This window comes from Amborella trichopoda, chromosome 3 (genome assembly GCF_054954075.1).
Source record: "Amborella trichopoda isolate Santa Cruz 75 chromosome 3, AtrichopodaSantaCruz75HAP2 v2.0, whole genome shotgun sequence".
NCBI lineage: Eukaryota > Viridiplantae > Streptophyta > Magnoliopsida > Amborellales > Amborellaceae > Amborella > Amborella trichopoda.
The window spans coordinates 33725599-33869777 of NC_142338.1; the positions used below are offsets into that span (position 1 = coordinate 33725599).

Below are 144179 nucleotides of genomic sequence, written 5' to 3' on the forward strand. Positions count from 1 at the left end.
TCAGAGTATTTTGTTTTTTAAAAGAAGAAGAATGAGGCGAAGAAAAACAAAAAAACTTTGATGTATTTATTTTGAAAAAAATAAATTGGCATGCTCGTATTTGTAATAAAAAAATAAAAAGACGTAAAAAAAAATTAATTTGTGCCATTTTTTGATAAAAAATTAACCGAGATACTTTTTTGTAACAAAAAGAAACTGAGGTATTTTTCATTTGAACAATAGATTGAGATACTTTTTTTTCCAATAAAACGTAAAATGAGGTAAAGAAAAATAGTTTGAGGTGCTTTTTTCTAAAATAAATAAATTCAGGTACTTTTGGCAAATCAGAATAAACTAAGGTATTTTTCGTTTACAAATAAATTGAAAAATTATTTGGTGAAAAAGAATAAAATGAGATAAAGAAAAATAATTCGAGGTATTTTCTTTGTCAAATAATAAATCGAGGTAAATTTTTGAAATTAAAATAGACTGAGATCTTTTTCTTTTTTAAAATAAATTGAGCTACTTTTAAGTAAAATTAATAATTAAATATGGTAAAGAAAAGCAATTTGAGGTATTTCTTTGGTTAAAAAAAATAATTTGAGGTGCGCTTCGGTAATTAAAATAAACTGAGGTGTGTTTAGGTAAAAAAGAAAAATTGAGGCACTCTACGGTAATTAAAATAAACTGAGGTACTTCTTGGTGACCGAAAAAAAAGATGAGGTAAAGAAAAATAGCATGAGATATTTTTCGGTTTTGAAAAATAAAATGAGGCGAAGAAAAATAATTTGATGTATATTTCTTCAAAAAAAATAAATCGAGGTGCGTTTTAGTAATATAAAATAAAATGACGCAAAGAAAAATAATGTGGGGTGTTTTTTGGTAAATACTAATTTGTGCTACCATTTTGTAATTAACAATAAACTGAGGTATTTTTCTTTTGAAAAATAAAATGAGGAACGTTTTTGTAATAAAAAATAAAAATGAGGTAAAGAAAAATAACTTGAGGTGCTTTTCGCCAAAATAAATCAATTGAGGTACGTTTGGCAAATCAGAATAAACTGAGTTATTTTTCGTATACAAATAAATTGGGGAATTATTTGGTAATAAAGAATAAAATGAGGTTTAGAAAAATAATGCGAGGTATTTTTTGGTAAAAAAAATAATAATTAAGGTATATTTGGGGAATGAAAAAAAAAATCAGGTAAAGAAAAATATACTGACGTAGTTTTTGAGTAAAAAAAAAATATTAAGTAACTTTTTGGAAATTAAAACAAACAGAGGTTTTTTTGTTTTGTAAATAAATCGGTTGAGGTGTTTTTTGTAATAAAAAAAAAAGTTACGTAAAAAAAAATTATTTTGATATAGTATTTGTTAATAAAAAAAAATTGATGTGCCTTTTGATAATGAAAAATAAAATGGGGCAAGGAAAAATAATTTGAGTATTTTCTTGGTCAAATAATAAATTGAGGTAAATTTTGGAATTTAAAATAAACTAAGATATTTTTCTTTTTAAAAACAAATTGGGCAACTTTTCGATAAAAATAAAAGTTAAATATGCTAAAGAATAGTAATTTGAGAGGCATTTTGGTAAAAAAAAAAAAAAAAAATGGCATAAGGAAAAATAATGTGAGGTATTTTTTGATAAAAAAAAAAAATTGAGCTACTTTTTAGAAATTATCAAAAACTGAGGTATTTTTCGTTTGAAAAATAAATTGAGGTACGTTTTTGTAACAAAAAATAAAATGAGGTCTAGGAAAATAATTTGTGGTATTATTCCATAAAAAAAAATAAATTAAGGTTATTATCGGAAATAAAAAAAATATTAGGTAAGGATAAATAATTTGAGGTATTTTTCGCTAATGAAATAAATTGAGGTACTCTTTGCAAATTAGAATGAACTGAGGTTTTTTTCATTTGAAAAATGTATTGAGGAATTATTTGAAAAAACATAATAAAATGAGGAAAAAAAAAATAATTTGAGGCACTTATGTGAATTAAAAAATAATATCAGGTAAAGAAAAATATAATGAGGTATTTTTTTTTAAAAAAATAAATCGATGAACTTTTCGCTAATAAAAAAAAAAACTACTTCGAGCTATTTTTTTGTTAACAGAATAAAAAGATGTACTTTATGGTAATAAAAAAAAAAAACAGGTAAAGAAAAATCATTTGCGGATTTTATGTAGAGAAAATAAATTAAGGTACCCTTTGGTAATTATAAAAACAACTCAGTCATTTTTTATATAAAATAAAATCGGGCTACTTTTAGGTAATGAAAAACAAGATGAGGTAAAGGAAAATAATTTGAAGCAAATTTTTTTGATAAAACATATGTACGAGTATTTTTTTTTGAAAAAAAAGAAGAATAAGGTAAAGAAAAACAAAAAAACTTTGATGTATTTATTTTGAGAAAAATAAATTGGCATGCTCGTATTTGTAATAAAAAAATAAAACGAGGTAAGAAAAAATTAATTTGTGCCATTTTTTGATAAAAAATAAACCGAGATACTTTTTTGTAACAAAAAAGAAACTGAGGTATTTTTCATTTGAACAATAGATTGAGATACTTTTTTTTCCAATAAAACGTAAAATGAGGTAAAGAAAAATAGTTTGAGGTGCTTTTTTCTAAAATAATTAAATTGAGGTACTTTTGGCAAATCAGAATAAACTGAGGTATTTTTCGTTTACAAATAAATTGAGGAATTATTTGGTGAAAAAGAATAAAATGAGATAAAGAAAAATAATTCGAGGTATTTTCTTTGTCAAATAATAAATCAAGGTAAATTTTTGAAATTTAAAAAAACTGAGATCTTTTTCTTTTTTAAAATAAATTGAGCTACTTTTAAGTAAAATTAATAATTAAATATGGTAAAGAAAAGCAATTTGAGGTATTTCTTTGGTTAAAAAAAATAATTTGAGGTGCGCTTCGGTAATTAAAATAAACTGAGGTGTGTTTAGGTAAAAAAGAAAAATTGAGGCACTCTATGGTAATTAAACTAAACTGAGGTACTTCTTGGTGACCGAAAAAAAAGATGAGGTAAAGAAAAATAGTTTGAGATATTTTTCGGTTTTGAAAAATAAAATGAGGCGAAGAAAAATAATTTGATGTATATTTCTTAAAAAGAGATAAATCGAGGTGCGTTTTAGTAATAATAAATAAAATGACGCAAAGAAAAATAATGTGGGGTGTTTTTTGGTAAATACTAATTTGTGCTACCATTTTGTAATTAACAATAAACTGAGGTATTTTTCTTTTGAAAAACAAAATGAAGAACTTTTTTGTAATAAAAAATAAAAATGAGGTAAAGAAAAATAACTTGAGGTGCTTTTCGCCAAAATAAATCAATTGAGGTACGTTTGGCAAATCAGAATAAACTGAGTTATTTTTCGTATACAAATAAATTGAGGAATTATTTGGTAATAAAGAGGAAAGTGAGGTATAGAAAAATAATGCGAGGTATTTTTTGGTAAAAAAAATAATAATTAAGGTATATTTGGGGAATAAAAAAAAAAATCAGGTAAAGAAAAATATAATGACGTAGTTTTTGAGTAAAAAAAAAATATTAAGTAACTTTTTGGAAATTAAAACAAACATAGGTTTTTTTGTTTCGTAAATAAATCGGTTGAGGTATTTTTGGCAATAAAAAAAAAAGTTAAGTAAAAAAAAATTATTTTGATATAGTATTTGTTAATAAAAAAAAATTTATGTGCCTTTTGATAATGAAAAATAAAATGGGGCAAGGAAAAATATTTTGAGGTATTTTCTTGGTCAAATAATAAATTGAGGTAAATTTTGGAATTTAAAAGAAACTAAGATATTTTCCTTTTTAAAAATAAATTGAGCAACTTTTCGATAAAAATGAAAGTTAAATGTGCTAAAGAATAGTAATTTGAGAGGCATTTTGGTAAAAAAAAAAATGGCGTAAGGAAAAATAATGTGAGGTATTTTTTGGTAAAAAAATAAACTGAGCAACTTTTTGGTAATTAACAATAACTGAAGTATTTTTCGTTTGAAAAATAAATTGAGGTACGTTTTTGAAACAAAAAATAAAATGAGGTCTAGAAAAATAATTTGTGGTATTATTCCATAAAAAAAATAAATTAAGGTTATTTTTGGAAATAAAAAAAATATTAGGTAAGGATAAATAATTCTAGGTATTTTTCGCTAAATAAATAAATTGAGGTACTCTTCGCAAATTAGAATGAACTGAGGTATTTTTCGTTTGAAAAATGTATTGAGGAATTATTTGGAAAAACATAATAAAATGAGGCAAAAAAAAATAATTTGAGGCACTTATGTGAATTAAAAAATAAAATCAGGTAAAGAAAAATATAATGAGGTATTTTTGCAGAAAAAAATAAATCGATGAACTTTTCGCTAATAAAAAATAAAACTACTTCGAGCTATTTTTTTGTTAAAAGAATAAAAAGATGTACTTTCTGGTAATAAAAAAAAAAATCAGGTAAAGAAAAATCATTTGCGGATTTTATGTAGAGAAAATAAATTAAGGTACCCTTTGGTAATTATAAAGACAACTCAGTTATTTTTTATATAAAATAAAAATGGGCTACTTTTAGGTTATGAAAAATAAGATGAGGTAAAGGAAAATAATTTGAAGCAAATTTTTTTGATAGAACATAAGTCAGAGTATTTTTTTTTTGAAAAAAAAGAAGAATGAGGCGAAGAAAAACAAAAAAACTTTGATGTATTTATTTTGAAAAAAGTAAATTGGCATGCTCGTATTTGTAATAAAAAAATAAAACGAGGTAAGAAAAAATTAATTTGTGCCATTTTTTGATAAAAAATAAACCGAGATACTTTTTTGTAACAAAAAAGAAACTGAGGTATTTTTCATTTGAACAATAGATTGAGATACTTTTTTTTCCAATAAAACGTAAAATGAGGTAAAAAAAAATAGTTTGAGGTGCTTTTTTCTAAAATAAATAAATTGAGGTACTTTTGGCAAATCCGAATAAACTAAGGTATTTTTCGTTTACAAATAAATTGAGGAATTATTTGGTGAAAAAGAATAAAATGAGATAAAGAAAAATAATTCGAGGTACTTTCTTTGTCAAATAATAAATCGAGGTAAATTTTTGAAATTAAAATAGACTGAGATCTTTTTCTTTTTTAAAATAAATTGAGCTACTTTTAAGTAAAATTAATAAATAAATATGGTAAAGAAAAGCAATTTGAGGTATTTCTTTGGTTAAAAAAAATAATTTGAGGTGCGCTTCGGTAATTAAAATAAACTGAGGTGTGTTTAGGTAAAAAAGAAAATTGAGGCACTCTAGGGTAATTAAAATAAACTGAGGTACTTCTTGGTGACCGAAAAAAAAGATGAGGTAAAGAAAAAGAGCATGAGATATTTTTCGGTTTTGAAAAATAAAATGAGGCGAAGAAAAATAATTTGATGTATATTCCTTAAAAAAAAATAAATCGAGGTGCGTTTTAGTAATATAAAATAAAATGACGCAAAGAAAAATAATGTGGGGTGTTTTTTGGTAAATACTAATTTGTGCTACCATTTTGTAATTAACAATAAACTGAGGTATTTTTCTTTTGAAAAATAAAATGAGGAACTTTTTTGTAATAAAAAATAAAAATGAGGTAAAGAAAAATAACTTGAGGTGCTTTTCGCCAAAATAAATCAATTGAGGTACGTTTGGCAAATCAGAATAAACTGAGTTATTTTTCGTATACAAATAAATTGAGGAATTATTTGGTGAAAAAGAATGAAATGAGATAAAGAAAAACAATTCGAGGTATTTTCTTTGTCAAATAATAAATCGAGGGAAATTTTTGAAATTAAAATAGACTGAGATCTTTTTCTTTTTTAAAATAAATTGAGCTACTTTTAAGTAAAATTAATAATTAAATATGGTAAAGAAAAGCAATTTGAGGTATTTCTTTGGTTAAAAAAAATAATTTGAGGTGCGCTTCGGTAATTAAAGTACAAAATGACGCAAAGAAAAATAATGTGGTAAAGAAAGAAGAATGAGGTAAAGAAAAACAAAAAAACTTTGATGTATTTATTTTGAAAAAAATAAATTGGCATGCTCGTATTTGTAATAAAAAAATAAAACGAGGTCAGAAAAATTAATTTGTGCCTTTTTTTGATAAAAAATTAACCGAGATACTTTTTTGTAACAAAAAAGAAACTGAGGTATTTTTCATTTGAACAATAGATTGAGATACTTTTTTTTTCCAATAAAACGTAAAATGAGGTAAAGAAAAATAGTTTGAGGTGCTTTTTTCTAAAATAAATAAATTGAGGTACTTTTGGCAAATCAGAATAAACTGGGGTATTTTTCGTTTACAAATAAATTGAGGAATTATTTGGTGAAAAAGAATAAAATGAGATAAAGAAAAATAATTCGAGGTATTTTTCGTATACAAATAAATTGAGGAATTATTTGGTAATAAAGAGGAAAATGAGGTATAGAAAAATAATGCGAGGTATTTTTTGGTAAAAAAAATAATAATTAAGGTATATTTGGGGAATAAAAAAAAAAATCAGGTAAAGAAAAATATAATGACGTAGTTTTTCAGTAAAAAAAAAGTATTCAGTAACTTTTTGGAAATTAAAACAAACAGAGGTTTTTTTGTTTCGTAAATAAATCGGTTGAGGTATTTTTGGCAATAAAAAAAAAAGTTAAGTAAAAAAAAATTATTTTGATATAGTATTTGTTAATAAAAAAAAATTGATGTGCCTTTTGATAATGAAAAATAAAATGGGGCAAGGAAAAATACTTTGAGGTATTTTCTTGGTCAAATAATAAATTGAGGTAAATTTTGGAATTTAAAAGAAACTAAGATATTTTCCTTTTTAAAAATAAATTGAACAACTTTTCGATAAAAATAAAAGTTAAATATGCTAAAGAATAGTAATTTGAGAGGCATTTTGGTAAAAAAAAAAATGGCGTAAGGAAAAATAATGTGAGGTATTTTTTGGTAAAAAAATAAACTGAGCTACTTTTTGGTAATTAAGAATAACTGAAGTATTTTTCGTTTGAAAAATAAATTGAGGTACGTTTTTGAAACAAAAAATAAAACTGAGTTATTTTTCGTATACAAATAAATTGAGGAATTATTTGGTAATAAAGAGGAAAATGAGGTATAGAAAAATAATGCGAGGTATTTTTTGGTAAAAAAAATAATAATTAACGTATATTTGGGGAATGAAAAAAAAAATCAGGTAAAGAAAAATATAATGACGTAGTTTTTGAGTAAAAAAAAAATATTCAGTAACTTTTTGGAAATTAAAACAAACAGAGGTTTTTTTGTTTCGTAAATAAATCGGTTGAGGTATAAAATTTCATTATGATCTAATTTATAAAAAAATAATTAAAATTAAAGAGTATTAAGATAAACTCAACATCAAAACTACCTTCTTTGACCTTCTTTTTTTTTGTCGGCTCAATTACTATTCAAGATAAAAAAATTTCCTCAAGAAATGAGTCCTAATAGGGATAATGAGGAATCCATGCAAATTTATCGAATTAAGTTATTCGTGAACTACCATTGGAAATCATGTAAGATACTCCAAACTCAACTTTCAGGCCTTTAGGGATTTTCTCAACATCTATTTGATCACTTTCTGAAATCAATACCACAATTTGTTGATTCTGAGTCGACCACACTTCCACTATGCAACTCTGATTCCAGTGCCCTAAATCTCCTAGATGTTCCAGATCTTCATCTTTTTTTTCTCATCAAAGATCAATTCACCCACAAAATCTTGATCACCATTAGAAATTAGATCTCTTCTAAAATCTTGTTCATCATCTAAGTATGTATCGAAAATTGGTAGCCAATCTCAATCTACAACCTTTTGACTTTTGATACGACCTACACCAAGATCAACCTTGTTTTCCTTCAAATCATGTAAGATCAACCAAATCCTATAATTTATTCTCCTGATCATGAGGCTCCCAACACGGAGTGCATGCATAGAACGGGTGGTTGAAGGTAGCTTCATCATTTTGTTCCAACTTTGAGTCGAACTTTGATTCCTATCGTTCTCCATAAAAACCATCACAATTTGGATCAATCCATGCAGATTCCTCTTCGTTTATGATACACTTTTTCTGCCACCACTTGTGCAGCAACAACTCTGTAATCTTCTCCGTCAAGTTGTTGATTTCCTTACATAGTCAGATCAGAATGGCATCCCTACGGCTAAGACCTCCATGATAAGCCATCGCAATTTCCAGCCATCCTCGAACCATCCTCTGATACCACTTGATGCAGGGAGAATAAGTGGGGAATTGAATCCACCATTTTCTTGAACCTTAAACGAGTAAAATCAACAAGAAGAGATAAAGTACATGGTTTTAAATCAAGCCAAGAGAAGAACTTTCTTTCATAAACTAAAATTTATTGCAATAACATTTGCTCTAAACTCTAATATCCAACCTTTTATAAGCCTATGATACCCTAATTTAACTTGATATTTAAATAAATATTTAATACTCTAAAATACACCTAAAATAATACCAAAATTTCAAAAATACCCCTCTGAACAGTAATGCGTGAATTAACGTGTGAATAGTGAATAAAAACATAAAAAATTCTAGAAATCCTAAAAAACTAGAAATAAACCCTAAATCTCAAACTACAATATACATCATTGAAATTGAATAAAAATACAAAATAAGCAGATTTTTACCCTCCATCAATCCCTGCCCCCAAAGTCTAATCAATAAACTAAAACATAAGTTATGCTAAAGAATGCAAGTAACCATGAATATCTTTAGGCCTAAAAATAAAAAAGAATATTAAATAAAAAGGCAGACAAAGTTATGAACACTGTTTCAAAGAACGGCCTGTCAAGCACCTGGGCGGCCGGCCGCCTAGGCGGATATTTCTAGGCACCCATCTGAATTCAAGAAAGCACTAAATTTAATAAATGATCTACGGATTTCACCCATGACCCCAAATTATAGTTATTAAGTTAAGATATATCTCAAGCTAAACAATACAAAGAATCAGGATGACTAAAATGACACTTGGAATAACTCAATTACGAACTATCATTTAGAACTATAAAACAAAAATAGTACCAATAAGTAAAACAAAATTATGCATCGTTTCAAATCAAACCAAAAGAAGAAATAAAATCGGCTACAAAATTGGGATATATGGATTTCACCGCCGACCCCAAAATCTAGTCATTAAATTAAGACCTAGTTGTTGAAGATAATACAAAAAAACTTAAACAGAAACAGTCAAACATAAAAATTCTATTCATGAATACTTTTTTACTTAAAAAATTGAAAAAAAAACACCAATCCATAAAATCAACAAGAGAAATTTAAAATGAAACAAAAAAAGTCTGAAGGAAAATCGACAAGTCTCTGGGGGTCAACAGATTTCACCACTGGCCCCAGAGTCTTGTCATTGAATTAAAATCAAAATATTACCAAGTACTGCAAAGAACCAAGATGGATAAAAGAAAATCTTAAAAGACATAGCCATGAACCAAGATGGATACAAGGATATCTTAAAACAATTAGCTATGAATATCCTAGTGCCAGACAATGCAAAATAACTAAGAAAAATAAAAGGGTATGTTAAAAATTGCCAGACAATGCAAAATAACTAAGAAAAATAAAAGGGTATGTTAAAAATCTCGACCAACAAATAGCTTTTTGTTTTAAAAAGCTAAAAAGGAATATCAACTAAAAGATTAAACAAACTATGGATAATTTCAAATCAAACAAAGAAAAACCAATGGGAAAATTGACCAGTTAATGGGGATCTACAGATTTCACCCTGCCCCCTAAAGTCTAGTTAATAAATTGAAACAAAAAAAGGAATATCAATTAAAAGATTAAACAAATATGGATAATTTCAAATAAAAAAATTACAAGTAAGATGAAAGGCTGTACTAAAACACAAATTCACAAATACATTTAGGCTTAAAAATTAAAATGAACATCAAGTCAGAAGTCCCACATTATTATGAAGGATTTCAACTGAAACACAAACGAACGAATGGTAAACAGACTTATAAATGAGGATCCATGGATTTCACTCACCAAAATTTTTTATTAAATATTCGCAACCAATAAAAAGAAGGGTATATTAAAAAACTTAGCGATGAATATCTTTTGACTTACAACAATAAAAATAAATAATAATCTGTAATGTTTATAAAGTATTGATAATTTAAAATCAAACAATAAAAGGAGAAAGGAAAAATGCTAAATTCAGGAAGGATCTACAGATTTCACCCCTGACCCCAAAGTTTAGTAATTAAGTAAATACATAACTCAGGCTACAAAAGTTTAGTAATTAAGTAAATACATAACTCAGGCTACACTATGTAAAGAACATGGGAAACTAAAAAATATAACAATTACGCCAACAAAATTATGCATCGTTTCAAATGAACTAACCAAAAGAGGAACTAAATTGGGAATTACAAATACCACACCTTGCCTCAAAATTTAGACATTGAATTAAGACCTAGTAATTGAAGATAATACAAAGAAACAAGACACAAATAATGACACATAAAAAACCTAGTCATGAATGCTCTTTGGCTTAAAGAAATAAAAAGAAACACCAATCCATAAAATCAGCAAAATTATAATGAATTATTTAAAACGAAAAAAAAAAAGTCCGAAGGAAAATTGACCAATTAACGGGGATCTACAGATTTCACCCCTAAGCCCAAAATTACGCTAGAGAATGCACGTAATCATGAAAGATGAAAGGATTTACTAAAAAACTAAGTCGTGAATATATTTAGGCTTAGAAATAAAAAAAGAATATCAAATAAAAAGTCAGACAAAGTTATGAGTAATTTCAATTAAAATATAAAATATCGAAAGGTAATTAGACTAATAAATAAAGATCCACGAATTTCACCCCTGACCTCATATTTTTTTATTAAATTTTAACATAAGTAATCCCAAGCAATAAAATGAACCAACGAAAATAAAACGGTCAATAAAAAAAACTAAGCGATAAATATCATTTGACTTAAAATAATAAAAATAAATAATAATCTATAATGCTTTTAAAGTATTGATAATTTAAAATCAAACAAAAAAACTGAAAGGTAAAATGCTAAATTCAAGTAGGAAGGAATTTTAAATAAAACAAAGAATGAAAATCAACAAATCTCTAGGGATCAGTAGATTTCACCCCTGACTCTGAAGTCTTGTCACTGAGCTAAAGCCAAAATATTGCTAAATAATATAAAAAAGAAGATGGATAAAAGGAAATCTAAAAATACTTAGCTATGAAAAATAAAAGGAGAAGATTATATAGAGCCGAGGCTTTAAACAATCAAACTAGAAGAGGTTGTTTTGATGCCAAAATATCTTCAAATTGATCGTCTTGACAATCAAGATGCACGGACATGAGAAAAAAATGGATTGCAAGTTTTGGAAATAGGGTATTTTGTCACGCAGTTTTTGTCAGTAAATTTTCAAGATTTTCTAGCTTTAAATTTTATAAATAAATATGAAAATATATTCTAAGGCTATAACAAAGATTTTGAATATTAAAACCACATTTCTTGATATTCTTTGAAGGTAGCTCTAATTTGATTGTTTAGTTTCTAGGCTCTATACAACGGCACCTACAAATAAAAGGGTATATTAAAAATTTCGACTATGAATATCTTTTTAGCTGAAAATTTTTAAAAAGGAAAATCAACTAATAGATAAGACAAGCTATGGATAATTTCAAATCAAACAAAAAAATCAATACGAAAATTGACCAATTAATGTGGATCTACAAATTTCACCCCTGCCCCTAAAGTCTAGTAAATAAATAGAAACATAAGATATGTTAGTTAATGCACATAACCATGAAAGATGAAATGATGTACCAACAAACTAAGCGATGAACATCCTTAGGCTTAAAAATAAAAAAAGAATATCATGTAAAAAAGTCAGACAAAAGTTACGAACAAATTTCAACTAAAACACAAAAGATCAAAAAGTAAATTGACTTAAAAATGAAGATCCATGGATTTCACATCTGACCCCAAAGTTTTTTTATTGAATTGAATTATAAGAAATGACAACCAAGGAAAATGAAATTATATTAAAATCTAAATAATGAATATCTTTTGATTTTCAACAATAAAAAGAAATAATAACCAGTAATGTTTATAAAGAATCAATATTTTCAAATCAAATAACAAAAATTGAAAGTAAAAACGACAAATTCATGAAGGCTCTATGGATTTCATGGTTGACCCAAAAATCTAGTAATTAAGATACATCTTTGGCAAAACAATGCAAAGAACTAAGGATAGTAAAAAGACACTTGTAATAACTCAATTACGAATTATCGTTTGACATTAGAAAACTAAAAAAATACCAATTAAGCCATCAAAATTATACATCGTTTCTAATCAAATAACCAAAAGCAGAAATAAAATTAACTAAATTGAGATAAATATATTTCATCCCTGACCCCAAAATCTTGTCATTGAATTAAGACCTAGTTATTGAAAATATATAAAACCGAAACAAAAGCAATGATAGATATATCTTAGACTAAGTTTTATAAAGAACCGGGATGATTAAAAAGACACTTGAAATAACTCAGCTACGAAATATCGTTTAGGATTATAAAACTAAAAAGATACTAATCACGCAAACAACATTCTGTATCGTTTCGAATTCAAATAACCAAAAGAGTAAACAAAATCAACTACTAAATTGGTATATACAAATTTCACCATTAACAGGTTGACCCCAAAATCTAGTCATTGAATTAAGACTAAGTAATTAAAATAATACAAAGGATCGAGACAAAAACAATAATACATAAAAAACTTAGGCATGAATACTCTTTAGCTTAAAAAATGAAAAAGGAAGACCAATCCATAAAGTCAACAAAATTATGATAAATTTTAAAATGAAACAAAGGAAGTTCGAAGGAAAATTGACAAATCTCTGAAGTCGATAGATTTCACCCTTGGCCATAAAGTCTTGTCATTGAATTAATACTTAACTATTGCCAAATAATGCAAAGAACCAAGATAGATAAAACGAAATCTTAAAACACTTAACCATGAATATCCTAGTGCCACACAATGCAAAGAACCGTGACAAATAAAATGGTATATTAAAAACCTTGGCCATGAATATCTTTTTAGCTTATAAATTTGAAAAGGAATGTCAACTAAAAGATTAAATAAACAACATATAATTACAAATAAAATAAAAACAGTCAATAGGAAAATAAACCAGCTATTGAGGATCTACATATTTCACCTTGGCCCCCATAGTCTACTCGATAAATCGAAACACAACTTATGCTAGATACTGCACGCAACCATGGTAAATGAAAGGATGAACTAAAAATTTAAGTCATGAATATCCTTAGGTTTAGAAATAAAAAAGAATATCAAGTAAAAAGTCAGACAAAATTATAAATAATTTCAACTAAATAACACAAGATTGTAAGGTAAACAGACGTATAAAAAGGGATCCACGAATTTCTCCACTGAACTCAAAAAATTTTAATTAAATTGAAACATAAGCAATCCAAAAGGAAGATGAAATTCTATAGTAAAAAACTAAGCAATGATTATCTTTTGACTTGCAACAATAAAAAAAAATAATAACCATTAATCTTTATAAAATATGGATAATTTAAAATCAAAGAGCAAAAAGAAAAAGGAAAAAAATGCCAAATTCAAGAAGGATATACGCATTTCACCCCTGACGTCGAAGTCTAATTATTGAGTTAAGATATATCTTAGATTAAACTATGCAAAAAAACGGGTGAGTAAAATGACACTTGAAATAACTCAGTTACGAACTATCACTAAAAGGTACCAATTTGGCCAAGAAAATAATGTAATTTTTCTTATGATACAACCAAAAGGAGAAACAAAATCAGCTAGTAAAATTGGGATATTCAGATTTCACCTCTGACCTCAAAATCTAGTCCTTGAATTAAGACTTAGTTATTAAAGGTAATACAATAAACCAAGACAAAAACCATGATACATAAAAATCAGAGTCATGAATATTTTTTGGCTTAAAAATTTGAAAAAAAAAAAACCAATCCATAAAGTAAGCAAAATTATGAGGAATTTAAAAAGAAACTAAAAAAGTCTGAAAAAAATCGATAAACCTCTTGGGGACGACATATTTCAAAATGCAACAAAAAAGTCTGAAAGAAATTGACAAATATTTGGGGGTCAACGAATATCACCCATGGCCTCAAAGTCTTGTCATTGAGTTAAAACCAAAACAATGTCAAATAATGCAAAGAACAAAGATGGATAAAAGGAAATATTAAAACACTTAGCCACAAATATTCTAGTGCACAATGCAAAAAACTATTATAAACAAAATGGTATATTAAAAATCTCGATCATGAATATCTTTTTGGCATAAAATTTAAAAATGAATATCAACTAAAAGATTAAATAAGCTAAAGATAATTTCAAATCAAACAAAAAAAATCAGTAGGAAAATTAACCAATTAGTGGGATTTACAGACTTCACCCTTACAATATAAGTCAAGTCGGTAAAGTGAAGTACAAGTTATGCTAGATAATACTCGTAACCATGTAAGATGAAAAGATGTACTAAGGAAACTAGGTCATGAATATCCTTGGGCTTAAAAAATAAAATAAAAATATCAAGTAAAAAGTTAGACAAAAGTTATGAATAATTTCAACTGAAATACAAAAGATCGAAAGGTAAATGGACTTATAAATAAGGATCCACGGATTTTACCCCTGATCCCAAAAATTGAAACAAAAGTAATCACAACCATAATAGGAACTAAGGAAAATGAAATGGTATATAAAAAAAACTAAGCAATGAATATCTTTCGACTTGCAACAATAAAAAGAAATAATAAATTGTAATGTATATAAACTATTGATAATTTAAAATCAAACAACAACAAGTGATAGGAAAAGCACAAAATTCAAGAAAGATCTACGAATTTAACTTTTAACACTAAAATCTATTTATTGAAGATATATCTTATGCAAAACAACACAAAGAACAGGGGCAGGTAAAAGAACACTTGAAATAACTCAGTCACGAACTACCATTAATGATTATAAAACTAAAGAAACTAACAACTAGGCCAAACAGATTTTTTATCGTTTCGCAACCAAAAAACGGATTTCACCCCTGACCCCAAAATCAAGTCATTGAATTAAAACCTACTTATTAAAGTTAATACAAAGAATCGAGACAAAAAAAATAATACAATAAAAACTGCCATTAACATCCTTTAGTCTAAAAAAATGAAAAGCAACACCAATTCATAAAGTCAACAAAATTATGAGGAATTAAAATGAAAAAATGTTTCAAGGAAACTCAAAAAATCTATGAGGGTCGACGAATTTCACCCCTAGCAACCCCAGAGTCATTTCCTTGAGTTAAAATCAATATACGACCAAATAACACAAAGAACCAGGAAGGATAAAAGTGAACCTTAAAATACTTAGCCACGAATATCCTAGTGTCAGATAATGTAAAGAACTACGACAAATAAAAAGGTACAATAAAAATCTAGACCATGAATATTTTTTTTGCTTAAAATTTTTAAAAGAAATAACAACTAATAGATTAAATAAACTATGAATAATTTCAAAAAAAAATAAAATTAGTGGATACTAGAATGCAAAGATCTGAAACATAAACAAGAATAGATTAAAACAAGTAATGAATACTCTATGGCTTAAATTTTTTTTAAAAAAACACCAATCCATAAGATCACCAAAATTATGAGGAATTCAAAATGAAACCAAGAAAGTTTGAAAGAAAATTGATAAATCTTTAGGGGTCGACAGATTTTAACGTTAGCATCAAAACCTTGTCATTGAATTAAAACCAAAATATTGCAAAATAAAGCAAAGAACCATCCTAGTGCCTGACAATGCAAAGAACTACTAAAAATAAAAGGGCACGTTAAAAATATCGATCATGAATATCTTTTTAGTTTAGTAATTTAAAAAGAAATAACAACTAATAGAATAAACAAACTATGAATAATTTCAAGCAAAAAAAAATCAATAGAAAAATTGATCAGTTAATGCAGATCTACAGATTTCACCCCCTACCTCCAAAGTCTAAGCAATAAATTGAAACATAAGTCATGTTAGAGAATGCACGTTTCCAAGAATGTTGAAAGGATGTACTAAAAAAATTAAGTTAGGAAAATCTTTAGGCTTAAATATTAAAAAAAAATATCAAGTAAAAAGTCACATAATGTCAAGAATAATTATAACTGAAACACAAATGATCGAATGGTAAATGGACTTATAAAAGAGGATCTACAGATTTTACCTGACCCAAAATTTTTTAATTCAATTGAAACATAAGTAATGCCAACCAATAAAAAGAACCAAGGAAACTGAATATGTATATTAAAAAACTAAGCTATGACTATCTTTTAACATATAACAATAAAAGAAATAATAACCTGGTAATGTTTATAAAATATTGATGATTTAAAATCAAACAGCAAAAACTAAAAAGAAAAAACACCAAAATAACGGAGCTTATACGGATTTTACCCCTGACCCCAATGTCTAGTTATTGAGCTATGATATATTTTAGGCTAAACAATGCAAAGAATCGAAACAAAAACAAGACTAGGTAAAAACTAATTATGAATACTCTATCGCTTCAAAAATTGAAAAAAAAAAAAAAATCGATAAAGTCAGAAAAATTATAAGGAAGTCGGAACAAAAATCGACAAAGGGGTCGACAGATTTCACCCTTGGCCTCAAAGTCTTGTCATTGAATTAAAACCAAAATATTGCCGAATAAAGAAAAGAACCAAGATGGATAAAAAAAAACCTTAAAACACTTAGCCACGAATATCCTAGTACTAGACAATGCAAAGAACTACGACAAATAAAATGGTACATTAAAAATCTCGATCATGAAATTCTTTTTGGCTTAAAGATTTAAAAAGAAATAATAACTAGTAGATTAAACAAACTGTGGATAATTTCAAGTAAAAGAAAAAAGTAAAAAAATTGATTAATAAATGGGGATCTACAGATTTCACCCCCTGCCTTCAAAGTCTACTCAATAAATTGAAACATAAGTCATGCTAGAGAATGCACACTATCAAGAATGTTGGAAGGATGTAACTAAAAAACTAAGTCATGAAAATATTTAGGCTTAAATATAAATAAAAATATCAAGTAAAAAGTCACATAATGTCAGGAATAATTTCAACTGAAACACAAGATCAAATGGTAAATGGACTTATAAATGAGGATCCATGGATTTTTACTGACCCAAAAAAAAAAAATTAAATTGAAACATAAGTAATGCCAACCTATAAAAAGAACCAAGGAAATTGAATAGATATATTAAAAAACTAAGCTATGAATATCTTTTAACTTACAACAATAAAAAGAAACTGGTAATGTTTATAAAATATTGATAATTTAGAATCAAATAGCTAAAACTAAAAAGAAAAAACATCAAAATCATGAAGGATATACAAATTTTACCCCGGACCCCAATGTCTAGTTATTGAGTTATGATATATCGTAGGCTAAGTAATGCAAAGAACCGCAACAAAAACAATAATAGGTAAAAAACTACTTATAAAATACTCTATGGCTTAAAAAATTGAAAAAAAAAAACACTAATCGATAAAGTCAGCAAAATTATGAGGAATTCAAAATCAAACCAAGAGCGCCTGAAGGAAAATCGACAAATCTTTAGGGGTCAACAGATTTTACCCTTGGCTTGAACGCCTTGTCATTAAACTAAAACCAAAATATTACCAAATAAAGCAAAGAACCAAGATGGATAAACATAAACCTTTAAACACTCAGCTACGAATATCCTAGTGCCAGACAACGCAAAGAACTACGACAAATAAATGGGTACATTAAGCATCTCGATCATGAATATCTTTTTGGCCCAATAATTTAAAAAGAAATAACAACTAATAGATTAAACAAACTATGAATAATTTCAAGTAAAAAAGAATTCAACAGTTAATGGGGATCCACAGATTTCACCCCCTGCCTCCAAAGTCTACTCAATAAATTGAAACATAAGTCATGCTAGAGAATGCACATTACCAAGAATATTGAAAGGATGTACTAAAAAAACTAAGTCATGAAAATCTTTAGGCTTAAATATATATATATATATATATATATATATATATATATATATATATATATAAAATATCAAGTAAAAAGTCACATAATGTCAGGAATAATTTCAACTGAAACACAAAAGATCGAATGGTAAATGGACTTATAAATGAGGATCCACAGATTTTATGCAACCCAAAAAAAATTTAATTAAATTGAAACATAAGTAATACCAACCAATAAAAAAGACCAAGGAAACTAAATAGGTATATTAAAAAAAAAACTAAGCTATCAATATCTTTAAGCATACAACAATATAAAGAAATAAAAACCTGGTAGTATTTATAAAATATTGATGATTTAAAATCAAACAGTAAAAACTGAAAAGAAAAAACACCAAAATAAAGAAGGATATATAGATTTTACCCTTGACCCCAATGTCTAGTTATTGAGTTATGATATATCTTAGGCTAAACTATGCAAAGAATCGAAACGGAAACAAGAATAGGTAAAAAACTACTTATGAATACTCTATCGCTTCAAAATTTGAAAAACAAAACCAATCGATAAAGTCAGGAAAATTATAAGGAATTCAAAATGAATCAAAGAAAGTCTAAAGAAAAATCGACAAAGGGATCGACAGATTTCACCCTTGGCCTCAAAGTCTTGTAATTGAATTAAAACCAAAATATTGTCAAATAAAGCAAAGAACCAAGATGTATAAAAAGAAACCTTAAAACACTTAGCCACGAATATACTAGTACTAGACAATGTAAAGAACTATGACAAATAAAATGGTACATTAAAAATCTCGATCATGAATATCTTTTTGGCTTAAAAATTTAAAAAGAAATAAAAACTAATAAATTAAACAAACTATGAATAATTTCAAGTAAAAAATAATCAGTAGAAATATTGATAAGTTAATGGGGCTCTATAGATTTCACCTCCTGCCTCCAAAGTCTACTCAATAAATTTAAACATAAGTCATGCTAGAAAATGCACGTTACCAAGAATGTTGAAAGGATGTACTAAAAAAACTAAGTCATGAAAATCTTTAGGCTTAAATATAAGAAAAAATATCTAGTAAAAAGTCATATAATGTCAGGAATAATTTCAACTGAAACACAAAGGATCGAATGGTAAATAAACTTATAAATGAGGATCCATGGATTTTATCCAACCCAAAAGAAATTTAATTAAATTGTGACGTAAGTAATGCCAACCAAGGAAACTGAAAAGGTATATTAAAAAACTAAGTTATGAATATCTTTTAAGTACAACAATAAAAATAAATAATAATCTGGTAATGTTTATAAAATATTGATGATTTAAGATCAAACAACAAAAACTGAAAAGAAAAAATGCCAAAATAACGAAGGATATATGGATTTTACCCTTGACCCCAATGTCTAGTTACTGAGTTATGATATATCTTAGGCTAAACAATATAAAGAACCGAAACATAAACAAGAATAGGTCAAAAACTAGTTATGAATACTCTATCACTTAAAAAATTGAAAAAGAAAACAATTGATAAAGTAAGCAAAATTATGAGGAATTCAAAATGAAACAAAAAAAGTCTAAAGGAAAATTGACAAATCTTTAGGGGTCGACAGATTTCACCCTTGGCCTCAAAGTCTTACCATTGAATTAAAACCAAAATATTGCCAAATAAAGCAAAAAGCAAGATGGATAAAATGAAACCTTAAAACACTTAGTCACGAATATCCTAATGCCAGACAACGCAAATAACTACGACAAATAAAAAGGTACATTAAAAATATTGATCATGAATATCTTTTTTGCTTAAAAATTTAAAAACAAATAAAAACTAATAGATTAAACAAACTATGTATAATTTCAACTAAAAAAAAAAAATCAGTAAAAAAATTGATCAATTAATCGGGATCTACAGATTTTGCCCTCTGCCTCCAAAGTCTACTCAATAATTGAAATATAAGTTATGCTAGAGAATGCACGTTATCAAGAATGTTGAAAGGATGTACAAAAAAACTAAGTCATGAAAATCTTTAGGCTTAAATATAAAAAAAAAAATATCAAGTAAAAAGTCACATAATGACAGGAATAATTTCAACTGAAACACAAAGGATCGAATGGTAAATGGACTTATAAATGAGGATATATAGATTTTACATGACCCAAAAAAAATTTAATTAATTTGAAACATAAGTAATGCCAATCAATAAAATGAACCAAGAAAAATGAACATTTATATTAAAAAATAAGCTATGAATATCTTTTCACTTACAACAATAAAAAGAAATAATAACCTGATAATGTTTATAAAATATTGATGATTTAAAATCAAACAGCAAAAATTGAAAAGAAAAAAATGCCAAATCATGAAGGATCTACGGTTTTACCCTTGACCTCAATGTCTAGTAATTATTTGTTATGATATATTTTAGGCTAAACAATACAAAGAGCAGTAACATAAACAAGAATAGGTAAAAAAATAGTTATGAATACTCTATCGCTTAAAAAATTGGAAAAAAAAAAAAAAAACCAATCGATAGAGTCAGCAAAATTATAAAGAATTCAAAATGAAACAAAGAAAGTCTGAAGGAAAATCGATAAATTTTTAGGGGTCAATAGATTTCACCCTTGGGCCCAAAGTCTTGTCATTGAATTAAAACTAAACTATTGCTAAATAAAGTAGAGAACCAAGATGGATAAAAATAAATCTTAAAATATTTAGCCACAAATATCTTAGTACCAGACAATGCAAAAAACAACGACAAATAAAAAGATACGTTAAAAATCTAGACCATGAATAACTTTTTGTCTTAAAAATTCAAAAAAGAACATCAAATAAAAGATTAAACAAACTATGGATAATTTAAAATCAAACAAAAAATAAGTAAGAAAATAGACAAGTTAATGGAGATCTACAGATTTCACTCAAGGCCCCATAGTCTAGTCAATAAATTGGAATACAAGTTACACTTGAGAATACACGTAACCACAAAAGAAAAAAAGACGAACTAATAATCTAAGTCAAGAACATCTTTATGTTTAAAAATAAAAAGGAATATTAGGTAAAAAGTTAGATAAAGCTATGAATAAGTTTTACAAAAACACAATAAATCAAAAGGTAAATGGATTTATAAATAAGGATCCACGGATTTCACTGCTGACCTAAATTTTTTTTAATTAAATTGAAATATAAGGAGTCCAAGGAAAATGAAATGGCTAAACGATGAACATCTTTTGGCTTGCAATAATAAGAAGAAATAATAACCTATAATGGTTATATAGCATTCACATTTGAAAATCAAATAAGAAAAAAAGAAAGGAAAAAAAAACCAAATTCAATAAGGATTTACGAATTTCATCCCTGACCCCAGAGTCTAATTATTGAGTTAAGATATATCTTACACTACACTATGCAAAGAGCCGAGGAGAATAAAAGGACACTTGAAAGAACTCAGTTATGAACTATCGTCTACGATTAGAAAACTAAAAGAATACCAATTAAGCCAACATAATTATATATCCTTTTGAATGAAATAACCAAAAGAGAATATAAAATCGGCTACTAAATTGGGATATACGGATTTCACCCATGACTCCAAAATCTAATAATTGAATTAAGACCTAGTTAATGAAGATAATACAAAAACTCAAGACAAATAATGGTACATACAAAACCTAGTCATGAATACTCTTTAGCTCAAAAAAAGGAAAAGAATGACCAATTCATAAAGTCAGTAAAATTATGATGAATATAAAATGAAACAAATAAAGTTCAATAAAAATTGACAAATCTCTAGGGGCCGACGGATTTCACCTTGGCCTCAATATGTCTTGTCATTGAAGTAATACCGAAATATTGCCGAACAATGGGGAAAAAAAAAGATGGATGAAAGGAAATCTTAAAACACTTAGCCACTAATAACCTAGTGCCAAACAATGTAAAGAGCCACAACAACTAAAAATGCACGTTAAAAATCTCGACCAAGAATATCTTTTTTATTTAAAAATTTAAAAAAGAATATTAACTAAAAGTTGGAACAAACAAAAAAATTCAATAGGAAAATTATCTAGTTAATAGAGATCTACAGATTTCACCACTGCCCTTAACATTTAATTGATAATTTGAGACACAAGTTATGCTAGAGGATGCATGTAACCATGTACAATGAAAGTATGTACTAAAACTCTAAATCATAAATATCATTAAGTTTAAAAATAAAATAAAATATCAAGTAAAAAGAACCAAGGAAAATGAAATGGAATATTAAAAGACTAAGCGATGAATATCTATTGACTTGCAATAATAAAAAGGAAATAATAACAAGTAATGTATAAAAAGTTTTAATAATTTAAAATCAAACAGCAAAAACATAAAGGAAAAACGCTAAATTCAAGAAAGATTTACAAAATTCAACCTTGTCCCCAAAATCTATATTATTGACGTAAGATATATCTTCAGACTAAACAATGCAAATAACATGACCGAGTAAAGGACACTTGAAATAACTCTGTCACGAACTAGCATTTAAACTAAAAAATTACCAATCCTTAAAAAAACCTAGTCATGAATACTCTTTGGATTAAAAAATTGAAAAGAAACACAAATTTGTAAATTCAGCAAAATAATAAGGAATTTAAATGAAACAAAAATAGTGAAGGAAAATCGACAAATCATTAGGGATCGACGGATTTCAACCATGGCCCCAGTCTTGTCATTGAGCTAAAATCAAAATATTATCAAATATTGCAAAGAACCAAAATGGATAAAAGTAAATCTTAAATCATTTAGCTACGTATATTCTAATGCCATACAAATAATAACCTGCAATGTATATAAAATATTGAAAATTTAAAATCAAACAACATAAATGGAAAGGAAATACGACAAATTCAAGGACCCAGGGATCCACCCTTGACCTCAAAGTCTAGTTATTGATTTAAGATATATCTTAGCTAAACAATGCAAATAACAAGGGCGAGTAAAAGGACACTTGAAATAATTCAGTCATGAACTATCGTATAGGATTACAAAACTAAAAAAGTACCAATTAGGCCAACAAAATTATGTATCGCTTTGAATAAATTAACTCACAGTAGAAATAAAATTGGCTACTAAATTGGGATATACGGATTTCATCCCTCGTCCCAAAATCTAATCATTGAAGGTAACACAAAAAATCGAGACAGAAACAATGATATAAAAAAAAACTACTCATGAATAGTTTTTTCATTCTAAAATTGAAAGAAACACCAGTCTATAAAATCAGCAAAATTATGAGGAATTTAAAATGAAACAAAAATTCAGATGGAAAATCGACAAATCTTTGGGGGACAACGGATTTCACCCCTGCTCCTAAAGTCTTGTCATTGAGTTAAAATCAATATATTGTAATATATTGCAAAGAACCAAGATAGATAAAGTAAATCTTAAAACATAGCCACGAATATCCTAGTACTAGGTTAAAAATAACATCCTGCAATATATGTAAAATATTAATAATTTAAAATCAAACAACAAAAACGAAAAGGAAAAACGCCAAATACAAAAAGGATCAACGGAATTCACCACACACCAAAGTCTAGTTATTAATTTAAGATTATATCATATATCTTAGGCTAAACAATGCAAAGAACATGGATGAGTAAAAGGGCATTTGAAATAATTCAGTCACGAACTATTGTTTAGGAATACAAAACTAAAAAAATACCAATTAAGCCAACAAAATTATGTATCGTTTCGAATAAAATAACTAAAAGTGAAAATAAAATTGGCTGCAAAATTGGGATATATGGATTTCACCTCCAACGTCAAAGTCTAGTCATTGAATTAAAGCCTAGTTATTGAAGATAATACAAAGAACTGTGATAGAAACAATGATGCATAAAAAACCTAATCATAAATACTCTTTGGAGTAAAAACTTGAAAAGAAACACAAATCCATAAAATCAACAAAATTATGAAGAATTTAAAATGAAACAAAAAAGGTTGAAGGAAAATCGACAAATCTCTGGGGGTAAACAGATTTCACCCTTGGCCCCAAAGTTTTATCATTGAGTTAAAATCAAAATATTGTCAAATATTGTAAATAATCAAAATGGATAAAAGTAAATCTTAAAGCACTAAGCAACAAATATCTTAGTGCTAGAAAAAATAATAATTGGTAATGTATATAGAGTATTGATAATTTAAAATTAAACAACAAAATCTGAAAAGAAAAACGTCAAATTCAATTAGGATCTACGGATTTCACCCCTAACCCCAAAGTCTAGCTATTAACTTAAGATATATCTTAGGCTAAATATATCTTAGGCTAAATAATACAAAACTAAAAAAGTATCAATTACGCCAAATAAATTATGTATTGTTTCGAATTAAACAACTAAAAGTGGAAATAAAATTGGCTACTATAAAGGGATATACATATTTCACCCCGGACCCCACAATCTAGACATTAAAATATGACATAGTCATTGAAGATCATACAAAAAACAATGACACATAAAAACCTAGTCTTGATTACTCTTTGGCTTAAAAAAAGGAACAACAGTCCATAAAGTTAGCAAATATATGAGGAATTTAAAAATGAAACAAAAAAGATCTGAACTAAAATCGACAAATCTCTAGGAGTCGACGGATTTCACCCATCTCCAAACTCTTGTCATTGAGTTAAAATCAAAATTTTGTCAAATAATATAAGGAACCAAGAATGAAAAAAAGTAAATATTAAAACACTAAGCTACGAATATCCTTGTACCAGATAAATAATAGGAAAAATTGTCTTATACTGAGAGAAATAAGAACTTACGTACATTTGATGTATTAAGGAAATATAATTACGACAAAATATAAAAAAATCTATTATTATATTAAGAGAAATAAGAACATATATGAATTTGATGTATCAAGGAAATTTAATTATGTACCTAGATTCAAGAAAATTCATACACAGAGCATGTTCAACAAGGAAATTTATTTTTACACATTGCATTTTCAACAAGGAAATTCATATTTAAAAAAAAAAAAACCAAACAATAAATCATGATACTAATAAATATACGCACTGAAATAATGAGGATGATAATAAATACTTCAATTCGATATGAATCAAATTATATTGATTGAAATTTTCAATTCGAAATTTAGGGTACTTCCGATACCCGTGAATCGGTCATGAGTTTTTCAAAAATTGATGAACAAAACTTTTGTTAATAAAGTAAATAACTCATGCAATAATTTGAAAAACATCAGGAGCTTCAAAAACCCTCCAATATCATCTAAAATGGTGCCCAATTTGTGTTGAAATCAACACTTCTGCAAATCAAGAATTAAAAATATATTGCGAAGCAAAAATTGAGCAAAATAGGTGTTTAATTACAAAAAATATAACTACAATACTTTGAATAACACTTTAAACTTTAAAACCCCTCTGATTTTGATCACAAAAATTATTTATTTCTTTTTAAATTAATCAAATGGCGAAAATTATATGAAAATTAGAGTTCTTCATGAATCAATCATGATTTCTTCATAAATTGATGAACAAAAATATGTTAATAACGAAAATAACTTACACAATGACCTGAAGAACATCATGAGCTTAAAAAACCCTTAGATATCACGCAATATGATGCCCAATTTCAACAAAAACTATCACTTTGGCAGATCGTACTAAAAAATGTTACCGAAACTCGATTTCTTCAAAATTCGAGCAAAATAATTATTGAATCAGAAAAAATACAACTATAATCCTCTCAATAACACTTTGAACTTTAAAAACCCTATGATTTTAATCCAAAAAACTCTCTAATTCGCTTGTAATTCATCAAATGGCAGAAATTTTTAGCGCTCGACTTTTTTTTCAGAATCAAGAATTCAATCCACTGTTTTATAACGTTTTGATGCATTATTGTGAGCAATAATGCTCTGCAAAGCGTGCCATAGTTCAATAATACAATAAAAAGTGAAAATCACATGATTTTTTTATTGCTCAAAAAACCAAAGAATCGACGATCTTTTCGTCAGACTTGAACGAATCCTGTTTTCATGCCTAATTAGGAATGTCTTAAGCGATTCCTGATCCGAATCGCCTGATTCCACTCTACCTCGTAATTGAAAAAGTGTATACCAATAGATTGTTGGAAATATTTGCGATATTCTAGATCATTTACATGCAGAAAGTTTTGGCAAAACTTGATTAAGCCAATAGTATTAACTGTTTTAGCATAGTTTCATTGGAATTCCATCCACCAATATCAAACGTGTTGACGACTTGGAACATAATTCATTAAATACTTAGCTGAATCGGTAAACAAGATGTCAAAGCAATGGTTATTGATGGCCAAATGGGATCCATCTGGGAATACTCCTATATGAAGTATGTTTCTCATACGGTTGTATGTTGCAATTGAGCGAGAATTTTCTCGAGTGAAAGATCCACCATTGACACCAGCTCCATGTCCATTATTGTTAGTGATGATACAGAACTTCCCGAGATATATCATGAACACCAACAAAAGATGATGCAACTCCAAGATTGTTTCATAGGCCATATCAGAACAGTGACTCTCGAGAACTTTATGAAACTTTATTGTACTACTGTTTTACATAAAAAATAATAGTGAAATGCTGAATTTTAGAATTGTAAGTTGCAACAAAAGAATAAAAGAAGTGGGGAGAAAAAAAAGAATGCATTGTACAAGGTTGATATCAGGATGACTTCATTGAAGAAAAGAATGAAGCGTGGCACCTCACTAATTCATATTAGAATGCATTACTTGTTTAGGGTTACAAATAATAGTGGCACCTCACTATTCTGTATACCAATCCGATGGCCTCACCACCAAACTTTGGTGGATCATCTCATAGTATCTCTTCCTGCAGTTGCTGCCATGGTTGTACTTCACAACCAGCAGGTAGACCTCTGGACAGTAGCCAAAAAAAATCAAGCTTGAAGATAGCATGGCAAAGAAAACTTCAAGGAGACAATCAATGCAATGTGGTTGCTTCAATTAAGTGTGTGAAGGGTACTTGAGCTCAAGTTGACTGGGCAAGGTTTGCTGCTCTTGCTCTGGACACTGAGTTCTCATAGAGGTCTTCATACTGAGATGCAGATGAATCCCAGCTGAAATCCACATTCATGGCCTTTTGAACAAGGTGCTGCCACCATTCTGGGTTCTTCTTATAGTAGCTGATAGCCCTATCTAAAGCACTGTTTACCCCCTGTTAAAATGAGAATAGTTTGTCAATGTACTCATAGTAGCCGACATCATCACTGTACTTTCTTTAGCTGATATCAACATTATATTTTTCTTAATTCAGGGAAAACGTCATTTAAGGGGTTAAAACCAGTGTAGAAAAAATCGAACCGGAATGGTTAACAAGACATGGGGCCAGAAGCAGTTCAACCGTCCTAACCGGGGTAAGTCCCGAGGCAGTAAAAAAAGTGATTAAAAAAAAAAAAAATCTAATAAAATATGAAAAATATATTTAAAGCATGATTAAACAAAGCACATCCAAATGAAGATGAAAATTAAGGAAAAAAATGAATTTTAAAGATTCAATTTGTCCCCAAGGGTGTTTTTGAAATTTTTCAAAAAAAAGATGGGAAAATGTAAAAATAAGTATTAATGGCCAAAACAATTTCCAATCTTTGGAAAAATGATGAAAAACATTAAAAAATGCATTACAAACAAAATTTCTTATTTTTTGACATTTTATATAATTGTTTTGAATTTGTTTTTAAATATCCAGCTGGTTCACTAAAACTAGCTGAAACCGGTCGGTTCCAATCTAACTGGGCGGTTTTGAATTGAACCGCCCGATTTTTCTTACACTAGTTAAAACCCCTTACAAACTTATTAAAAGGATCAAATGATCCTAATTAACATTTGAAAAGTTGCATTTTCATTTTAATTTCACTCAAGTACCTCCTTAAAAAATCACAAATTGCTCTTGTTCAGGATTGGGAAGCTTGAAAATAAAGGCATTTTAATATTTTGACCCCTACTGAATGCCAAAGATACTCTGCTTTAGGGCTTTCATTGAGGAATAATTAGCGTATTTATGGTATTTGACATGTGCAAGGCATTTGGTGCCAAATGATGAAAATGCCCATATTTGTTCCTCATTGTAGCTGTAAACAACACGATCCTTATTTGTAACCCTAAACAAGTAAGAGCATTTTCATTATTTGGTTGCGGCCACTTGGGGCTCAAATTATTGAAGTGCCCTTGATTGTTAAGGTTTCCCCACCCTGAACAAAGGCAATTTAGGAATTTTTATTTTATTCTTACTTTTTTTTTTTTTTTTGAAGAGGAAGTACTTGAGTGAAATGAAAATGAAAAAGCAATACCTCAAGTGTAAATTTAAGGGGCTTCGACCACTTTATATTTTCCTCTTTATAATGGAATAGATGTCACAATAGAGTTTAGTTTGAATAATATATAACATCTGAAATTGATAACAATATATCCAATGAAAGATAAATTAGTATAATATTGGAATGTTTCAATAACAATACGTACTTTCTCATCTGGTGTTAAGAAGGTAAAACCATTGCGAAACTGAAGGGGGACCATATCATCATCAACATCAAATACACTGTAGGGTTGCATGATAAAACAATATGAGCATCTCAAGAGGTTGCACCATGAGACAGTATGAGCAACTCAAAGAGGAGCTCGTATGAAATGATTAGTAATCAAGAATCTACCTGTCATTTAGCCCTCCAGTTTTTCTTGCTATAGGAATAGAACCATATCTCATTGCAATCATCTGCAGAAACCAAACAAATGACGTAATTTGGCAGTATGATTTTTCCAATGTGAGGAAGACAAATTGTTCCATATGTATATTAGAGAAACTTGTGCAGAATTTTCATTAACCAGAATTAGGGGATAATCCCATATATACAAATGGCTTGGTGGTATGAAATAGATAAACATCCCTGTACAGTGATGTGACAAAAATACCATGAAACAAATTATACGTGTGATAGTTTGCCTACGAGATAATCATGTATTCATTAAGTAAGAACTTCCGTTTGATCTTTAGAATAAGTATGAAAGTAAGACGACCACATGCAAATATTTCATGCAAATATTTGTAACATGGAATGTCAATCGGATTTTAATATGCTTGGTCCTATCATAAGATACAAGATCAGTGAAGTCCTATCATAAAATACAGGATTAGAGAAAATCCTAATTGAACTGATATTATCCCCGTGAAAATGCTTAGGCAATGAGTGAGGGACACGTAAATCAGAGATAAGCATGCGAATAAAGAGAATCTTCGACCATAGGGTATAGAAACAACATGTTGTTTCTGACACCAAGAAGAAAAAGTGAATCACCAAGAAAACAAAATATCCACTAGTTGTCATATGAATGAATGGACGACACTGAATTCGGGGGCCCATGCGAAGCCATAGGAACCTTCGGAGGGCGCACATCCACCACTTTCCAGTAGCTAAGGCTACCGCTGATAAGATCAAACGGCAAAAAAACGACTAGAATCAGCGAAGACTCTAAGGAAGTACCTCCGCACCCTACCTTATTAGAGAGAGGGCGAACTAATCTGAATCAGCAAATGCAAAAATTTGAAGATTAGAGTCATCATCATCATCATCATTATAGCCTTTTCCTAATTAATTGGGGTCGGCTACACGAATCCTGGTCTGCCATTTTGCTCTATTAAAGACTATACCCTCAGTCAGGCCATAACCCCCCATATCTTTTCGGACTACTTCCAACCGCATCCTTTTGGGCTTACCCCTTGCCCTTTTCAGTCCTTCCACTTGGGCTAACTCGCGCCTCCTAACAGGTGCTGTACTTGGTTGGCACCACACATGGCCAGCCCAGCTAAGTCTACTCTCACTCACTTATCACCTTTGGTGCCACACCTAAATTCTCCCGAATGGATTCATTTCGAATTCTATCCCTTCTTGTCTTGCCACTCATTTATCTCAACATCCTCATCTCCACCACACTCCATGAGTACATTGGTTTTTGTCTGCCCAAGATTCTGTCCCATAGAACAATGCTGGTCTCACAACTGTCCTATAAAACTTGCCCTTCAACTTCATTGGTATGCAGCGATCACATAAAACTCCAGTTGCACATCTCTACTTTGCCCACCCCGCTCTAATTTTGTGTGCAACATCCTCAATCTCACCATTGTCCTAGATTATCGACCCAAGATATTGAAAGAGCGGTATTTTTTGTACATCCTGGCCGTCAATCTTAACTACCTCCTCTTCTCTGCTCCTATTATTAATAAACTTGCCTCTTATCTGATCCTAAAGCCTTTCCTGTCTTCATCCTATTCAAAGCTTCTTTCACTTCTGTTCATTGTTCATGTCAGCCACCTGTCCACCGTACGTCTACTTTTTACTGTTCATAATGGCCACCTGTCTTGGCCAGCTGTCTTCTTTATTGTTGTTTTGAATCCGGATTTCAAGTCCGGTGCCTATATAAGGCCCTTTAAGTCAGTTGTAATGGCAGAGTGCTACTTAGAGCCTCTCAGCCTAGTTTCTTTCTTGGTGTGCGTCTTTCCTACTTCTGCTTTTACTTGTAAGCTTCTTCTACTTGTAAGTTTGATCCTTATAGTTTGTTATAGACTTTCGGCGTGCATGTTCATGTTCTGTTATTTCTCTATCTCCTTATATCCTTTTGTCTTGTGTTGTTTTGTCTTGTGTTGTTATCTTATGCGCAACTATATTGGTATCAGAGCCTGCACAAGTGTCATGAGATTATTTTTCATATTTACTCTGTTGACTGGGTTAATATATAGTTCATATTGAGATTAGTATGCTCTGCATCTGCCTAGTTGATCTAGGATCTCTCGCATCAGAAAACATAGAATGAATTAAAGGTTAATTTAGAGTGTTGATGTTATTCCACTGGCAATACTTTTTGAAAGTTAACATAACAGGAGCTCTGTTGAGGCAAGAAGGCCGTAGAAGGAGTTCATACTTTGTTAACCAGGAAAAGAAAGTTGGCCTTAAACTTTATTTCAAAAATTTACAGTCAACACAGTAGATAATTTCAAAATGACAGAAGAAAGTGTCTCAAATATCTCTTTAGATAGTGTTTCCTCTTCTAGTTCAGATTTAGGTCCCCTGTTTTCTAACCAAGAACATCTTTTTGAAATAACCTATACCCTTGAAAAGTTTTCTGAAACTAGTTCTCAAGTAATTAATCCTTATCACGTTTATGATAAATCTAGCTTAAATTGGACCAAAAAAATCAAAAAGCTTTGTGGAAAAAAGAACCCTGAAGCCATCAAGGAATATGTTCAAGCCTCTTCCTTTGACCAACACCAAATCCCTGCTACCCAAGCTGAACAATACATTACTATTGCCCTACCCAGAAACCTTTTTCCCCAATGGCTTAAAGATGGATATACTCATTCATTTTGGAGTTATAAAATTAGCCTTAACATTCCATGGAAGAAAAGGTATGGAAGCAGTTTCCCGAATTGCTTTGTTAGATTCCAGATTTTTAGAATCCCAGCATGCCTGTATTGTAACTGTGCAAACAACCTTAAACGATGGCACCATTTTTGTTACCTTTTTCCCAAACTTTAATATCCCAATCAAAGACCCTCATTTGAGTTCTGCTTTCAAAGTCCAATTACAAATTACAGGAACCAAGCAAATTGAAATAGCCACTGTAGCTACACTCCATTATCAAATGGTGTATAGATTACAGAACCATACTTTTGATATAGTTAACCCTTTGTCCCCTGAACATGAAAATACTGCCTCGTTCATTAAAGTTGACAATAATTTCCAGCATGTCTGTCATTACGTTCCTAGACAAATATCTCGAGAAAGGTTGCTTGAATTGATTCCATCCACATGGGTGACAAACTATGAAAATTTTCACAATCAAAGTCAGCCAGTGATGCAATCAGATTCTAGGATAACAAGAATGTCTGATGGAACACTACAGATAAGTTTTCAGACTCCAAGAGCTATTGAAAATTAAACCAGAGAAGTTTTCCCTACCCAATTTCAAGGACTGCTTGAAAAACTCTCAGTATTTGCTTTTGACAAAACAGGGAAACCAATTTATGAACAGAAAACTTCTGATGGTCATAATTGGTTTGATACTTGCAATTGTTCCACTTGTCTTAGAGATGATTTTGATGAAATACCAAAGAAGAAAAATAGAAAGAAAATTTCATCTCAGCAAAAGCTTCATCAAAGATATATTGAAGGTGATCCATCTGTTGGATTACTTGGAGAGAGTTCAGGAAAATGGGATTATTATGTGACTTATGGTAGTAAAAAACGCAAACACACTGGTTCGGAATCATCCCTACAGGATGGGATGATCACAATGAAAATTCTGAAAGAAAAATCACATTCCAGAATGATTAGCCTTTGATCCTCAAAGTTCAAGTTATGCCTAAAATTTTCCTCCATTACATGAATATGAAAAAATTCAAGAAAATGAAAAACATGTATGGAAGATAAAAAATCCAAGTACAAGAGATGTTACTGGAGCACAAAAGTCTATATCTCCAGCTGAAGCAAGCCTCAATTGGCAAGCTGAAAATGCTAAATCACAGAATTTAGCATTACTTCGAATAGAAGAAAAACAGAATGTTATGTCGTCTCAGTTACAAGGATTAGTTGGCATAATTGTTCAATTAAAGGAAAAGATTCAATTGTTGCATGAAGAGTTGATGCAGATCTTATACATAGTAAAGGATATTCATGAGCAATCTTATTTACTGAATAAAAAAGGGAAGGAAAAGCCTTGAAAAAGATCTTTGGATGAAATCTCAATATCCTCAGACACAATACCATTCCCAATTTCAACCTTTGCTTGCAAACCCATACACCCAAAATTACCCTACTTTAAGAAGTCGTGATCCTTTCCAACCTATAAGAACACTTTACCCACCTACATGATTGATTCCACCTAGACAATTTGATTTTAGAGCTGATGAAAGACGCTTTCCTGAAGAAATGTTCTTTCCTCAACTAAGAAACAAACCAAATGTATCAATACCCAGTTCATCACAAAATCCTATACCTAAAACCTCAATTACCTCTATACCAGTAACAGTCCAACCACATACTATTCCTCAAGTACCCAAAAATGAAGCCCAAAAACCTGACAGAACAACCTGAAATAAACCTTCAAACTCAAACACAATCCTCAGAAGATATGTCTGATACTTTTGAAACTCTTGAAGATAAATCCTCCTCTACTTCCCTGGACTTAGAATCGTTATTAAGGATGAACCCCCCTGAACCACCTCATGAACCAGACCCTGTCATGGAAGAAGAATTTAGGACTCTTAACCAACAAGAACCTCAACCTTCCCTGAGCTATGGAGATTCATCAAAAGGATTTACTATTGATGGTATTTCACCTTCACGATGGAATGATAGATTCAGAGAGATTCAAGGATGGATGCATTCAGAAAAGCTTAACCCTACAAATACATTAGCCAATACAATTTCTAAGATTATTGTAAGGCTAAGAGAATGCCTTTTTGACTGGTACATAGGTCTTGGAGAATACCGGCAAACACAGTTAAGAAATAGTCAGTCCATTGTTGAATTCCTTAATTACTTTGTCTCTAAATTCTCAGGCCCGGTTAAGCATGAACACATTGCTGCCAGAGAAGAAGTTTTTCAGCTTAAATGTTGTTTTTTCAAAAGACAAGATTTTGAAAATGGATTTATCGGCTTTTCCAAATATTCTCAAATTCCAGAATAAAATACTGCCGAATCCCCAATTACTTATGTTTTCTCAATGGAATTTCTCAATGGAATTTTGAGTATAAGCATATTTCTGGAAAGAACAATATTTTGGCAGATATGTTTTCCCGAAGTAGATTTTTTGAAGAAACAAGAATTTCTGTTGTTCCTTTCATAGTAGCAATTATCAAAATAGATGAAGAAACAAAAGATGTTCCTGATGAAATATATGACATCATTCTCAGTAAAACAATGAAATCAATAAACGAGAATATGCAACAAAAACTGCATGAAATATTGATCAGAAATCACGGAGAATGTTTTCAAGGAATTCGATGCCATTCTACATATCCATTTTTATCCCTATTCCAAACCAGACATTATTATAATATACCAAAAGAAGCAATTTGTTTCCTCTGATATCTTACCCAAAACCACCATATATGTTTTAATTTCTATGTAAGGAAATTATTATCCTACCTCAGACACTGTCATTTCCTACAATGAAACAATTACATCCACCCCAACCCCAAAGCATTCAACTTTTATAAAGTTCTTCTAAAGCATTACCATTATAATCAATGGATTGAATCCTTTGGTTATCCTCACCGACCTTATATCATTATAGCATTCGATCAAGATCGACCCCAAATTTATCCTGAACATACCTATTTCACCCAACGTCCTCAAATCCAAACCATTGGATGGTATGATTCTAATCTCTTGAATTTTTGGATATTTCAAACAAAATTATGGAAAGAATTAAAAATTCTCATGTGCTACATTAACAGAATCCAGCCAGAATGGATTCCTTTAGATGTCTATACATGAACCACAGTTTGGAATGATGAGACTTCCAGAGGAGCTGCTCTGCTACACCAACTTCACATATGGCTTGCTGATCATCCTCCTCCTGCAGAAATACAAACAGATAGTTCCAGTGATGATACCTATATTGGACCCTCACACAGCCCGTCCAATCCTTCTTCACCAAGCTACGATTACGATGGTTATCCCCTCAATTATGACACTGATTGAAAAACACTGTTCAACATCACTGTGGATATCACTATTCTGTCGGCAATACTATTCAAGATCATTGTGGATATCACTATTCTGTCGGCAACACTGTTCAACATCACTGTAGATATCACTATTCAAGATAAGCAAGAATGCCCACTGTTCACTATTCATGTCGGCCACCTGTCCACTGTTTACTGTTCATTTTGGCCACCTGTCTTCTTTTATTGCTGTTTTGAATCCGGATTTCAAGTCCGATGCCTATATAAGGCCTTTTAAGTCAGTTGTAATGGCAGAGTACTGCTTAGAAGCTCTCAGTTTAGTTTCTTTCTTGGTGTGCTTCTTTCCTACTTCTGCTTTTACTTGTAAGCATCTTATACTTCTAAGTTTGATCCTTATAGTTTGTTATAGACTTTCGGTGTGCATGTTCATGTTCTGTTATTTCTCTATCTCCTTATATCCTTTTGTCTTGTGTTGTTATCTTATGCACATCTATATCGAATGCATCCATCCTTGAATCTCTCTGAATCTATCATTCCATCGTGATGGTGGAATGTCATTAATAGTATATCCTTTAGATGAATCTCCATAGGTAGGGGAAGGTTGAGGTTCTTGTTGGTTAGGAGTCCTAAATTCTTCTTTCATGACAGGGTCTGGGTCTGATTCATGAAGTGGTTCAGGGGGGTTCATCATTAATAAAGATTCTGAATCCAGGGAAGAAGAGGAGGATTTATCTTTAAAAGTTTCAGAAGTATCAGACATATCTTCTGAGGATTGTGTTTCAGTTTGAAGGTTTACTTCAGGTTGTTCTGTCAGGTTTTTAAGGAATGAACTCATATTATTCATAGGTTTGGGAGAAATCAACTGGGTTAGAACTGAAGAGGCTATGACATCAAGTTCAGTATCAGATGACTGAAACATTTGGGCTTCATTTTTGGGTACTTGAGGAATAGTATGTGGTTGAACTGGTTGGACTGTTACTGGTGTTGAGGTAATTGAGGGTTTAGGTATAGGATTTTGTGATGAACTGGGTATTGATACATTTGGTTTCTTTCTAAGTTGAGGAAAGAACATTTCTTCAGGAAAACGTCTTTCATCTTCAAAAGAACTTAAAGCTCTAAAACCAAATCGTCTAGGTGGAATCAATCCTGTAGGTGGGTAAAGTGTTCTTGTAGGTGGGAAAGTGTTAGGACTTCTTAAGGTAGGGTAATTTTGGGTGTATGGGTTTGCAAGCAAAGGTTGAAATTGGGAATGGTATTGTGTCTGAGGATATTAAGATTTCATCCAAAGATCTTTTTCAAGGCTCTGTAACTATTTTTCTAAAAAAGCTTTTTTCCTTTCCTTTCTGATTCAATAAATAGGATAGCTCATGAATATCCTTTACTGTGTATAAGATTTGCATCAACTCTTCACGCAACAATTGAATCTTTTCCTTTAATTGAACAATTATGCCAACTAATCCTTGTAATTGAGACGACATAACGTTCTGTTTTTCTTCTATTCGAAGTAATGCTAAATTTTGTGATTTAGCATTTTCAACTTGCCAATTGAGACTTGCTTCAGCTGGAGATATAGACTTTTGTGCTCCAGTAACATGTCTTGTACTTGGATTTTTTATCTTCCATACATGTTTTTCATTTTCTTGAATTTTTTAATAATCATGTAATGGAGGAAAATTTGAGGCATAACTTGAACTTTGAGGATCAAAGGCTAAGCATTCTCGAATGTGATTTTTTATTTCAGAATTTCCATTGTGATCATCCCATCCTGTAGGGACGATTTCCGAAACAGTGTGTTTGGGTTTTTGACTACCATATGTCGCATAATAATCCCATTTTCCTGAACTCTCTCCAAGTAATCCAACAGATGGACAACTTCAATATATCTTTGACGAAGCTTTTGCTGAGATGAAATTTTCTTTCTGTTTTTCTTCTTTGGTATTTCATCAAAATCATCTCTAAGACAAGTGAAACAATTGCAAGTATCAAACCAATTATGTCTTAAGTTTAGCTTTACTTACTATTTGTTTAGCATTTTTATATTTTTCTAAGTTTTGACCGTTTCGATTACACTGCCAAGTTTTATAACATGATCGTTTTTCGCTAATGGCCTTCTGAACCTCATCACTCCACAACCAAGTTCCCTTATTGGACTTTCTGTTCCCTTTAGATTCTTCTAAAACTTCTTTTGCCACTATCTTGATATAGACACCCATTTCATTCCATATTACATTGACATCATGTTTAGAGTTCAATTTTCCTTCTTCAACTAATTTATCCCTAAATAAGTCTATGTTGTCATTTTTTAAATTCCACCACCTAGTGCTTGGACACCCATTACTTTCACTCTTCTCTTCCATGTCTTTATGCAGATGTCCACAACCACGAGCCTATGTTGGGTAGTCAAACTCTCTCCTAAGATAACCTTGCAATCTTTACATGATGGTCGATCTACCTTCTTAACTAAGAAGAGGTCTATCTGGCTTTTATGAATGTTAAGGAAATGAACCCACGACCATGCATCAAAATAATATATAGAATGATGAAATGAATGGGGACCATATGATATGGAAGAGGAGCCTCAACAAACTATCAAAATTGTTAAGATTGAGAGAGGAGAGAGAGTGTAATATTCAAGCACAAGAGAAAGAAAATACAGATGTCTTTTTTCATTTTCTACATATCGTGGGGTAATGCGCCTATATATACACAGATCCATATGGGAGTTATAATTCAGGTAGGTCAACATGCGTAGGAGTTGGAACCATTCTGCATGACTATTACATGACTGTTATAGTAAGAAATGCCCGACTATTGTAGTAAGAAATGTATGACTATTACAACAAGAAATGGATGAGTGTTACAACAAGAATCCATAATAGTTATTGTAGGCTTAATGGGCATGGTGCCCGTAACAGTCACTACTCTCCCCTTCCAGCTGGGGCATAAATAGAGCTCAACTTGTCCAAATATTCGAGGCCTTAGTAAGTATGCTAATTGATTCTTGGATCGAACAAATGGAGTACATAATGTCTTTTAAGAGACCTTTTCTTTGACGAAGTGACAATCGACCTCAATGTGCTTGGTTCTCTCCTGAAATACAGGATTTGAAGCACTATAAATTGCTTCTTAATTGTCACAATGTAGAGAATAGAAGCTGATACATTAACATCCATCTCTTGAAGAAGAGGATGGAGATACTTACTCTTCCAGGTGACTAAATTACCACCCACTGTCATAAAGTAACCATTGGTGGATCGTCGATCAAGGGAACACCCAGCCCAATCTGCATTGCAGAAACCTTGTACATCAAGGTGACCATGAATGGTATAAAGTAGCCTTCTCCCTGGAACAGAATTCAAATATTATAAAATGTGATCAACAACATCCAAGTGATGGGAGCATTGTATGTGCATAAACTGACTTGCCATGTTTACAGCATATGCAATGTATGGCCATGCAACAGTCAAATAAATAAGTCCATCCAGTAATCTCTGATAGACACTAGGGTTACTCATGGGCTTTGATTGCTGAATCATACAATCTGTGGTTAACCTCAAAGGGAGATTCCACTAGTTTGGTTCCAAGCATTCCTGTGACATTGAGGAGATCGAGAGTAAACTTTTTTTGAGACAAAAATTCCTTGTTTTGACCTAGCCACCTCTATTCCAATGAAGTATTTCAAAAGACCAAGATCCTTGATGTCAAAAACATGCCCTATGAAGTATTTCACTTTTTCTCGTGATCATTATGTCCTGTGAGCAAACATATCAGAAATTTGAACTGACATATTGCCATAATGAACTTTTCGAACAAAGCCCGAGGTGATTGTTTCAGTCCATATATAGTTTTTCTCAATTTACAGACCTTCCCTTTCTCCACCTGAGGATAAAACCCGGGTTTCCATATATATATTTCCTCTTGCAAATCTCCATGAAGAAAGGCATTCCTCAAGTCTAATTGGTGGAATGGCCATTTCTTGCTCACACCATTAAATAAAAGTACCTGTACGGATTTTAATTTTGCTATAGGAGCAAAAGTCTCCTTATAGTCAACACCATATAAGTGTGTAAAACCTTTAGCCACCAGACGAGCGTTGTATCTATCAATCGAACCATCTGGTTTGTGCTTCAAGTTATACACCCACCTGCATCCAACCACATGTTGTCCTTTGGCCGATCAATTATATCCCAATTTCGCTGCTTTTCTAAGGGAATCAATTTCTCAATCATGGCTGCTTTCCATAGGATGGGAATTTAACAGAGGAAGTAGAGAAAAAGTATGCATTAAAGGAAGGTGAAAGTGAAGCATAAGAACAAACTTACTGATTGGATGAGAAATACAACTCCTTTTTTCTTTTCTTATGGAAATAGGTAAATTGAGTTGAGAAGGCCTAGGGGTGGAAGGAGAAGAAGTACTTGAAGAGTTAACAATTTGGGGTTTGATCATTTACATCAGACTTTCCCTTGTTCTTTTTCTAAGTGTACACACAGCTGTTTCTCAATAGATTCCACTTGTTCCTTGGTTGGATTACAGGAACTATCTATGACCATTGGAAGAGGAATGAGTAGCATAGTGGATATTGAATCTCTTTGGGCAAAAAAATAGAAATATAATCTCTAAGAAGGTAACATCCTTTAAGATATATTTTCTTTCAGTTTCTGGACAGTAATACTTGTATCCTTTCTGAGAGTTCGAGTATCCTAGAAACACAATCTAGTAGATTGAGATCCTAGTTTATTCCTAGCCGGTCCAAAGGTATGCACAAAGCATACTCAACTAAAGGCTATTAGTGGAAGAGAAAACAGAAGAAGTGCATGGTGGAGAAGATTGAAAGGATAAGCACCATCGAGAGCAGGTGTAGGCACTATATTGATCATATAGGCAGCCGAAAGAACTGGTTATTCCTAATTGTCTTAGGGACCTTCATTCCTATTAAGATGACTCTCACCACCTCTAACAAGGGTCTATTTTTCTGTCATGCCACACCATTCTATTGTAGTGTATAAAAACACAATATTTGCATTTCTATACCACATTCAAAATAATAACTTTTTAGTGCATTGCATAGATACTCTCGTGCATTATCGGAAATAATAAATTTATTTTTTAACCATTTTATGAAATATTTTAACTATTGAAGGTACTTCCTCTCTACTTTTCAAAACATAAATCCAATTATAAAAAGAGTAGTCATTGATGAATGAGATAAAATACCGATATCCAGATACAGAAATTACTAGAGCAGGCCCCAAACATCAGAATGAAAAAACTAGAATGACTTAAAATTTTTATTTTCTTTTTTTTTTTGGGTAAATCAGTGGGGATGATGAGCCACTACCAATTTTATCAATAAATAATCAAGATATTACATGTAAAATTGTCAAATAGCCCTTACTAGGGGAACATTTGAAATGTCATGCAAGATGAGAGGCCATCTAACATCTAGCGGGCAAGCCCCCCATAATGTTGCTTTTGCAAATGATATCACCCTCTTTATACCAGGCAGTAAACAAATTTGTTCGCCTCCCTAAAAACATGAAAGATCTACTACTAGTGCACTGCATAAGAGGAGAGCTTGACCCTGAAATTGGACAAGATTATCCGTAGCTTCCATGGGGGTCTACTGCGTTGGGTTAAGGACTGAACAAACAATTTGGAGTCACTCCTGATTATTAAGGGATCAGCAATCAAGCTCATGTGCCAGAGAGATCACTCAATCCAGAGCAAGAAACTTGGCGATATTGTTGCCCATGAAACCCAAAACTGCAAAGGCCACCACAAAACCAAATGTATCTTTACTGATGATTCCTCCACAACTAGCCGTACCAGGATTCCAAAGGGTAGATCCATCTATGTTGAGCTTGAAGTGACACATGGGAGGGAAGGACCATGCAACCTAGATTGGGATTGGGGGGGAGCGAGGGGAGAGGAGTAATGGTCCATACTCCACTTCAATTAAGATTTGTGGCGACGTTATTTTCTAATGGATGGAAAGCCCACCCCTTCCCTTCTGCAAGCTTGCCGACAAAGTGGGTAATTCACCATAAAGAGTGCTCTCTAGGAGTCTTCCTCCTTTCATGAATGCATGCGTTACGCATAGCCCACAAACACCAGATCGTAGTGGAGAAAATGGAGAGCCGGCCATTTTTCATGCCGGTTGATTTCAAACGAAATTTGTTCCACTTCATCATCATCATCATAGTTGATTGCTCAAGCGACATGAGTTTGTGGAATCTTCAGAGTAAGGATCTCCAGAGGACCTACAAGAAAACACATTGCATGCCAATATGGTTATTGGTCTCCTCCTTTTGAAGGGAAAATGGGTATCTAGACCCCAGAGGTAAGGCCTTAGAATGGAGCAAACCCATGGTGGGCAATTGGGACTGCAAGGAAAGCCATGTGAACCATTTCCCTCTCGAATGGGATAGTGTTTTCCAGAGGACCTTGAAAGCTGGCTAAACAGGAGCGTTTTGTCAGATGTTATCCTAAGCATTGCCCATTGCGAAATCGCCATTACCAGAGTGGATCTAGACCAACTACTACTGTAAGGGGTCTATAGGTAGCACATGTGAATGCACCTCCTCCTAGGCGTGGATGAGTAAGAAGAGCCCATCTTTGAGTGCCAAATTGCCCAGGATCCTATGTACATCTGCACCATATGTCTCCCATAAGAATTGCTTTGACAACCATGGATCTGCCCAGAGATCAATTAACTTTCCATCACCAACTATCCATGCAACATTATTCTGCAGTCTATTTACCCCTAAGGTTATCCCCCTCCACGCATATGAGCAGCTTTTAGGTTGGGAGAACAAAACCAATGAGTGGCAAAAGTATCTATGCTTGAAGAAGTGAGACAAAAGGGAAGAGTGTTTTGAGATGACCCTCCAAGCTAAATTCATCAAGATAGACATATTGAAGTCATAAATATGACGAACCCAAGGTCTCCTCCATTTTTTTGTCCTACAATACTGCAACTTATCGGATGCTGTTGCCAGTAGTCCCTACCCAAAGCCAATTGCACTAGAGCCTTACAATTATATTGCATGTGCAGCTCGGAAGAGAGAAGAAAAGCAGCCAGTATGTAGAAGATGCATTAAGGACTGATTCCAAGAGTTGTAGCTGTCCTGCAAAGGACATAGATAGTGCTTGCCAAGAGCCAATCCTAGATATGGTCTTTCCAATTAGGCTAAGACAATGTGAATACCTCAGGAGTCCAAGAAAAAGAGGGAGACCTAGATATTTAACAGGAAGGTCACCTATCCCAAACTGGAGAGTATTAAGTACTTGAGCTCTCATGCTTGTGCAAACCCTAAGAACATAGCTTGCTCTTGTTGTAATTTAGTTGCTGTCCTGTCACCCTACAAAAGTCATCAATAATGTGTGTGATAATCAACACTGCTTGAATTGAGGTCTCACAGAAAATTAAGTCATCGTCCGCATAGAGAAGAAGATTGACCCCAAAGTTACATCCCAAAGGAAGAGCAGGGGGAGGCAGTAGGTTGCAATAGCGTCATCGAGCATCCTATTGACATAGTCCATGACAAGGAGAAATAGATATGCGGAGAGTGGATCCCTTTATCCAAGGCCTCTTTTCCCTTTAAACAGCCTACAGGAGATCCATTATGTAGAATAGAGAATGATGAAGTAGAGATGCAATGCTGAACAGATGATGTAAAAATATGTGGGAAACCCATAGCAAGGAGTCTGCCTTCACGTTTCACATGATTTTGTCTCCACATACTCTCTTCCTGGGTAACAACATGCTGCAACTGAGATGTAAGTTGGGCTTCTTCAGAAACAAGGGAGAGGTCACTGGGGTTGGTATTTATCACCTCCTACAAAACTGAAAGCCTTTCTCTTTCTTCTCTTATCCTTGACCAACTAGGCCAAAAGACATTTCATTTCATCTACAGATATCTCCTCACAATGCTTTGAGTTTGGTAGCAAATTTGTACACTGGAGTGCGCCCAATCTTTCCCTGCCATGATTGCTCCATGAAGTTCTGGGCATCATGCCACATGGTGAAGTATCTGAAAGGCATGGGGCTGGATGGTGGCATGAAAGGACACAATAGGAGGGGGGGAACGGTCTGAGGTGCATTTTGGTAATAGTTCCATTTTAGCATAGCTAGCCAACATCCACTCTATATTAGCCAATGCTCTGCTAAGTTGCTCATAGATGCACCAGTGCCCAATACTGCTATTTGACCATGAAAATCAATCTCTCGACGAGCCAAGATCAACTAGGGCACAGTCAACTAACATCTTAGCAAAACTCTCAGCAATCTCTTTCTCGTTTAGTCCAAACTAGAATTAATGTCCCCAAGCAGTAACCATGGTCTTAGAGCCACAGCTTGATACTACGTAGATTATCCCATAAACTATTTCTCACATGAAATTACAGCCATAAACACCTGTTTTTTTTTTAGAATGGGCCATAAACACCTGTTATGATAAAAGAAAAACCTGGTACCAAGTTGAGAGACCTCTATAGTAATGGCTTGATCTTGGACCTTGATGACATCGATAGAGTAGATATTTGTATTCCAAACCAACATGATTCTGGATTTGCCATCTATCTCATTGATCACAAAGGAATTATAAAACCCCAACCTTTTTTACCATCTTCGAGCCGATTGTACTCTCATCTTTGTTTGAAGTAGTAACATAATCTGACATCATGATTAATTATCAGGTTCTTGATATCGGATGTCTTGCCAGCAGTATTGATACCCCTAATGTTCCATTATAGAACTAAAACGAAGGGGACATACCTAGATGGTTAAGCGATCCCATCCCTTTGCGCAACATTAGATTTGATTTTTGGGATTCTCTATGCTTTCATTGTTGCAATCATTTGTGTCGGGTGTTCCTTATTTTTGCCAAACTTAGGTGCAAGCCACAATTGGTGGTTCGCACGAACCAGCTCGTAAGGGGCGGGGAGACCCTTGGGTGGTTGAAACGAGCCTTCCTTGTCCTTCCGTTGGGTTTCACAAATTGGGGTTACCTTGTTATGAGCACCAATAACAGCTTTGAGATGCCCACCCTTCACAACCAAATTGTCATGTTTTCTAGTTTCACCGCCATCAACAAGTGGGGGCAAAAATTTTGCCCCCAATGGGTTGGCTGCCATGATGAATTGTGGCAATTGTAACATCCAAAGTTTTATTGCGAATGCAACTGTCATTTGCAGCAGGGCTTTCAACTAACATTTTTTGGCTTGCAGCCTTGCACAGCTAGCATCCATAGGAGAGTCATCCACCCAAATTTTCGCCACGTTCACCTCGAGTATGTCATCCACATCTGAGGCAGCCGCCGAAGTACGCCATCCTCAACCTTCTCTTTCTCCACCAAACCCACATGTGAGCCACCTGACCCAGCCGGAGCAGCTGGCAAACTACCAGCAAGGTTGTTATTTGCAACATGTCCGTTAGGCACCAAAGAGCTCAAAGGCTTGTTTCTGCCTATCCTCAAAGAGCCATGACAGTGGGCTCTTCCCTTTTCCATGTTATCGTCCTCCACATTCATTGCTTCATGTACCCGTAATATTTCCATGTTTGGGGGGTCCAAAAGCATGTGCCCTCCAGAAGTAGCAGAGTTACCTTCCCTAAGAGGTGCATGCTCTACAGCAGACGCCTTCTTTAGCGGCATTGCCTCTTCGAAACTATCGATGTCATCCGGACTTTCAGAAACCCTAGCTTCCTCAACTGCAAACTTAGTGATAACACTATTATCAACCTCCCTCCCTCCATCTAAAGGCTCAGAGGGGCTATGTTATCACTATTAGAGATATCAGACAATGTTGTAGGATCCATCTAGCCAGTATGTTCATAATCGTCCTCCAAACGCATAGTTGTTGAGAGCAGGAACCAGAGCCGGAGCCGGTGTGGGTGTGGGTGCGGGTGCGGGTGCGGGTGCGGTGCGAGAGCCTGGGATCGACACTTGGCTAAAGCTCCCTACCCTTGGAGGGTTTGGGAGTGTTGCTCAGGGAGTTACCTTGGAACGATCTCATATAAATGGACTACATGTATATGGGAGCGCAGGTATATGATATATATATCTATATATATATATGGTCCAAGAAGGGTGATGACCTTAAACTTTTCCTTAACCTGTCCATTGCTTGGGTATAGGGCTGGCTTGTGTTAGGTAGGCAGCCAATATAAAATTTGCTAAAACTTATCACGAATCCTGAACATACAATATCTGCTTATGCTAGGGCGTTCCCCAAAAGCAACGCGTTGTATCGAAATCCGGGTATAGTGAGAAATGAGCAAGGGCTAGCTAGGGTGTTACCCAAAAGCGACGTGTTGAACTGGACCCTGAGTACAGTGAGAAATGAGCAAAGGTTAGCTAGGGCATTCCCCAGAAACGATGCGTCGTAGCACCGCCCGATTGCGGTAAAAAATAAGCAAGGGTTCCCGTGACATCTTGGGCGAGCGCAGGTAAAGAAGCTAGTCCAAGAGAATAGGATTCGTCTCGCCACATGGAATGTAAGAACGCTTACATGTAAGAGTATGGAGTTAGTGGATACAATGAGGAGAGTAAACATAGCCTGTTTACAAGAAACTAAATGTAAAGATGAAAAAGCTAAAGAAATAGATGAGTATAAACTTTAGTTTACAGGAAAGGATAATAATAGAAATGACGTAGCATAATAGTAGACAAAGATTTCAAAGATAAAGTAGTTAATGTCAAAAGAATAGGTGATAGGATCTTATTAATTAAACTTGTATTAAGGGAAGAGATAATTAACATAATTAATGCGTATGCACCACAAGTAGGACTAGATGATAGAATTAAGAGACAATTTCGGGAGGACATCGATGGAATAGTCTAAGACATACCAAATGGAGAGAGGACCTTTTTAGGAAGGGACTTAAATGGTCATATAGGGAAGGATAGTAGAGGACATGAAGAGGTACATGGGGGATATGGGTTTGCGAAAAAAATGAGATAGGTGAAACTATTCTAGATTTTGCTATGCCCTACGACCCAGCAATAGCAAATACTTACTTTAAAAAGCAAGATGAACATTTAATAACCTAGAAAAGTGGACCACATAAAAACTAGATAGATCTCTTCCTAGTTAAAAAGGTCAATCGACCATCATGTAAAGACTACAAGGTTATCCTAGGAGAGAGTTCGACTACCCAACATAGGCTCATGGTTATGGAAGTCTACATAAAGGCATAGAAGAGACGGGGTTAAAGTAATGGGTGTCCAAGAACTAGATGATGGGATTTAAGAAATAAGAATATAGACTTATTTAGGAATAAATTAGTGGAAGCAGGAAAATGGAACTCTGAACATGATGTCAATGTAACATGGAAGGAGATGGCTGATTGTATCAAGAAAGTGGCAAAAGAATTTTTAAGAGAATCTAGAGGGCTGATAAGGAAACGTAGTGATGGAGTGATGAGGTTCAGAAGGCCGTTAGCGAAAAACGATCATGATATAAAACTTTGCAGCGTAATAAAAACGATCAAACTTAAAAAAATATAAAAATACTAAGAAAAACGCTAAATAAATAGTAATTAAAGCCAAACTTAAGGCATATGATAATCTGTATAATAAACTGGGAACAAGAGAAGGTGAAAAAGATATCTTCAAATTAACAAAAATAAGAGAAAAAAAATATAGGAATCTAAACCATATTAAATGCATTAAGAAAGAGGATCAAAGGGCTTTGGTGAAGGATGACGAGGTCAACAAAAGGTGGAGAGTTTATTTTCAAAAATTATTAAATGGAGAACACAATGGGAATATAGCGATAGACGGAAACTGTTGGTACAAATAAGGACGGAGGTCATAGATGCATTCATAGGACTAGGATATCTGAAGTGAAAGAAGCTTTGAAAAGGATGAAGATAGGAAAGGCTTTAAGACCAGATGGTATCTCGATAGAGGTTTGGAAGTACATGGGAGAAATTGGCATTGACTGGATGACGAAGCTGTTAAACAAGGTGTTGAGAACAAAATAAAATGCAAGACGAATGGAGAAAAAGTATTGTGGTACCGATTTACAAGAACAAAGGAGACATACAGAATTGCGCGAACTATAGAGAGATCAAGCATATGAGTCATACTATAAAGGTTTGGAAGAGAGTGATTGAGCAACGTCTAAGGCATGAAACAAGTGTATCTGAAAATCAATTTGGTTTTCGGCCACGAAGGTCAACAACTGAGGCGATTTTCCTACTTAGGCAACTGATTGAGCAGTTTAGAGCGAAGGGGAAAGACCTCTCCATGGTATTTATTGAATGAGATAAAGCTTATGACAGAGTACCTCGAGATTTGATTTTGGCGAGTATTGGAAAAGAAAGGAGTCTCCAGACACTACATCGACTTGGTGAGAGATATGTATGATGGAGCGTTAACTAGTGTACGAACAACTAGTGGAGAGACAAGTGAGTTTTCAGTGACAATAGGTCTACATCAAGGGTCAGCATTGAGCTCGTATGTCTTTATCTTAATTATTGACGACTTAACTAAACACCTACAAGATGAGGTACCATGGTGCATGTTGTTCGCAACTGACATAATTTTGATCGATGAGACTCGAAACGACGTCTACACAAAGAACTTTGGAGGGATGCCTTAGAATCCAAAGGTTTTAAAATTTGGCGGACTAAGACATAGTATATGGAATGCAAAATTAGTAACAATAGGAGTATAGATGAGGAAGTAGTTAAGATTGATGGCCAGGAAGTATAAAAAAGGCCGCACTTTTGATATCTTGGGTTGATAATCCAGGAAAATGGAGAGATTGAGGAAGATGTCGCGCAAAGAATTAGAGCTGGGTGGATGAAGTGGAGATATGCAACTAGAATTTTATGTGAACGGCCCATACCAATGAAGCTGAAGGGCGAGTTTTATACGACGATTGTGAGACCAACTTTGCTCTATAGGGCGGAATGTTGAGCAGACAAAAAACAATATACTCGTAGAATGAGTGTAGCAGAGATGAAGATGTTGAGATGGATGTGTGGCAAGACAAGAAGGGATAGAATTCAAAATGAATCTATTACTTTAGGTGTGGCACCAATAGGTAATAAAATGAGAGAGTAGACTTAGGTGGGCCGGCCATGTGTGGCGCCGACTAAGTACCACATCTGTTAGGAGGTGCGAGTTAGTTCAAGTGGAAGGACTGAAAAGGGCAAGAGGTAGGCCCAAAAAGACGTGGTTGGAAGTAATCTGAAAAGATATGGAGCCTTATAGTCTCACTGAGGATATGACATTTAATAGAGCAGAATGACAGACCAGGATTCATGTAGCTGACCCCATTCAATTGGAAAAAGGCCAGGATGTGTGTATATATATATATATATATTCTACTTCAACAATTGTTCTACTTGTACTATGCAAGTTTTCAGTTTTATTATATAAGAATATTGTTTTTCCTTCCATTATATTAGATTGTGCTGCTGTGTGTGCATGTTGTGTGTGCATCATTATCTTTGCCCTTGCTTGTCTTAATTTGGAATCAGATCCAAGGTCTATCACAGTGGTAAACTGTAGAAAGTCTCAAAGAAAGAATATTATAGTAAGGTCTAAAGTCGCAGTGACCCGAAAATCACTATAAAGCCAGAAAGGCGTGGAAAAGCAGAGGGATTGTTTCCTGTTGACTTGGATCTAAACTGTAATATTACTCTTAACGCCAATTTTCTCATAACCTTATCTAACAGATCGGCTTCTACTAGTTCTAGTTCAAATGTATTACACGTTAATAATAAAAAAGAATAATTATAGACAATATAGAAAAACAAATTCAAAATTGGATATTCCTAAGGTTCCAATTCAAGATATTTACAAAAAATGAACTTTTGATTTTAGAAGTGACTTTTCGATTAAAACAATTGAAAAAACTATATTTGTTATGGTAACCCAAGATAGTTTCCAACTTCTATTTAACAGAATGATAGACGAACATAAAAATAAAAATTTTAATCATCTTCATATTGGGTTGGTTCAAGTGCCGGTTAAGCCATTAACCAGAACAAAGTTAGATAACTCTGTTCTACTTTGCCTTAGAGATAATAGGCATAGAAATTTTATCGATTCACTTTTAGGAATTTTCGAATCAAGTTTATGTAATGGCCCTCTTTACTTTAATTGTTTTCCCAATTTTTTTGTGGCTCTTTCAGATCCAAACCTTTCAAAAGTTTTAACTTTAAACCTAAAAACTCAAGGGTTTCATATGGATCCAGGATCCCAAAACCTGGCTTTTGTAGAATTTGCTACAAGGTTATGAATACCTTATGTCCCAATGTAGACAAATGGATACAAAGGACAAACAGTGTTCTTTCAAACACATATAGAGAAGTCTAATCTAGTGATACCCAAAACGGCGTCATGGAATCAGATTAAATTACCTGAAAGGTGGTCTCTAAATTCTAAAACTCAGCCAAGAGTTTTAGAAAATAGGGAACCCGAACAGATAGTTGAATAACCTGATGGTGAAATTGAAATACAATTTCCATCAGTCCGAAGGACGAGGTTGAGTATGGCTAATCCTCCTCCCAAGATACCTTCTAGGGTTTCTACCTCATCTGTTCCACAAACAAATTATGAAAGGTCCCACAATGATAGGATTGTTTTAGAAGGTTTAAGAAAAACCTCAGAACAGGTTCAACAGCCTATGTACAGAGTGAATACCCCTGAATCCTTCTCTGAACAAAGGTTGAGCAAGAAGAGCCTACCTTTTCCGACTTTGAATTTGGGATGTATGTCATTCAAAAACAAGAAGAATATTAGATAGATAAAGAATGGTTAAAGAAGGATTTTAACTTTGATGAAAATAAAGAAATTAGAGAATGGTTTTTCAATGAGTGTAAGGGGAGACTAAGAGAACTTCTCCATGAAAAATATAATAAATTTATGACAAAGCCTAAAAAGAATGTTAAATTCTTTAGGTGGCTTAGGTATATTCTTAAGCAAAGGGGAATTGTTGTTTCACAATTTCCTAGACAAGAAATTAATGTAGCCATAAGAACTTTTCATACAAATGATGGTAAAACCATAAAGGCAGTCCACCCCCCTGCAACTGCTCTCGTTTTAAAAGGCGAGAAGGATGAAGCTAAGGCCACTCCTTTCAAAATGGAGCCTAAAAACAAAGATCATGTGGCCCAAGTTGAAAGCGTCTTTCAATCTTTAGGAAACCAAACTACTAGAATTGAAAATATTCTGAACACCTGAAAAGATACTTCTAAAAAAGAAGAACAAAAACCCAATGAAGCTTTATTATTCAAGCCTCCTCCCACTACAGAAGCAAGGAAATTTAACTAACAAGGTATGAAAAAGAAAGGAGATAATCAAGAACTTGTAAATGAATTGGTTAGAAAACTTTCAGAATTAAATATTACTGACAAAGGAAAAGGAGTAAATGTTGTATAGGAAAACAATGATTATACTTATATATATATATATATATATATATATATATATATATATATATATATATATATATATATATATATATATATATATATATATATAACTCAACCTTATAGAATTCACACTATTTAAAAATAAAAGTATGAACAGAAGACAGACATAAGTGAGGTACAATGTCCAAAGAGTACATTTTCTATGACAATAACATTATTTATACTTACTCAAAGAGTGATTTGTGTTAAAATATATATTATAGTAAAAATTTTAACAATTAAAGAAAAAACAAGCAATAGATTCTAGAAAGATTTGAAGTGACATGCATTAACTGCTAGAAATGATACAAAATGAATTTTGTAATAATTGGAAGACAAAGTTAAGTATGAAATCCAATAAAAGTACTGTCAACCAAACTATTGACATGAAAATTAAGAGAATAAGATAAATTAAATAAAAAATATCACTACTTTAAAACACATTTGAATAATACAAAAAAATCAATTGTAGAAAATATAAATAGATAAATAAGACATGTTGTTTACAAACATATAATCTATGAAATTTTAATAATTAAAGTATCGAGGAATTGAATTAAGGAACATTTAAAGTGAGATGCATTAAATGATTGACATGATATTTAATTAATTTTTTAGGAAATGAAATACATAATGGTAAGCACGAAATTCAGTAAAAGATTTTGTAGTATCATCCAAAATTTTGACATGAAAATTAAGAGAATAAAAAATTAAATGAAAATAACCACTACTTTAAAACACATTTAAATAAAATAAAAAATCAATTGTAGAAAATAAAAATAGATAGATAAGATATTTTGTTTAAAAAACTATTTCTATGACATCTTAATAATTAAAAAATCGAGAACATATTTACGAAAGATTTGAAGTGAGATGCATTAAATGCTTGAAATGATATTTAAATTAAATTTTTAAGAGAAGAAAGACTTAAATGTGATTCCGAAATCTATAAACTTTTTTGCTAATTTAATCATGAAAATTATGAGAATAAATAAATAAATCAATAAATAAATAATGCCATTACTGTCAAACAGTTTTAAATAATATAAAATACAAGAAATCCCCAATTGTGTAGGAATTATAAAAAGATATATAAGCCATTTTGTTTAAAAAAATTAATGTATGAAACCTTAATAATTAAAAAACCATATCCTTAGTATTCCTTATATAAAGGTACATTGATTTAGTGGAATTAAATTAATGTTGATAGTATTACTATAAGATTTCTCACGGACTATGCTACATATTTGAAATGAGTTCATGTCAACAACTTAGGCGAGAGTTCCTTCGCCGCGTTAGCATCCACTTGTCAAGGTCCCTACCTCGCGAGATCATTCGTTGCATCTACATTGGCTAGCAAGAGCTCCACCTCTCCGTTGCCCAGAGTTGCCAGAGCGTGAAACTTGCCTCTATCCACTGCATGGGTTTCTCTTCAAGATGCTCTGTGCTAACCCTGGACCTTTAGGGTATCTTCCATGCTGGTCGGAATCATGTTTTCACTATCACCGCAATCCATCATCCAGGCTTGCTGAAGTGCCCAGCCTTTCTCTATTTCCTTTGGGTTTTTTTTCTTACAAAAAACAGCTCCTGCCCCCCCTTCTTCACCCTCTACACTTCCTCGTCTTTAAAAGTACCTGGTTTAGACGCATTCTTGACGAGCGTGCGTCGCCTTGAAGCACTTCCAATGAGGTTACCCAAATGGCTTGTGCATAGTTCACTATTGTGCCTAACGAGCCTGCATTTCAAGCAAGACACAGGGATGACAATGCCTAGATCTAAATCAGCCAGCACTCAGAGAAGACTAATTTCACCCTCATACTGGATTTCATCTCCTGTAAGCGTAGATTTTGAATGATAGACACAAAAATTCTACCAAAAGTGGAAGTCTTAGAAAACACCCAGACCACCACGTCACAGACAGAATGAACCAGTAATACCAAACATGAAAGTTGCATACACAGTAATACCAAACATGAAAGTTGGGGAACCACAGCATAACAATTCAAAAATCTCATTGGTGTGAAACCATGCACAATTAGTAACATACAATATCCAGACTGCAGTGTGGTTGTGAGAGGGAAGTGGAGAGAGAGAGAGAGAGAGAAATAAGTCATGCAAATTTCACTTGCAAGAAAGCTATTAATGGACTATAATTCATTATGTGATTGACAGGTCTTGAATTACATCGATGACTTAAGTACAAATAAACTAGCCTGTGTGGCCTAATCTTAGTAGAATGAACCTAGACATGTACAGAATTACTTTGCAAGTACCTAACAGGAATGTATTTTCAAACAATCAGGGAGTCTGTAATCTTCCCTTACAATAGTCTACCTTGCAAAGTAATGGAATGACCTAGCTACAATGACAAACACTAGTTACTAGTCGTTTGAGATGAAGAAGTGACATGAAAACATATTGCCACAGGGTGCTCATGAGCATCAAACCCACTAAATCTCGATATGGTTGAAGAATAATGGAATCTGTGGCCAGTCTCATCTCATCAGAATTTCAAGTTGGTTGAATTAAAACTCAATTAGCCCATAATTTGTACTTTAGGATTTCTGAAATCAGTTCAGATCTCAACTGGGTCAGGAATAATTGATGATGTTCAGGTAAACCTTCTATTAATAAGATGTACAATCGCAATTCACAAGAATATATTGAAAGAAACTGGTAGTCTGAGCTCCAGGATCATGTTAATGATGGAGAGGTAAAACAACAATTATGGTAACTGAATACATGTGAAAAAAAAATGCATATACATTATAAAACAGGTGACGACCAATAGTGCTGAATAACAAAACAGATGAGAAAGGTCCAAGATAATGCTAAAGATGTGCAAGATATACGAACACATCAAGTACTACCATATAAAATTCTGACAACCAAAATATAATAGTAGATTTGATGTTGAATAAGTATAGAGACTGTTGGAAGTAACTACAATGACTGGAAGTCGAGCAATTGAGGAAGGTCCAAATGACCGGTAGCTGCCTTCAAGTCCTCATGAGGAATACAAAAAAGTGAAGATTCAAACCAACTAATGCATATTATAAAATTCATTTCCCTTTTCTGCCCGTTCACTTGTGAAAAACAAGTACTAACAGAAGGCAGAAGTTCGAATAGTTTAGTATTAGGGAGATACCATTTCTAATGACAGTCATAACAAGAGACACACAAGCGAGACATTCAGGTTTGTACTATTCTAGAAGCACATTTTATACTCTTAAACACTTTCAACTACTTTAGTTTGAGAGAAAATAAGAGAGTTCAACTTTCTCCACAATAAAACGTTAAACAAAGTACCTGTGTAAGGCCACATGGCTCAAACAAGGATGGAACAATGAACATATCAGATGCGGCATAGATGGAATGTGAAAGAATCTCATCGTACTTCAGTATCATACGGATGTGAGGATGATTCCGAAAATTGCTGGCGATGCCCTCAAATTCCCTCTGCAAAAGCATGATATCAGAAAGTAAATTTTAATAGAATTCTTATGAGAATTCAAACAGATAGACATTATCCTTCAAGTTATTCCAAAAAAACTTTGCATTTCAAGAACTTCAAAAAGAGTACGAACTAAAAGGGCTACAACTTCATGATTTAGAAAATTAATTTGGTAAGCCTTATTGCAATAACAGTACTAGGATAATAACCTTGAATCAAATACATTGGTTAAAAACCATAAAAGTTCAAAACTTTTCATAAACTTCATCATGTAATTCCAAGATTCCCGAATGAGCTAAAAAGAAATTATAGAATATCATCACACCCATAAACACAAATTTGTGCTATAGACAGAGGATGGAATGACCTCCTAGGAATTGTTTACATTATTTGTACTTGACCAAGTATATAACTGAACTTGGAAAAATACTCAAGAATCACACCTTTCAATTTTTCGCTGTGTTTAAATTATAAGAGCAGCTACCTAAGTCCAATATTTCGTGAATATAATTCAATAGGTGATTGCTTAGGAAACCATTTTGTTATAGAATGTGGACAAGTTGATATTAAGTCAATTGAGTCAATAGGGCTAAGGCAGACACGTGTTGGGGTTTGTGGCCTTTAAAGCCCATGAAAGCACGTAAAAATAATAAATCTAAAGAATTTTTCACTTCAGTAGGAGTGTATATTAGCCGACGGTTGGACGGTCTATGGCCAGTTCATATCTAGAACCCTTGGGTACATGCACTATCATTAAGGGTTTTTTAGAGGTTCATCCCTTGTTGAGGTCACAAAAATGCCCAAGGATGATGTTTTCAGGCCAGGAAGCGACAGGAATTCTTGTGTACAGTTGTGGGTCTGTGTGAGCAAGGGCCAAATACTCAACAACCCTCCACATGGAGGGATATGTGTACACGTGCATAGAGAGAGTCCCCCTTGTAATACAGTAAAATGTGCATGCAACTTGCTCTTGATGGACCTGTAACCCATACTAGAATCGTGGTTCCACTATTTATTAGCCAGCTTGTTGGGTTTGTGGCCTTTAAAAGCCTTAAGAGCATGTAAATATAATAGATCATTAGTATCAATCCACTTCTAGAGTTATTTTTAGTATTATAGATTTTTTTAGAATATTAGAAATATTGTTTCCAGCTTTGTTGTGCCTTGATGATTTAAAATATTTTTCTGAATTTTTAAAATTATTTCATGGCTTCAAACTCTTTAAAGGACACTATGATATTTTCGAAATTTATAATGCAATGTGGGACCAACATTAGGACTTGAGGGGGCCTAAGGCCCAGCTCTCACAAGTGGGGGCACAAATGTGCCACACAACATCCACAGGTGGGACACTACACTTATTTCCAAAAAAATTTGAAGTTGTTGAAGAAATATTCTCGCTTATTGGGGAAATCTTTAGAAAATAATCTATGAAAGACTTCGTTGAAATATTTACTATGGCTTTGAAAATTGACCAAGACTATAGGACATTGAATTTCTACTAAGTTTTTTGTGAGAGAAAAGAAATTCTAATCAAAATAGAAGATTTGCTTTGATTGGCTTTCCCTTAGATTAAGTAGAAGTGGATATGGGTCAAAGATTCAAGGGATAAGGCTCCTAGATTCATCCCTAATGATGATGCTGGATTTAAAGAACAGATGGCTCCGGTTTCCTTTTTTCTCTCACCTAATGGATTACCAGGGAATCATATAGTCAAATTGAATCCTAATTGAGAATGAAATACCTAAGGGCCTTGAAGCCAATATAAAGAAATGTGGGTGGGGTGGGTTCCTCCCCTTATTCTCAGCACCTTCCTTTTAGATCTCTCACTCTCCAATCTCTCCTCCACATGCCACTCCAGTTCTCTCTCTCCTCTCTCTCACTCTCTCTCTCTCTACGCTAGGTACGCCCAACCTAAAAGGCAGGGTCATAAAAGTCGCATGCACCACCAAGACTAGCCAGTTAGGGGGGCACGCTCACCCCACCTTTTGTTAAGTTTAGGGTAGGTGCCCTATGTGGCCTGACCCATGGTTTTAAGGATTGAAAAGAAACCCAATAGTTGCCCATGCTTTTAGCTCCAGTACTGTTAGAGGGTATTGCGTGAGGTGCTTCCCAGTTGAGGGGATTCAGTAGGACAAAAGGATTAGAGTGTGCATCGATAGGGTAATTGGGTGTGGGGTGTGCCAAGTCCTAAAAGGGTAACCCTAGGCGAAAGTTAAGTAAGTCTTCCACGTTTTGTTTATCAGTTTTACTTTAAGTTCTTGATTCATATTTGTTTTAGAAGTCCTAATTGTATTAGGAGTCCTATTTAAATTAGTATTCCTACTTGGATTAGGATGCCAATTTAGATTAGAATCCAAATTGAATTAGAATTCATACTGTAAGTTTAAATTCAATTTTGGATATAAAGTTTTATTTGGCAATAGGAGTTAAAGATAAAAAATTGCAGTAGATTTATTTCTACATTATATTGTGGCAATGGTAGGTAGAAATTCAAGCTATTACTAAAGAAAAAGAGATTTTTTTTTAATTTATACCTTTCCATATGCCCTTGAACCCAACTATTCACTAGATTGTCTTATGGGTCTATATTCTCGATATGCTAAGAATTCGAATTGGGAAACCAGGTCACAGCCTTGTCATGTATTTTTTGACATACTTCATTCCCCAGTGTGAATAAAAGAGAAGGCGGCCGGACCAAGACTCGTAGGTACCAAACATGCCTATGAACTATGGAAGCCCACACAAGAATAAGCTTTATTTTGAAGTGCAATGATAATGGTGCCATCTTGGCCCCAAAATATGTATAGAAGCCTCATATGACGTCCCAAGAGTGTCCCTCAAGTTTCGCCACGATCCGATAAAAAAATGAGGGAACAGATGAACAATCAGTTTGGAGTACAGTTCTCTAACATGCACAAGGTGCACCATAGCTAAAACCCCCTGTTATTGATCTCAGATGGTCATCAGACCACCGCAGATGGATTCGAAAGGCCGAGACCTGCTAAACTGCAAAATTTTAGCTCACTCGAACCTTTCTAGGTCCTACATTCCCATAATGCCGAAGCCTTTAACATTCATGTGAAGCCACCAAGAACCGGTCTCCATTATGGCAGCTGCGTTTTCAAAAACGGGGCATCCTTGCAAGAGTTGTATATCCATCATCCTATGGCGGATTGAGCTCAAATTTATTCCCCTCGTTAAGAGGAACGTTGAGCCATATGGCACGCCTCAAGACTATTCCCGAGACGAGAAATCCCAAAGAGAAAGTTGCTCGAAAAGTGCATTATGCAGAATTTTTTGTACAAGACATCTCCTCACTCCAATGGGCATTTCTCGAAGCTCCAAGATCGGATGACCCTAAAAATGGAACCATTGCGACCGTGACTCAAAGGACTTCGATTTGAGGTAAGACTTGCTCGAAGTGAAGGATGGGAAAACACCGAGCCAACGCTCTAAAGAAGGCATGATTTTTGGGTCACCGGAAAACCATTTTCTAGTGACCTCTAAAATCGTAAAGTGATTAATTTGGAGTCCAAATCGCGTGATTTTTGTTGCAAAACAATCACAACGATTTCCTCTTCGATTGACGACTAAAAAGAAGACCAAAGACGTGACGGATCAAACTAGATTTAATGTTTAAGAAATCAAGTTTGTGTGTTTTGCAAGAATTTGAAACCATAAGCAAAACTGGATGTCAAGATGCAAAATATATATCAAAACGTTTCTCTCAGGATGATCTAGGTTTTCACGACAATAAATAGCCCGAAACGTCACCGAATCAAAAGAGAGTCCCCGTAGCCATGTGGATGTGAAGAGGCCCCTTTTTGGGGACCTGTTTGTTGTTTTCACATTTTCCTAGGGGTAGAATTGGTCATTTTTCTCAAAATCCCAAAATCACATTTAATCTATTTTAATTGTATTTTCTCGCAATTAGGTTAGCTTTTTAGTGTACACCCTTGTTTAGGGGGTACCTGTATATAAGCAAATCACCTGTAATTTGTAAGGGTTGAGCATTTTTTAATCAATTTGAGCCAAAATTGAGTAGAAAGCTTTGTTTCTTAACCCAAGAGAGAAGAGAGAGAATTTTTCCCTTGAGAGAAATACCCCAAGACCATACACCTTACCCCCCTTAAGACCATTCACCCTACTCCACTAGACCATACACCCTACTCCCCTAAACCAAACGCCCCTAATCCCTTGAACTATACACCTTACCCCACTTAGACCATACAGCCTACTCCTACTTCCCTAGTCCTACCCTAACCTATACCTCACTCAATGCCTCACTCAATGCACCGGTCCCAAGGCATCATGCTCATCAACCTAGGTGCCAATCTCGAGTCACCGGTCTCTTCCACTTAGGTGCACTCTCTCTCTCCCTCTCTCCCTCTCTTTCTCTCTTCTCTCTCTCTCTCCCTCTCTCTCTCTCTCTGTCTCCCTTTCTAACTTTCTCTTTCTCTCTCGTTCTCTTCCCACCGGCGACACTCTCTTCTCTCTCTCTTTCTCCCTCTCCCTCTCTCACTCCCACAGGAGGTTGGGCCGCCGGTTTCTCTTTCTCTCTCTACTCACACCGACAATTAGGCCGCTGATCTCTCCCTCTCCCTCTCTTCTCTCACAGGCGGCAAGGCCGTCAGTCTCTTCGCCTCCCTCTCTTCTCTCACCGGCGGCTTGGTCACAGGTCTTCCCCCCCTCTCCTCTCTCTCACTCTCTCTCTCTCCCTCTCCCTCTCCCTCTCCATCCTCTCTCTTCTCTCTCATTGTTCTCTCTCTTCCTTCTCTCTCTCTCTCTCTCTCTCTCTCTCCCTCTCCCTCTCCCTCTCCCTCTCCCTCTCCCTCTCACAAGCTGGCCTCCCTTATTCCCGCCCCTCTCCTTTCTCTCTTTCCCCCTCTTATCTTCACCATGCCGGTGGCTAGGCCACAGGCCCCCCCCTTCTCCCAGTCCATTATCATCTCTCACTCAACCCTCTCCACTCAAATCTCTCACCCTCACTTCTCCATCTCTCTACGCTCAACCTCATCTCTCTCTCATACCTTCATTCTCCACCATTTACATCAACAACATGAATTCCGGTATCTTCATCACATCCATCCATCTACATTTTATCATCACTGCCCCATCATCCAAAACACATCAAACTCATTTGTGGCATGGGTGCCGATACCCTTATCGACCATCTCATTTCCCTAGTCAGGTCGCACCCGTCATGACTCCTTTGAGTCCCTACCTCATCCACTTCATGCATCGTTCAAACTCACGCCTTCATAAAACTACTCCACTACCATGGGTCATACCATCCGCAACTCCATCATGACCCTCTTCAAACCACCTAAGACGCCCGTTCACCCTAAATCCGACTCAAATCCACTCTTCCATCCATACCATCAATAAGGGGACCTCCCCACTCTTCATCATGCATCTCATCACACATTATCAAAAAAATGAGAAAAATATGAAAATACAGGAAGACGCTATGAAGCCATGGGTAAAAATGCCCAAAAAAGAAACCAGGCATGACGCAAGTCTGATAAGGATCATCATTAGTTAAAGCGGTTAAAAACGAACGTGACCACAAAGTCACGGGTAAAAAGAGCCAAATAAAGAAGGAAGTTGGTGAAAACGTATTGCGACACCACTTCCACCAAGTTGAGGTGAAAACCCGAAAGGGTATAATAAATAGGTTGATGCAGCACTTACCATGATAGGCGGCTTCAACCAGCTCAAAGATGAAAAACTCAGTAGCTTGGAAAACAATGCCCCTCAAAAGGGCATCCTACTGCTGAAATAAAAAATAGCTGAAACGCTCCAACAATTTGGGTTGGTCTCCAAAGGGCTGCTGAATGCCAGAAAGATCAACAAGAAGGCAAATCGGATGGGCAACCTTTTGAAAGGCTTCCCCAAGAAGTCAATAAAAAAAGAATCATTTCAACAGATTGGGTCACATGGCCCCAAAGGACTATTGACTGTCAAATCCGTCCAATATCTCGACCGTCTAGGTAAGTGCTTTGAGAAGGCTCCCTACTGCTATATACGCCTCGATTTCAGCTTCTGGCTCCAAATGCCCAACTAGGCCTTAGTAGATTGGGCACACGCCCCAAAGAGGCCACCAACTATCAATCGATTTGAATCTCGGTGAATCAGCTCATATGCCCAAGACGGGTACCAACTGTCACACCCCAAGTTTTGTAAAACCAACATTCCTGAGGTGTGACAGTCTATCCTTAACAAAATCGAAATTTATTCTATATATTGCACAAGACTGTTTGATTTTTCATTCAGAATTTTTCAAATTTGTACATAGTCTACTTACAACTTATATTAACATAAAGGTCTATATGCATACAATTTTGATAGAACAATAGTTACAAAAGCGAATTTTAACCATGACTACAAACTTCTTCCAAACTACTCCTGTTGTACATACGAACAATAAGACTACAATTACTTTGAAAAGAATTCACAATGGTTTGATGAGTTTGGCTACTCAGTAAGTGACCATCATAATCATTAAAAATCATGCTTAGAAAATGTAAATATTTCCTAAAAGAATGCATTTTGAAACATTATTAAACAAAAATATACAGTTTTTAACATAATTCAAAAGATGTCACAAGTACCCTACTGACGTCCTAAGTAGGTCACTTATATACCGCACCAGTGTCCTAAGTAGGTCACCTATATACCCCACCAACATCCTGGATGGGTCCACTTAATCCCTATTAGTGTGCCAAGTAGGTCTACTCATACCTCACCGACATACCAGATGAGTCCACTTAATCCAACCGGCGTGCTGGATAGGTCCACTTATACCTCACCGGCGTATCGGATGAGTCTACTTAATTCCTATCGACATACCAGATAGGTCCACTTATACCTCACCGGCACACCGGACGAGTCCAGTTAATCCCGACCTTCGTACCGGATAGGTCCACTAATACCTCATTAGTGTATCGGATGATTCCACTTAATCCCTACCTGCGTACTGAATAGATCCACTTATACCTCACCGGTATACTAGATGAGTCCAATTAATCCCTATCGACGTACCAGATAGGTCCACTTATACCTCACCGTCGTACCGGATGAGTCCACTTAATCCTTATCGACGTACTGGATAGGTCCACTTGTATACTTAAAGTATCTCTGAAACTCTTTAAACATCAGGAAGCAACAATATCATATATTCAAAATATCTTTGAAAGCAATAGCATGAATTAGTTTTCAAATAACTATTTTATATGAAAATGAGGTCACCTACACATAAAACTTACAGTGCCTAAAATTCATAATGATAGACGGAAATATTACAATTAAATGCAGAAATATCAGTTTTCAAATAATTATTTTACAGGAAAATAAGGTCATCTATAGATAAAACTTACAGTACCTAAAATTCATAATGATAGACAAAAATATTACAATTAAATGCAGAAATACTAGTTTTCAAATACTATTTTATAGCAAAATAAGGTCACTTGCACATAAAGCTTACAATGTCTAAAATTCATAATGATGGAAATATTACAATTAAATGCAGAAAAACCAGTTTTCAAATAACGTTTTTACAGGAAAATAAGGTCACTTACACATAAAACTTACAGTGTCTAAAATTCATAATGATAAATGGAAATATTACAATTAAATGCAGAAATACTAGTTTTAAAATACTAGGTTATAGGAAAATAAGGTCACTTACACATAAAACTTACAGTGTCTAAAATTCATAATGATAGATGGAAATGTTACAATTAAATGCAGAAATACCAATTTTCAAATAACTATTTTACAGGAAAAGAAGGTTACTTACACATAAAACTTACAGTGTCTAAAATTCAATATGATAGGCGGTCACTTACAGTTAAATGCAGAAATACCAGTTTTCAAATAACTATTTTACAGGAAAATAAGGTCACTTACACATAAAACTTACAGTATCTAAAATTCATAATGATAGACGGAAATATTACAATTAAATGCAGAAATACCAGTTTTCAAATAACTATTTTACAGGAAAATAAAGTCACTTACACATAAAACTTACAGTATCTAAAATTCGTAATGATAGACGGTCACTTACTTATACGTCACTCTGAGATGGATGTGTTGCTACCATTGCCAAAGTAAGATCGGCACCAATGGCGTTTAGCTAAAGGTATGGGAAGAGAGACCAAATGAGTTTATGTATGGGGAGAGGGAGCATGGACGTATTACAAGAAAGAAAAGATATTATATGAGAGAAAAGAGCATGAGAGAGAAAAAAAAACCATTTGTTATGAGAGGACATTATGAGAACATTATTATGAGAACAATATTATTTTTATGATAATATTATGAGAGAAAAATATTTGTTATGAGAGAATCATTATGAGAACATCATCATGAGAATAATATTATTTTTATGAGAATATTATGAGAAAAAAATCATTTGTTATGAGAGAATCATTATGAGAATAACATCATGAGAATAATATTATTTTTATGAGAGTATTATGAGAATAATATTATTTTTATGAGAATATTATGAGAAAAATAATTTGTGAATCATATGAGAAAAATCATTATGAGAACATTATAAGAGAGAGAGAGAACTATTTGTTATGAGAGAAAGAGCATGAGAGAGAAAAAAATCGTTAAGAGAGAGAATAAGGACTTACATATGGGAGGAGAGAGAAAAGCCAATTGTGATGGGCTAATGATGGATGATGATGAGGGGTATTTGTAAGTGAGGGGAATCAACCTTCATTTGACATATGTCAAACATGTGTCCTTTAATATGTGCCACCTCACGACACATCAGCATCTTATAATACCACCTTATGACACATCACTATCTTATAATCATACTTTATGACACATCATCCTCTTATAATGTCACCTTATGACACATTATTTTATATTTAATTATCTTAACTTAATTAAAACAACGTGAAAAGGGAAAGTTTATGGTGGTGCCATGGAGCATTCATAACATAATGAACTATCGCCCAAAATTATATAAGTATTTTTGTGTCTTTATTATCATTAATATTTTATTATTATTATTATTCTTATTATTATTATATGATTATTATTATTATTCTTATTATTATTATTATTGTTATTATTATTATTGTTATTATTATTATTGTTACCATTATTATTATTCAATTCCAAAAATTTAGGGTGTCAAACCGCCTATCAAACCAAAACGACTTCAATTGGATTGGGGAGGAAGCTACCAATGACCCCACTAGTAGAACCAAAATTGAAGCCTAATGAATCAAGGAGGAAGCTCCCATTGGCCCCGGCCACCAAACCTTCTTGAAACTTTAATGAATTGGGAAGGAAGTCCTTAAGAAAGGCCCCCCGACTGCCAGACAAATCTGGATTCTGACAAGATGGGTTCACAAGCCCTTAAGCAAGGACCCCAGTTGTTGGAACAAAAATACCCACAATTACCGCTCCGTGGATTAAAGCTAGGCATCATTTACTTCCAAAGGCTATGTTAATGCTGGTAACTGGGAAGATAAAAATTAGGAGATATAACAATGCCCCAATAAGGATCTGAAAGATAAACTTAGGCGATTTTGTTCCGAATATCGTACTTCTCGCTCCCCTCGAAGAGCGACATTTGGCGGGGCAAGCTGTTGTCGTGGATTGTTGACGCACATCTTTTCCCAATGCGAATAAAAGAGGAGGTGGTCACGACCAAGACTCGTAGGTATTAGACATGCCTATGGACTACGGAAGCCCACGCAAGAACATGCCTTATTTTGAACAGCAATGGTCATGGTGTCATCTTAACCCCAAACGATGTATAGGAGCCTCTTTGGACGTCCCAAGAGCGTCCCTCAAGTTTCGTCACGATCCGAAAAAAATACGAGGGAACATGCAAAAAATCAATTTGGAGTGCAGCTCTTTAACGTGCACAAGGTGTACCATAGCTAAAACCCCAGTTATTGATCTCGGATGGTTGTCAGACCACCGCTGATGGATTCGAAGGGCCAAGACCAGCTTAACTGCCAAATTTCAGTTCAAATGGACCTTTCTAGGTCCTGCATTCCCAAAATGGCGAGGCTTTTACTATTCATGTGGGACCATCAAGAACCAGTTTCCATTTAAAGTAATTGTGCTTTTAAAAAAACGAGGCATCCTTACAAGAGTTGTATCTCCATCATCCTAAGGCAGATTAAGCTCAAATTTTAATATCTCGTTCCCCTCGTTGAGAGGAACGTTTTGACATATGGCACGCCTCGAGACAATTCTCGAGATGGGAGAAATCCTAAAGAGATAGTTGCCCAGAAAAGTGCATTATGTAAAATTTTGCGTGCAAGACAGCTCCTCACTTCGACGTACGTTCCTCGAAGCCCCGAGATCGAATGATCCTAAAAACGAAACCATTGCGACCGTCACACGAAAGGCTTCGATTTGAGGTAAGATTTGCTCAAAGTGAAGACCGGGAAAACACCGAAAAGGCTCTGTAGAAGGCACGATGGAAAACGATTTTCAGGCAACCTCCAAAATTGATAAAGTTATCAATCGAAGTCTTAATCGCATGATTTTGTTTGCAAAACAGTCGCAACGATTTCCTCTACGATTGACTACTAAAAAGAAGACAAAAGACACGACAGATCAACCAGATCTAACGTTCAAGATTTCAAATTTGTGTGTTTGGCCAAAATTTTGAAACTATAAGCAAAACTCCATGTCAAGATGCAAACATATATCAAAACGTTTCTCTCAAGACAATATACGTTTCCACAACGATAGATCACCCGAAAGGTTGCTGAATCGCAAGGGAGAAGCCCCCATGTGGATGGGAAGAAACCCCTTTTTGGGACATATTTGTCATTTTCATATTTTCTTAGGGGTAGAATTGGTCATTTTCTAAAAAATATGAAAATAACTTTTAATTCATTGTAATTCTATTTTCTATCAATTAAGTTTGCTTTTGAGTGAAGTCGAAAGCTTCCTTTCTTGACCCAAGAGAGAAGAGAGAAAATCCTTCCCTTGAGAGAAATACCCCTAGACCATACACCTTACCCCCCTTGGACCATACACCCTACATCACTAGACCATACACCCTACTCCCCTAAACCATACACCCCTAAACCATACACCCTTACTCCCTTAAACCATACACCTTACCCCCCTTGAACCATACACCCTACTCCACTAAACCAGACACCATACACCTTACTCCTTTAAACCATACAGCATACAACCCTATTCGCTTGGACCATACACCCTACCTCCCTAGTCCTACCCTAACCTGCACCTCTCTCAAGGCACCAGTCTCAAGCCATTGGGCTCATCAACCCAATTGTCAATTTCAAGTCACTGGTCTCTCCCACATAGGTGCCCTCTCTCTCTCTCTCTTTGCCCCCCTCTCTCTTTCTCTCTCCCTACATTCGCATCGACGGCTAAGCCGTCAGTCTCTATTCTCTCTCTTTCTCCCTCTCTCTCTCTCACTCCCACTGGCAGCTGGGCCACCAATTTCTCTTTCTCTCTCTTTTCTCTCTACTCACACCGGCACTTAGGCCGCCAGTCTCTCTGCCTTCCTCTCTTCTCTCACCTGAAGCTAGGCCATGAATCTCCCCCCCCCACTCTCTCCTCTCTCTCACTCCCCTTCGCACTCTCACACCGGTGGTCTCCTCCATTCTCTCTCTTTTCTCCCTCTTCCTTCTCTCCCTCTCTCTCCCTCTTTGTCTCTCTCTTTCCTTTGTTCTTCTCTTTTCTTCCTCTCTTCTTCTCTTCTATTTTCTCTCTTCTCCTCTCTCTCTTCTTCTCTTCTTCCACTTTCCTCTTCTCTCTTCATCACCACTCTTTAAGGAAGCTTGTGCATTGGTTAATCTTGGGCTCAGCTCCCAATGCAGATAGCACCTCAGCCTAGCTTCCGTGGTACCTAGGCCTAGTGCCTAGGATCTTTCTTAAGTCGCTGGTATCCCGTCCTAAGCGAGGTGATGCCAGAAGGCTAAGCAAGTTTATCGAGTGGTTCCCTCCCTTCTTCTCTCCCTCTTTCTTCTTTTTTTCTCCCTCCTCTTCCTCCTTCATCGCCACTCTTTAATGAAGCTTGTGCATTGGTTAAGCTTAGGTTTAGCTTCCATCGCAGATCACACTTGTGCCTGGCTTCCTCCTTCATCGCCACTCTTTAATGAAGCTTGTGCATTGGTTAAGCTTAGGTTTAGCTTCCATCGCATATCACACCTGTGCCTGGCTTCCGGGGTACCTAGGCCTAGAAGTCGCTAGTATTGCTTCCTAGGGGAGGTGACGCCAGAAGGCTAAACAAGATTATTGAGTGGTTCCCTCCCTCTTTTTGCCTACTTTCTCTCTCACTCTGTCTCCCCTCTAACTCCTTTGCCCTCTCTTTCTTCTTTTCTTCACCCACTCTTCCCTTCTTAGCCATCCCACTCTTTGACCTACCCACCACTCTTTAAGGAGGCTTGTGCATTGGTTAAGCTTGGGGTTAGCTCCCAACACGGATCACACCTCTGCTTAGTTTCTGGGGTTCTTAGGCCTAGTGCCTAGGACCTTTCTTAAGTCGCCGGTATTGCCTCCTAGGGGAGGTGACGCTGGAAGGCTTGGCAAAGTTTATTGAGAGGTCTCCTCAAGCCTAAACCCTTAAATTCTAAGCCTAAACCGTCATGCCTCAAGCATAAACCCTCAATCCCAAATCTAAACCCTCTCAAACCTCTCGAGACGAACCAAGGGTCATAGACTCAGACCATTCAAATGAGTGTACTAGGAAAGGTGAAGACATGAAGAAGCAGGCACCAAACCAAGCCAAAAGGATGAGGGGCTTTCTGCAGGTGCCTCAAGAGTGCCGAGATCTAAGAGGGGCATATACGCTGGGGCGTGTCCGACCCCACCACTGTGAGGCGCGAAACTACTTTTGTTGGTTCGAATCGCACACACCGCACCGCCCAACCCTTATCCTAGTGGGCATTAGGGTCATCCTCATTCCCACACGCACATGCACATGCACCCTAGGGAGGCCACGGCACACACGCCATCCCTTTCCCGCCTCACTCTCTCTAAAGCCCGAGGAGGGGAGAGACCGTGAGCGGTTTTTCTGAGAAGAGGAAGGGCAGGTCCTTTGAACCCGAAGGTGATCTCCTGAAACAGGGCCTACCACAGGCCAGTTAATATGTTTCAATATACAAGATTGGATGTTTCTCCATTTGAAGATATTTTAGGCTCATGACTAAATAAGCCATCTCACACCTTGATTTTCTGTTAGAAATATGAGGCTGTCTTTTCCAAGGACAACACAATGTCTGCCAAGTATTAAGTGTTACAAGCATCCTTCCTTACATACATGGCTCAAATGTTTTGCTGGCCTTCAACAGCATCCTTCGTAAGGGAGAACCTCACCATGAAGCCATAAGCACACACGCTTGACAAGTGAAGGCTTTGTTTTACAACCATATATAAAGTTGGAACAAGGTAAGTGCTAATAAAGTGGAGAAGAATTAAGATTTGGACAACGACAAAAAGGGGGACCTATCTTCCTCTTAAAGTTCCTGGTAGAAGGAAATAACTCATAAAGTTTAATAAGAACTTGATGTTTCAGAGGATAGAGATGTTGCCTCTAAGGGAATATCCCCAAATAGTTCATCATTTTATTAATCAGAATTTTGTAGAGTTTCGCTAAATGTAATTGGCTTCATCCTTGAAATTCAATTCCTGAGGTGAGTCGAAGTCAACTCACTAAGTTGGGAAACACTGTTCATAACCCCTACTTAAACAGCAAGACACATTTTGGTGATTGTGTGCTTTGACTTTCTAACAGAATGCAGGATTTTCGGATGAAAACTGGTAGTTTTCAGCTCAGTTTTCATCTACTTATAAAGCAGCAATATTTCTTATGTGTGACCACCTAAATGGGGTTTAAAAGAAACCACTAAACCATTATCCTGATTTTGGGCCAGCTTCAAAACGAGCTTGTTTTCTTAAATAAAGTGTGAGCTACTTTCCACCTAACATATAACATCTATTTCCATCATCCCATTCTATGAACTTTTAAGTAAATATGAAATGGTTTACTTTACATGACATTGCATTTATGTCATATGTTTGTGCATAAAGGGATATTTTATCATTTGCACATTCATTCTTCCATGTGATTATCGTTCTTGAAGCATGAAGCAAAGTAAATCACTCAGATATGACAACTAATCCTATAGCATGATCAGTGCAATGACTTTTTTCTTTTCTTTTTGCTTTTTTTTTCTTTATTTCTTTGTTTCTTTTTTCTTGTTTTGAGAAAGGTAATGAAGGTTATTCCCTTCATACCTCAACAGTATTAGGAAGTTCCAATTAAGGTTACAACTTAAACTTTCAACTCATTGCCCTAATCGCCGACTAACCATAACAACTCCTGCAATCCAGTGAGTTAAATATAAATTCTGTCATAAAACGAAAAACCACGTAAAAGTGCCCATGATGCCTCAAGAATAATGTCACAAGATTCAGTCCAGGAGGAAGAATCTCCAGACATTGATATATAGATGCTTCGGAAATCATTTCTTACTTCAATATTTGGCACTGGGCTGGAACCCAAAAGCAAAAACTGTCCTCCTAACTCCAATGTCCGATAAATTGCATGTCTAATAAGGTGTACACCCTTCTGAGGGACAAGTCTGGTAATGCAACCAACCTGTTCAGTGACAATCACATCAATTTTCAGTGCCCAAAGTCATAACATCAATAGAAAAGGAGGAATGTTGAATACCAAAACTATGGATGTCAAAACAATTCATACCATTACTATCCTATGAACATCATCACACATTACCATGCCAAATTTGTTGAACGAGATTCTGTCAAGGGCTCAAAAAAAATTATACGACTGGCTGAACATAAATGCATTATTTCTCATTTTAAGTTTTGAACAGAATTCTCTATCTCAATTTTATTGAGCTTCTCATTCAAGTGAGAGTATTCAAGTGATCACTTGAATGGTGATCCTCTGAAATTATAGTATACAAATGATTCAGCGGTCAAACCATCAGTCAAAGTTAGATCTCATAATTTTTTCTCTTTTTGTAATTGTTGAACTAGAATCAAATATCATTTGAAAATTTTTAGGTCACAAAAATGACCCACGGTCTTGTATGATATGGTCATACAGGACCACCATGCAGGTGACCTTTTGAATATTCTAACTTGAGTATGATATGGTCGTACAGGGCCACCATGCAGGTGACCTTTTGAATATTCTATCTTGAATGAGTTGTATGGAACTTCAAGTTCTGAACTGCCTCACTCTAAAAAAATTAGTCAACCTGATCGAAACCTGAAGTTCCGAACCAAATGACTAGTCTTCTTTTTTTTCTTTTTTTGGTTGAATAAGTGGTTTGAATCTTCAAGTTCCGAACCAACTTAATTATGGCAAATTGGTTCGGAACTTAGAGTTCCAAATTGATCTCTCGGCCAAAACTATAAACACCCTAGAGCTCCAAATGGGTGGTATTTGGAGGAAAAATAAAAAACTCAAAGAAAAAGGCATACAAGCATAAAAATATTGAGGATAGTTTTTAATGCTGCAAAAAATAAAAGAGAGCTTTAAATAAGACATTAAATGGGGTATCATGAAGGGCTGAGATTTGTACAACCATAATTTCAGCAATACTAATTAAGAGTTAGGATTTCACGAGTTAAACCCGAGTTGCTGGATTTTAAGTATATCTATTCATTATACAATTGAAATGTATAGCATGAGCTTGCATTTAATTTCATATATGCATCATAACATGCTAAAAAATGGATTAGGCACAAGTTGTTTACTTTACTCATGCATGTTAGTATTTTGAATTGCATAAATTAAATTTTCAAAGCAAGAATACATTCTTGAAAAATTGCATGACATCAAAATTCCTCATGACTACAATGTGTTCAAATTGGCATTGACATACAAACACAAATTCACAATGTTACAAGGTTCTTTTAGAAATCGGAGTAAACGCCACAAAACATTTAGATCCTCTAGATTTGTTTCCTAGGGTGTTTAAAAGAAACCTAGTTAAATCATAGACTTGTTATTTAACTGTGTCTTCAACAATAAACTTTTGAAGCACCAAATTGAAGTGCTATGTATTGATCTTATATTTATGCACCATATTGACGCAGCACGAAGTAAAGCCAAACAATCCTCAACAGAAAAATGGCTAGAAATTCAGTAGATTCTATCAAGTTAAAGCTCAAGGTGCTCCAATGGAGAAAAGACTCTACCATAATGAAATCAGCCCTAAACTCCCCCTACCTTCTTAACAAAGTTTTCGAATAACCAATCTTCAAAACCCTAATTATAATAGAGCATCAAACTATCCCTACTATGAGATAAATTCCAAACAACTCTCCAAAATACTACACCATCCATAAGAATTATCAAAAAATCCCAAGATTGTCCATCTCAAGTCCATTAAAATAGAATTGGCACACTTGTTTCCAAACTTAGATAACAAAGGAGAGAGAGAGAGAGAGAGAGAGAGAGAGAGATATGAAACGTGAAAGGAGAGATTGCTGTGAGGTGTAACAACTCTGGTTATGTCCAAGATCCTTACCCCTGGGCATGAGGAACTACCGAGAAGGGTTTATAGTGAATCATCCCTTATTGAGATCGGAGAGATGCCTAGAGATAATATTTGTAAGCAAGCAAAACTATGTGGTATCTTGTGTGTTGTTGTAGACCTATGAGAACAAGGGCAAAAACTTCATCAAACTTTCGCACAGCATGTACACATGGCAGCCACATTAATGGAAAGCAGCCCTACAGAGGGACTCGTGTACATGTGCATAGAGAGAGCCTCCTTTGAACTGTACTTACAAGTATTAGACTTGCCCTTAAAGGAACAGACTGAAATCTACATTCCAGAATCATGATTCCACTATTTATTGATAAAATTTGACGAGCCAATGATTAGCCCCTGCATTAAGACTGTGGGTCATCGATCTTTGTTGGGTTGGATGAGAAAACAGCAGTAGATCATAGTTATTAGGCAAGTGGAGTGCCCTTTTGTCGCTAATTATGACCCATTGGATGCTCTAAAAAAAAACATTTGACCTATTGGTACCAGTCCACTTCTAAAATCTAGATATTTTATTTTTGGTATTAAGAATACTCTTGTGATTTTTATAAATTTCTTTCAAAATTTAAAAAATTATTTCTGCTGTAAAATTCTTCAAAAGGGAATTTTCATAATTTCTAAATTTTGGAAGGGTACATGTGGGGTCTAGGATCCAAGCCCACATGTATGCCACCTATGGGTGGGACGTGGGCCATTTTTTGGGGTTATGCGTTCATTTAAAAGCCTTATGAGAACATGTACTAAAATTATTTATAATGATATGTTGGCCCCAGTGGGAGTGTGGTCCAGTTTGAAAGTGAAATGATATTTGAGGGACTACCGAGAAGGGCGGTTTATGGCTCTATTTATGTCCAAGACCCTTACCTCTAGGCATGAGGCCCTACCGTAAACGGTTTACCGTGGATCATCCCTTATTGAGATCGGAGAGATTCCTAAGGAGGATGTTTGTAGGCAAGGAGAACTGCGTGGTCTCCTGTGTGTGGTTATAGGCTTGTGAGTACAAGTGTGAAAGCCTCAACAGACTTTCGCATGGCATATACACATGGCAGCTGCATTAATGGAAAGCAGCCTTATAGAGAGACTCGTGTATATGTGAATAGAGAGAGCCTCCTTTGCACTGTACTTGCAAGTGTTAAACTTGCTCTTAAAGGAATGGACTGAAATCTACATTATAGAATCATGATTGTACTATTTATTGATACTTTACGAGCCAATCATTAGCCCCTGCATTAAAACTGTGGGTCATTGATCTTTGTTGGGTTGGATGAGAAAACAGTAGTGGATCATCATAGTTATTGAGCAAGTGGAGTGCCCATATTTTCGCTAATTTTGACCCATTGGACGTTCTAAAAAAAAAATTTGACCCATTGGTACCAATCCATTCTAAAATCTAAATATTTTATTTTTGGTATTCGGAATACTTTTGTGATTTTTATAAATTTCTTTCAAAAGTTAAAAAATTATTTCTGCTGTAAAATCCTTCAAAAGGGCATTTTCATAATTTCTAAAATTTGGAAGGGTACATGTGAGGTCTAGGATCCAAGCCCACATGTATGTCACCTATGGTAAGACGTGGGCCATTTGTTGGGTCATGTGGTCATTTAAAAGCCTCATGAGAGCATATACTAATATTATTTATAGTGATACGTTGGCTCCAGTGGGAGTGTGGTCCAGTTTGGACTATCAGGCATTCCTAATGCCTTGACTTACCTGAGCTTTGACTGGCTATGGCTTAGGGAAATGTATATAACCCATAACCATGGCGTCTGTGCACAATCGACAAGGGTTTCAAGGTGGGGTTATCCCTTGATGAGATCGAAGTTGTGCCTATGGAGGTTATCCAAGGGACTGGGTGTGACCCCTGTGTGTGGTGGCTAACCGGAGAGGACAAGGGCCACTAGAAAGTCGTCCGGATGTAGCCTCCCAATTGAATACGAAACCAAATTTAATTTACCCTTAACTTTGTAGACTTTAAAAAATTAGAAGATTCCCTATCTAACTAACTTCAACTAAAAGTGCCATATTTTGTTTTAAAAAATAGAGTGTGCCACATTAGGGGATCATGTGGTTTAATGAATATTACAGCAGAAATAAAATTTTAAAATTCAGAAAAAATATCTAAAAATCACTAAAACATTTCGAATACCAAAATAAAATATATTATGAATGGACTAGTACCAATGGGTCAAAATTAGAGACAATAAGTGCACTCCACTTAACCCAAGAACTATGACCCCTTGTTATTTTCTTATCCAACCCAACAAAGACTCATGACCCACAATCTCAAAGCAGAGGCCCTTGATTGGCTTCTCAAAGTTGGATAATAAACAGTGGAACTATGACTCTGGAATATGGATTACAGCTCCCCCCTTTAAGAGCAAGTGTAGCACTTGTCACCAAAGTGCAAGGGGGTTCTCTATATGCATATGCACACGTGTCCCTCTAAAGGGCTGCTTCCTAGCAATGTAGTTGTCATGTGTACATGTCATGCAAAAGTTTGTTGCAGCCTCGGCTCTTGCTCTCACAGGCCTACAACTGCACACAGGAGACCACAAAATACATTCTGCTTACAAAAAAACATCCTTAAGCATCTCTCCGATATCAACAAGGGATAACCATTATAAATCCTTTTTGGTATTGCCATATGCCCAAGGGCAAAGGTTTTGGATATAACCAGGGCTATAAGCCGCCCAACCCTTGGTCAGTTAACACACACACTCCCATTGAAGTGCATATTTACAAGCTCTCTAGGACTTGAAAGGCCACAAAACCAAACAGGATATAGCCAGATTGGAAAATTATTCCTAAGTCCTTGAGTTGCACACTCAAGAGACCTGTACATAACCACAGTCTAAATACTAATATGTCTTCCAATTAGTATAATATCCTTAAACATCGGTTGCAAAAAAAAATCCGACAAAATTCTCTAGAAAATTAGCACGCTATTGATAATTATGCATGAGACTTTGATTACGTATGAGACACAAGGATAAATTTTCTTGCATTGATCAATGGATGACCCAATAAATGATACAAAAAAATTGTATCCATCAATGGATGATACAAAAAGAATCAAAGAAATATGCTCTTTCACAAACCAAAGGTATAGCAAAATATCCTGTTAAATTTCTTCCAAAATCATCATACATAAATTGATACTTCTCATATCTTCTTCCTCTCTTATCTCTGATTCCCTATTAAATTATGGTAGATAGGGAGAGGGTTCAATCATATACAACATTGTCATATTAGAGTGTTCAATGGAATCTCTTCATATGATGAGCAAGAGAGAAGAGAGAAGACCTATCATGCATCAAGAGAGAGAGTATTTTGTGATTAGAGAGAGCAAAACCTCTACCTCACGTTTATATATTTGAATATTTAAAGGTTGTGTTGGGGGCATGTTGAGACAGGTATGGAGTAGAAGGAAGAAAACACATGAAGTAAGACATGGCAACAAATTAAAAGGGGGAAGAAGGTTCAATAAAATGTACAATGCTCATAGTTGTTTGAGGCGGAAGAGGGCTTGAGAGCAAAATCGGTTTGGGGAACGCCGAACCGCTAAGCTCCTTGGGATTAGGACTGAAATCTGTACATTCAACAAGTTAAGATGCTAGATCCTAAGATAACTGAGAGCTAGATCCCATGTCACTGGAAATGAGGTTTTGATCTAAGCTCCAGCATACATAAAACAAGATTAAGTAATAGTATATGATAAAATTAGGATTGAGCCAATGACCGCTCGATCCGTTATTATACACCTTAGCATATTACCAGTGTCATAGTTATAGTACTGCAATTTACTATAATAATACAATTTAATCATATTATAAATTAGCTTACCATGATATTAACCTATAATTTTTTAATATCATAATTCTAGTATACCACGTTGTGATATGCACTACAGTTTAACATATTCTAAAGAAATAATATCTATAATACCAATGAGAGGATTGTAGGTCAATTAATAGGATCAGCTATAGCTCCTCTCCTTGGAGGGACCCCCATAAGCATGTATAACACGACATTCTATTTTATACGGAGTGAGATCCCTATTTCTCTAAATCCAGCTCCCCTTAAGACCCCTTAAGAGGAACCACGGAGCAACTTCCTAAGGTGGTATCGTCGCCTTACCCCCAAGGTTCGCGCATAAAACAAAGGAGAGATGGGAGACAAGCCATTTTCATTGAGGTCGGAAACCACAGTGAAAGAAAATAACAAAAACTTTTAGAAAGAGAGAAAAAAGGTGGTCACTAAGGACTAAAAAGAGAGTTAAACTGGCAGAGAAAAAAGCCAAAAAAAAAAATTGTTTTGAAACACATTCAAAAAGCTAACACGTCTCATACCATAAAGGCACCAACCCTGACCTTAACACATAATGAGCTAGGTGTGCCCCTCTTTTCTGCCTAGCATGGGAGGGTGCACCACCCTCTATGGCCCTGCCTTTAGAAGGGGCAAACCTGCCCTAGAGAGAGAGAAGGGGGGGGGTTGGCATGGAGGAGAGGAAAGTAGGAGATAGAGAGATCTGAACTCTAATAGGTTGAATGAGGTTAAGGACCCCGATTTATTATGCCCATCTTAATAAGAATTCAGTTTGACCATAGGATTCTCAGGTAATCTGTGAGGTGAGAGAGGAAACAAGTTATAGCCACCCATTTCTAAAATCAATCATCATGATTTCGGAAAGAATCTAGGAACCTTATCTCTTGAATCTCCAACCCATAACCATTCCTAGTTAGACTAGAACTAGATCTCCCATAATCCCATAAAATATGGACTCTTACTTTATAAATGAAAGTCAACACGAAGATCCAATTCAAAGTCAATAGAAATTTCATTACATTTCAAACTCAAAAGGTCAATTACATACCAAACTATATAACCTTAAAAAAAATTTAATAAGATGACTCCCACTTAAATGAGAAAAAAAGTTGTACCAATGGGTCAAGAACAGTTGTCAGGGCACTTCACCCCTTACAAGGATCCATGATCCACAACTATTTTTTAAAATCAACCCAACGGGACCCATGACCTACAGTCTTGCACAGGGGGCTTATGATTAGTCCATCAAAGCTTACTAATAAATAGTAGAATTAAGGTCCTAGCATGTGGATTATAAATTGTGCATATCAAGAACAATATCACTATAATGCAAGGAGGAATCTCTCTCTGCACATGTATAATATCCCTACACAAGGTCGCTTCCCAAAATACAGTTGTTATATATGTACATGTCGTGTAAAATTGTTGAGGATTTAGCCCTCACAAATTTATACCGAACTTAGCAAAACACGAAGCACTCCTGGCCTCCAAACATCGTCCCTGGGGCATCGCTTGACTTCAAAAAGGGATGACCCTCCAAAAAACCCTCAACAATAGTGCTTATGCCCAGGTAAGGGTTTTGGAATGACCAAGGCCATAAATCCTAAGTCAATCAACCATCATACTCTCCCACTGATGTGCATAATTCAATATATTATTGTTTTACTCTCACGGACTTTAAAGGCCACAAACCCTAACAAAACTCAGTTTATAAAACTCCCCCCAACTTAACAAAGTTTGCAAATAACCAATCTTCTAAACTCTAATTATAATAAAGTACCAAACTACCCCCACTTATCAAATTAATTCAAAAACCCATGCCACCCTTAAACATTATTAAAAATCCCAAAATGCCATTCTCTTGTATGTGAACATAAAAAAGAAAATAAAACAGAAATTACCTGCAGACAACATCAGCATGATGTCTACATGATTGAACATATATATTCCATAAGTTAGGTAACGACCCTTAGCCTGAACTTGGTTGTACATAATTTTATTTATAGACCAACTTTAGCCAAACCACATTCTAAGGTTTGAAGGAATTTTCAACTTAAAATGGTATCATAATTCATGACTAAAGAAGAATTGATGTTCATGAGATATGTCGTTCATTATAAAACAGTAAAGATACTCACAAGTGGCATATTAGCATCAATAGAAGAGAGCTTAAGCTGTTTTCGTAGGGCATCCTTGTTTTCTGCCTTTCCATGAAGATCATTTGCATTATATTGAAATCTTAGGAAAGCGTCCCTTGCAGGATCCCATGCCTCATTGTCAATGCCATTAAGAATTCCAAAGAATTTCCTTGAGTGAGCATTGAGAGTGATATGCAAACCCCGTCCCCCCTACAAAATGATTATGGAAATAAAGCTTTACATCAATTTCGACTAGCCAAATGGCAGGTCCTTCTCCCTAAAAAGACACATACATTTAATAATTCATCACAAGGAAACAAATCAATAACACAATATATATCAAAAGCAAATAAATCAAAAACATTTAAGCAAGACACATATGCCACATCTAAATGCAATATCATCAACAAGCATGAAAAAATTACAATCGTACTAAGAACAAACAGAAGCAAAGACATTCAATGTCCTCATAGCAAGGTTGGTAAAATGAAGATATCAATAGTTGATACATTGTCAGAATATTTTCTCAAATCCACAAAAAGCAGGGAAAATTTTCAGTAGCTTACTGTTAAAGATCAAATTATTTGTGGTTATGCTATTCCCCTACTTATCTTTTCATCTGTTGGATCAGAAAAAGATTGACCACTACCACTGAGCAAGAAACTACAAGTCCCCTACTTATCTTTTAATATGTTGGATCAGAAAAAGATTGACCGTTGAGCAAGAAACTACACAAATACCATGAAAAAAGTAAATTGAAGAACAGGGAGAGAAGATACTGCACCCATTCTAATTAACTTCCGTAAGCCAAAAGTACAACTTATGTTCTGGATATAATGTCTATGAGAACAAATAAATGACACAATGAATACAATGTAAATGAAGGAGAAAAAATTATTGTGTAAACCTTGATAAGAATCTATACAACACCTCTGTGTTGTATAGAGAGACATGATTATTCAACACCCCGCTTCAGCTCATTAGATGCACATTCCTTCACTAAACCCATATTTTATTCTCGCCTAAACCTATGTGGAATCCCTCGCATGCAGAATATTTTTGCATGATCCCTTTCTTAAGGACCTCTCTTTCTTACTTCTCGTAACTTTATTTATGATATTTCTCACACTTTAGGCTCTTTCTTTTTCTGTTGCCAAGTCCTCATATGCACATAAAAAATTAAGCTCACATAAATCAGAAACACTCATTTCAAAAGAGCTCATCCATACTTTTGTAGAGTTAAAATGGTTCCAAAAGAAGATCTTGTGATCTCAACTCCCAGAAAGTAAGACAAGCGACCCAAATCCTCTATCCTCTGAAGGATTAGTGTCACATCACATCATCATAGCTTTTTCCAAATTAATTGGGGTCAGCTACACAAATCTTGGTCCGTTTAGGATTCATGATGAGTTTTGGCAAAATTTTACATTGGATGCCTACCTAACACGACCCAGCCCTTTTACTCGGGCATGGGACAGGTTAAGGGAAAGTTTAAGGCCATCACCCTTCTTAGACCAATGCCACATCACATATCATATGCGAATATCTCCTATAATAAGATCACCAGACCTGCATACAAATAAAAGTCGGTAGTCCACAATCTAAACCATCCATGGAACTTCTCAAACAAAATCGATAGAGTATGTTTAAGAGCTACAAAATTAAAACCAAACAGGACCGACTAGTTCAGATTGAGAAACGGTGAAACGGTACCCCAACTGGTCAGTTCGGGGATCATGAACTAGGGGATCACTAAATCTTGTCAGGAAGCACTTTCTCATACTAGGTTGAAGAAAGCAATGGACGAGGAAAATGGATGCACTCTACTTGAATGATAGATGGAAGCTCATGAGTTACCAGCTAGAAAAAGGACTATTGGGTGTTGATGGGTATACACAGCAAAATATCAACCAGATGGTGTTGGGTTTTGTGGCCTTTAAAAGCCTAGAGAACTTGTAAAAATTATAATTTATAGTGGAATTTGCACTTCAGTGGGAGTGTGTTTGTTGACTGACCATGGGTTAGGCGGTTTATGGCCCTGGTTATGTCCAAAGCCCTTACCACTAGGCATGTGGCACTACTAAAAAGGGTTTACAATGGATCATCCTTTGTTGAGGTCAAAGAGATCCCTAAGGATGATGGTTGTAGGCCAAGAGAATTGTGTGGTCTCCTGTATGTGGTTGTAGACCTGTGAACGCAAGGGCCAAACGTCAACAACCTTCCACACAGCATGTACACATGACAGCGCATTACTGGGAAACAGCCCTATAAAGGGCCACTTGTAAATGTGCATAGAGAGAGCCCCTTTGCACTGCTGTGACGAGTGCTAGATTTGCTCTTAAGAGCGAACTGAAATCCACATTCCAGGATCATGGTTCTATTGTTTATTATCCAACTTTAACAAGCAAAACATGAACCTCTGTATTGAGACTGTAGGTCATGGGTCTTTGTTGGGTTGGATGAGAAAACAATAGTAGATCATGGTTCTTAGGTCAAGTAGAGTGCCCTTATTGTCGCTAATTTTGACCCAAATGGTACCAGTCCACTTCTAAAATATTTTATTTTGATATTAGAAATGTTTCAATGAACAAGTTTTCCAAAATTTTAAAAATTTAGCTGCAATTTGGAAGGGCAAGTGCTGGGCCTAGGATCCATCCCCACATGTGTGCCACCCATAGATGGGATATGGGCCATTGTGGGGACCGCTTAATCTCTTGGGGGATTCTCTTATTTATGTGACATGTCTTTTTTTGTTAAAGGTTATTTTAAGGGAAACTTTAAATATTAAAATATTGTTTTAATTAGAAGTTTGGTTTGACAAAAACTCTAATTATTTTGACTTCCTACAAACTTTGGAAAGATATCAAGAAAATTTTGGATTGGTTATAATTCTAATTTAAATATAAGGGGACAAGGTTCCTAATAATCCTTACAAAATCATGATGTTTGATTTGTGGGATGGATGACTTAAATTTGTTATCTCTCACCCCACAGATCTTCTAAGTTCCTATTCGTCAAGCTGTGTCATCGGATTGGCAATATCTAAGGAGGAATTCTAATCCAAATAGAAGAAGGAATTTTTTCAACTTAAACATCATCGAGTCCCTCTCTCTCAAGACACATATTTCTCTCTCCTCCATACACCAACTATCTCTCTCTTTCATTAATAATTTGTTTCTCCCTCTCCCCCTTCCCTAAAGGGTCATGCCACCCAAAATTTGATAAGACAAGAGTGGCACATTGAAACCCTTATTAGGGAATCGCAGTGTGTTGTGTATCAAGACCAATGAAGGTAACTTCAGGTACCTTCTTGTGAGTCTTCCCAGCATATTTAATAATTTTTCGGTCATATTTCATATTTTTCTGTGAATTTCTAGGAACATTTTTTAAGGAGGCAACCTTTCATAGGCAAAAGTGTGCCATCGGTTACGGAACCTTTTTGGGGTGCTTTTAAGGTCATCTCCCATGTTGGACCATTGAGGGGTGCTTTTAGAGTCTTCACCCATGTCGGACTCTTCATGAATGGCATATATGGGAGCCATATCATGAATGGCATATATGGGAGCCATATCATGAGTGGCCTCTTGGTTTGCTTCACATAATCGAGTTGGTCATCGGACGACAAGAGGACTTGTCGAGGGATGAAATCGTACAAAGTCGAAAGCAGAGGTACCGGTGAGAGGAATACTGATTCAACGGGAGGTTGAGGTATTCTTTTCTTTCGACGAGGAACCCTTGAAGCACATTTACCCTTCCCTTTCTTGCTGGCAGGGACGGTGTGCGTCGATGGTATGGCATAGGTGCCATAATTGCCTCTCTTTTATGGGCTTTGGTCATGCCATGTCCATGGTAGACTTGACAAGGCTAGGACGGTGAAGGAGGCTCTGCGAAACGAGAGGTTCCAGGGGTATTTACTCAAGTGAGTGAGCTTCTTTGAGAAGTTCAAAGGGTAGTGGGTCAGGCACTTGGATGGGACCCCCTTGTGATGGTGTCGAATTCGTTACAACTAATTGACCATTTGCCATGAACTTTCTCAAGATGGACCTGAAATCCCAGCACTGAGATATATTGTGACCTATTAGCTGATGGTATGGGCATTAGAGATTCTCACACCCTTGGCTTTTTGGGCAAACGAGGGCAGATCATTCCTTCGTTGATGAGAATGGTAAATATCATAGGGAAAAGATCAAGCAACAACTCACTTGGTTGCGCACTCTGAAGATGCTTCTCTTCAACTATGACTACATGGGAGGCCTTGGTTGCCTTAAATGCCTTGTTGAGGTTGTTCAATTGAATTTGTCCATTTTGGATCAGAGCCTCGATGTGATCCTTAATGTGGAAGCAGTCTTCGACTACATGCCCCAACATTTGATGGTAGACACAGTATCTTCTCTGATTCATAAGGCCCACCTCTTCGGGTCTCCTTGGCTCCAGGGGGATTATCATTCCTTGATCCAACAACATTTGTACAATCATTGGGGTCCAAACCCTATTGAAGCTATATTTCTTGTTAAGTCATTCCTTGAAGTCATCACGATAGAGGTTCGGAGGCAGAGGCACCCGATTGTATGATTGGGGCTGTTGCTGCTTTTGTTGAGACTCCCCTTGAGTTCCTAATTGTGGTATTTCTGAGGAGATGTCCAAGGTTTTCATGGGAGTCGTGCTAGCGGGATCTTTGGCATACGTCGGCGTGGCCGTGACCGTCGCAGCGATTGCATCCTTTTGCTGATTACCGCGTAGACCAGGCCAATTGTTACTAAAGTTCTGATTTGTTCCTCCATTTGAAACTGGTGGCTGAGTGCCTCTGTGACGCTTCAACAAGGTTTCAATTCGCACCGCTTTAAAGATCATGTTGGAAAAGGTGACGGGATTGGAAGCCTCGACATGGAGCGAGATCTCTTTCCTCCTATTTCGAACACAGGTTCGAACTGCGTCCGCCTCGGACTTAGGGATGCTTTGGTACACCACGAGGTCCCTCCATCTTTGGAAAAACTTGTCAATAAACTCATTTGGCCCTTGGGTCATGGTGAGGAGTTCAATGGCCTGAACTTCTCGCTCGACCTCATAAAAGCATGTATAGAACAAGTGTTCCATTTCGTCCCATGAGTGGATGGAGTTAGGAGGCAGGCGAGCGTACCATTTGACAGCCGCCCCATCCAAGGTTTCCACAAATTGGCGAAGGAGTAGTCGACTATCGGATGCCAACTCTTAGCATGCCGACACGAAATGTGCAACATGCTGCTGGTGTGAGCCGATGCCATTGAAGACTAGCAACCTTCCCTTTCGGTATGATGGTGGAAACAGGAGCTGATCAATGAAGGTCAGGTATGGCTTTTTGAATGATGTCATCCCTTGCATTCCAGGAACTTGAATGCTTCGAAGGTTTTGGTCAAACATTGATTGGATGTCCTCTTGCGTGACAGCGGGGGAGATAGTCGGAGGAACTGGTATGGCTCGAGGAACGTGAGGGGGAAGTGTTTGTGCCATTGGAGGGGGATGTGGTCTTTGGTCCTCCTCCAAGGATGGTGGCACAATGGGTGAGTTGCCACCGTAATGAGAAACTGTAACAGGTGGTCTTGCGTTCTTGACTTGAGCCTTTTCATGATTTGGTTGAGGTTCTCCATGATGGGGGTCATCAAATCGTAAGGTTCATCAGGCCACCATGACGTCCGCCCTCTCTGCAGGTAATGATGCCCCGAGTGTAGCAGGGGTCTTATATCATTTCGAAGTTCAATCTGGGAGCCCGGGTAGGAGGGCTTGAGGTTGCCCCAATTGAGCTTGGGCTCTCTTTAGTGCTCAAGTGAGCACCAGCTCTTGACGGTCTTAGGACTGTGGTATGAGCTCGTTTGGTGCTTGACAGCCTTGGGATTACGAAGGAGTCGGTTCGTGTTGGTCTTGGACCGTGGAAAAACTAATTCACGACAGTCTTGGGACCGTGAAGAGGTTGGTTCATGACATTCTTGGGACTGTGGCACTTATTTTCTTGGTCCACCGTCTCAGACCTCGAGGGTCAAGCACTGGGCTTTCCCCTTCAATTTTTGGTCCATTGCCGCCCGCAATGGATAGAATGGATTCTGCCTCAATTGATCTACTGGCTCGGCAGATGCCGGCGTTCTTTGCTTTCTTATGGTGACTCGCACACCCTTCTAGTGCTTGATCCTCAGATTCCAGTTGACATGCTCCCAAAATTGGAATTGGGAGTGGGACTTAAGGCGGTTGGCTCATCTTAAGCAAGTTAGGGCGAAAGCCATGAGCTCGGGTAGTGTGATAGCCCAGAGCAAAAGGTTTTACAACTGCCTTAGGAGGCTCATGCCTCCTTAAGGGACAGGGAGGTTTCCCAACCTGTCTTGACATGAATACTTTGCCCCGAATTCTTCCTCGAGGGCCGGCGCGCATATGGGGTATTAATGGTAATGATAGAAGGGTACTCAAAGGGACGGTCTTCGAATACACCATGTGGCGAGGGGTTTGGGTGACCCCACCGTACGCATGGGGTCGTCCAACTACCGAGTCTTAATGCTCGAATGATTAGGCGTCAGCATACCTCTTCCTACCTTGGCCCAGTTTGGGGCTGGCAAGAATTCGACAGCATAACAACCAGCTCAAGCCTTTATGACATTCCCATTTGGTGACCCATACCGTGTTCTTGGCACTCTTGGGGTTGGAGCCCCAAGTAGAGAAAGAATACGAGGGTGCACCGAGGCAGACCCAGGGTCAGACATCCCCAGCCTCAAAGCGGGTGGGTGGAGGCTTGATGAGTGGAGGTGTGATGAGGGTGAGCAGGCTTACGGCGCCGTTGTTTCCTCTTGAAACCAGAGGTTGTCATTGGCACATTCGTGTGTGCACAATGCAATGGTGTGATGATTGGGGCCGACCCGAGGTGGGTGAGAGGGTCCAGCATTGGAGGTGCCGACCTCTCGGTATTGTGCACGTGGTGGGGTGGCTTTGAGGCCACCATTTATGTTGTGCATGTGCATATGTTGGTGTGATCGATGGCTAGGCCATCGATGGTGTGTTTGTGAGTGGGAGGTAGCCTTTGGGCTGCCCCAATTGTAGTGACCAGTGGGTAAGCCACCGGTGGGATGAGGTGCAAGTCGAGTGGCTTTCGAGCCACCCTTGTACATGGGATCGGGGCTCAAGAGGCCCTGTGAGTGTGAGTGAGAGTGAGAGGGGGTAACTTTTGGGCTACCCCTAGGTGAGAGACTTGAAGCCACCCTTGTGTGGGAGACCGGCAGCCGCCAGTGGGGAGACCGGTCGCTAGGCTGCCGGTGTGGTGTGTGTAAGGGTGGGGAGTAGCCTTGTGGTCACTCAGGTGAGAGGTACCAGCAGCTAGGTCACTGGTGTGCTCAATGGGTGAGAGGCACCGGCGGCTACGAGTGTAGAAAGAGTGGGGGATGGCCTTGAGGCCACCTACAAAGGCAACAGCGACTAAACCACCAGTAGCAAAGAGTGGACGTTGAGGGGTGACTTTGGGGCAACCTTGGAGCAACCTTGGAGCATGGATCAACGGGTAAGCTGCCGGTAGCAATGTGCACATGATGGGTGGTAGCCTTTAAGCCACCAATGCATGCCGCACCAACAAGTAGGCCGTTGAAAGGGTCGAGAGATGGTGAGTGAGGGGCCCGAGGGCCCCTCCTCAACCTGATTAGGGCATGAGCCCGGGTGCGAGTAGTTGAACCACTCCCAAAGAAGGTGGGAGGTACGGGTTGGTTAGAAACCCAGCTCCCAAGAGACAAAGCTCGAGGTATGCGGATCGTGAAGTCCCCAACCTGGAAGTATGAGTATTGAAACTCCGGAACTATTTTATCGTGAGTATTTAAAGCAAGGTGAGTTTGTGAATAAGAAGGGTCCAACCTTTAGGGTGGCGCATCCCCAATGGAGTCACCAGTTGGTCCGCCCTGGTTTTCAGCACAAAGGTTTTTTTATTTTTCTTAAAACCATGGAGTCTTGCCTCCCTTGTTTTAGTCTAGAAAAAGAGAGAAAAAGACATGTGTCACACCCCCCTTGGGTGTTTGCCCATGTGCGCATGAAGGTGACCCCAATGCCCACTAGGATAAGGGTTGGTTTGCAAGGTAAGGCTTATCTAGCAGTGATGGGGTCGAATGCAGCTAGGTGTGTGTGCCCTCTTAGATCCCAACGCCTTGGAGCACCCGTGGAAAGCCCCCTGCCTCTTGACTCAGTTTGAAGCCAGCTCCTTCACGACCTTGCCTAATTATGCATGCTTGGTTGGCTCAGGTCGAAGACCCTTGGTTCGTCTCTTCGTCTAAAGAAGGTTTTTGTGCTTGTTTGAGAGATAGAAAGGGATATAGGTGGGTCAAAGTCGGATAGGTTAGGGGCTTGAGATGTTTAGGCTAAGGGGGAAACCACTCAATGAAATCCTCAAGCCTTCTGGCATCACCTCCCTTGGAAGGCGATACGGGACATGACATAAAAGCACTTGGCACTCGGCCTAAGTACCCCGAAGACGTGCCAATGGGTGTCGATCCGCCAGGACGAACCCAAGCTTAACCCATGAACATGTCTCCTCAAATAGTGGGGGTTAGGCAAAGGAATGGGGTAAGGAAGAAAAGTAAAGAAGAGAAGAATAGGTGGAGAAAGTAGAATGAGAGAGCAAAGAAGAGGGCAAGGAGGAAAAAGGAAGAGAGAATAAGAGAGAAGAGAGTGAGACACTCGATGAAATCCTCGAGTCTTTCGGCATCACCTCCCCTAGGAGCTGATACCAAAGACAGGTAATAGGCACTAAGCCTAAGTACCCAGGAGACTAGTCAAGGGTATCGATCCGCCAGGGCGAGCCCAAGCTTAACTCAATGGCCACGTCTCCTCAAAGAGTAGGGATGAGAAGAGAGAAAGAGAGAAGAGAGGAAGAGAAGGGAGAAATGGAGAGCGAGAGAAAGAGAAAGACAAGAGGGGGGAGGGAACAAAAAAAGAGAGAAGGGAGAGGGAGAATAGAAGAGAGAAGAGAGAAGAGAGGGAGAGGAGAGAGGAGCCGGTAAGAGAAGAGAGGGGGGAGAGAAAGGAAAGGTAGAAGAGAGAGGGAGAGAAGGGGGGAGAGAGAAGGGAGAGGGAGACAGGTGGCTAGGCCGCCAGTGAGGGAAGACAGAGAGGAGAAAGAGAAGATAAGAGAGAGAGAGGAGGAGACCGACGGCTAGGCTGCCAATGTGAAAGGGGAGAGAGAGATTGAGAGAAAGAAAGACGGGAGAGGGAGAGGGAAGAGAGAGAGGGAAAAAGAAGAGAAGAGAGAGGAGACCGACAGCTAGGCCACCGGTGTAAGAGGGAGAGAGAGAGAAGAAAAGTGAGACAGAGGGGAGCCACCGATGTGAGTAGGGGAGAGAGAGAGAGAGAGAGAGAGAGAGAGAGAGGGAGAACACCTAGATGGGAGAGACCGATAACTTCATACCAGCACCTAAGTTGAAGAGACCGCGGCTAGGGAGACCAGTACCTTTAGAGGAGGGTAGGTTGATGTAGGATGGAGGGTGTGGGGAGTAGGGACTAGGGTGTATGTATTAGGGGGGAGGGAGTAGGGAGTAGGGAGTAGGGTGTAGGAAGCATGGGTTAGGGAGTAGGGAGTATGGGTTAGGGTGTAGGGAGTATGGATCACGGAGTAGGGAGTAGGGTGTATGGATTAGGGGGTAGGGAGTATGGAGTATGGACTAGGGAGTCGGGAGTAGGGTGTATGGATTAGGGAGTAAGCAGTATGGAGGGTAAGGGTATTCCTCTCTAGAGTAAAGTTTTCTCTCTCCTCTCTCTTAGGTTAAGCACAACTCAACTCTAAGCCTTTATGCTAAATTTTGCTCAACTCAAGCCAACATTTGCTCAACCTTTGAAATATTACAAGTCATGGGTTTATATAGAGTTACTCCTTAAACAAGGGTGTATACTCAAAATCCAACTAAATTGCTAGAAAATAGATTAAAATGAATTAAAAGTGAAATCCCGAAATTGGGCAAAAATGACCAAATCTACCCCTAAAAAATGTGAAAATGACAAATAGGTCCCCAAAAAGGGGCATCTTACCTTCCACATGGTTCAAGGCCTTGCTTCGGGCTATCCGGTGGCGTGTCGAGCGATCTATCGTCATGAAAATTAGATTGTCTCGAGAGGAACGTTTTGATATATATTTTGCATGGTGTCACAAAGTATTACTCGTGTTCTTCAAAGTTTGTACTTTCAGCCAAACCTACAAACTTGAATTTATTGAACGATCTTAGCTCGAATCGCCACTTCTTTGGTCTTCCTTTTTATGGTCAGTAGATATGGAAGTCATTGTGGTCGTTTTGCAAAAAAAAAAACACGCAATTTGGACTCTGAATGACCATTTTATGATTTTTGAAAGTCATCGGAAAATGGTTTTCTGGAGACCCAAAACTTGTGCCTCGATGTGAGCTTCGAACAAATGCCTTCCCAATCCTCATCTGGTGCGTATCTTAGCTCAAATTGAAGCCCTTCGAGTCACGGTCGTAATGGTTCTGTTTTTAGGTTCATCTATCTTCGGGCTTCCAGATATGTCCACGAGAGTGAAGGGAGGTCACGCACACAAAAATGTGCAAAATGTGTTTTCCAAGCAACCACTCTAAGATTTATCTTGGCTCGATGCGTGCCATATGTCAAAATCTTCCTCTCAACGAGGGGAACAAGAACAACATACTAAAATTTGAGTTCAAATCACCTTGGGGCCGATGAGATACAAACTTTGCAAGAATGTCCCATTTTTTTAAAATGCAGTAGTTCCTTACTATTTTTGGTAACTGGTTTGGCTTCCCGCACATGAATAGTAAACGACCTACCCTTTTTTGGAAAGTAGGACCTAGAAAGATCTATTTGAGCTGAAATTTGATATTTAAGGGTTTTTGGGCCTTCTGAATCTGTTTGCGGTGGTCTGCTGCCATCAAAAATCACTATGATATGGCTCTAGTTATGGGGTACCTCGTGCATGTTAGAGAGTTGTACTCCCAACTGAATCTTCCACATGTTTCCTCGTACCTTTGCCAGATCGGGACGAAACTTGGAGGAAGCTCTTGGGACATCAAATTCTGTTATTCACACACCTTCTGGGGACAAGATGACACCATTTAAAATGCTCTTCAAAATTAGGCTTATTTTTGTGCGAGCTTCTGTAGGCCATAGGCATTTTTGGTATCTACGAGCCTGGGTTGCAACCGCCTCCTCTTTTATATGCATGGGGAAATAAGTGCGTCAAAAATACCCTACATCACTCAACTGCAACAGATATGGCCATTTAGCCTCGAGAGCTATTCTGATGCTAATTGAGCAAGGTTTGAATCAGACAAAAGATCTACTACGAGCTACTGCACCTTTGTTGGAAGAAATTTGGTCACCTAGAAAAGTAAGAAAAGAGGGTGGTAGCAAGGTCTAATGCAAAGGCTGAGTATAGAGCAAGTTCTCACACTACAAGTGAACTAATGTGGTTGAAAACATTGTTACGGGAAAAAGGACTCTCAATATTGAGCAGATGTTGATGTTCTTTGACAATCAAGTAGCCATACATATTGTTAGCAATCCAATCTTTTTACGATGGAATAAAATATATCAAGGTAGATTGCCATTTTATTTGGGAGAAACTGGCAAGTAAGCAAATAACAACTCCATATGAGAAGTCAAAAGACCAATTGGCTGATATATTCACCAAGGCTCTTAGTCAAACCTAGATTCAGCAAATTTGTTCTACGCTGCACATGGGTAATATCTATGCTCAAGCCTGAGGGAGAGTGTTAAAGATTAAATTTTTTTGTGGTTGAGTGCTCACTGATAGTGCAGCGTATCCTTGCCCTTTTTACAAACTTTAGGACATTAGGTCCCTTAAATTAGTTACAAGGGCATTTTTATTTGTATCAGCATCATCTATTATAAACAAACATTAAGAGATGCGTGGAGGATTATTCAATCACAAGGGTACTAGATCTCCTCCACGTCACCTCTCTCTCTCTCTCTCTCTCTCATGTCTCTCTCTCTCTTGTTTCTCCTCTTTCTCTCATCTCACTTCTTCCTTTCTTCTTCTCTTTCTTCTACTTCTTGTATTTTTTGTTTATTAATATTAATAATAAAAGTTTAAAGTACAAAACTGCCCCTTAAGTAAGGGAACGACAATTAAGTCCTCAAGGAGTTAAATACAAGGAGAAACAAATCTAAACTTAATTGTTCTCACAAATAAGTTATCAAGGACTTAAATAGAAGGAGAATAAATATAAATTTAATTACTCTCAATAAACTTACAAAGCCAATGCAACATCTACTCCCTTATTTTTATAAAAAGCTCTATCAATGCCTAAATAACAACCAAATTCCGACACACATGAGACAACTATTGAGGAAAGCCCTATACCTCCATTCAATCATGACTTGCTCCCCTCATTTCTCAGAACAAAACCACTTTCCTCCAATGAGCCAATCTCCACTACTACTTCCAATCTATGTCACAAATAGATAAAGACTCTAAAATCATCTCTACCAATCAAATAGATCCACTACTTAATATATTAGGAATATTCTACTGAAAAGAAAAATTGATCATATCAAGCACATATCGTGTTGTTCCTCAATGACCTCCACATATTCATTAGGCCTTAATGGCCTAATATTCCTCTTCTCTAACTACTTCATGTGCCCCTTGTTGGAGACAACACAAGCAACACCCCCTTCATAACACAATATAGTTCTCCCACTCCAACCAGCACATCATATTCCTTCTCCTCAACACCCATAACATACCGTAGGACCCCACCGTCCATACCCATCCTAGGATCATCCACTCTTTTATCCTCTTCCACACCTCCCTAGAATCGTCATCCTCCTAACCTCATTTCATTTCAACATATAAGGGATCAAAACAATCTCCAATCTTCTTCGAATATTACACTATTTCCTTTCCACTCTCTCCAAATGTTACCATTTTGGAAAATTTAATAAGCATGAAGCTTGGCTTGGCTTGAATTGTTTACTTAATCAAGCAAGCTGAAGTTGGATGGTTCAAGCTCAAGTCAAGCTCAAGCCAACCTCAAGCGAAGCCAAGTTGAAGGTGGGAGGTTCATGCTCGAGCCAAGCTCAAGCATGAAGCTTGGCTTGGCTTGAATTGTTTACTTAATCAAGCAAGCTGAAGTTGGGTGGTTCTCGAGTCAAGCGCAAGCCAACCTCAAGCCAAGCCAAGTCGAAGTTGGGAGGTTCATGCTCGAGTCAAGCTCAAGCCAACCTAAAACCCATCCTCAACCCATGCAAACCAAGCTTGAATATGCCCAAGCAAGGCTTCACTCAGCTTCTTAACAACCTAGTAATTAGGGAACCAAATGTACCTTTCAGAACAAAACAAGAATATAAAGAAGTCAAGAAAATTGTGCTTGATACTGATGCTGATGAGGACTGAGTTCTCTTGGACTCTGCAACTAAAGAAGCTTCGGTGCTTCCTCTGCTGCGGGTGCCTTTGGTATGTAAAGAGAGCTCTCCGGCCATTTCCATAAATCACTCCTATTATTTTAGTGGCATATGGTCTTCGTAGATCGCCCTCAGGGTTGATCTGCAATGTGTGGTCCGAACCTAAGTGCACGGATCTCTCTCCTCGTGGGAGCCGCTTCACTGCCACAGAAGCCCCGGACCTAAGCCCATGAAATACTCGGAACAAGGATTGACCAATCCTGGATCGATAACTAAATGCAGATTGAATGGGAAAACTTTTCTGTTGATTCACTGAGGAATTACTGCAAAAAGTACATAAAGAAACACGATTTCGAAAAACTAGGATGACGACCCTTCCAGTGAACCATGGCCCTGAATCATGCCATTTAGGAGCTGACTCTTGTGCAAGCAGGAAATTTTTCTAGCAATAAGTTTGTGTAGCACGCCATGAACTTGATGTCATCGTCATTACTAATCTATTAATTTTTCGTAATTACTTTAATCCTCATATCACAAAAGCAGTTGAATAGACAAAGGGCAAAGGTTTCTACGCCTCCATATCCCTCAAAGATTTTCTGCATACTCCTGAGCAATGTCTCTAACCACTTACTAGGCATGAGTCACCGCTTGGTATCAAGCTGAGTCGACTTGGTATGATCCTACAAGGTTTTATAAGATTCCATGTGGCTAAAAAATTAACATAAAAGATCCATACTTGGCCAAGACAACCCAAGCCAAATCGACTTCGGCAAGTTCATAGTCAACTCAGACTATTTTTAAGCAGTTCTCTAGAGTCTATACTAGCAGCGAGAAGAAAAATGGGCCAAAACCTTAACAAACTCATAATATCAACATCAAAGGAAAATGAAACTCCAATGCAAATAAAAAAACCAATATAATGTTCAACGAAGTCCATTACAAGTTAACCACATTCAACCTCGACCCAAACCACTTAAGAGATCTTGGGGGAGAGATTGACATTAAATATTGTATTATGAAGCACTTGCGAAAACTTATTCTCAATTTCACACTATCAGTGTTGGACTCACATTCATGAAATTTTGGGGATGACAAAAATTCTTTAAACCAAATCAAACAAAAAGACCTATAGTTGCATGTAGAAATATTGATATGCGTAAGAAAAAAGACACTACTCAATAAAATAAAAAAGGCTGCTGCTTGAGGGAAAAATACATGAAAAAATTACTTATTAAAGAAACATGAGTAGAAGAGGAGAGTTCACCAAAGAATTATAAAGCCAAAGATCCCTCAACTCCCAGGATGAGAAATTATCTACTGAAAAATCAAAATTTACATGTAAATTTGAATCCAATGTTTTTAATTGATTCTTTGTGGACTATTACAGACCAAAATGTTTCTAAAACAAAAAAAGAAACAAGTTGAAAATCATTGGTAAGTTAAAGGACTATTTTCATAAATTCTATGCCAATGTACACTCATACCTCCGGAGTCCGAACCTCCTGGGCATAAGTTGGGGACACAGTTGTGACAATGTTTGAAAACACAATTCCGCCCTGAAATATATGAATTTGTTCAGTTTCTACAACTGTAAACATGTATTTGAGGTCTAGAAGAAAAATAACACATGAATTTTAACAACTCGTACCTTAACAGAGTTCACCAAATGCTGAGACAAATTGTCCTGCATTCTATCTGGTCTATTGAGTTGATGAACATCAAGACCACAGGATGTTAACTCAGACGTAGGTGTTGTCCCCTGATATTCAAAGTTGTGGCATGTAAAAGCAATTCGAGCTGAATTAAGTCCTTTGGGTGTATAGATATCCCAATAAAGGGGCGCCTGTAAGCAAGAACTATCAGGCATTAAAAAAAAAAAGCATCAAACAAGAAGGTTCATCCCTGCAACTGCTAGAAGACCCAGGTTTCATGCAAAAAATCATTTGAAAGAAGGGACAAAAGTAGCACAACTTGAATAAATTAGGAACGCTTACAACAAAAGCTGTCTGCCAGTCATGGCAGTGAATGATATCTGGTTTCTTGCCAGCTTGGAGAAGGAATTCAAGTGCTGCGCGACTGAAGTATGAAAAGCGTTTGAAGTCATCATGCTCCCCATAAAATTGTCCTCGCCAGAAGAACTTAGCAGGATGGAGGGGTTCAATAAAGTAGACGGGGAGACCTTAAAATCACCAGAATCTAACTGTAGTCAGGTACACCAGAAGTCATCAATTTGGTTGCAATTCAGATACACATCAAACAGCTTTAGATTTCAAAACCTTCAATAATCCCACTCCAAACTTTATTCTTGAATAGTTGTCCATCAAAATATGATTGCACCACCACATCTAAAGCCTACAAATGAAGAAAGAAACACAGAGAGAGAGAGAGAGAGAGAGAGAGAGAGAGAGATTGATTATGCTTGCACTGGTTCACCCATTACTTCAAAAGAAAAACAGAATATGTTCTCAATGGATACAAAGAACTGTTTCCAGGATGTCAATTTCAACAAATGTACCTTCAAACTTTGAATCCGATCATATTGCATGCAGTCATATTTTGGAAGAATAACCTCCACAAGGTGTTGTTTCCTCTGTAATGCTTTACCAAGGCCAGATACCACATCCCCCAGACCTCCAACCTTGAGAGTAGTCCAATATTATAATTAGAAAATCAAGCTTAGCCAACTAATGACAGGATAAGAAAAACTTCTGAAACACCACATGAAATTGATGCCCAAGGGATATCTTATGCATGGCAGCATTTCCTCAAAGGACTACAACTAGATTGTAATATAAATACACCAGACATTAATTATAGTAGCTACCATGAGATTCATTCCCCCCCATGCCACAATAGTGAACTGTAACAGCATTGATCACAAACCACAGTTCTTCTTAAATAAGAAAATGAACACATCACCAGATAACTGCAATTCCAGGTGAAGGTAAATCCAAGATAGAAACATTTCTGTTTCCAAGTAATGCAATTCTTAAAACATCTTATTCCAAATTGAATGATTGACATTTCAGTAAGGAAAGAGTTAAGAAACGTGGGCACCACATCCCTAAAGAGTTGTCTCCTGTACAATGTAAATAAGAACAGCAAAAATTTCCAGAATTTTTTCTATAGGTTACATGTGTGTGGTATCTTCTGTTATATTGCAGAACAACATATTACCAATGATAGATATAACCACCTCTGCAGTAGATTAAAACGTACATACTCAACTGGAACCCAAAATGATAGATATCAGTAGAATATTATTTCTGGTGCTAGGAACAAGATGACTTCCCGATGATTGTACAATAAATGGTTGAGAAATTTTGTTTGTTCTTCCATTAGGATAGTCAGCTTGCAATGGAACACCCAAACCAATAGAAAGTAATAATTAGATTATCCTCCCAACAGGGGATGCTGTTAAACAAGTGGGTTTAGTTCATCAACCCCGATCCACAGTGCCTCTTATACGTGACATTTGTATGAAGAACTGTAAATATGTGCCATTTGTATGTAGAGTATATCTACTGATAAGTTATAGCGCTGTACCACATGGGATCAAGGTTGGGTTGGACATTACTCCATAAGCATCCCCTCATTTTATAAAATTTGCTTTGCTCAGCAGAAAACCAAAACATCAAATGCTGTAATATGTTATTAACATTGTGAGAGCAGTGTTGATGGTAGTGCACATCAATATAAGCTCTCCAACATAATACATATCTAACAGAATTTCATCAAAAAAAAAAAAAAAAAAATGCATGTCTAACAAAATTGTTGGAAAAAGGGAAAAATGCAGACACAAAACAGAATAGAGGCCAGATAGATGGAACTAATAACTCAAAAGATGTTTCTAACAAAATGGGGCTCCAACTATAGCTGGGTTTGAAAAATAAGGATGCCCATTGTTGCAACCCCCCTATCTATATCAAAAAACAGAAACTAATTGTTAACTACAATCTTGCAGAAAGGGCAATCTTACCTTTGCCACTGGTGCCATCTCTGCTGCAATATGAATAACATATAAACCCTGACTGCAATTATAGAAAAAAGAATTATTGTCACCCAGTAGTCCAATTTAGTAGCAGGTTGACAATCTTAGAAAAGTAAGAATAGCATCATACCTTGTACGAGAAGATGTAAGTTTAAGAAATGAGGCCACAGCTTCACTTTCATTCTTGTCCTTACAAGTCAAGAAGGTTTCACGGATGCGAGCATCTCTCTTCCATGCCATAACTCTCAACAGTTTGGCATCATTAGGAGAAATCTTTTTCTCAAGCAACCAGCCATCAATAACCAGCAATAGACGACTCCAAAATTCCCAAGGCATATCAACAACAGGAGCCTCCACTTGCCTTTCCTTGTTTTCATCTTTCAATCTACGAAGAGTAACTTGAAATTCGTTAATAGAGTCTTGATATAGCTGAACTTGGGATTGTATCTCTTGGTCAGACTGTAAAAGCCGCTGCTCTAGCATTTTTACCTGCTGTTGCAAAAGCTGTTGTTCTGACAAGGAATTAAATGCCTTGGCTTCATCCAAATAAGCTTCCAAATTATCAACTTTCTTCTGGAGCTCTTGATTCTGTTGCACGACATTTAGGGCATGATTTGCTTGCTCTGAAGGTTTTTCCAAGAGTGCTTGCAAATGTTCTACGTTTCCCCTCAAAGTCTTGAATTCCACTTTCATAGATGCAAGCTCTGAAATGCTTTCTTGTGCAATCACTAGCTTGGATTCCAGTTCTGCAAGGGAGTATTCTAAAACAGATCTTTCTTTTACAACTGCAAGTATCTTTTCATCTGTTTTGTCTATTTCAGCAAGCTTGGCGTTGAGCACTTCTATATCATTCTTGAGTAACTTGTTCTCTTCTTTCAATGCAGTCACCTCCTCATTGAGAGATGAAAAGTCACTGCAGTGTGAAGCTAAGCTCTGACGATTCAAAGGGTTGTTCTGGCTTTCAGATGGATCTTGCCCATCTTCCGTAGAGGATGGCCCCCTTTCTGCCATCTCCTTCTTCAACTTCTCAAGTTGATCTTCTAGAAGTTCCACATTTATCTTTTCTTGAGTTGCAACTTTTAGCCGTGCATCCGTTTCCGCCAACCTCATCTCCAACAAATTAATTTCTCCTTGTAAGGCCTCTTTCTCGGAAAGGATCTTATCCAGATCTTCTAAAGCACGAACTCGGGCTTGATTGAGGAGTAAGATATCTAATAAAGGAGTAACAACATGTAATGACTTTTTAACAGAAGAATGGAGACTACTTCGACAGTAAATAGAGTTTACTTATTTATGCATATCCAGTGTTTTGGAAATCGGCTCAGACCAGGTACCCTGCCCTGACCCGAGCCGAGCTACTCGGCGGATTCCCATCGGACTCGATTGAGTACTGTACAAAAAGGTCAAAACATAAAAAAACAACCAAAAAGTGAAAAAAAACATAAAAATCCTTTGTAAATTTGGCGCTGCCACCTCCACATATTCTCATATCCCTTTCAAAACATGTGGGGCGATCTTTACTCTCATGCTTCTCACATCCCTCTCACTCTCCTTTTGAGCTTAGTGTCAGAGGATTGGGGCCAGAGGAATATGGCTTTTCTCAGTGGAAGAGGAAGACAGGAAGATGCAAGATTTCTCTGCCTACGAAGAAGAAAGAGGAAGACAAGACGATGCAAAGAGGAAGAGAAAGAGGTGACAGCCTTTGCCGCTGGTTGTGAGGAAGAGAGAGATTGCCTCTCCCACTGTTATGTGAGGAAGAGAGAGAGAGACCGCTGCTGTTATGTGAGGAAGAGAGAGAGAGATTGCCTCTGCCACTGTTTTGAGGAAACGAGAATGCCTCTGCCACTATTTTGTTTTTTCCATGTGAGGTTCTTGATCAAATTAATGGTGATAGCACAAGCTCAGTGTTTTTGCTTACAATCAAGGGCACCAAAATTTGAGAATCCCTATCCCTCTCTAGAATCCAGAGGATAATATCTCTAGCTCCTGATTCTTGCCAGAATTTGAGACTCCAGTTGTAACGAACGCCAAAAAACGGAACATTGGTAGCAAACCAGTTGTAAAGATCGCTGGAAAATGGAGGATGGGTAGAAAATTGGCAGTCCTAAAGAAAATGGGAGTGGGAGTTTGGAAGTCAGAAAAGAAGAAAAATCCACGATTTCTACTTTTTCTTATTTTTCAACATTTGTTTTAATTTTTCTTAGAGGGTTTTTGGTGAGGGGAAAGCTGGGCGCCATCTCACCTCGCCACTAGGGCAAGTCCGAGTTACTCGGCCGAGTCACAATACACTGGGCATATATGTGAGTGGATCTCTCTCTGCACATTGATCACAAGCTTAGAAGACAAAAAGTTACATATGTTAATGCACGCATGCACATGTAAACAGAAAAACCTAGAAATGAATTAGAACATCATATGTCAGTAAATGCATACTCTGTTCAGCATTCCTTATCATTTCTATTAAGTCCTCCAACTGGAGATTTGAAAGCTGTTGTCCACTACCATCATCTTCCATCTGTTAATTGACGTCACAAAAAATTGTCATCTCTCTCTCTCTGTCTCTCTCTGCCACCCCCCCCCGCCAAAAAAAAAAAAACTTATATATATATATATATATATATATATATATATATATGTGTGTGTGTGTGAGTGTGCATTTGTGTGTCTGCATGTGTGTCCAGCACACCAACACTGATCACTGTCACTGCCACCACTATTAGCTGTAACTGCAAGAATCAGAGTGGGGGTGTTGATGGTAATGGTGGTAGCAATGATGCTATGATGGCAATGGGGAGGAATTTTTTTCTCTCTCTCCCTCCCCCTCTCTTTCTTTTTCTTTTTTTTTTGTTTTATCAGTGTTTTTTTTTTGGGTAGTTAAGCGGGGATGGGGTCCCCTGCACGCCGAAGAGATGTAAGAGACTGAAAGATATGATGGACGGAGAGAGACAAAGAGAGAATGTGACAAATTGACTACAAGACCTACAAAAAGTTATAAAACAGAAGATAGACATCATAGAAGAATAATACCAAATAGTTTCGCACATCTTTTGTAAGAGTTAAATCCTGAGTATCCACTTTCTCTACGCCTTGCATGCTCGATAGTGAATCAGGCTTAGCACTAGATATAACCGGGGAACTAGATATGCCACCTTTTGGAGCATTCAGAGCATTGTCATCACTAGGCGATGATGATTTCATATTTAGACTGGGCTGCTTCATAGAAATTTTTTTCAATCGTTTCCTTCGTTGTGAGCTGCACAGTGCTAACTACCCATTCAGTAGATGATAAGAAATATCAAATCATGCTTACTAAAACCTAGAGAAAAGAATTACACAAAGAACTCCTTTTGACATATGGTCATAAACATTGAACCCAACATATAAAGTGAAAAGTGACTTGCCACATTTCAATGGCCGTTATGCATACATAATAGATCCATTTTTATGAAGGAATTATTCCAATGTATAATCACAATACAAGTGGCAGTTAGTATGACATTGTTTAATAACCAATCATTTTTCAGTAGGCTATAGAGCTATGCAAGCACTAGCAAAAAAGGGCTGACATCATCGATTAATATTTGAAAGGTAAAATCAAAGAAACAGAAATGCCCACCACTGCAACATAAAATCTCATAATGACAACCATCTTAATTGCAACCAAATTGCTTCCTTCCCAATATACCTAAATCAGCCATCAGGATACCTTTTTCTTTGTCCGTAATTAGTCTAGTTAAAGCAAGTAAAATGAGCAACATCAAGTATCAACACAGGAGATGTCAAGCTAGCATCTTAAAGCCTATGAGTCTGTTATACTAAAATAGTACAAAAATATCAACTTGCCTAATTGAGAGAGAAGAACTATTAAAATGCAATGAAGGATAGTTCTGCAATGTATTTATTTTATTTTTAGTAGTATATATAGTCATTTGCTATAATGGATAAGGGAAAATCTATCCTTACTCAAGATGTAAAATACTTATATGTCAGCATGCAAGAATTAGGGTGTTGGCCAGGTGCATGATTTCATGGTAGAATATTGTGTGCCTCTATTTTTTTTTCTTTTCTGTCTTTCGTAGTATTAGAACAAGGTTTGAATATGTTCTTAGCGTGATCAACTCAAATCAAGGCAACCCATATTCCTTCTTGAAGATTCATTATCTCTTTCTCTTTGAAACCCTAATCTTTCTTCTTCATCTTTATCCTCTTTCATCATCCTCATTCCCATACCCCCTTTCTAAACCCCAATCTCTCTCATATTTCCTCCACCTTGGGGGCACCTACTATTCACGCTTCTAGCTATTGTCCATTCTATTGTTTATCCTACTCATGCAACTGTTCTTGCTTTCAAAGCCTCATATATCAGCTACAATACTCTTGATTATCTCTTCATCCAATATAAAACCCTGGATCTCGTTTAAAATCTAGAATTCTGTTATTCATAACCTAGTTCTTTCTCTTCAAAAAACCAAAAAAGAAAATATCCAAACTGTTGTTCTCCTTCACGATTCTCGAATCTAGTCCAAAACCCTAACTGCTTGTCTCTCTCTTGTGCATCAAAACTTAACTGCTGATGTCTTTCCCTTCTTCTTCCTTTAGGTCTCTCGCTCTCTAACTCTTTCTTAATCAATTAACAATGGCCTTGTCGTCTTGTTCTGCTTTTATTGGTCTCTCTAATCCTCAATACATACCGATTAAACTCAATGCTTCAAACTATTTTATTTGGAAAGGTTCAGTTTAAATTATTTAAGAGGACAGTGGTTATTTGGGAACATTGATGGTTCATCAAAAACGCTAGTTAAGTTTCTTAGAAAAGAGAATTTGGTGAAGATGGAACAACCAAGAAAGTTCTTCAATCCAACCTCACTTATGACGATTGGGTATCTAAGGACCAGAACCTCGCTGTTTACATTTGTTACACTCTTTCAAAGGAACTTGCTCCATGTTAAAACCACTTGTCTAAGTTTAGGACCTAAGTGTCCTAATCATATTTGTATGGACAGTTTTGTCCATATTATATTTTTAAATAAAATATAAGGCTGACAGGTGCTGAGGGGTGTTGAACCTCACATTACTTTCTCCTTTCACGTCTCTCTCTTCCATCTTCTTCTTATTCTTCTTTTCTCTCTAAATTCTTCGATATAGTACCAGAGTGGGATTTAAACTGATGTTTCGTCTTCCCCATTTCCTCTTAAATCCTTTATCTTTTCATCTTCCTCTTTCCTTTCATCTTTCCCCTTTCCTTTCATCTTCTCTCTCTTTTTTTTTTCTTTAACCCTTTAAAAAAAAAATGGAGAGAAATCATGATCTTCCCCTTTCTTAATTTTTATTGAATCATAAACTCGAAAACTGTTCAATGCTGTTGTGTGTGTGATTTCTCTCCCCGAGATCAAGATCTAAGAAATTGTGACCTAGTTTCAAGTTGCTGCCAGTCTATGCTGCTGTGTGTGTGTTTCTCTTTCGAGATCAAGGTTCACAGAGAGATTGTGACCTAGTTTCAATGTTGGCAGCATGGTGCTGCTCAGATGTGTTCAACGTGATGTTGCCCTAATTTGTTCAAGTGTGTGAATGTGACTGCATCTGAATGATAAGTATCTCTCTCCTTCAAGTCTTTCTTTAATGTTGTACTAGGCCTGTGTAAGAGGCTGAAAATGGCCAATCGTAGTTGTCCTTATTGTCTTTTTATCTTTTTATGCTCATGGATAAGGAAATTAAACCTGGAATTCTAAGTCCTCCTGTAACCGTGAGATACAAATCACCTCGGTGAAATTACATGTGTCCAATATTGTTGTATGGGCACAATCTGTCAAAGTATCCCTTGGTGCAAGGTGGAAGCTAAAATATTTGACTGAGGACAGACCTAGTAATTCTGATAGTAGATATGAAAAGCAGACAAGGGATAAGTACATAATCATTACGTAGTTGCGTAGTAGTATGGAACCCAAACCAGTCCCAATGTGATGTTTCTTGATATAGCTAAGGAAATTTCGGACAATTTGAAAGAAACACATTCATAATTCATCAGATAAAAATATCACCTGGTATATGAGTTGTTTGAGAAAATGTTTCAATTGCAATGGGATAATCAGATTGTAAGTATTATAGTACCCTCAGGGTATGTGAGAAGAGTTGAATCTATATCAGCCTATATCTAGTGATGTGGAATTACGGAAGAGCCAGCCTGAAGAATATAGGGTTGTCAAATTTTTTCTGGCCTTAATCTTGAGTACCATTCTATACCTGGGCAGATCCTGGCATGAAGTGAGCTCCCATCTCTCACTAATGGTTACTCGCGAATTCAACGGCTCATTATATTTGCTTCCACCCTCCTTCTAACTCAAGTACTATTAATGGAACAACATTAAATACATTTCTAGGGAGCGGTGATGGAGGCAGAGGTCAGGGACATTGGAGGCAGAGGTCAGGGACATGGCCGTGACTCACGAAGAGGCCGAGATAGAGGTAATGGTAGTTGTCTATGTTGATGATATTGTCGTTACTGGCAATGATCATGAAATACTCAATCATTTGGAGATATCTAAAACAATGTGTTCAGGCAACAAATTTGGGTCAACTAAGGTATTTTCTAGGAATTGAAGTAACCAAATCAAAGTATGGCACTAGTTTATCTTAAAGGAAATATGTGACTGATTTGCTAGGAAAAACTGGACTATTGGATGTCGCAGGAAAATTTGAGAAGACAGTAAAATAGCAAGAAACAAAGCCAAACACAAGCACAATTCAAAGAAACCTAGGGTTTTCTACTCCGCACCCAAACTAGGGTTGCAAAAGCCTGAGCTTTTCTTTCTTCTCAATTCTGAAAAATCACGTGACTGCCTTCTTCTCCTAGGCCCTCATGCACCTCTTTATAAGATTACTTAATGTTTCAAGTACAAAAAGTGTGCAAACAAATAATACAATGACCTATATCTATCCTAACATAGACTTAAAATTTGTAATGATAGTTTTACCCCTATGAACCGTACGTGTGAATAGTACACATGAAGGAAATAAAGAATATAAAAACTCTAGAATCCCTAGAAAACTAAGAAATTATAGAAATAAACCCTAAAACGAAAACTATAATATACATCATTTGAAGCTAACTAAAAATTAAAAATAAGAATTCAATATCAAAAACCACCTTCTTCAACCTTCTTTTCCTTTGTCAGCTCAAATATTATTCGTGATAAAAAAAAATTCCTCAAGGAACGGATCCTAATATTTATATTAAGGAACCAATACAAATTTATCAAATACGGCTGTCCTTGAATTCCCATTAAAATTATAGTAGAAACCTTTCAAACCCAATTTTCTGGTGTTTAGACGTTTTCTCAACATCTATTTCATTTTATTTGTTTTGAAAATGTTAACGGTAGATATTATAATATTAAGAGTTTCACAAAAGTAAGGGTCGAGGTGACTCGATCTATGCTATTTTGATTCCAATATGCTAATTTCCTTGATTATTCTACCTCATTAATATAAAAAAAGTAGCATAATAAAGGAATTTAACATATTGGAATCAGAGTAGCATAGATGAAACATGGTCAACTCATAAAACATGGGCTTTAAAGATTTCATTAATAATGAAATATTTCATTATTATCTGAAATCCGGGCCACAATTTGCGATTTATAAGTTGACCATGTTTCATCTATGCTACTCTGATTCCAATATGCTAAATTCCTTGATTATTCTACCTTTTTTATATTAATGAAATCTTTAAAGCCCATGATTTGGATCAGTCCTCCTCCTGCCTTCTTTCCATATTCTTCACTCTCTCAAAATATCTTCATCATCATCAGGATCCTTATCATAGATCAGACTCTCTAAACAATCTTGTTGTTCATCGGAGTATGTATCCAAGATTGGTGGTGAATCCCAATCTACAACTTGCTAACTTTCGCTGCAATCTGTGTCAAAATCAATTATTTAATCCTTCAAATCAAAAACCCTAGAGTGATATTCCCACATCTAGGTCTATACAGTGTGGTGCGCATGTTATCCAAAAGATTCTAAGGTAAGCTATGCGCAACAAATTAGCAGCAACAACATTAGGACCAGCATTATCTGTGACAACCTGTATAACATGCTGCTCCCCAACCTCCTTGATGCCTTTATCCATCACTTTAAATATGTAATGGGCTTCATGGCTATCATCATATGCATCATCCATAGACCGCAAAAAAAAAGTCCCTAAAGGATAATTCATCAACAAATTCATTCGGCTTCTTCTCTTCATGTCACTCCAAGTATTAGTCATAGCAGAAACTCCATACTAAGCCCATGTAACCTTCTGTGACTCTACAATCTCCATTGTGATATTAACCTCTTTTTTCAAAAGAGGTTCTGAAAGCTCATATGGGGTTGGCAGCTTCAACCCAGGCCTAAATTGGCTAATTGCTTCTACCAAGGTGTAGAAGCTGCTTAGGTGAACCGCATTGAAAGGAATATCTGCCTCTTAAAACCATCTAGCAATGTATTGTGACGTTGTCTCTCTCTCTTCCTTCTTAATTCAATTCTCAATAGTTGCTTCTTTGTTTTCTCTCCCGCAATGGGACAAAAATGATCCATAAGCCCCCTAAACCGAGGCCTCTTAGGCCCCCAACCCCCAAAACCAACTTCAACTCCCTTTCCCTTCCCCCTAGTCTGCGATATAGCAAGTTGCTCCACCTCTTCACACCCCTCTTGATCATTATCGTCATCATAATTGACACGAACCCCAAACCTCAACTCTGCTATGGATGTCTCTCTCTCTTTTTCTTTTTTGCGATATTGATATAATTTTTATCTCCTCTTTAATAGCATTAGGAACTTTTTGCAACATCCCCTTGATATCATAAAGTATTTTTTAAACCGGTTTATACCCCCTTTCGTATCCTTCTAACAATAATTGCATAAGATGCAATTTTTATCTATAGGATTCGGGTTATAACCATATTTCTAACACGGATCGCCGCTTCTATTAGATCCTGAAGAAGACATCTCAAAATGATACATGCGATATAAAAAATTAAACTTTTCAGTAACCTTGATTGCTCGATCTTCAAACTTCTACCTTTGAGATGTTTCCAATCTCTGAATCTTTTAAAAAACCCTCTAATAGTCCTAAACAAACACCAAAGCTAAATCTAATTTCAATTGGTGATATTTGGATCGATTTCTTGTAACTTTGAGAAACCCTTCAATCCTATGAACATCATAAAATATAAGTTTCTTGAGGTTTCTATCTCTCTAAAAATGGTTCAAAGGGGGTTTAGGTTGGATATGAATCTAAACCCCTTCATTACATAACTTAAAAACAAAAAATAAAATAAAAATGCCCCTCAACGATCGAAGGAATAACAAATCCCTACTAATCAATGGTTGCATACAATGCAGTAACCGATACATAATCCCACTTCTGATGTTAATGATCTATTTCTTCAGGCTTAGGAATCTTACCATTGATATACCCCAACTTCCCTATTGCACCAATGAAAATTTTTGCAAACTATGACTACGCTAAATAATTCGTCCTATTGAGTTTGACAGTCGTGATCTCCAATTCAGGATTATCTCCATGGATACTCGTATGAAGGATAAACTTGTAGTACAAGTAAAGGTGGAAGAATGGTTTGAATGACTCATATTAAACATATTGACCACAACAAAAACTGAAAAACACCAAAGAGACACATTGATCAACACAGCCAGCCACTCAAAAACACTTGGACTCAGGACACAATATCACCTATACTAGAGATATTGAAAAAAATATGAGTTTCACAACTAACAAACAAAGATTTGATCAATTGAAGGAGTCCAACAATAGATTTTAACATCATTGAACCATACCAACCAGATCTAGGGTTTCTAATGAGAGAATAGAAACTCAATGAAGCAACTGTGAAACTAAGGTTTTTTCATTCCATACCATTTTTCTAGGTCTAAGGTTTCATACCTTTCCTCTTTTTCCTTCAAATCAAGTGTTTCAAACAGTACGGCTTTAGGAGACCTTCATACGGCCTGATCCTTTAGAGTTTCAAAAGAAACCTTTAGAAGCAACCTTGCTCTGATACCAAACTAAAGGCACAGCAGGACCTAGGAAAGAAGAAGGGAAAAGAGAAGAAACTATGGAGAAATGAACACGCTTGGTTAGAAAGAAGGACAAAAGGAAACTTTGAGTGAAAAAAGAAAGAGAGAAAAAATGAACTAGGAGCTTTCAATATTTACTTTCACAACACCATTGCTCCCACTGGACTGAAAATCCATCACCAAAGCGCATGAATACACATACAGCCAGCAAAAGTATCACCTCATCATTGGAAATTTGTAAGGATCCTTGGCCCCTCAATGGGTTCTTAGATCTAGAAAATTTTTATGTCTTACTATACATGACAACCACGTGCCTAAAACAAGAGTCACTATAAGGCAGGAAAAGGATCACCCAGATTAGATTACACGATCATCAGAAGGTGACGATGAAACCGGCCCAGGTGACAGAGCATACATCCGTGTGATTGAGACTATATGATAAAGAAATCAGACTAGCACCATTCCTTGCTTCCCTAAACTAGACTAGCTTCATACCTTGCTTCGCCATAAGGAAAAGGAACTAAATCAACTTTGAATAGAGTGACTAAGAAGACCCCTACTACCGCTAGCCTTAGCTAGCCACGCATTTGAGCTTTTGTGGATAAGAATTCCCTTGCCTTAGGCCTATTTCACTCCCCACTCTAAAGAAAGGCTCCCCTCTTGCTTCTCCAGTCGCTACCGATCAATTAGACAAGATTTTGACCGGATACGAAATCACTGGTGCTTGATCTAGTGGTATTTTTATGGGGATTCTACCTATCGATGTAGGATTCCTGTTCAAGATCACTGCAGTTCCTTTTCGAGCGGTTGTAGGACAGACGGCCGCCTACAGGTGATAGGGTAGGGTGGGTGGTACCGCTCAGATGGCGGCCAATCTTCCTAACTGCGCCTGCGCCGGGCTTAGAGCGTGTGAAACTCGTTACTACCTCGTAACGGCGTTGAGACCATAGCAAGTTACACTAAAGCGCCGCTTTCTCAAGTCGAGGTATTTCAAATAGTTTGTTGACACAAACAAAGTCAGGGAAAACCCCTGAAATGATTTCAATATTGGACCTTGGACATATAACAGTTCCGAATCTCTTTAGAAAGAATCTTTTGTCTCATGGTAGCTTGCTCCAGTCCCCTTACGCAACTTTCGCTATTGGGTTAGCCATGTACTTCACATGTTTCTAGTGATTCACATGACATCATCATCAAATGATACAAGTCTTGGATAAGAATCTACAATGCACTAGAACGCCCTTGTTGAGGATCCTTTACTCTGACATCATCTAGGGTTCCTCAAAAAAGGTGATATCTCACACCAGGTAAATCCTTAACCCTTCCTCCTCTTACTAATACTACATAATGTTCTTGTGAAGTATGGCCAATGCAAGGTACATAAGCAGTGATGTTAAATCCAGAGGTTAATCGTACTCTGGCAACTTGGCGTAAGGCAGAGTTTGGATTTTTGAGGGTGATAGTGGCAAAGTTGACAGATAAGTCACCCTTATTGTCACTCTACAGAACCGTACATGAGATTTTCACCTCATATGGCTCCTCGTTCAATTCTTTCGAAGTAATTGGATTCTTTTCCAATTTCGATAATCTCCTCCCTTCTTCCACCTCGTCTCGAAGAGTAACTATGACCAATTCAATCTCGTTTTCATGTTCCGATTGAACACTTTCCATTTTTTATTATGATCAAAGGAGAAGATTCTTTTTTTTACCAAACAGATGTAAATCGCGAGGAGAATATGAATACCTTTACACATACTGGTGTCAAGACTACCCACGACCCAGATAATGATCAAATGGAAGAGGTGGATCTAATACATTACTCACAACAACCTGACTTTCGTCAGGATCTAATCAAAGGATCAATGCGTGCTCAACAATGGAAAACAGTTACTTGTGAAATTTTTTAAAGAAATTTGCATTCCCCCTCTTTTTGGATAGAATAGACAAAAAACCTTCGTTTATTTTGATATCTTCATAATCATAAACCTAATTTTTAGGGATTGAACAAAGAAAAAACCTGAATTTCAAACTTCCAAATTTAAAGAGGTAACAAAAAAAGAGGATGAGATGTTAGCAATAACAAAAGCTTGGGATACTATTGCAATTGCTCAAGTAGTAAGAGGTTTTATGTTAGTAACCCAATCTATTCTTAAAAAATACATCATATTACCTTCATTGATAATACCTAAGAATCTCGTGCGTATGTTATTATTTCAACTCCCCGAGTGGTATGAGGATTTCAAGGAATGGAGTAGAGAAATGCAATATTAAATGGACCTATCTCTTCGACTAAGAAAGATATCATAGCAGGAAGGTGTCATCTCAGGAAAGGAGGGGCATACTTCAGCCATGCAAGAAAAGACAACAGCCAACGGTTTCTATATTGGATAGGACAGGGACTTTGAAACCAAGGCTTGGCATCCAGGAGCAAAGCGACAGGAGCCAAAGGCATTCCTTTAGGGCAGCAAGCCCGAGAGAAGAGAAGCGACCGAGTTCGTACTGGTTCGTGTCAAAACTAGATGGGATTAGTCGAACAGGATAGGATAGGTTAGGAAAGGATAGGAAAGGTAGGGTATTCCCAGCTTGGCTTGCTTTAGTTGGAGATAGATCCTCAGGTTAGTGTCTGAGGGAGCGGTATGGATAGGGTTATTCAAGGTTTATGAACAAGAAGGAAGAGCTCCCATGCCGAGTCAGTATTAGCTTAAGGTATAAGTCAGGTAAAACATACCTGGTGCTGCAAACGGAGGTGCAAGTTCAGGCCCTACATATGACTATTTATAAGCCACAACTCACTTTGCTCACTCTTAATTTCGTATCTGTAATTCAAGTAGTTTGTTGTAGGCAACATGAATCATGAATCTGTAGGGAAGCTCTTCGCTCACTCCCTTAACTACCCAAATCTGCAACATGAAAGGAGTTGTCAAGGTTCCTTGATGAAAAAGCGCTAAAGGAATACCACCCAACAGCTATACCCGTTGGTGTTCCAAAAGTACCTTTTGGAGTCCTAAAGAGGAAGACGCAGTTTGGGTTGACATATAGTGCGACTTGTCTGACATATTGGGTCATATGGAATTCCCCCATTCTCTCCCCCGATCGAGATATCCTCTCTTTCGCCCAAGAAAGATTGATTGAACAAATCAAGAACTTCATTGCAACCAGTATTGGGGTGTTTTTGCTTGGGAAATCATGTCTAGGCAATAAATAAACAAGTGTTCTTGAATAAACTTATTTTGGCAATATGCTACTACCCCTTGCCAGGGTAACATTTGGAGGGTAGCATCTCAGTTAGAATTCCCAAACAATTACAATATACAAAACAATTGCAATCCATTTTGAGATATGTTTCTACTAAAATTTGAGATGTATGATCTAGAAATGGCTAACTGTCTTTGAAGACTGAATATATTTTTTGAATCCCAAGTGGAGAGCCACATGTGCATATAATTGTTTATTATGAAGCAAGTCCCATATAATGGGAAACTCCTACATTCAGAGTGATTTCTTAACAAGATATTACGAAATCCAGCAGCAAGCCCAACTGTAACTTTAAAGCAATTAACATATTGATTGCAAGCCTCAATGTTGTTGGAGTTTGTTTGGGTGAAATGGGGGCAGAAAATGGTACGATTTCAAAAATAGGCGCTCAAACTCTTCCAGTTTTTGGGCACACAGGAGCACTATCTCAAGACGATATTTGCCCCCTTCGATTGAATATTTGATGTGCATAAGAAGGGAAACTCGTCCTCAGGATACAAGAAAACAAATAGGTCTTTTGCAATGCTCCTAAGCTCTATGCACCCGAGCTTGAAACCCACACAATAGACACCAAAGTCTTGTTGTATTAGAGAGAAAAATAAGTTGAGAGAGAGAGTTAACCCACTGTTGTGCTCGCTGGAATTGCAGAAAGAAGGTCTATTGAGAGAGATGCAAAGGTTGTAAAAGGTTGTGTCTCGTATGGCAAAAGGACCTTTAATATAGAGCCACAAGTTGGCTGCACATTTACTGTACCAGTGGTTACATGCACGACCAACAGCTACAAGTTACATGCAGCCCCTTAACTCACTTGATGGCTGCTGTTACAGCCTCCTTTTGCCTCCATTTCATCAACAGCTATATATGCGAGCATGCGAAGTGCAAAGTGTGTCATCAAGCGCCCTTGCGCCCACACCCTCGCTCTCGCACTCGCACACGCACACACATGTGTGCATCGCACGCTTCGTGTGCTCCGCACATGCACCTTCTCTCTGCTTTGTATTAAGAGTACATTGCATAGGAATGCGTGCTCTTAAATATAGCTCAAGAAACTCTCTCCTCTTCAATGTGGGACTCAAACCCACATCCTTCTCTCTCTACAAAAACAATTTAGGAAAGAACAATAAATCCAAAGTGTTGTTTTGAAATATAAAAGTATTTTTCAAACCAAAAATACTAAGAAATGTAACCCTAACACTACCCCATTCCTTGGTGCCACATGCTGACATGTGTAGGCACTTCCCCATACTTCACTGGCACTTTGGCGAGACATGAATGTCCTTTTTCCTAGTTAGAAGTAAGACACTCTTCATAAAGTGCCACCATTTTTAACATGAGGTCTTCAGCGGTGACATCAAGTGTCTGCCACCAACATTTCTTTTGGAAGCATCAGATACTTTAATAGCAGTTTCAAAGAAACTACTAACACTTTTATGGAATTGTCAGGCACTTATTGGCAAATGTCAAGACGCATCGCTGAAATTCATCCCAATGTTGGACAATATCTGAAGTATCAGAATGCACAAGCACGTGTCTATAAAAGCATAAGACACTAAGACAATAACAACAAGATGAATTTGCCAAAAATCAGTTCCTTGTATATCCTAAATTTTATCTTTTCCCATTCCTTGTATTTCTTAAATTGTATCTTTTCCCAAGCACAGCCTCAATTTTCATTAACTTAACAATTCATATCCATTACTAAGACATTATCCTCTATTGAAAAAGTAGGGATGTTTTCATTATGTCTTTCATCAAATTGTCCTAATAAGGGTTGATCACATCTTTCCATAGTATGTTAATAACTAAGACTTGCGGAAACTACAATACAAAAAAGAAAGAGGAAAAGAAAACCTGGAGCCAAGGTCACAGTACAAAGCAAAGATGACCACACTATTAAGCTGAAATAATTTCAATAAAAATATAAGAAATTGAGCCGGTGATATATCACAAGTTCCATTTAGAAACCAAAACAACATGAGTTCACTCCCCAGACTATTATCCAATTCAAGAGTTCTGAACTGTATGCTGGTAACCTTTATTTCCGAACACAAATTATTTCCTATGACATTATCCTTCACTAAAAAGTAAGGAGCTTTTATTCTTTTATTTTCATTACGCAAAAATCTCGTTCATTCCAAAAGTCTCGTTATTAAAGGTCAACGTTTTCTGAACTTATCAAGTTATCCTAATAAGGTTTAGTCCCATCTTTCCAATAGAAAGAAGCAAATAACTAAGAATAGATTAAATAAGTGGCCAAAAAAAAAATTCAGATGCTCTAGGAAAGAGAAGAGAAAGAAACAAGAAAGAAGCAAAGAGCCTCTGTATCGGAGATGCTGCATGTGCAAAAGTGTTCAGGTCTTTTAGGTGGATCAGCATTCTTGCAAAAAGGAACAATGCAACGGTGACTTATTCAGTACTAATCCTGAAACACCAAGGTGTACTGAAGTGATGATCAATTAAAGAGAAAAATATAGAATTAGCAAACAGATAGACAATGCTTGTTCATATTTCTTATCAATATTGGCAGGCAAGTAAAAAAAATGTTATCTTCCAATACCGCATTTGATCTTCTAATGATGGAAACCCCATTATTTCAGGAGAAGACATATGAACATCAAATTATATGCACACAAGGAAAACACAAATCCTTTTGCAAGGTAATGATTGTCTTCCTATTTCTCTGAAACCGCTGAAATATTCTCAGCTCAATCAAAGGATTGGATTTATTATTAGATGAGGATATGCATCCATCAAGATTCTCTAAGTCACCATGGGAATTGAACCCAAGTGACCTAAACATATGTAAAAGAGGACATTGATCCGTGGGATTTAATAGTGAATTCAACCATTATTATAACTGGTGGAATAAAGAGCATCAGGGTAATGCCTAGCACCTGATAAACTTCTCCCCATTCTTCCTCGTTTTTTATCATTTTAAGTTAGGCACTCAACAAAACTCTCCAATGCCAGATTCAATTAATCAAACTTGCTCGAAAATTCTCTTGACCATAAACTGTGTAAGAACCAAAGTAAACCCTCAAGCAAAATAAATTCATGAGCACATAGCAAAATCAAGGCGTAATCTAACAAAAAATTTGATCGCTATAATAATGAAATAGAATTAAGAAAATCCCAAAGATCACATAGAATACACAAATCCGTTACAGGTAGTATTGAGATCACAATTCTTTTCAAATTTAGCCTCAAGATACCAGAAGATAAGGCAGGAGCAGGCAAATTCCTAACGACACACCATGAATTTTCAAGAAACTAAACCATTGCCCAGAGGAAATTGAAATGGAATCACAAGAAATAAGTTCAAAACAACTTGAGAAGCACTAACCCCAAATTCTTACGCGTCCTGCAAAAGGTGGGAAAGCGAAGCAAGGCAATGGGCCTGCGGGCTTCAAGTTTGTTGCAGGTAAAGCCGTGGAAGCCACGGGGCATCATCAACATCGAGAGAGTTCCAGCCATTGCAGAAGTGAGAGAGAGCAAAAGAATGGGGAAACAAAAGGGAATGATGAATTCTCACTGCTAGACACAGAAGCGGATGATTGAATACTCAATGTAATATCCAAATCAAGCTTTTCTAGACTCCTACTTTTCGAGCGCAACTCTGAAATGCCAGTCGCTCAAATGGAGCTGACGAGCAGAATAAAAGTGGAGTTCCCCGCTTCAGCTTCTCTCACATGAACTGAACCAGCTCCCCTCCACGTGGAAAGGGCGGCCAGGCTTCCTTTCCCCAACCCACTTGTGAGTCCATCTCACTCCCAAAGCACTCCTTTATTCTAAAGACGGGCTTATTTAAAGCTCAAGGGCCTCTTAATCGATTATACATAAGTTTTTGGAAAAAGTTTATATAAGGTTTCAACTTTAAAACGTAGAATCACATATGCGCCTCAAAAATCCATCCTGGAACATTGTTTTTATGTTAAAAAACCTTTTTATGGATCATTTAGACATTGAGATGTATGAATATTAAAAAAAAAATTGAATCTAAATGTATGAATATCAAAAAAAAAGTTGAGTCTCAAAAATAGTACATCTTATAAAAAAACCCAGTATCTAGACCGTCTATTTTCAAGATTTTCACATGTTTCTAGCTCTACTTGATTTTAACCATTTTTAGAGTTTTGAGTAATGATCCTATGAGACCCTCCCACACCCATATGTGTAGGTTCCTAAAAGATCACTATTAAATTTGATACAGATCTTTAGAAAAGTCAAGTCTCACACTGTGATAACTTTTTTAGAGATCTGTATCAAATTTAATGGTGATCTTTTGAGGTCCTACACACATAGATGTGGGAGGGTATCATAGGATCATTACTCTTAAAATTTTATAGTTAGGGATAAAAATAAATTTTTAAACAATCTTAAGAATTTTTTACACCAAAATTACATGTTATGATAAAATTTGGAGGTGCGCTTTAGTTTGATTGTTTAAAGTTGCAACCTTATAGAAACCACACCCTAATTTTTTAATTGTTTTTTAGACTTTAAAACTCCTCTTACATTGGCGAACTTATTAAAAATTTGTTATTTTGTTAATAAATCACTTTTTTAGATGATTATAAAATAATATATATTTTAAATTTCACAAAATACAATAATATTTCCATTGTTATCTCAGAATTTTAATAGTATTGTCCTTTAATAAAAATTTCAACTTTAGTACCTTTTCTCTTTAAGTAATAATTGTAAAATCGCTTTTACTTGATAAGCAACCTATCCTAAATAGTAAGCTTTAAAAAAAAAAGCATAATGAATAAATCCACCCTTCACAATATATTTTAGTGATAATCTTTGTATTTTGAAGTGTTGTTGGATTGTAGATTTTCCCTTTTTATTTTTAATATTTATTATTTTATTTTGCTAATATATTTCAAAATACACCCACCCCCTGTAGATCCCAAATGTTGGAAGACAACTCACCTTAGATCGCAAATACCTTGATAATTTTTTTATTTGACTTCAAACCTTCAATGGTTTAGACCAATCATGACCTAGGAGCTTCAAAGTCTGAGGTGAAATACAAAAATGTATCAAGTCGTCTTAAACCATTGCATCACTGGTATGCCACATCTCTCTCTTGCTTTCCCAGTTATTCATGCTGCATGATATACATGATTTATACATGTTTATGATTTTAGAATTTGGGAAGTCAGAAACTAGGGTAGGAATAAGATTACTCATTAAGCTTTAAATTTTAGAGGTTGGTTGGTGAACAGCATAGACAACGATTAAAAAAAAGGGAGAGCGAGTGAGAGATGCTAGTGGGTGCCTTGGGTTCCAACCTTGAATGTCGAAACAAAAGAAAAAAGAGGAAAAAACATATGTTAGTCTCAGATATTAAAGGTGCATCAGACTTTCATGGTCCGAATTCATAACTCATCCAGACCATTTCGGACCTTGAAGGTCTTACTCAAATAAAATAATTGTACTGATATTCAAGATCAAAAGAGTTGATTTCAAACTTTCAACATACAAAATAGAGACATTTTAGAAAATAACTAAAAAATGAAATGAATGCAAAATACAAAATTACAAGGCTTATTTTTATAATTATGAGAAATTATATGTTAGCTGGTTTTCCAGCTTGTGTTTGTTATTTTAGAAGTTCTTTACTGTAAAGATATGTATAAATCATATATGATAAAGTTTCTTTGTTGTAAAGATACGCATAAACTATATCTAGTAATACTTGTTGTACAATCCCCAATTATCAAGGGATTATGATACTGTATTATTATATATATCACCTTCTTGGGTTAATGAAATATACACACCATTTCCCAACTTTACATGGTAACAGAGCTATGGACTTTCTCAGTTTTTTTATGCCATCTCAACCTATTTACATTAAAGATTGAGATTGAGTTTGCATTGTTGAGGCAAGATTTCGAAACTTTGAGGCAAAACTTTTCATCATTGAAGTTTTGGCCTACTGATTTTGCATTATTGAAGTCATGCGTGATGCACCTTATACACCAAAAAATTCTTTTGCCTCTTCAACCATTGATGTCCTTCCACCTTTCTCTTTTGGAGGTTATAAGCACTCGTCATCAGTAGTTGATGCGCTACCCTCTCCTTAGATTTGAGATTGCTAAGAGAGTTGCTGCCCCCTTGACTCACAGTTGCAGCTGCCGCCGTCACAACTGCTTCTGCCTTCTTGAGTCACAGTTGCCACCATCTCATATCTAAACTTATTGCAGAGACAGAGTTGATGCCCCCATATCTCACAGTTGGAGTTGCTGCATTCACAATTGTTGCTACCCCTTGACATCAACTCCCTCCATCTCAGACATCAACTCCCTCCCTCTCTGACATTGTGCTATTCACATAGGTGATTTGTAATTGCACAGTGTTTTTTTAGTCTCGTGTAGACAAAATCCCGTGCATTGTAGACACATTCACCAACTCGTGGTTCTTTTGATTTTATTCAGCCGACGCAACTTCAACAACCCTGACCACGGAAGAAAATAACTCCAAAGATATGGTAATCCCTATTTATTCCAATAGTGTCCTTTATTTGCATTATTCTGATAATCCATGAAATGTCTTAATTTCCCATGTCTTAACCAGTGAAAACTAACCAACATGGAGCAAAGCTATCCTCACACCCATAAGTGCCAAGAACAAGCTATATTTCGTGGATGGAACAATGATCATTCCTATCTCTTCATCAAATTACCCATTCTAGAAGAGATGTAATGATATGCATACGTCTGTTCATTTCACAGGTAACTTCTGTTCATTTCGTAGTTAACTCCTTTTCAACTCCATTTTCCATTTCTCACAACACATGGATAGTTGACCCAGGAGCTTCAAATCACATGACATTTGATCCCTCACTTTTCCACACATACAAACCAACTTCTACTGTTGCACCTGTTCAACTTCACCAAGTTCTTTATATCCTTTATTTTGGTTTTAATTTATTATCCAGCAGTCAACTCACTGCCTATTATGTCTGCTCAGTAATATTCCCTCGTGATTCTTGCACTTTTCAAGATCAGTCTTAGAAGAAGACGATTGGAGTAGCTAAGCAACATGGTGGTCTCTATTACTTACACGCTCCTAATGATTCCTCCACGGCCCTATTTTAAATTCACCAGTTTTTTACCTTTGGCACTGGCGCCTCAGTCATATTTCTTCTGCTCGTTTAGTTTTAGTAAAGCATATTGTCACGACCCCGCCCCCGACCACCGTACCTTACGAGGTAATGGGCGATCGAGCGCGGGTTCGTGATTTAATGTAATGTTTGTCACTTAGGTAGGAGTGGACTCAATGCCTTCATATTCGGAAATCAAGCAAACTATGAAAGAGAGCTAAAGCAACAAGCTTAACTAGCAGAAGAGTTAGGAATAAACTCTGCACGCTAAACTTCATAATATAAAAATCTTCCAAAATATTACATTCAGTTCGAGGCATCTAGGCCCAATATTACACATATCCACCAAGAACAAAACAAAACCAGGGCCAAACAGCCAGACATAAACAAGGTTTAAGCACCTTCTTCAAGAAAACTATCTTTGTCTTCTAGCCGCCAAACACGAACTTCTGGCCCTGTACTTGCTGCTATCGACCTACAAGGAGAGGAGAAACAATGGGATGAGCTATACAGCTCAGTAAGTCGGTCTATTGTTATACATATGTGGTGGTTCTATCCATGTGTGACAACAGTACAAGTTATCAATATAGAGTCATAATTTAGCATAATTTCATATCAAGTCAAGACAACGAATATGGACATTGCATTTAAACTGAAAGTAGATAAAAAGACTAGAGTAAATTTCCAAGCCGAAAAACAAGGCAAAATAGACACCTTCAACAAGCCACTTGCTAAAAACCAAGCTAAGTGAATAAGTTACAATCTTTTTACATAACAATTACAACCATTTCTTGCCTTGTATAACCACTATAAATAAACTCAAATACCAACCCCTTATAGGGCAATTACATATAAAGCAAGACTAGCTTATGAATTACACTTTCATAGCACAAATTACGTAAACTATGTCCCAAAGCTTAAATACATCACGCAACTAATCTAAACAAAATTCTAAAGAATAAAATCAACTAAAAAGGGAATTATAATGCCAAATTAAAATAGGGACTCTATGTTTCGAACCTGTGTCGGGGCCACACAATCGGGCCTTATAAGGACTTAATTTTGTCCCTTCAGATTGTACAAAAGTGGTTCAATCTTACAAGAGTGTCTAATCCAAATGGGAAAAAATTACACACCTTAAAATCACTTCTTAATATCTCAACACACTGAAATTATTAACCAAAAGGTTTGAATCAAATCAGATAAAGAACAAGAGAGTTATGGCCGAACTACACACAGTGGTCAAAACACTCTTGTATGGAAAGATTATGAACCCCCATAGGTAAAAACATGATGAGAAAGTTTTGAAAATGGAGTGACACTCTGAGACTAAATTATTTGATGGGTTTGAAGCAAATTAATTAATGGATACTATGCATGATCATAGATTCTCATGCATATAGGCTATTAACTCATGAAGGACCATACTATGAATAAGGATGATGAAAAAGATGATCAAATAGGGATTCTAAGATCAATGGAACTTTTTTAAATTAAAAAATCCAACAACTATAGATGCCAAAGATATGATCTTATGAGAAAAGAAAATTCAATGGAGCTTACCTTGATAAATGCACACTATGAACTTAAGCATAAAAAAGGAAGACTACCATCAAGATCACCATTAATGGAACTTTAAAAGCTCTCTCTCTTCAATTTTCTCTCACAAAACCTTAGAAGAAAGAGGGGAGCAACAATTTTCCAAAATGGTTCAAGAGTTGAGATAGTTAGGGTTTGAGATTTCATGATATGTTTTTATAACATGGGTGTAACTTTGGATTCAATCAACACCATTGATGCACTAATCTAAAGGCACATGAGAGGCTAATGTACCTAGCCACCCATCTCCATCCAACCACTAGGATGAAGGGATGAGATTTCACTCTATTATCACTCACTCTAACCCTAGGTTATGCCACTTTACCGTGTGTTTTGTTCCAATTGTATCTAATATGGCCTTACAAAAATACCCTTAGTTTTTTTAATAGTGTATTAGAGTAGATAACCACAAAGGCTAAAAGGCAAAGAAGTAATTAACAAAGCTCACACATGTAGAGATATTCTTCTTTATCAAAGTCAATCACTTTGTAGATCTAAAATTTTAAAAAAATCAATTTAAAGATAATGTCCCCTTCACACATGTGTGTGAAAATATTTTTCAACTCAAATTTGAAAATACATTTTCTCTTTAATATCAAATAAATTAATTAATTAAACTTCACACATGCCATGCATGACCCATGTGTGAGTTAATTAAGACATGTGATAAAAAGGGGCCCTTAATTTCTAACATTATATCACAAAATATAACAATATATAACGAGACACCATAACACAACCCCTTATAAAATAAGCAGCCAAATGCCAATCTAGTCCCTTACCTAGGGATTAGTGCCTAGCTTGGCTGTGATCCTAGAGTGAGGTGTAAGGTGCCATGTGGCAGCCCTATAGCCACTCGGATGCCATATGACACTACTAGGTCAGGATTAAAGTGGAATTTGAGCTAAATAATATGAGAACCCTTATTTTTTTAGCAAATAAAATTTCAAAAACTTCTTTAAATTCACAATAAATATTTAAAATATTTTTGAGTAATTATTAGGTTTTTCTCATCATTATAAAATCAGAAAAAAGGTATAGTGAGATCTCAAACTAATAACTATAGGTATCGGAGTACTCCATTGGGCTAGTCCCGAATGATGTTCCACTGAGTCTCAGATCGACCCAATAGAACTATGTTCTATAATTTAAAGAAGGGACACATAATTGACCATATCAAAGCCACGGAGCCAGAACTTCCGATCATTCGGCTCTCAATGGATTACAGGTGTATCCCTGTGGGACATGATCCAACTCAATTACAAGGGTCCTCTCAAAGCATATGTGCACTAGCTCTTCCAAACTCGGATAATTCTTTTGGAAGAGTGGCTTCCTATATGAAATGAAATGCACATGTCAGGATCCGAACTTATGTCCCTTAAGTCTTGACTATTTCATACATGGCGAATACTCAATGAGTACTCGGGTTCTATTTTTCTCATTTGGATTCTCTAAGCCCTGGTCGATTACAGCTAAACATGAGGCTAACCTATAAAATTCTGACTAGAAGGTAACCCTCACACCTCCTTGAGAAATTGCTTTCTCAACACGTGAACTCTCGATGCCTCATGGTACTCAGGGTAAAAGAATCTGGGTTTCATTTTGCAAGACGCCAAAATTTCAATCTCTCAATCACTCCTACTGAATGAGAGACTACTGGAATTTAGGCCATGATAGGCCATATTTCCATCATAAACGACAGTCATCACTAAATCAATGCGATCAAAACCTTTAGTTAGTGAAATCATAGATCATTCCATCATTATAATGCTAAACATTCCTTATAAAGAAATTCAATCATTACCCACGCACTCCTTAAATCACCTACTTCCATAGTAGAGGCCCTATCCATCAGGCTAAGCCAGTCTCATTGCTTAAGACCTCTACCATCACACAGGAGGGAGGGTAATGACAAGTGGGGTATCTACTTCGTAATACCCTCAACACACTCACACAGTCCCCAGTGCGCATTGGGGTTTCGATAGGCCCTTACCTTGCAAGGCATCAATCACATATCATTTCATAAATCTAGGATGCGTCCCTTTATCCTCTCCCTTAACCTGTTCCTATCATTATGTAGGTTATGGGACATGTCGGCATTTCTTTTCTTACTACCGATTAGTGTCCCATCGCGTAGAAGGCAATATCATAGCATCATCTACTACCGGTGAGGGTCCCACCGCGTAGTGGCTAATATTCTTATCAATGTCTTGGTGAACCTAGCTCTCGCTACCGATGGGCTCGGGGTCCCACCACGTAGAGGCCAATGTTCCCATCAATAAGTTCAATATCCACTACCAAAGGGCTTGGGTCCTAATGCATAGTGGTCAACACTCTCATCAATATAATAGCACAGTATCCACTACCGGTGAGTGTCCCACCGCGTAGTGGTCGATAACAATATAAGCAGTGGTCATTTATCGCATCATCATAATAGTATCTACTACCGGTGAGTGTCCCACCGCGTAGTGGTCAACAATAATATAAGCAGTGGCCATTCATCACATCATCATAACAGTATCCACTACCGGTGAGTGTCCCACCGCGTAGTGGTCAATAATAATATAAGCAAGGGCCATTCATCACATCATCATAACAGTATCCACTACTGGTGAGTATCCCACCGCATAGTGGTCAATAATAATATAAGTAGTGGCCATTCATTATCTCATAACAGATGGGTCATATTTCATCATAACATCATAGCATTTAATAAAAGGCATGCGTTTCATAAGCTATCACAGGTCATTTTCAGATAAGCTTTCTCAGTAGCATTTGGCATTCATTGTTAATTTATTTCATCACTATCACTCTCGTTGCCCCTTTTTCTCACAAAGTATAGTTTACACGGCATCATTCACATATCTTTATAGCATTCTCATGAAATTTATCATATGGCATTCACATTCATCATATATCAAGATAACTTAGCGTCGCATGGTCATACAATGATGCAGAGACATGCCCCTCTTAGCGAGGGTGTAGCTCCCGATGTAAGGGGAGTTTCAGGATGCCTTCGACATGAAACCTTGAGCTAATACACATTTCTTTACAAAAACAATGATTTAAAGAAATTTGGGTGCCATATGATGGGTCAATAGCTCAGTACAAAGTGAGCCTTCGTTGCTGCAACATTGTGCAGTGACATATTCGTGCATTTCGTGTCATAGTTCAAAATCTGTGGGGAGTGTTTCAAACATCTCAAAACATGCAACTCTAAGTACATTCATAAACCTTTTCAATGACAGTAATTTCAAGGTTTTTGGATACCATTAGCTAGATCAAAAGTATTGCCCAAAAAGGGCCACAGTGGCTGGAAATCGCAACATCTGTGAACAGTGTCACGCCTCGACATTTAGGGCCATATCTTTTTATCCATGAAAAATATTATCATGACTAAAGAAGTAAACTTGGAGTATACACACATGTCTTTCATTTGGGACTGATTTGGTCCTATTTGGATGCCATTTGGTTATCGAACATATAGTTGCAAAAACATTCACAGTTCTGGAAATTCACATTCTCAAGTAAATATATTTTTAAAGAACACTTAATGTTTATTAGCCAAGCTACACTTTGGGCTTGGAAACTTATTCGTGATAAGGAGTCTCATGGTGAGCGATTTTATGAGTTTCCATAAATAAAAAGATCAAACATATGGTAGACACAGTCATGGCATTGCAAAGCATAAACTGAAACTTCAACCTCAAGTTAACCCATTCATTCTTCACATTTTCCTTTATACCATATAATCCAGTTCAACATTTTACAACACTCATGGATGCATAAAGCTAATCCCACTTACTTTGACTTCTCAAGGTATCACAAATCCTCACTCATGGCCTTCACGGGCTTTCCTTGGCTTCACCAGTGGGCTGTTTTGAAAGGGGCAGTAGTGAACTTCAAGAGAGGGAAAAGCTGAGAAAAATGGGGGAGACCCGTGTTGCCCAGGGCTTAAAAGGAGAGGGTGGTTGGAAAACACTGTGGCTGAGGCAATTATTCATTGCTCTGACACATACAGGGCAACTCTGACATGTACAGAGGCTCTACGTTTGATTAAAACACTTCCAACGCTGCACTATCAAACAGCTACCTGGCACTGCTCCAGCCGGCGCTGCTCTCTCTTCTCTTCCAACCGGCACTGCTCTCTCTTCTCTTCCAACCGCCACTGCTCTCTCTTCTCTTCCAACCGGCGCTGCTCTCTCTTCTCTTCCAACCGGTGTCTTCTCTTCCAACTGGTGCTGCTCTCTCTTCTCTTCCAACAGGCGTGGCTCTCTCTCTTCTCTTCTAACCGGTGTTGCTCTCTCTTCTCTTCCAATCGGTGCTACTCTATCTTCTCTTCTAACCGGTGTTACTCTCTCTTCTCTTCCAATTGGTGCTACTCTCTCTTCTCTTCCAATCGGCGCTGCTCTCTCTTCTCTTCCAATCGGCGCTGCTCTCTCTTCTCTTCCAATCGGCGCTGCTCTCTCTTCTCTTCCAATCGGTGCTACTCCTTAAACACATGTGGCAATGCGTCAGATGACAATACTCTTTAAACACGTGTGGCAATGCGTCAGATGACAATACTCCATACACCTTTTGCGCTCGGCGAAAATCCTAACGCCCTCTCACTCAACATTACATCTTTCTTCTCGCGCGACGATACTCGCTTGGAAGAAAATTGTGGCCCTTACACATATTGATGGTATTTCTAGTTTTAATTATTTTCATTGTGACATTTGTCCTTTAGCTATACAAACTCGTTTGCCTTTTACTTCTAGTTCTATTTCATCGCATGCACCTTTTGATCTTGTAGATTGTGATATTTGGGGCGGCTACTCCACACCTTCTCATTGTGGAGCTCATTATTTTCTCATTATCATTGATGACTACTCACGATGTACCTGGACATTCCTGAGGCGCACAAAATATGAAACACAATCTTTATTAAAATATTTTTTTGCCCTTGTAAATGTCCATTTCAAGCGCAAAATTAAACAAATTCACGGACATAGGCTCTGAATTTTTCTCCACCAACATGTGTCGATTTTTTCAAGAAAACAGAGTACTTCAACAACACAGTTGTGTCGCCACTTCGCAACAAAATGGTGTTGTTGAACACAAACACCATCACATTCTTGAAATGCCATGAGCCTTGCGTTTTCAAGGGATCTACCCCTCAATGTTTGGCGAGAATGCATTCTTACTGCCACATTCAACATCGTTATTATCAAAAAAATCACCTTATGAGGTTCTTGTCAATAAACCTCCAACCTACACTCATTTACAAGTTTTTGGATGTCTCTGCTATACCACCACTCTAGCCTCTAATCGAGACAAATTTGATGCCCTAGCCCGAAAATGTGTGTTCGTTGGTTATCCTCAAGGCCAAAAAGGGTATCATGTTTTTTATTTGCAAACTCAAAAAAATTACTAGTTTTGACGTTGTCTTTCATGAGAACATTTTTCCTTTTTCTTCTATACCACATTCTTCCAAACAACCAGTGGTCGTTCCACCTGTATCCCTTCTTAATCTTCCACAAACCTCAAATTACCCCTCTCATCCAACTAACTCAAATGGCAATACTTCATCTTCACTACTCCATCCATCTGAAACTTTGGCTTCCCCACAAACTATTTAAGAACCACTCCAAACCACTTCTTCTGATCCCTTAGATCTAATTGATGAGGTTTCCACTCTACCCCAGGTCGATCAAGAACAATCAATTCAGACAACCCCTTCTGTATCTCCTCCTACCAATGTTCGAAAATCATAATGATCTCATTGTCCACCATCTTATCTTACGGATTTCCATTGTTCTCATGTCATGCTGCCCCCTCCTCCAATATTAACTTCTGCTACTGGATCTACCAAAGGTACTAGATATCCACTTTCTTAATTTCTATCTTATGAGCATTTATCTCCATCACACGAGAGTTTTGTTTTTACTGTCTCTTCTATTTCGGAGCCAATTTCTTTTTTCTAGGTTGTGCGAGACCCGAAATGGCAGGCAACCATGCAAAATGAGTTCCGAGCACGTGAGCAAAATTGAACCTGAACAATCACCACCTTGCCTCCTAATAAAAAGACCATTGGATGCAAATGGGTCTACAAAGTTAAATATCGGTCAGATAGCATTATTGAGCGTTATAAAACATGTCTTGTAGCCAAGGGCTAGCTTGGACTATCATGAGACATTCCACCCCGTTGCAAGGATTGTTACTGTACGTTGCTTGCTTGTCATCGCCTCTGTTCGAAATTGGCACCTACATCAACTTGATGTTCATAATGTATTTCTACGTGAAGATTTGCATGAAGAAGTGTATATGTCCCTTCCCCAAAGATTCTGTCTATAGGGGAAGAAACATGTGTGTCGTTTACATGTCTCTCTATGGCATTAAACAGGCTTCTCGACAGTGGTTTGCCAAATTCTCTTCTGCTCTACTCGATGTTGTATTTGTTCATTCTAAGGTTGAGTTCACTGTCATACTTGTGTATGATGGCAACAACCTTGCTACCATCACCTTTCTCAAGCACTTTCTCCATCGCTGTTTCTACTTGAAAGACCTTAGGCTCCTTAAATATTTTCTTGGAATTGAGGTTGCCTGCTCCAAAAAGGGTATCTAAATTACCCAACGCAAATATACCTTCGAAATTATTGAAGAATTCAGGCTTCTTAGGGCACATCCTATTCATCAACCCATGGAGAAACACCACAAACTCAATGCCAATACTGGTGACTTTCTCTTTGACCCTACTACGTATCAGCAACTTATTGACCCTACTCCATCACCAGGCCTGACAATGTCTATCCTGACCACATCCTTAGTCAGTATATGAGCCATCCTCGCAAACCTCATCTTGCAGCAGCCCTACGCCTAGTTCGATATTTGAAGCTCTCTCCAGGTCAATGTTTACTCATACCTTCTGAGAATGCCTTTCAACTATGTGTTTTTTGTGACTTGGCCTGGGCAAGCTGTCATGATACACGTCGCTCCACCACTGGCTATTTTGTCACGTTAGAAAACTCTTTGTTATCCTAGAAGAAGAAGAAATAGCACATGGTCTTTCGCTCTTCTGCTGAGGCAGAATACCGTGCCCTGGCATATGCAATTTGTGAAATTACATGGCTCTATTTTCTCCTTCATGACTTGGGTGTCTCTCGAATCTTTGAGAGGCCATAGCTCAAGTTCCCGATGTTGGATCCTTGCAAGTACAAGTCCATTGTGACTGTGCTTCAAAGAGCTACAGTTTGGTGCAATTTTAATGTATGATCGAAGGCCGGATGGCATGAATTTTGAGTCGAAAATGGCACACTTTTTCGGTCGCCAGATTTCCATTTTATATTGAATTCCCAAATTGGAATATACTCAAATTGAGACCAAAACGAACGAAATTTACTGCAAAATGATTGTGACAGTGTTTTCTTTGATTTGTGATAAGAATGAAGACATGGAATATCATAGTTCATATCACATTGATGGTTGAAGAATTACAAAGTTTATGGACTTGACTGGATATTGGGTTCTTCCAAAAAAATCCATTTCAAGATGATTTTCGAGTATCAAAACGTTCATAAAAGTTAAGCATCGATTCTACTATGATTGATCGCTCGAATTACCATCGAGCAATAACTAGGTCTAATCAACCTCTGATTTTAAAAAATTTGAAGCATTCTCCTTTGCTTTCACCATGGTTAAGCCTTTTTTGTGTTCTTTTGAACTTGGATACAACCAACCATGCAGGAGTTTCTTTTATGCTAATCTGCCCCAATGAAGCACGACAGTGAGTATTCAACTAGATGTGGTGTAGTTTCACTTAATAATCTTCCCTAAGATTGAGCAGGTTTGGGCCATACATGGTGAAAAACCACAATTTGAAGCCATTGGAGGGACAAGAGAACAACATGGACACTAAGAAAGACCAAGATTATGAAAGACTCTGGAGACGACATTTTGGGTCCTAAGTACTTGAAGGCAGCCTGTGTAGGAAACCCCATGTATTCCAAAATAAGATCTTCACTTCCCATGGATTTGCTTTGGCTCTTGAGCACCTAAAAAGTTGAGTTATTGTGTTACTGGGGTCGAGGTCCATCAGTAGGGTGGCTTTAACGTAGTTAAGTTCAAAGCCTAGTTTCTAATCTCTCTTGATCCCTTGGCCTTGTCTACCAACTGTTGACACACACTCTTTAAGGTTTCAGTGATGCCCTCAAAATGTTTAACATAGATTTTTAGCCCATCACCAAGATATTGAGTAATGGGGAGAGAGAGAGGTTGGGAAATCCAGAGAGAGAGAGGGGTTTGGGGAAACACATGGGAGAGAGAGAGGGGGTTTGGGGAAAGTCTTGGAGAGAGCGAAAAAGAGAGAAATATAGGGGAATATCATGTGAAGAGAGAGAAAGGATGGGAATTAAAAAGGACATATCTTTTTCATATTTTTTTTGGCTAACAAAATATTTAAAAGTGGTAAAGTTAGTCCAGGGGATTAGAAGATATAAGACCTAGGATTTATATGTCCCAATATATGTTTTGAAACCTTGGGTCTATTGAGATATGAAACTTAAAAATAGGAGGTATGGAGATATTTTCCCTCTTTTCTTTTGTGTTTTGTCAAGTGTCTTTCGAAGAATTAGAAAGGAGGGATGGTGTGAGTAACAAGAAAGGATGAGGTCCATTCTTATATGCGTGTGTGTGTGTGTGGTTCTCTTCCATTGAACGAAAGGAGTTCTCTCTCTGAAGTATTCTTCTTGATTTTCTTAGCCAGTATGCTCCACTGTTTCTCATGTATGAGTATTTTGTGTGTTATGATCCGAGAGAATATCACCTCGTTGGTGATCTTCATCTCTTGTTCCTTGTGTATTCTTTTTTTGTGTATTTTTGTGATTTGCACACGTGCGAGATTCTTTTGTTGTGACTCCACATGTTTCTCTGACTTAGTTTATCAATTCTTTAAGAAACATGGCATTGCTCACCAAACCACTAGGCTATATAATCCATAATAAACTAATGTAGTTGAGTGAACAATGCGATTTCTATGTATATGGTTAGATCCATTGTCAATCGAGTAACTTTATCCCCTCACTTTTCGGCTACCATTTTCCAACCAAGATTAGGAATAATAACCCATGAATTCTAGATTGGTAGGAAATCAGAACTTAGAAGTTTGGGGTTCTTTGGGTACATGTCCTTGTACCACCACAAAATAGACACTAACTACAAGGTAAACTATAAATATTCGAGTGAGGTTTGCATAACCTTGCAACTTAAAATAATCAAATTGAGGTGCACCTTCAAACTTTGTCATAAGATGCAATTTTGTTGTCAAAAATTCTTAGGATGGTGCGAGAATCTATTTTTATCTCTAGTTATAAAATTTAAACTTAAAAAATGTTCAAATCAAGTAGATCTATAAAGGCATGCAAATGTTGAACATGGATGGTCTAGATAATGTGTTGCTAGATATACTATTTTTGAGACTTGAATTCCATATATATGTAGATGTTGAGATGATAAATTTGATGTTTTTCCAACATTATAGCTTCATTTTTCCAAGGGATTTAGAGGTCAACCTTAATTCTACATTTTAAGATATCAGCCTTGTATAAACTTTTTACCGTCTTTTATATATTCTTTAGAAAATTCAAATATATCATCATGATCTAATTTTCTAAAACGCTTGGGTGATGGATGTGCCTTAAATAGCATATTAACTCATGGGAAAATTGAATTACACATTAAACATTTCTTTGTGAGGTTACTCCATCTTAATTCTCGATTTGAGAGATGGTGGGTTTCTGTAACCATTAAAGGCTATATGAGAGAGAGCATCTAATCAATATCTGATATGGTGAAACATAAATATAGTGGGAATGTAGGACTTTATGGGCCATACTAGACAAGTATTATTAGTAGATACGCAGACTTGATTTGACGTGCTAGGCCAGACGAGTTGGATAAGCCATGATACCAGGGCATAAAATTAAACCGATGAGGGTTTTGTAAGTTATCTCTTGATAAGGTCAGAATTACTCAAATGAGTGAACCGAGAGACTTTGATACACTTGTATGTGATGGTTGGCCTTTAGAGACAAGGGCCAAAGCCTCATCCTCAAACAATCACACGACATGTACATATGATAGTTGTTTCGGAAAGTGAACTACCTTTCATGGTGAAACGTGTACATGTACGAGAAATTATCCCTATGCACCATAGAGTTATAGTTGCATCATGCTTATATGACCTTGGATTGTTTCTAAGGGAGAACCTGTAGTCTATAGATTAGGATTGTGTTCCCTTACTTATTGGCTAATTTTGATGGCTAAATTATGCACCCATGCAATGGTCCGTGGGTCATAGGAACCGTTGGGTCAGTTTGACAATGCAAGTGTGGATTACAATCCATAGTAGAAGGTAGAGTGCTCCGACAAATTTATAATGCTTAGACCTTGTCGGATCTGATTCCCATCAAAATTATTAAGATGTAATTATTTTGATATTATATAATTTTTTGATTATAATTATTTGAATTTTTATGAATCTGTCAATATTTTATTTTTACAAAATAGATTTATAAAATAAGAGAAATTCAATTTTTAATATTTTAAATATTCAGAGTAACATAAAGTTTATTTGGTACAATTGACTGGCTGTTGGAAGGTATATTTCATGGGGCCTCCGCTCAATAAAAGCCTAGCAAGTAGTGGAAATTCGGACAGTCTCAAAATAGCTCCAGAACTAGCTAAGTTCTTCATGAGGTCTCTCAAAAATCTCCTGCCAAGTTTCGTTGCATCCTTGCATGTCTAAGGTAGTGCAGACTGATAAACAGTTCTACAGAATCGGCCTCTTGCATCCTAAAACGGACCCCTATAAGCTACATGTTTTGCATCTCAAATTGTTGTGGGACTACCACCAATGGATTCGGAACGGTTGAAAACCCCCAAGGGTTAAGTTTTAGCTCAACTGGGCATTCCAGGAAGAAGTTATAGGCGAAAGAGTGAAACAGGAGAAGCCGCCGGCTATTCCTGTGCGGCCACCCTATAACACTATACCATTGAAGGGATAGTCACAACCAGTGACTTTCGACGCCCATATCTCACTCGTCTTTAGTCAGATCATACTCAAATTTGGTGAGCATGTTTGTTTAGTCAAGACGAGCGATTCAATATGTGGCAAGCCCTGTGACGATACTCGAGCACGAATAAAAGCTAGAGAGAAGTTGCTGATCTATGAAGAAAAGTACAGGAAATTCAGCAGCATCATGCCTCGTTTCGAGTGGCCAAATTACGCAGCTTGTGAGCCCGATCGATGCGAGACCAATTCCATTTACAAGCGTAAGGTCTCGGGCCATCTTTGACCTGAACCCCGTACATGATTAACGATCGGATTCTGCACATGAAGCTGACGAACAGACTGTAAATTCCGTCGCCTGAATTCTTGAATCCGGCCAAAATTCCAAACTCGCAAAATATTCGTTCGGCCACGGAATTGAGCTACTTTTGGTGCCCTGTGATCGTAGTGGCATGCTTAGTGTGATTCAGCGAAGAAAACACAAAAAAAATCAAGGAACGTACACACTATCGATCCAAAGTTTTAAGATCTACTGAAATTTCCAGTCACATGATCATGCACCAAAAACACAATCCATGGCTCAAAGTTGGTATCAAATCGCATCAGAACGACCCCGGATCAGCCATGCAAGATCGCACAAGTCCAAGGGCAGCATAGGGACTGTTCTGAAATTCTATGACTTGTTAGGAAGAGGCAAATCTGTCATTTTACACCTTATTTTCTAATTTATTTTAATTTAATTAAATCTTAATTTTCAGAAATTAGGGTTACTTTTGATCATCCACCCTTGTTGGGGGCATACTTCTATATATACGTACCATCATTATACGCAAGAAAAGAAGAGACAAAGGCATACACACACAAGAGAGAGTTGCAATTAATATGATTTCTCTTTCTTACCATTGTGGTGTCACGTTTGAGAGAACGTGAGGTGAGAGAAACTTTTTGAACGGTACCCCTAGGGTTGAGGTTAACCTCCTCACTTCTTTTTCTTTTCTTCTTCTCTCTTTCTTCTCCCCTCTCTTCTCCCTCTTCTTTGTCTGAGTTCCTTGCAGAGGTTGTGCATGACAGTGGCAGTACTATGCATGCCTCTCCCTTGGTCCCACAAGTTGCGCATGGCGATGGCAGTGCCATGCACGAGTCCCCCTCCCCTTCTATTCGTCTCTCTCTTTCTTCTAGTGAAGTCTACAGACGCCACTGCCTTTCACCGCCCACAGATGTAGCTATGATGCCTCGACGAAGAACCCAGACAATGAAGCTTGTTGCCGTCGGTAGGGTCTTCCTCTATTGTGCGTCTAGCGGAGACGGTGATACCTATCGCCGCCCGCTAGAGGCTCTGGCAACACCCATCACCTTCTGCGAGCTTCCTGCGGGCGACCAACAGCTATCGTCGTTCTCCCTGCATCCTGTACCTATCGTCGTGAGACGTAGGAGAAGCTATTGTCGTGTGCCTCATCAAGAGCTGACGCCGTCCATAAGGGATGCGTCGTCTTCTTGCATTGCTCATCACGATGCCTATTGACATCCAGACTTCCCCTTCTCTTTGCCGTCTCGTTCTTTCCTCTTCATATCTTTCTCCTCTCACTTGACTGAGGGTAGACCTAGCCTATCACCGACGCACCGACCTCAGTTTCGAGTAATGTTGTTGTCGTGCTGGTTCTGAGAACCATGCCCGTCTTGTTACCACTTCGAGTTGGTAATTTCTAGTTGTCATGCTAGTCTGACCCCCACGTCAAGCTCTCTTCTCGTTTCTATCTTTCACCGAACCTTGCATTTCATCGCTTTCTCATATGAACGTGCATTTCCCTAAGACAAGGGTAGGTCCTCTCAACCCACTTATCTTACAAATTAGCCATTGAAGTATTGTGCAAAAAACAAGAGGATTATAAGATCAAGGGAGGCGATTCTAAACCTGTTCAAGCAGCTGAGGGGCTTTCTTCATAATCTAAGAGGGTGTCCACGCGAACCAGCCCGAGTAAGTCCCAAACCCACCTAAAATTTCTCTCTCATTGGTTGGTATACCTGCCCTTGCCCTCGAGCAAGTTCCGAGAGAGCGATCTCAAATACTAGGTTCACCAGAAACCCGAGATACGTGTCACCAGATCACCTAGATCAAGAGGGCGAGATCAAGGCACCTAACTAGCTTGATGACTCCACTGGGGAACTACTACTCCTTATTCGGTTCGCTCTTGCTTGACCAATTTTTTTTTTACTTTCTGCACCTATTTCTATGACACCTGGGTTGTTCAACCCATTCATCCGGGTCGGGGACTTCCTTATCCCTGCACTCATGGCTGTCCCAGGGAAGCGAGTCGCTCAAGCCTCCTTCCCTACTCTCCTTTTGAGCCAGGACTCACGATCCATCTCTCAGGTTCTCACCTGCATCGGTGCGAGAGGGGACTTAAAGGTCATTGCCTCCCTACTTTCTCCCCTTGGTGGACTCTCCACCAAGGCCCCTTGCATGGGTAGCACTCATGCTGCCGCACACCCTGCTACTGAGAAATCTCCTGCTAGTCATACTGTCGTGGTACGCCGGAAGGCTGCCCCGTCCATCCCTGCGAAAGGCAGGCAAACTGTCGTCGCTCCTGAGGTTCGTCGCAAGGCAACCCCCTGTGCTCCTTCACTACTCCAAGCCTCCACACCTAGAGGGCCGGTACACAGAGGCAGAGGTCCTGAGGTCTTCACCCCTCACACTCACTCAAAGAGTCATGGTCTATCCACTCGAGCCACACCTTGAGCCAACCCTCATGTTGCCTTGAGCTCGCATTTAGGACCAGGCCTTCTCAGGCCAAACCGTAGCTCGTGGTAGCGCTAGCTCTATGCCACCTCGAGTATAGGAGGGTCGACCGTTCTCCCTCCCGGCACACACAACTTCACCTTATGAGAGACAAGCTCTCGCTTCGTCCCTCACAAACACAAGCTCGTGGGTCTCGGCCTTCTTAGGTCAAGCCCATTTACCAAGCCCGGGCTGACCCCCAAGTCATCCAGACGGGTTGACCCCTGAGTTTCATAAGAGTACCATCTTGAGCCAACAACGGGTCAACCGAACACTTGGGCCTCACAAAGGAACTCGCGGCAACGACTTGATGTCAAACAGAGGCCTACAGCCTCCAAGACAAGAACCCAAGCTGCCCTCCATCCTTGGGCCCCACTCCCTGCTTCAGCTCATAGACATGACCCTCGCCTGTTCGAAGAAAACGGGGCAGTCCAGGTATCAGGCTCCACAGCCGCCTCAGAATCAAGCTGAAAAGAGGCCTGCAGAGTCGAGGTGACCACCCCTGATGACCTCCTTTCTTGCAATCCCTTCTTCCCTCTTTAAAGTCTGAAAGCTGATCAAGTCTAGGAATACTGTTCGTTGATCACTACCCAGAAGTCATGGTCTCAAGACCGTCAAGAACCGGTCCTCACAAGATCGACATACAAAGCTCGAGTCCAATAAGGCCAAGCTGAGCCCTTCCAGACTGACTTGCCACGCACGACTCGCCAGCCTAGGCAGTCCGCTACATCATTTGACTCTGGCCTCCCAAAAGAAACGATTAGTGTCATGGTGATCAATGACCCGAACGATGCTCAAGAGGAGCAGATGAATAAGTTCGAGGAAATGATGCAAGCTATCCTCGAAAAGTTGGAGCGCCTAGAGGCCTCCAAGTCCCCTTCTTCGTCTGATTCCCCGACCAGTGAGGACACAGCTCCTAGATAGACTCCCCCTCTGGTCTCCCAAGACAACGCCTCTTCTCGCGGGGTCTCTCAAACTGACATAGATGCTATGGTGGCCCATAACCTCAAGAACAAGGTCCTGGGCATGCAGGAGATGCCACTCTATCAAAATCCGTATCTTTCATACATTGATCAGGTGTCGTTTCCCCAGAACTACCAAAAAGGGAATCTCCCCTTGTTCAATGGTACCATGTCTCCTCACCAGCATACGGCCCACTTCTAAGCGGCCTGTCGGGAGATGGCAACTGACGGATGTCTCCTGCTCGCCCTGTTCATCGAGACCCTCGAAGGACCAGCCTTCCAGTGGTATGCTCGGCTATCGCCAAACTTGGTGCACACTTAGCAAGAAATGGAGCTGTTGTTCTACCAATGCTTCTACAAAGTCCAAAGGAACGTGGAAACTATCAAGCTCCTCACCTTAATGTAAGACCCTGGTGAGCCGGTTGATAAGTTCACCACCCGATGGAGAGAGTTGGCGACCTTTCACGCCACCCCCATGACCGAGATGGAAGCAGCCCACACCTGCATACGAAACATGCTTCCCGAGATCGCCGTACATGTCGAGGCATCCAATCCACCCGCCATGTCAGAGCTCATCTCTAAGGCAGTTCGTATAAAGGGATTGTTCAAGCATCACGACAACCCTCATTAGCAATCCTCCGGCTCAAACTCTCACTCCAGCAATCAAGGCAATCAAAAGGTAATGATCAGCGCGGCCGTCACCGTGACTGACACCAAAGGCGCGGCTCCTTAAAATCTCAACCTCTCTAAAGCACAGACGCCTCAGGCCTTGGCAAGTAACAATCCCACAATGCGGTCCTGCCTCCTAAAAACAGTAAGCCGAACAACTACTAGACCTAGGATTAGAATAAGGTTTACCTCTTTGACATAGAGTGGATCCCTGCGCAGCTCCAACTGTCATTAGAACAGAACATGATCCAACTGCCAAAGGTCACCACTGTAGAGTCGTCGGGACAGGAGTCGAATGAGAAGTAATGTGCCTATCATAGGAGAGTAGCCCACCCCACTCACGACTACTAAAAGCTCAACAACACTATCGAGGCCCTTATCAACAAGGACCAGATAAAGCTCGAAGAGTTGAAAAAGTTATTCGGGGCAGCTGAGGCATCTCACATAGTCACGATCCAAGAGGATGATGAGGCACCCTCTATTATTCATGTATTTTTCTCTATAATGCTCGAAGAAGGGATCGTCACCCCAAAGCCGACAAGGCAGCTCAAGTTCCTGCCTCTAGGGACTGAGAACCTCTGATGCACGTACCACCATATAGAGGTCATGATATCAGTGAGTGCACTGGCTCCCATAAACTCTTGGCAAAAAAGATGTAGCAGTGCCAAGAGGTTCAGGGTGACCTGGCAACACACCCACAGATCCCTCTTCTGCCTGTGTAAGAAGACCCCTTGACGTAAGCCCAGTAAAATACTAAGAAAGACACCCTGATGCAAGCCTAGCAAAATACTGAGCAAGACCCCCAACAGGCCCTCTTTGAGACAATGCTTCAGTAGGGTCTTGTCACCCCCAAGTCAGCCAGACAGCCTAAGCGTCTTTCTCAGGGCACGGAAAACTTTGGTGCCGCTATCACCAAGTGTGGGGTCATGAACTCAAGGAGTGCATTTGGTTAGAGGCCATAGTCGTGGAGAAAGTCCAGCAAGGCCACATCATATGTACGGTTCTCTTAGGACACGTCCAAGCCCTCGCTTCCGTTCAAGAGGATGCCCCGCTACAAGCCCCTCATGAGCATGCACTGGACCTTTCAAAGCCCTCGACCTCTCAACCATGGGGAGTCTACCATGAGCAAAGTAGGCTCAAGTCCCTGAAACGTGAAGTAGTCCACCAAGTTAGGGCCACTCACCAGTCCGATAGGGCAGTCCAAACACCCCCTCAGGGATCCTGAAGGAGACGGAGAGCACCTAGATCAGCCCACCGAAGGAATCATCTTCCTCAGCCACTAGTGGAGGAATAACTCCTCAGGCCCCTTCCTCCACTGCCGACCTTGCGGGACTTCATCCCAAGTGCAGCTCGCCTCATCCTATCGTTCGATCAGGCAGATGGCCCTAAGTTATCAATATCTCAGGTGTCGGCCAAAATTGGTGACGACGTTAAAAGCACCCCACAATAGTCAAAACTAGGTCATGACCTTAAATACTCCCTGCAAACGTCCAATTCCAATGACGATGTAAAAAGCTGCTCGGAACGTTCTAACTCTTCTTCTCCTTTCCCCTCCTTTATTCCTTCCGCAGGTATCGCTCGACGATGCCAGGATTTCGATACTCTAAACAAAGAATTCAGGGCAACAGCCTTACCACACCATAGCAAGAGCGCCTCAGAGAGATGCTGGCCCAGGCGGTTGGATTTTCGATAGCCGTCGATGCTCTGTCAACCCGAACAAATACCGAGTCATCTTCAGACTCCTATTCCAAAGATTATTATTGACCATATGTGGAGCAAACCTGGCCAATTCAGTAAACATGGCCTCATATTGTGCTACTGTCCAGTTTCCTTGAACTAATTCAATAAATTCCATTTCTTTTTTATCTTGAATAAAATCTGGGAAGTACTTCTTATTAAATGTCTCTCTAAATGCTTCCCAAGTCAAGGGTTTATTTTCTAAGGCTAGTACTGTTTTTGCCATCCACCACCAATGTTCAGCTTCACCTTCCAACGTAAAGATTGCTAAGGTGACTTTCTTATCATCTGGACATTCTATCAATTCAATTATTTTTTCCAATTGAATAATCCATCGTTCAACTTCTAGTGGATCTGTAACACCCTTAAAGGAAGGTGGGTTTAATTTCTTAAATTGTTCGATACTACACCCGCCATTTCCTGCAACTGGCTCTCTCCGTGAATTGTTATTCTCCATTTGATGCTGCATAAGGGCAAATGTTTTCCAAAGCTCTATGAATTCCTTCCATGCTAACTCCAGCCACACAAGGCATTGACATCGTAGTTCTCTGTATAAACAATAAGTAAACTTAGAGTATTCGCTCTCAAGTTTTCTAAGAATCCTAAACCTATTACTCTGATACCAAAATTGTCAGACCCCAAGTTCACTAACACTCTTGAGGTGCGACAGACCATTTTTATACTATCTATATATATAGAACAAATTTAAAATTTCTACTTGTATATTTTTGTATTGCATCAAATAATGTAATGTTAATCTGTACAAAGTTAGCTCACAACTGGTATTAGCATGAAGGCTAAATATTTTTCCATTTCTAAGAGTTTGTACAAAGTCTACTCATAACAAATATTAACAGGAAAGTCCATACAAAAGTTTTCCCACTATACAAAGTACATTTTCAACTTACGTCAACATGAAGATTTTACAATTTTGATAGAACCAAAAGTTACAAAAATATTTGATCTTGATTATCATTTCTCCCAAGCTACTCCTGCTGCATGATAAGACTTCCATTACTCTGAAAAGGATTCATATCAGCTTGATGAGCTTGACTGCTCAATAAGTGATCACCATGGTCTTAAAAATAATCATAATTGGAAGATATAAATGTTTTCAAAAGAATGTATATTAAAAACAACCTGAAGAGGAACTTCGAGCAAAAACATTTATGAAATAACAATTTCACTGTAAAAAATGCACAATTAAACATAATTCAAATGATGGAAATGCATATCAACATTTCAATAGAAATGCATCATTCAAAAGATTTCATAAACTACCCTACTGGCGTCCCAAGTAGGTCACCTATATACCCCACCAGCGTCCTGGATGGGTCCAAATAATCCCAACATGTCCAATCATACTCACCGGTGTACTGGATGAGTCCAAACAATCCCTACTAGCGTAACCAGATAGGTCCAAACAATCCCTGTAGCGATCATACCTCACTGGCATCCTGGATGAGTCTAAATATCCCACCAACTTCTTGGATGAGCCCAAAATAATACCTGCAGGTCCAATCATACCTCATCGACATACCGGATGAGTCTAAATACCCCACCAACGTCCTGGATGGGTCCAAATATACTTAAATTATCTATGACTTTCTTTTAACCTTAGAGAGCATCAACATCATATATATACAATTTCATTGAAATCATTCATAGGAATTCACTGGAAGCAAGTTAAACAATCACTTTCATTGAAATATCTGTAAGTAACCAGTCAATTATTTTGGCAATAACTTATGAAAGGTAGCAGTTCTAAAGGACATTCTTGAAATCTAACATGACAACCGTCTAGTATCAATAGAAGAACCCTTATGGGAATCCAAAATTAAATACGGAATTATCACAATTTATGGAAATGCCAATTTGCAAATAATCATTTCACAGGTATTGCTACAATAAAAGGCAAAAATATCAGTTTTTCGAATAATGAGGAAGTCATTTGCACATGCATATTTCAGTATCTAAATATTAAAAAATAGTAGAAGGAAATCTCACAATTTTATTAAAAATATTATTTTTCAAGGCATTGAGGTCACTTACGCATAAAACTTATAAAATAAAGATGATGGACTGAAATATCACTATTTTAAAAAAATACTATTTTTCAAGAGGATGATGTCACTTACCTTTATATGTCACGAGATGTGTTACTGTTGCCAGAGTATTTGCGATTACTAGCTTTCGGCTACAGGTATGGAAAAATAGATTAATGAGTTTATATAGAAAGAAGGAGCATATATATAAAATATCTTCATAAAGGTAATAGAATCAAAATTCTAGTAATACTATTTTTATGGAATAATGTCATTTTTGTGGGAATATTGTAGGTATGAATATATAAAAAATATAAGGACAAGGTATGCTTTTAAATTATTATTATTATTATTTTTGTATAAGATTGTGATATTATCTTTCATTTTATTTGTACTCTATATAATAAATTAAAACATATGGTTTCTTTATCATCACCATTTTATATACTATCTTTAATAAAATTATTATAATTTTGTGGAATAAGGATATTATAGTATTAATATGGGAAGGGAAGAGAGAGAGGCGAGTATAAAAATTTGTTTTTATATGAGAAGAGGAGATAGAGAGAGAATGAGAAACCAATAAATATAATATTATAAAGTAAAGATAGGTGGTGATATGAATAATTATTGTAGAGAATGACCATATTTTTAATATTATGAAAGGGAAAGAGAGAGAGAGTTTGAAATTCGTTTAAGAATATGAGAGGAGAAGAGAGAGAAAGAATTAAAGAAACTAATAAATAATGAGAATTATGAGGTAATGATTTTCACGTCATTGGAAAGAGAATGAAAATGAAAGAGAGAGAGATAAAACATAATCATATTGAGGTAATAATAGTAATGTTATTATGAGAATATCATAAGATTATCATTAAAACGTGAGGAGAGAAAGAAAAATAATTGAGAAGAGAGAGGGAAGAACGTAGAGAGAGAGAGGATTTACATGGAGAGAGAAACATCAAGCTTGATGAGCTTGATGATTAGCTCATGCGGAGGAGGAAGCATTTTTATAATGAGGAAGAACCCTTTTTGCTTGTGACACATGTTCAACCATGTGTCCCTTTTTATTTTATTTTATTTTAATTTTTAAGCCTCCTCATGTCTTTTGTGCCACCTTTCATGCTTTTATGCTACCTATCATTCATTTATGCCACTTCACACAAATGATGGACACCTCATTTGTGTATTATTTTATTGTTTCTCTTAAAATTTTTGATGCAAAAATCATATGAAATAAAATGCATGGTCCCATGGCATACTTTTAACATCATGGTCTATACTTTATATTTTATTTTCAATATTTCATTATATTTATCATACATACATATTTATTTGCTATTTTTTATTTTCTATTATTACCATCATTATTTATTATTGTTATTATTATTATTATTATTACTATTATTTTTATTTTTATTTTAATTTTTTTTGTCATTACAGTGTCACTTCAAAGCACTTAAAGGAGTTTGTCCTTGAGACTAAGACTTATGACAAGCTCAAAACCAATTCACCTTGAATTGAAGCAAAAGCTCCCTTAGACTGGAGCATTTATAGTGAGTAGGCTCATCAAATCATGAGAACCATGAATTATGAGCCCCTCTGCAATCAAACACTAAGGGGTGAGGAAGCCACTGCTCCCCCATTCGAGGTCATTGAAGCCACAACAAGCTGCCACAAAATGAAGTAAGGAGTAGGCTATTCTCTCTCGTCTCAAACCATGAAAGGGAGGAAGCAATGAAATAGAAAGAAAAGTCAAAAGAATTGTTTCTTTCGCAAATCAAGAGGATGTTACAAGCTGCCTTCCTTTACAATGGAAAGAAACGAAAAAAAGCAAAGAAGCTAGTCTCAAAATATCCTTGAAGTCTCGTAGCACTTTCAGGGTCCAGAAGAAATAGCCCTTTAGGTACTGGTGCTCCCCTTGCACCCACAGACCGGAAGAGGACCATTGCATGCCTAGGGTTTCCACCATTCACTTGCATAGGGTCGGCAAGTTTGCGTTAGAGGCTATGTTTCGGTGCAGGCAATGAAGAAGGCCTACCCCTTCCTCTATACTCATGGCTCCATCAGTATCTTCCCTCATCACCAACTGATTAGGGGCACTCACGAAGGTGACACTCAGAGGCCACCTAGGTTCACATAAGGTTTTCGTGAGCCATATTGGTTCACCTCTCACCTAGCTCTCACCTGTGAAAACGCCAGTGCCAAGCTTCCATTCTCATGGGAGGTACTTCACGTCTGGAATGACCCCTGAAGACTCGGCCATTAGAAAAAAATGAAGGACGTTAGGCGGCCACGAAGAAACTGCTCTCACAAGGGCAAGACAATCGTCGTCTGCCCACCAAGATGGAATCACTGTCTCGTAGACAAGGGCAGGACTATCACTGTCTGCCCACTGAGATGGAATCACCGTCGTCACCAGGAGGGAATCGTTGTTTCGTGATAAGCCAAGGACTATCAACGTCCCGCAAACCAAGGCATATTAATGCCTCGCTCCAGCTGTCAACACACGCCGCACATGCGACCCTTGAAATCCAAGCGTGCCGCTTGACACTTGCAGCATTGCCTATCACCGTGTGTGCGGAGGACAACCGTTCGTCGCCCCATGACCGTCCATCTTCGCGATCATTATGGTCCCACGACTCCGGGTTCCCACTGGCGGTTCCACTCTCCATCAGGAATCCACTCCTGTTCACGGGGAAAATCCTTCCCATTTTTTGCTCGTTGCTAGAGTTGGTGAAACCACGGAAAATCCCCGAAAGCTTCCCTGTGACCCCGCGGATTGTCGTTCTCCCTGGTTTCCCACTTCAGCAATTCATCAAAGCTCACCGAAATTTTGTTAAGTTTCCAGTGAACGTAATGCAGCACCGTCTCCTTCTCCTCCAACAACCAGAGATCTGACAAAGTCCTCTGAACTCTCTGTGACCTCCCCTTCAATAGCAAAATGGCCAGAGCAGCACTGGAACCTCGACAGGGTGCCTCTACAAATCCTACTAAGGCCTCGAGAAGCCCTGTTCCTTACTTAGAAAGCCTCGACACTTCTTAGAAAGGCTCGCAATCACGCTGCGAAGCTTCGCACCTTCCAAAGCTCGCCAAAAAAATCCCTAAGGACCTGTCTTTGCAAGTTTTGGCTGGGGAGTACTCGCCAAAAAACCCTCACCAGAAAGCTTTGGCTCTCTCTCTCTAAAAATCTTTCTACCATTTTACCCTTCCGTAAAATAGTAAACTAGGGTTTCTCCCCTTTTTGTACCCCGTGGTACCGTGAACTACACCTAATGAACTCAGAATGACGCTCCCGTCCTCAACTCTTGATGACGTTAAGATAAGGCCAGGGCGGGCTAAGCCCGAGATCCGAAGCCTCATCGTCGCACGCCTCATCAAGACTTGTGTCGTGTGCCTCATCAGAAGGCTAGTGTCACGTGCCCCATCAGGACTTTTATCGAGCTCCTCGAGCAGGGGTCATCGCCCCACATCTCGTCTAGAGATTATCGCTGCGTGTCTCGTCAAGGGGTCACCGCCTCGCGTCTCGTCCATAGATCACCGCCACATGGAACATTGGGACCTACTGCTGCGTGCTTCACCAAGGGACCTAACACATCACTTAGGCTCACTGATGCATGTGCCACTCCACACTTGGTGTTACGTGCATGCCTTGGCACTCCCCTCTGAACCATTGTCCTGCTTCTTCAGGAAGTTCATTCCTTGCATCACAGTCTCACTCCTCAGGGAGTCCAGTCTCTGATGATGGCCCTGTTCCCCATGAAGCTGCATGCCTTCACCACTTAATGGTCCGCATTGCATGACCTTAAACTGCACAGCCATGGTTCACATTGCATGACCTTAAACTGCACAACCATGATCCTCATTGCATGACCTTAAACTGTACAGCCATGATCCGCATTGCATGACCTTATACTGCACAGCCATGGTCCACATTGCATGACCTTAAACTACACAGCCATGGTCCACATTGCATGACCTTAAACCGCACAGCCATGGTCTGCATTGCATGATCTTAAACTGCACTGCCACGGTCCATGCTGCATGAACCTAAACTGCACAGCCATAGTCCTTATCACATGACTCAAAACTGTACGACCATGGTCTGAACTATATGACCTAAAACTGTAGCGGAGGTCTAGTTGCACGACCTCAAACTGCAAAGTCGTTGTCACAAGACTCAAAAATTTACAACCATGGTCCAAACTATACGATCCTAAGCTGTAGTAGAGGTTTAGTTGCACGACCACAAATTGCATGGTCCTAGTTGTATGACTTTAAACTGCATAGCCATGGTCTGAGCTACAAGACCCTAAAATTGTAACGTGTGGTAGTTCATACACATAACTCCAACTAGACACCCCGCGAAGTTGGATGTATACAAGGGTCGTACTCACCCTGTCATCTCCAGAGAATTAAGGCCATTCTTACTCCTTCAACCCACGGTGGGATTCTTCTATGCTTTGGCCTGTCAGAGTTCCATGTACATTGAAATTCATTATCCTCGTGGAGTCACACTGGCCCCCCTAATCCCCAGTGAAGCCTCTCTCGTTTACTACTCCTCGTAGGGTCACCACCTTCATCTACATCTCTTCGCATGTGTATGGCCTTAACAATCTTTATCCCCAGGGAGTTAGATTGTTATCTACATACCTACCCCCCATGTAGCCCTACTGACATGGCGATTCATACTCGATATAGCGGAGGCCTCGTTGCATGGCCTTAAACTGCACGGTCCTGATTTCATGACCTAAAACTGCATAACCATGGTCCATGCTATATGACCTTAAACCATAGTGCGCGTCCTGACCGCATGACGTTAAACTACTTTGCCCAGGTCTAGGAGGCGCGACCTTAAAACATGCCCCCGTTAACCACACACCCCTTTCATGTGTATCTTCATGCCCGCTTTCCCTAATCGTTTTGTGTGTGCGTACCCTCTTCTTCTCCGCAGTGAGCCTACTTATGTTCACACGCCCTTTACGTGCATATCCTTGCTCGTCTTCCCTAGCTGGCCCATTCGTGTGCGTGGACCACCTTCACCATCTTTCATTATCCCCTAGTGAGTCTTACTCATGCTCACCAAACGGCAGGCCATCTTGGCACCCATATTCGCCCTCAGCTAGTGGGTCACCACCTTTCACCTACCATCCAATCACTATTCACATGAGACTTCATGCCATCATCCCAAGTGAGTGAAAGTCATCACTAGACTCACTCTGTGGTCTCTACAGACTGCCATTCCTTACTGCTACGATCCAGCTATATGACCCTAAACTAAAGTACGCGTCCTTGCCGCATGACATTAAGAGGCTTCGCATAGGTCTCGAAGGCACGACCCTAAAAAACAAGGGCATGGTGTACACCTAGACAAGGGAACTCTATGTGTAAAAATGACGGGCGGGAATGGTCACGAAACCATGATTAAGAGAGTTCCATGGAAAGCAAAATTCAGGCACGGTAAAAGCCCAAGAGGGCATCGTGAGCAAAAATGGATAAAACCACAGGCCATGGGTAAAAGAGCCCAGAATAACAGAAGTTGGTGAAAACTGTCTTCACGACGCCACTTGTCCTATTCAAGTGAAAACCCACGAAAGGGCGCTTGGACCGACAAGACAAGCTGATGCACGACTACCGCCTCAGCCGACATTCAATTTCCAAATGGTCACGATGCTACTGAGGTCTGCCTAAAATCCTCAAAAGTCAGCATCCAGCCGCAACCCAGATGGCTCGTCAGGGAGTGAGAGCCCCACAAGATCTCCTCGGTTTCATGGCTCATCAAGGAGTGAAAGCCCCACAAGAACTCCCAGGTTTCATGGCTCATCAGGGAGTGGGAGCCGCATAAGAACCCCCCGATTTCATAGCTTATCAGGGAGTGAGAGCACAGAAGATCTCTCGGGTTTCATGGCACATCAGGGACTGAGAGACGTATAAGGTATCCCCAGTTCAACAACAACAAGAGTCCTTGAGGGTGAGGAGGATGACCAAAAGATCCCTCCAAAAATGCTAAGATCCATCATGAATAAAAGAAACTGATGAAGCCAGGGTCTAACCTGCCACAGGCTTCAGCGTAGTCTTCGCCAAACCCCCTAGCCTACATGTGTAACAATCCTAACATTTAAAAAAAAAAAAAAAAAAAAGGACAAAAAAAAAAAAAAAAAAGAAAGGAGAAAAGATACTTTTAAATAGGTGATGGTCCGTTTGAGCATGATGGTCCTTAGGGACCATCGCTATTTTCAAAAGTTTTTACTTGGTTTAAACTCTTGCTGCTGCCTTGCCACATCCAGTGGACGTGGGCTTTAAGCGTATAAGAGGTAATATAAACGTTACACCTCGTGTATGAGGTGTAACTTAATAAAATATTATTATAAGGTGTCGTAAAAGTTTAAATACGAGAGGCGAGGTTTCTCCCTCTCTCTCTCTAGCCGAATTTTTATCCGAAGCTCTCTCACAAAATATTTTAGGTAAGTGACATCATCTTTCTGAAAAATGGTCTGTTTTTAATAAATAGTGATATTTCCGTCCAGGATCTTTATTTTATAAGCTTTGTGTGTAAGTGACCTCATTGTCTCAAAAAATAATCCATTCTTTTTAAAAATAAAATGAAATAATTATTTCTACTTATTATCATGAATTTTAGGCGCAATAAATTTTATGCGCACGCGACGTCATTATCTTGCAAAATAATCTTTTTAATAAAAATCGTGATATTTTATCTATGTTAGAAATTTTAAATGCTGTAAATTCTTAGAAATAAATTTATTTATATTTCTTGTCGATTGTTAGAAAATTTTAGATACTGTAAAATTATTAGAAATAAATGTGATAATTCCGCTTTTACTAAAATTGTGAGATTTCTTTCTACTGCTTTTTTTATATTTAGACATTGTAAAATTCATGTGCAAATGACTGCCTTATTATTTAAAAATTGATATTTTTGTAATTGATTATAACATTGTTGTGAAATGTTTATTTGTGAATTGATATCCCATAAATTGTGATAATTTCGTATTCTTGAATTTCTATAAGAGTTTTTCTATACATATTAAAGTGAAAATTATGCTAGAATGTGTTTACAAACTGCTACCTTTCTAAATTTGAGCCCAAAATATTTGATTGGTTATTTTTGAAATGTTATTGAAAGTGACTATTATTAATGGTTTCAGTGAAATTCATATTAATGATTTCAGTGATATGTTGAGTACATGATATTTGCTGTATTCGAATGTTTAAAGAGATTTAGAAATAATTTAAGTATGCAAGTGGACTCATCCGGTTCGCCGCTGAGGTATAAGTGGATCTATCCGGGACGCCGGTAGGGATTAAGTGGACTCATTCGGTACGTCGGTGAGGTATAAGTGGACCTGCAGGGATTAAGTGGACCTATCTGGGATGCCAATAGGGATTAAGTGGACTCATCAGGACGCTGATGGGGTATATAGGTGACCTACTTGGGACGCCAGTAGGATATTTTGTGAAATCCTTTGAATTATGCACTACCGTTAAAGTGTTATATGCATTTCAATTATTCAGATTATACTTAATTATGCATTTATTGAAAGTGAAACTGTTGATGCATTTTTGTTAATATATCTCCTTTTGGAAAATATTGATATCTTCCAACCATGATTATTTTTAGGATTATGATGATCACTTACTGAGTAGCCAAACTCATCAAACTATGGTAAACATTTTTTTCAGGATAACTGCGGATTCATTTTGAGTGCTAGTCAAGATCAACCTTAGAAGATATTGTTGTTGTGCTAGCTTTCTTTATTTACTTTGTAAGACCTCGCCATTGTAAATTTGTCCTATCAAGAGTTGTATATATGTTTTGGACTGTCACATCTCAAGAATATCTGTATTGTAAATTCTTGGAGTGTGACAATTATGGTATCAGAGCAATAGGTTTAGGATTCTTAGGAAATTTAAAAAGAATGTCCTTAAAATCACATTTATTGTGTGTACAGACCGGGATAAAGTCAAGATCCAGAATAGTTGAAGCAAATATGGAAGGAATTCACAGAGCCTTGGAAATATATGGTTGCTCTTATGCATCATCAGATGGAAAACAACAATCCACCTAGGCAGTCAGTTACAGGAAATGGTGGGAGTAATATCGAACAATTTAAGAAATTAAACTCACCTTCTTTTACGGGTGCTGTAAACCCACTGGAAGCCGAGGGATGGATTATGCAATTGGAAAAAATATTCGAGATTATGGAATGTCCTGATGATAGGAAGGCGGCCTTGGCAGGTTTTATGTTAGAAGGTGAGGCACAACACTGGTGGCGAATGGCAAAAGGAGTATTGGTCAAAGAAAATAAACCATTGACTTGGGAAGTATTTCTAGAGGCATTTAATGAAAAGTATTTCCCAGATTTTATTCGAGACCAAAAAGAACTGGAATTTCTAGAATTAATCCAAGGAAATAGGACAGTAGCACAATACAAGGCCAAGTTTACTGAATTGGCCAGGTTTGCACCACATATGATTAACAATGAGGCAAGAAAGGTGAAGAAATTTGAAAGGGGTCTCAGGCCAGCTATTAGAAGCAGAATATCAGTCTTGAAATTGAGAACTTATGCTGAAATAGTGGATCGAGCCCAAATTGTCGAAAAAGATTTTAAAGATTACCAAAAGATGAAAAATCAGAACAATCATGTTCGACCTACATCATCTAATCGACAACAGTTTGAAAGGCCAATCAAGAAGCTAAGGCCCTCGCCATTTCAAAACCCAATAGAACTATGTAGAAAATGTGGGAAAAATCATGGATCAAGCCATTGTTTTTGGAATACCGGAGCCTGTTTTAAATGTGGAAAATTGGGACACCAGATTAGACAATGTCCTAGCTTACAGACACAACAGCTTCCAAAGCAGGGAGAGATAGCTCCAAAGCCTCAGATGAAGGGAAGAGTATTTACGATTACCGAGCAAGACGCTCAGGCCTCAAAATCAGTTATCCAAGGTACTCTTACTATCTTCCAAAAAGTAGCTCATGTTTTGATTGATCCTGGATCTACTCATTCATTTGTGTCACAACACTTTGCAGGCCACTTAAAGGTAGAACCAGAACAATTAGAATACATTCTAGAGGTAGCCACACCGATGGGAGATTCAATTAACACCAATATAGTGTACAAATCATGTGTAATAAAGATAGAAGAAAAGGAAGTGTTGGTTGATTTAATATTCCTGGAAATTCAAGATTTTGATGTAATCTTAGGCATGGATTGGCTTTCTGCAACCATGCAAGTATTGATTGTTATAAGAAAATTGTTACCTTCAGTATTCCGA

General features: G+C 37.1%; 1 protein-coding gene across 12 annotated transcripts; it reads right to left on the reverse strand.

The window, feature by feature from the left end:
• Positions 1–26626: 26626 nt before the first annotated feature.
• Positions 26627–110712, reverse strand: SS4 (starch synthase 4). Of its 12 annotated transcripts, none has more exons than XR_016052435.1 (19): positions 110274–110712; positions 96623–96848; positions 96029–96110; positions 95838–95911; positions 94085–94806; positions 93726–93980; positions 93584–93635; positions 92120–92242; positions 91881–91956; positions 91599–91783; positions 91253–91447; positions 91089–91160; positions 76222–76431; positions 68203–68328; positions 61768–61836; positions 53546–53695; positions 28775–28836; positions 28587–28662; positions 26627–27282 (listed from the first exon to the last, which is right to left on the reverse strand). XR_016052435.1 is itself a non-coding variant. In XM_088862446.1 (19 exons), the coding sequence occupies exons 5-18, from the start codon at positions 94195–94197 to the stop codon at positions 27097–27099; spliced, it is 1881 nt and encodes a 626-aa protein (XP_088718572.1). In that variant the 5' UTR covers positions 94198–94806; positions 95838–95911; positions 96029–96110; positions 96623–96848; positions 110274–110712; the 3' UTR covers positions 26627–26983; positions 27091–27096. The 12 variants fall into 12 exon arrangements, 7 of the variants coding, with proteins under 7 accessions (XP_088718572.1, XP_088718570.1, XP_088718571.1 ...); XM_088862446.1 differs by lacking the exon at positions 61768–61836 and having other exon boundaries at positions 26627–26983; positions 27091–27282; XM_088862444.1 differs by lacking the exon at positions 61768–61836.
• Between the last annotated feature and the right edge of the window lie 33467 nt (positions 110713–144179).

What these genes read in the sequence shown, in the direction of transcription:
- SS4 (XM_020675137.2), bottom strand. Translation starts at nt 110,404, where the DNA reads ATGGCTGGAACTCTCTCGATGTTGATGATGCCCCGTGGCTTCCACGGC. An exon ending in AGGACGCGTAAGAATTTGGG is followed by an intron (nt 96,849 to 110,273) that starts GTTAGTGCTTCT and finishes AGCACTGTGCAG; the next exon opens with CTCACAACGAAGGAAACGAT. An exon ending in AGCCATGTGGCCTTACACAG is followed by an intron (nt 28,837 to 53,545) that starts GTACTTTGTTTA and finishes TGGTTTCTGCAG; the next exon opens with ATGATTGCAATGAGATATGG.